The sequence below is a fragment of the Mirounga angustirostris genome, unplaced genomic scaffold, assembly GCF_029215605.1.
Source record: "Mirounga angustirostris isolate CCGP_5_RB_7025 unplaced genomic scaffold, mMirAng1.0.hap1 SCAF_2, whole genome shotgun sequence".
Lineage (NCBI taxonomy): Eukaryota > Metazoa > Chordata > Mammalia > Carnivora > Phocidae > Mirounga > Mirounga angustirostris.
The window spans coordinates 494,827-634,195 of NW_026991710.1; the positions used below are offsets into that span (position 1 = coordinate 494,827).

Genomic DNA, 139,369 nt, shown 5'->3' on the forward strand with positions numbered 1-139,369 from the left:
CGAGGCGCCAGCCTCTTCCCTTCTCTGGAGTGAGCAGGTTCCCCCAACACCGAGCCCCAGCCGCGGCCGCCTCGAGAGGCCCCCAGACCCCGCCCGGCGCTCCCGCCCGCCCCACCCCTCCCCGCCGCCGCTGCCCTCCAGCTCCATCCGCCTCCGGGCCGCCCCGCGGGCCTTCCGGGGCCAGGGGCTGAGGACCCTCGCGCCTCGCGCCTCGCGCCTCGCTGGGGTCCCGGCCAAGGCCCCTCCGCGGCTGGGCCTCCCGCGTGTCCTTCCCAGCCCAGTGTCCGCGGCACCCCATGGGACCGAGGGCGGGGAGCGGCCTCCGTGCTCCCCGAGGCTCTGCTCCCGCGGGGCCCGGCGCGCTCACCACCCCTTGCGCGGCCCGCTTCGGAAGCTGCTCGCGCGAGCCCAGTTCTGCTAAAACCAAAACAAAGGGTCCGACAGGCGGGGCGTCTGAAAGACGAGACACAGTCTGGAGGATGCTGCGCTGCCCAAGGACAGACTGAGCCCGCGGGGCGGGGGCGGGGGCCCGGGGGAGAGCGGGGCCCGGCCGGAGTTGGGGGAGGGGGACTGAGGGGCGGGGGTTGGGGCGGGGCCAGTTCCAGGCACCTGCTGGCTGGCGAGGGAACACGCGTCTCCGTCTCAATCTTGGGGCTTGAGTAAGTGTTACATTGTAATTAAGACAAGAGGAGAAACAAAATAAAAACCACGATAGTAGATAAGCTGCCAATGTTTATTTAGCACCAACTGGGCATCCTATTAGGCGGGTTAGGTGTAACAGGCACACCCATTACAAAAACAGGGCCTGGTGCTGGGGCCGGGGAAGCTTGCGGTCGCTGTTTTGCACCCGGCGTCGCGCCGCGCCCCTGAACATCGCTGGCGTTTGCTCTACCTGCTAAGACGAGAGCCCAGTCCAGAGAAGGGCCCGAGGCCCAGCTTGAACTTTCAAATGTGCTGGTTCCTGGGTGTGTTACTACCCCTGGCGCCCAACCGCCTGCCCTGGGGGGGCCGCGTGACAGCCCCCCCATGCCACAGCACAGTCTAGGCAACATCCCCCCAAGTCCGAGTGGACCTGGGCAGCCGCCAGCGACCGTTCCGGGCCACGCCACACTGCTGTCCTCACGGCTCTAACCTGTCAAACCCTCTTATTTTTGTGATTTTTCTTTGACAGAGCCACTGGGAACAGCACCGGGTGCTCAGCTGCAGACCGGTGGGTCCCCGCTCAGCCTCGCACTGTGCGGAGGCCTCGAGGGAAGGCTGAACTTGATGAGCGTTCTGAGCTCATACCTGGTCTTGTCAGCCAGGGCTGTCCTCTGTCTATACTCAGATGTCTCATTTAATCTTGCCCTTCCAATGAAAATTATGTTAAAGCAGCGGATGTGCTGATGTTGGTGAGAAGCAGCCTGGAACACCAGCCCCGCCAGACGGCCCTGCACCTCACCTGCCGCATGGAAGCTCCACCGAGACTCGCGTCTCCACACTGCAGAACAGCAGCAAGAAGACGCGAGCCGCTAACCCTGAAGTCCAGGTTTGTGTCTGAGCAGCAAGGTGACCTGTGCGAGGCGCAGACAGGTCTGCCAGGCAGGCAGGCGGTGTGCGGGCCCAGGCGCCCCGGCGGTGGGAAGCTCCTGGGCAGTTTTCAAGCCCGTCTCCCAGCAGGAGCACGGCGGTCAGCCCACGCTCGGACCCGTCAGACTGTTGCTGCAGGTGCAGTGGGAGCCGGAGGATGGCCTGCACGTCACGACTGGCCACAGTCTCATGCTGGAGAGCGTCATGCACTTACATAACATTCGCAGAGAGAGACACATGCCAGGACTGGGGATTCTAGAACACTGAAACTTTTCCGGAAACGGAACCGACTCAGCACAAGCGCCCCCACTGTGAGACGTCAGACTCCACCTGCAGCCCGCATCTGCCAGCCGGACGCGGAAGCCGCACAGGGGCCTCGGGCCCTCCGAAAGGCCAGTGTGTGACATGGCCCGGCCAGAGGGGCAGGAGGCCAGATGTCACCTGACAAGGCACCTGCCTGTGCCTCAGGCTCTCCAGGTGCAGAAGGGGGTCGTCTCCTCCCTGTCCTGTTATACACCTGCCCGCACTGTGAGCCTGACCTCCGTGAAAGAACACGTTTTTTGACAAGTTTTAGGTAGTTGCACCATAAAGGATTATGATTAGCCCGAGAAGCCTCTTTCCAACCCTGGGTGGTCTTGACTAGTTGCTCTCCTCAACAGAGCATGTGTGTCCCACCCACCCGGCAGGACTCAAGCACAAAACTCGTCTCTGGAGACCGGTCACTGCCGAACAGCATATGTGAGTCGTGAGCACCCACGTGACCGTGGCCGTTCTGAACCCCGTGGCCATCCCCCCGTGGGGGCCTGTGTGCAGAAGGTGGGGCTCGACGTGCTGCAGACCCACCCAACGCCCCGAGCCTTCCAGCAGCGAGCCAACACTGGCGTTCTAAGGAACATTTAAGGTAATAAAAAGAGCAAAGTTTCAAACATATCACATATATGCTGCCCCAGATAATCAGAAAAATACTTTATTCAACTGTATTACTTTATTCCATCAAGAAGAACGGACTGCTTCTACTGCGTAACGTCCTGCTGGTGGCGAGAGAGCCCCAGGTGGACGGACACGGGCAGGACCTCGTTCACCTTCCGTGCGTGGCTGCCCCGAGGCCAGCAGACCCTGCAGAGCACGGGAGCCGTGAGCCGAGATGCACACACACGTGAGCACCACTCACCAAAGCTCAGAAGCAAGTTCTCAGGAACATTCAACATGTTTTGTGTCTACTCCTCCCATACACAAAACGTGCTCCACACACACTTTTCAAAGCAGGGCACACTTGCCTAAACGCTGCTTCTGCAGCAGTGCGGAGATGCTGATGGGCGGCCTGGGGGCCAGCGTCTGGGAGCCCCGAAGGCTGGGCGAGCCCCCTCTTCCCGCTCGGCCGGGGGCCAGGGGCGCTGCCGGCGGGGACAGCGCCTTGCAGGGGACCGGCAGCAGTGGGATCCTAGGAGTCAATTCAACAGACACACATCGACCAGGCCCCTTGAGAGCAGGTTTATGCCCAGAGCCAGACCCTCCTCTGTGCTGGTGCCCCCCAGGAGGGAGGGCCCGGCTCCCCGGGGGGTGGGGATGGCCTCTGGAATCAGGGCAGAGGGCACACAGACGTGGCTCTGGGCGGGCTGGGGGAAGACGAGGAGTGCTGTGGCTGGGCTACCCCAGAGGACAAAATGTGTGCTCGCCCACCAGCATCGAAGGCCATTAGGAGCTTAGGTAAGGGGGGGGCGTCCACATTTAGGGACCACCTGCCCTGGAGGGCTGCGACAGAGAGCCTGGTGTAGAGACCCCGGTGGGGGTTCCAATATGCAGCAGAGAATGGGGGCCCCCAGTGTCAAAGATGAAGAGTCAAGGGAATTGTCCATTCAGGGTTGGCACACGGCAGCCGAATCCAGCCCTACCCGCTTCTGTAGACAGAGTTTTAGCGGGACAGCTGCATCCGTTTGTCTACTTACCTCTACGACCTTGTCTGCATGATGGCAGAGCGGAGAATATTTACTACCTGCCCTTTACAGAAATGTTTGCCGACCCTAGTCTGTTCCTGTGATAAGATATCTTGTAGCAGGGGGCGCCTGGGTGGCTCAGATGGTTAAGCGTCTGCCTTCGGCTCAGGTCATGATCCCAGAGTCCTGGGATCGAGTCCCACATCAGGCTCCCTGCTCCTTGGGAGCCTGCTTCTCCCTCTGCCTCTCTCTCTCTCTCTCATGAATAAATAAATAAAATCTTTAAATAAAAAAAAAAAGATATCTTGTAGCCGAGAAACGGCTCTTTTGGAGTTTTTAGTAACAAGGTAACTGCCTAAGTTACATTTTAGCTTCAAAAAAGCAAAACGTGATGTGGTCTACACGATGTCATCTTACTCAGAACACGGACAAATGGGTTTAAAAGGCAATCCCCTTAAGGTTCACAGCCTTATCTGTGGTGAGCAGGGCGCTCCCACACCTCCCACTGGGACGTCTGTGGCGCCGTGAGACATCATACCGGAGAGCCTGGGACACGCTGCTGTGACCGGGCGTCGGGCCGAGGCGCGAGATGCTGCCTGCAGTGGACAGGATTAAAAGGTGAACGTGTGCAGCTCCAGGAAGGCAGACGGCCCCCGGCTGTCCCCTGCCACATCCCCGACGTACTGTTCTCCATGCCCTTCCCGACGGGACAGGTGCGTCCACAGGATGGGAGCAGAACATCTCGCGTCCGGGGCTTTGTGCCCCATGCGCCGCAGGTGCTCAGGGAACATGCAGACCAGCAGAGCTGGGGTGGGGCTGCTCAGCCCCACGGAGCCTCAGTCTGACCCCATGCTCTGGGCTGCGGGCCTGGCAAGGGAGGGCACTCAGTAATGTTTAGAGACCTGCACTCTGCCCTACACTCTGTCTTGGCTCCCATTAGTCTGAGAACCACTGGGAGGAAAAGCACTTCTAGAAGCTTCCAGCTCTGATGAGCGCCTCAGTGCCAGGACTAGCCTCATCTCCACCCACACTGTGAGATATTACACTCCCGAATTTCTGCTGACATCCTCCATGCTAAGCAACTTCCTTTAAAGATGTGAAAAGCCCCTGGTGTGCATTAGTCATAGCAGGGAGCAAATTTGAAAACTACTCTCGTTTAATACCCGAACTCTTTGCGTCCAGATTTTGGGAGAATTTTAACAGAAGAATGGCAGGGAAAGAAAGGAGGACAGCATTTAGGATCTCCATGTGTCCTTCTGTGATTGAAGAACCTGGATCAGAGAGAGGCAGTGCTTTTCACAGCACCAAGTGGCCAATGGGGTCGTCTCTGTGCCGCTGGGCTGTGTGGACCGCAGGAGGACTCCGCTCATTGGCGGCTCCCAGGACTCCTGAGTGTGCAGGTGACCCTCAGAAGCTCTGCAGAATCACTGAGAATCAGGGAGACCAACTGTCTCACGTGTTTTATTTTCTGTATTTTGTGATGGTCTGACACCGTGGGGCCTTGCTTATCCTGGAGAGACCACCCCTCCCAGGGCTAGCTGACTCCCAGAGAGTAATGATTTGTCTGTAAACCCGCCTCTGACAGGAAATCTGACCCCCCAGAGCCTGTGCTCTGAATCACCCCCCACCTTTCACACTCTGCCCTAACCACCTGAGGCCAGCATCGGACACGGGACAGCGCCTACCCCTGCCCCGCAAACTGCTAATATGACCCCAACTAAGCAATCCCAAACCTCGTCGATCCCACTGCCTGCCACTCTTCCTGTGAAGACCACCCACCCCCGCCCGATGGACCCAGAGATCCCACGTGGGGCCCTGTGGGGCAGCCTGGCCCCTGCTTCTAGGAGACGGAAAACTTCACCTTGCTTGGCGGCCCCTCCTGGTCTGTGGGCCACACTACTGATTAAGTAAATCTCAGTATATTTTAACATGGGGCAGAACCACGACAGTTATAGTGGGTTACATACTCAACACAATTACGGTCGACTGAAACAGCGTCTTACTCTTTACAGTAATTTGTGGACAGAACAGTTATCAACGGAGATGAGGAAGCAGAGGCCCTCAGGTCAACTCACAGGGGCCGTGCGAGCCTGAGCCCAGCACGGTGGGCGCCCCGCACATAGCCGAGGAGGACCGCGTGACTCGGCAGGGTCTGAGGAGCAGAAAACCGTCCCAGGCCTTGTGGGAACTCAACAGCATGGCAGGACCAGGCACTCGGGTGCTGAGGTGTGCCCCTGCTTCAGCCCACCTGAAAACAGGTGGTCAGACTGATGCTCCACTACCAACAAGACGCCCACAAGTCAACACCTGTAATTCTTGTTCAAGGAAGCGGTGCTGTTGAATGCACTTTAGAAAGATCTCGGGGCGCCTGGGGGGGCTCAGTCGTTAAGCGTCTGCCTTTGGCTCAGGTCATGATCCCAGGGTCCTGGGACCGAGCCCCGCATCGGGCTCCCTGCTCCGCGGGGAGCCTGCTTCTCCCTCTCCCACTCCCCTTGCTTGTGTTCCCTCTCTCACTGTGTCTCTATCAAATAAATAGATAAAATCTTAAAAAAAAAAAAAAAAAAAGAAAGAAAGAGAAAGATCTCCAAAGAGGGCAAGTCGCATTACCCAGAACATGGGAAAACTCATCCCCTGTGATGCCAGATGGACAAGGGCATTTCTGAATGGGGCAACATGGTACAAAAGCAGGCAATGGGGTGTGGTTGGTGATGGGGAGGAGCCCCGGGCCATGGGGAATGGAGGACCTGTGCCCGGGGTCAGAGAGACACCCATAGCTCCCCGACTCATTCCAATGTGCTCATCAAGAAGGGGCCCAGGCTGCCCAGGAGCTGAGACCAGCGGACCTCATGAGAGCGAGGACGAACCCCGACACAGCCGTTTAACACCAGTGCTGCGAGCCCACCAGTGACAGACAGCAGCAGCTCCACATGCTCCCGCAGGGCCCTGGCGAGTCCGCCCCAGCCCAGAGTTGAGTCAGGGATGGAGGGGAGGGCCAGGGAGAGGCTGTGCCATGGGACTCCGGTGGCAGACAGCACTCACGTGTGGAGTGAGTGCCCGCAGAGTGAGGTGGGGACAGCTGAGAGCTGGGCTGGTGCAGAGCAGGCTCCCAGCGCACCGCATCCGCACAAGAGACAAGACAGTCTTGAAAAAGAGGGCAAGGCTAGAGGGCTCCCTGCACAAAGAGAAAATCTACAGCGGCAGAAGAAAAGCAACTCATCACACGCAGAAGAATGACATGACTTACGGCTGACTCCTTACCAGAAATGAAGGAGCACGAGGCAGGGGGAAGCCTCCACAGGGCTAGAAATGGGGGCCAGGAACTCTATAGCCAGTGAAGTGACCCTTCAAGATGCAGACAAAATGAAGACATTCAGAGGTGGACGAAGACTGAGAATCCACTGCCAGCTGACAAGCCCTACAACAAAATGGTGCTTCAGGCTGAAATGAAGTAAGAGCCAACAGTAATTTGAATCCATGGGAAGGAGGAGGAACCCTGGAAATGGTAAAAATGCAGTACAAGTAAAGAATGTGTGTATGTGACTTTGTTTTCTCTTATGATCTTTAAGAAATGTGACATTGTTTTAAAGAAGTAATTAGGAGGATACTGTGTTACTGGGTCTGTAATACTATGAATGCTATATGTGTTATTATGTGTTATATACAGCATATGTAGTTATACTTAATAGGACATCATGAAGCGGGGGAGGAACTGTAAGGGAGCAGTGAATTTCACCTGAGTTAAGTCAGTATTCACTTGAAGTAGATTATGATAGGGTGCACGGTGGAATTCCTAGGTAGTCACTGAGAAAATAACAGAACACGTTGTAAAATATCAACAGAGAAATCAAACGTGTGTTAGTGGGCTCAGCTGTCACAACACAACACTACAGGCTGGGGCTTAACCAGTGGACATTTATTGTTCATAGTCATGGAGGCTGGCTGGGCGTTTACGAAGGGCCTCTTCCTGGCCCATTGATGGCCATCTTCTGTGTGCTCATGTGATCTCTTAGTGCATGTGCATGGAGAGTGAGCTCTCTGGTGTCTCCTCTTTTTGTTGTTGTTTTATGGTTTTGTTGACACAAATACAATGTGCCTTCCCCCACCCCCCCACGCCCTGTGTCTCTTATAAGGACACTAACCATATCAGATCAGAGTCCCACCCTATGACCTCATTTACCTCCTAAAGGCTCTGTCTCCAAATACAGTCATGTGGGGGGTTAGGGCTTCAACCTATCAATTTTGAGGGGATACAATCCAGTCTGTAGCAAAATGATACACTAAAAATAATGCAAAAAACAGTTAAGGAGATACAAACAACAAATCCCAAGACATACAAAAAACAATAGCAAAATGGCAGACATATATCCACACATGCTGATAATGTATTAACCCTCAATGGACCAAACACTCCAGTGAAAAGGCAGACAGTATAAGAATGGATCAGGCAACAAGAAAAGCAACATCTGATACTGTCTGCAAGAGGTATGCTTTGGATTCAGACATAAATGGGTTGAAAATAAAAAAGAATGGGAAAAGATATGCCTTGTGGACTGAAGAGAATTCCACCATCAAAAGCAATTACTGAAGCATAAGTTTATCTATAAAAGACCTATACACTGAAAGCAACAAAAGATCCCCTGGATAAATTAGAGATCTAGAAGTGGAGAGACAGGCATGCCATGCTGATGGATTCAAAGACTCAAAACTGTTAAGACAGCAGTTCTCCCCCAAACTGATGTGCAGATGCAACACAATTCCCATCAAAATCTCAGCAGGCTTTTTTTTGTAGAATCTAACAAGTGGATCTTAAGATTTATGTAAAAATGCAAAGGACCTAGAATAGCCAAAATCATTTGGTAAATTAAGAACAAAGTCAGAGGGCTTACACTGATTTCAAAATTTAGTGGTAAAGCAAAAGTAATCAAGAATATGGTTATTTTTAAAAATTTCATTTAAGTAATCTCTACACCCAATGTGGGGCTCAATTAACCCGAGATCAAGCGTCCCATGCTCCACCAACTGAGCCAGCCAGTGCCCCTAAGATGATATTTTGATTAGTTGAAAAGAATACAAAGTCCAGAAGAAAACTCTGGCAGTTATGACCAATTGACTAACCTCAATTTTGGACTGTTTATCATATGCAGAATTACAACTGACTTTTGTATATGGATATTGCATCCTGTAACCTTACCAGCCTTGTTTGATTCCTACTAGTATTCTTAAAGATCCCTTATGATTTTCTGCACACAAGGGCATACCATCTATGATAAAGACACTACACTCATTCTCACCCAATCTATGTGCCTGTCACTTCCTTCTCTGGCCTCCCTGCGCTGGCTGGAGCCCCCAGTGGATGTGGGACTGGAGAGGGGCTGTGGACTGTGGGTGCCCTGCCATGCACCTGGTCTCAGGGGATAGCATACTCCCTCTCAACAGTACCCTGTCAGCTGTGGGTTTTCTACAGATGCCCTTTACCTGGTGAGGAAGTTGCCTTCTATTACATGTTTCTTCAGAGCTTCTATTATGAATGATTATAGATTTTTGTCAAATTATCTGTTGAAAAGATCTAATGTTTTTTAGGTCTTCTATTTCTAATATAGTTAACTAACTGATCTTCAGATGTCAAATAACCTTGAATTACTGGGATAAACCCCACTTGGTGATGGTATACAATTCTTTTCCTATGTTGCTAGATTTGATTGCCTCACACATTTTTAAAGAATTCTGCATCCGTATTCATAAGGAACACTGACTGCTCAGTTATTTTTCTTGTGTCTTTGGCTTTAAGATACTGCTGACCTTGTAAAATGAACTGGAAAGAGTTCAATCCTCTCCTATTTTCTGAAAGAGTTCATGTAGGATTTTTAGTTCATTAAATGTTTCATAAAATTACCCATGAAGCTATTGGGAAATGGACTTTTCTTTGTAGAAAGATATTAAAATTATTAACTCAATGTCTTCACTTGATAGAGGTCTATCCATATTTACTATTTCTTCTGGACGTAATTTTGATAACGTCTTTATAGGAATTTATGCATTTCATGTAAGTCATCTACTTTGTTGGCATAGTATTGTTAATGCTATTTTCTTATAATTATTTTAATATCTGTAGGGTATGTAGTGATGTCCCCCCTTTCATTCCGATACTGGTAATTTGTGCTTTCTTGGTCACTCTAGGTAAAAGTTGACCAATTTTGCTAATTTTTTCACAGGACAAACTTTAGATTCCACTGAGTTTTCTATTTCATAGATTTCTAATACATTTTGTTGTAGCTTCTTAAGGTTGGAAGCTCACTGATTTTTTATTTTATTTTTATTTTTTTGGAAGCTCACTGATTTTAGATCTCCGTCCTAACATAAGCATTTAAAGCTATACATTTCCCTCTAAGCATTGCTGTACCTGCATCTTAAAAATTTTGGTATGTTGTATTTTCTTTCAAGATACTTTCTGATGTTACTGATTTTTTTCCTTGATCCATTAAAAGTTAGTTATAACTGTGTTGTTTAATTTCCAAATATTTGTTTTGATTTTTTTTGTTGCTGATTACCAATTTAATTCCATTGTCACCTGAAAATACACTTTGGGTGATTACAATCCCTTTAAATGCGTCAGGATTTGTTTTATGTCCCGGTATGTGGTCTATTTTAGATAGTGCTCCATTTGCCCTGGAAAGGAATGTGTGTGGTGTTATTACTGGGTGGGGTCCACACCTATCAGGTAAGTCAGTGGGGTTAACAGTGTTGTTCAAGTTATTGCAGTGGGATATTGAAATATCTGAATTGTAATAGTTGAATTAACCATTTCTCTTTTTAATTTTGCAGTTTGGGCATCACGTATTTTAGGTCTTCCATTTTTGGTGTCTACAGTAATAATTATGTTTTCCTGGTGTATTGAGCCTTTCATCATCACGAAATGCCCCTTTGTCTCTAATAATATTTATCTTAGGACTGATTTCCGGGGTGCCTGGGTGGCTCAGTCAGTTAAGCATCTGCCTTCAGCTCAGGTCACGATCCCAGGGTCCTGGGATCGAGCCCCGCTTCAGGCTCCCTGCTTGGTGGGAAGCCAGCTGCTCCCCCTGCTTATGCTCTCTCCCTCTCTCTCAAGTAAATAAAAAAAATATTTTTTTAATGACTTTTTAAAAAAGATTTTATTTGACAGAGAGAGACACAGCCAGAGAGGGAACACAAGCAGGGGGAGTGAGAGAGGGAGAAGCAGGCTTCCCGCGGAGCAGGGAGCCCCACGCAGAGCTTGATCCCAGGACCCTGGGATCATGACCCAAGCCGAAGGCAGATGCTTAACCACTGAGCCACCCAGGCGCTCCAATTAAAAATCTTTAAAAAGTTTTTTAAGAACAACCCCTGATTCTGATGTGAAAATAGCCTCTCTAGCTCTGTAGTGGTTATTGTTTGCTTGATAATCTTTTCCTATAATTTTCCTATTTGTATCCTTGAATCTAAAATGTGTCTCTTTTAGACAGCATCCAGTTGGGGCTATCTCTTGCACCAGTGTGACAATCTCTGCTCTTCTGTTGGGGGGTGTTCTGTGTGTTCACATTTGACATTACCACCAATTGGTTAGATCTGTGTGGGCTACACTGCTATCTGTTTGTTTCCTTTTACATCTTTCCTTGTGTAGCTGTTCTAACAACCTCTGAGAAAAGAGTATTCTCTAAAATGGAATTGTCTATTTCTTCTTTCCATTTTGTCAGCTTTTGCTTCATAAATCTGCTGTTGTTGCATGTGTATACATTATAATTGTGTCTTCCTGATACAGCGACCCTGTATTACCAAGATGTTCCTCCTCTTCTCCAGAAACATCCTTCGTCCAACACCGTTTTGTCCAATACTCACATTGCGGCTCCAGCTCGTCTGGTTACCATCTGCATGGTGTGGTTTACACCCTGTACTTTGAGCTTATTTGTGCTGCTGGATTAAAGTGTGTCTCTTGCAGACAATGTGTGGCTGTGTCTTCTCCATCCAGTCTGACAACCTCTGCCTTCTCATTGGTGGGTTTAGTCCTGTTCATGTTGAAGGTAGGCATTGATAGGATCTGATTTACACCTATTTTGCTATTTGTCTACAGGTCTCATGTACCTTTTTTCTTCTAGTCTGCCTTTATTGCCTTCTTTTGCGGTAAACAAGTGCTTTTTAATGTAACATTTTAATTCCTCTTGATTTTAAAAACTATTTTTGGAGTCATGTTTGTGTTTAAACAAGTCTACTTCTAGTTAACACTGACTTAATTCTGTTGAGCTGTCACCTCCGCTCCAACATGGCCCCGTTCCCCCTCCTCTGTGCTTACTACCCTACGTGTTACATCTGTTTATTATGACCCCAACGAGTGTTATACTTGCTGCTTCCACAGTCTTACGTTTTGTAGAGTAACCGAGAGAATGAGACCCCATTCCCTCCAGTGCATCAGGTACTGTCAGTGTGCGTCTTCAGCTCAATGCCTTCTGTTAGGATTTCTCGTAGGGTAGGTCGGCTAGCAACAATTATGTTTTTGTTACTCTGTGATGTTTATTTTGTCTTAAACTTTGAAGGAGAATTCTATTAGATATAGAATTCTTGGTTGACCCAGGCTTGGGGGCGGGGGATGGCCTTTAGGCTCTTTTAGAATTTAAGGCCTATAATCCTTAAAACTGTTGAAGACAGGAAAGACAGGGAAAGTGAAGGTGACACAAGCCGCTATACGAGGACGAGATGCAGGATGTCCTTACAGGGAACTCTGGGTCGAGAGCAAACGAGGCTACTCAATGGCTGTGGGGCAGAGCCATGCTGATGCCAAGCGGCCCCAGGCTGTGCTGGTGTTGCAAGCACCCCTGTCCTTTGAGGGGGGCTGGGGCACTGCATCTGCAACATGTTCTCAGTGGCTCAGAGATACACTAACCATAAAGGGTAGGGAGCAAATCTGGCAAAATGTTGGGGAATCTGGGTGAAGGGAACATGGGAGTTTTTTATATTATTCTTACCATTTTCTTGTGTGTTATTTCTGAAATATTTTCAAAATAAATTATGAAACTATCAAGCTGGGACACTCATCTTACAGTATATTTCAAAATATACTCCAAAGAGCTTGGAAAAAGGTAAATATTGAAAACTAGAAGAAAATGGTATGGGTATGGAAAAGACCTATCCAAACACAGAAATCTTCTGTGAGGCAGGAAAGGACATAACCACAGATTTGAGACATAAAAATATTAAGTATCTAAAATAAAAAAAAAAAAATCAAATAAAAAATTAAATAGCAAATTGGATAAAAGATCAATATCCCTCATCTTGAGGATTTCATATATGTGAAGGACAAATGAAAAAATAGATAATTCACAGAAAAAAACAAGAGATGACTTAAATGAAGAAACTCAGGATCACAGTCACAGAAATGAGGACCCATCCCTTCCAGAGTGGCAACAGGGGGACACTGAGACGCACGGGGCAGGACGCACACAGGGCAGCCCTCCTGTCACTTCTCAATTCTTGATCGATACATCTGGAAAGCATCAAGGGGGTCCCCATGTTCCCTCCTGGAAACGTGTCCGGGGAGAGAATCCAGTGAGGACCCATGTCCCTGCACACAGCTCGCACACACTGTGGACAGCGAGGGGCAAGAGCCTCCTTGGGGGGGGTGGGAAGTGCACTGAGGCTGAGGACATGGCCAGGCTGGGACGCCAGGTCACAGGCTTCTGTATGGAAAGGAAGATGAGCAGGGCAGCAACTCCCCTGCATGCACTGCTGGTCTCACCTCAGTCCTGTAAAGACAGATCTGAAACCCACAACTGCACGGGAACGGTGAAGGCCAGGGTGTGGGTGGGACCGGGGCATGTGAGGACAGCTTGCCTGGCCCGCGCAGGTGCAGGGGATGTCGGGCCCAGAGGACGCTCCCAACAAAGGCGAGCACGGGGCAAGAGCCAGCACCAAGAGGAACACCACCTCATGCACCCCGGAAATGGCATCCACGGGAAGCTGGACAGGACTAGAGAGTAAGTGTCACGAGCTCTCACCAGGGTGTGACAGGGAGGCCCGTGCATGGGAATAAACAGGCTAAAATGGGAAACTCCGTCCCCGGGGGGTGGGGGAGGGTGGGTGGGGAGCTGCATCCATGAGCTGAATTCTCTCCAAGCCGGCACATCAGGCCTGAGGTGGGCAGTGTGGGAGCAAAAGGCAAGGAGTGGGGATGAGAGGCTGTGAGCAGGATGAACAGCCATGCTGGGGTGCCTCCCGGCCGGCAGGAACAACACGAGTGGTAGAAATGTAGAGCCGCATCCGGGACACACCACGGGACAGTCCCCCAGGGCAGGTGCTGCAGGACCCCCACTCCCACTCAGCCGTGAGGGAGGCAGCAGGAGGCTCTAGAGGCGACCACGCAGATAGCCTGCCTCTCAGTCCTACTCCAAGGCAGCTACTAGAATATCACCGGCAGCAAGAAGCAAAGGTGGGGCAGAGAGCAGAGAAGCTGGGCTCGAGGGCAAGCTTGGTCACAAAGCACGAATATCTCCCCTGCAGGCCTGAGCTCACTGGGCGCTTGGTGAGGAGGTGGGGGCAACAGCAGAGGGGGTAGGCCAGGGGGCCCACCCTGACCCCAGTAGGGAAGGGGCCCGAGCCTGCCGGCGAGCACACAGACTCCCCTCGGAAACCCACCAGCCTCTCCAACTCCCAGGAAGCAAGGCTGGTGATGATACCATTTTGCTCCAGGCCGAGAGGAGACCCGCTACCGCAAGAGCACTCTGTCTGTGGCGTGTTCTGAGGGGGTTCTAACGGGTCCCCCAATGGGCCCAGCAGCCACACCACTTTGGGGAACAGGTCACTCCCACGCTGACTTTGTTGAAGGAGCACTGACATGGGTGCGTCCTGATGGGTTTGACTGAATGCTCCTTTCCGGGGAACGGAGCTCAGCCCACGTGCTGACATGGGGTATGGGTGCAGGGACCCCCACTTACCCATGCGTCCATGCTGAGGTGGGCTGATCAGAGAGATTCTTGCTGGGCCAACTGCCACCTCAGGCTAAGGTGTAAAAAGAAAAATAGTTTCCGATGCGGCCCCTGCTGAGTGAGATTCTCCTTATTTACTAAGAACACACTGCTCAGTGTCTGTCAGTCAGCTGGGGAAATTCCTGGGCTGGCGGGAGACGGGCCCCACACTGCTGTGCCCCGCGGCCCCAGGGAGCCCACAGCACCTAGCACACGGAGGGCTCCACTAAGTGCTTTTAAGAGTTTCGGAAGAGAGAGAAGTCAAGTCCTTGACTGACGTCATAAATTTTACTCGTTTTGAGAGAGAGAGAATCTCCAGCAGACTCCCCTCTGGGGGCACAGCCCCATGTGGAGCTCAATCCCATGACCCTGAGATCATGACCTGAGCCAAAACCAAGTCAGACACTTAACCGACTGAGCCACCCAGGCACCCCTGATACCATAAAGTTTAAAATCCTGATTAAATCCATTCTGTGCATATAATTTTATCACCTTGCAATCTAGATGCTGATGGGGCGAGGTGTTATCAAATCACAGGGAGCCCTGCTCTGGCCATGCACCTGTCATGTACCCCCTCCCTGACTTCCTGAGAGAACACCTCCCTGGTGCTAATGTTAGTGACGGCGGAGCCCTCCTCCCAACACAGATGCTGCCAGGAGTCGGGCCAAATGCTATTTCCAGCTGCCCTGGCCTCACTCCCGTGGCCCCTCACATGCCCGGACCCCCTGGTCTGTCACTAGACTTGGCCACCAGCCCCCAGGCCCCTGACAGCGGCCCATCTTCCCAGCCCCCACCCCTGACACATCCACCCCAGTGGTCCTTTTACTCCATGGTCAGGCAGTCTCCCTTGGCGGCCCCACTCCAGGCCACCCTCTGTGACCCCACCCCCGGCTCATACCCACAAGCCAGACTCAACCCTGAAGGGACCGGCCCCCTCGGGCAGACACTGCAAACAGCACAGCCCTGCCTGGAGGGCTGGCTCTCCACCGAGATGGCCACTGATGGCCCGCTCACACCCAGGAGAGCACTCTCACACCAGGGGGGCACGCTCACACCCACTGACGGCACGCTCACACCCAGACCACCACGTTCACACCCAGGAAAGCACGCTCACACCCAGGACAGCACTCTCACACCCAGGAGAGCACGCTCACACCCACTGACAGCATGCTCACACCCAGACCACCACGTTCACACCCAGGAGAGCACGCTCACACCCACTGACAGCATGCTCACACCCAGGAGAGCAGGCTCACACCCACTGATGGCATGCTCACACCCAGACCACCACGTTCACACCCAGGAGAGCACGCTCACACCCAGGAGAGCACGCTCACACCCACTGATGACACGCTCACACCCAGACCACAACATTCACAACCAGGAGAGCACGCTCACACCCAGGACAGCACTCTCACACAGGAGAGCACGCTCACACCCACTGACGGCACGCTCACACCCAGACCGCCACGCTCACACCCAGACCACCACGTTCACACCCAGGAGAGCACGCTCACACCCACTGACAGCACGCTCACACCCAGGAGAGCAGGCTCACACCCACTGATGGCATGCTCACACCCAGACCACCACGTTCACACCCAGGAGAGCACGCTCACACCCAGGAGAGCACACTCACACCCACTGATGGCACGCTCACACCCAGACCACAACATTCACAACCAGGAGAGCACGCTCACACCCAGGACAGCACTCTCACACAGGAGAGCACGCTCACACCCACTGACGGCACGCTCACACCCAGACCGCCACGCTCACACCCAGACCAACACGTTCACACGCAGGAGAGCACACTCACACCCAGGACAGCACACTCACACCCACTGACAGCACGCTCACACCCAGGACAGCACGCTCACCCCAAGGAGAGCACACTCACACCCAGGAGAGCACGCTCACACCCACTGATGGCACGCTCACACCCAGACCACAACATTCACAACCAGGAGAGCACGCTCACACCCAGGACAGCACGCTCACACCCACTGATGGCACGCTTACACCCAGGAGAGCACGGTCACACCCACTGACGGCACGCTCACTCACACCCAGGATACCACGCTCACACCCACTGACAGCACGCTCGCACCCAGGACACCACGCTCACACCCACTGACAGCACGCTCGCACCCAGACCACCACGTTCACACCCAGGAGAGCACGCTCACACCCACTGACAGCACGCTCACACCCAGGAGAGCAGGCTCACACCCACTGATGGCATGCTCACACCCAGGAGAGCACCCTCACACCCAGGAGAGCACGCTCACACCCACTAATGGCACACTCACACCCAGACCACCACGTTCACACCCAGGAGAGCACGCTCATACCCACTGATGGTACGCTCAACCCAGACCACCACGTTCACACCCAGGAGAGCACATTCACACCCAGGAGAGCATGCTCACACCCAGTGATGGCACGCTCACACCCAGACCACCACGTTCACACCCAGGAGAGCACGCTCACACCCAGGAGAGCACACTCACACCCAGACCACCATGCTCACACCCAGGACACCACGCTCACAACCACTGACGGCACGCTTACACCCAGGAGAGCACGGTCATACCCACTGATGGCACGCTCACACCCAGGAGAGCATGCTCACACCCACTGACGGCACGCTCACACCCAGGACACCACGCTCACACCCAGGACAGCACACTCACACCCACTGACAGCACGCTCGCACCCAGGACACCACGCTCACACCCACTGACAGCATGCTCACACCCACTAATGGCACACTCACACCCAAGAGAGCACGCTCACACCCAGGACAGCACGCTCACACCCAGGACAGCACGGTCACACCCAGGACAGCACGCTCACACCCACTGACGGCACGCTCACACCCAGACCGCCACGCTCACACCCAGACCAACACGTTCACACGCAGGAGAGCACACTCACACCCAGGACAGCACACTCACACCCACTGACAGCACACTCACACCCAGGAGAGCACGCTCACACCCATTGATGGCACGCTCACACCCAGTGATGGCACGCTCACACCCAGACCACCACGTTCACACCCAGGAGAGCACGCTCACACCCAGACCACCATGCTCACACCCAGGACACCACGCTCACAACCACTGATGGCACGCTCACACCCAGGAGAGCATGCTCACACCCACTGACAGCACGCTCACACCCAGGACACCACGCTCACACCCACTGATGGCATGCTCACACCCAGGACAGCATGCTCACACCCAGGACAGCACACTCACACCCACTGACAGCATGCTCACATCCACTAATGGCACGCTCACACCCAAGAGAGCACGCTCACACCCAGGAGAGCACGGTCACACCCAGGACAGCACGCTCACACCCACTGACAGCACGCTCACACCCAGGACAGTATGCTCACACCCAGGACAGCACGCTCACACCCACTGATGGCACACTCACACCAGGACAGAGCTTCCCAAGTTGAAGCGTCTTTCCTGGCCATCCTTGGGAATGGTGGGTTGGCTGCAGCTGTCCCCCTACGGGCTCGTGCTCTGGTCCCACTATTTCTGGGTTCCTCCCATGGGCCAGTCCTGGCAACCGCACCATTTTGCTGTTGTACTCAGCGTAAGTCAAGAGTACCTGGCCTGCCCACCCTCCCCGGGGCTCCCCATTGCATGGCCACCCACTGAGTCAGGATGCCCAGATGCCCACCACTCTCATGCACCCCAGCAGCCCTTTGCACCTGCTCCTCTCACAGCCTCCCATGGGGCTGTGCTCCTGACCCCCACCTCCGTCCAGTTCTAAACAACTGACAGAGTATTTGCAACACCAGAAAAATTATCATCATAGAGCACAGGCAAAAATTACTAAGTTGGATTAGAGCTGGGTAACTTGTCTTTTCTCACCCTAGCTCCTACTAAGAAAGGATTTCTATTTGTTCTAGGGAGAAACCAGTAACAGGTGAAGCCAAAAGGATACAAAGACCCAGATTGCCCAGGGTGGTGGCCACAGCACAGAAGCACAGCCTGGCTGTGTGGCCACAGGGGTGACAGGTGCTGCCATGGGTACCAGGAGTCAGAGGTACCAGGACAGGGCCTGTGAGGACCCGTTTTCTGGAGCATGACTGGGAGTTACTGCCTAAGATTGGGATGTTCGCTGCTGTATTCAGCTGCACGCAGAACTCCGACCGTCTCCCTGGGCCCCGGCCGAAGGCCCATTCTGAGCAGAGCAGGCACAGACCCGACCTGGACCAGCACGAGGAAGCCACAGCTCCCGTGGGAGGTGTCCCACGCCAGGCTGCATTTTGGGGGTGGCTCCGAGGGCAGAGGGCTCTACAGGGCGGCAAGGAGTTCACAGGAAATCCGAGAAGACAGCACGTGGCAGATGGTTCCAAGGAAGAGTGCACTCCGCACATGGCAGGCGTTCACGGGCGGGCTTCCTCACCTGCCGCCTGCCGGCCCCATGCGGACCAGGCCCGGCTCAGGGGCTGAATCAAATGCAGCTTTATGGCTCTCCCTCTATTTACAACTTGCTCAGTGCAGGCTTTTTCCTGTGAGAGAATAAACACTCTAGAAAGATCTAGGACTCCCCAGTGTCAGGAGGTTATGGATGTGCAAAGCTTCCCACCAGGGTGTCTGCTGCCACGGGGTCGGGGTCTCCTGGTCCTGAAGTCACATGACAACAGCCACCCCGCCCGCCTGGGGTGCCACGTGGAAGCTGCTGGTTACGTGTCTGCACATTCATGCACTCGTTTCTGCATTCTCGACGGCTGACGTGTTTGCCCTCGGGATTCTCCTTCAAGCTGGCGTTCACATTTTACCGGCTTCCCTCACGAATTCGTGAGTCACGGGACGTGTTCACTTGATGCTTGTGAGTCCCCGGCAGGAAATCGCAGGCTGGGAAAGCCTAGTCCACGTGTGAGGCGCCATCAGCACCCTGTCCACCTGTAGGCTCTGCCTCGCTCGCCTTTTCTCCCAGGACCCCAGGCTCGGCACTGGGCAGCAGGGGAGCAAGGACAAGGCCCCCCGGGACTGGCGAAGGCCGTGCCCCGGCAGCTGACCCCCGGCTGCTTGCTTGAGGTGTCGTAGGGTGGGCACGGCATCTTCTCCACTGGCTGTGATGCCCTCATTCAGCTTCCCCCATGGCCATGGCCACTCACCTTGCCAGAAACACCAGACAACGCCCCTTGCTTGGCCGGAGCCCTGTTCCCCCGCCCCCTGCCGCAGGCCGGCTGCACCACCCTGGGTCTGCCAGGAGACAGCGCTCACCCCACCCCCGCTGGGCGTGCACAGCGTTCTAGCCAAGGTGCCTTAGCATGCACCCACTCCCAGGGCCGGCGGAGCAGCCGGGCGGGGATCGACAGGGTAGACAAGTCTCCCTGCGTTCTGCTCTGGCAGCCCATAGCCCGTCTCTGAACACAGGTGCACCCATTCATTTCCATCCTGGATGCCTGTCTGCTGGAGACGTCTGTGCAGTCTCACTATCCCCCATCTGCCCCTGATGGCAGCATGAGCTCCCACTGGTCCAAGACGTCACTCTGCAATTTCAAGACAGTTCCCCACATTCTGGTCCCTCAGCTGTAACACCCAGTGACACATGAATCAGTTTAGGTTGTCAGTCTCGGATCTCCAAAACTAAGCCACATGTAGGTGAGGCTCAGGGTCCAGCCTCTGGGGAAAAAAGGCCAGCAGGCGGTGGCGGGTGCTGGGACCCAGAGGGCAGGGAGGAAGTGCAGCCTCAGTCTCCGTCCAGGACCTGACGTGGGGCTTGGAGATGGGCAGGGGAGGAGGCACTTGCTGGCACCAGCTGCCAGGGACTGGGGTGTCTCCTCCATCCCAGCTCTGAATGGCTTTGCATTCCCACCTGCTCATCCTGGAATCTGGATTCCTCCTTAATATGGTTCCAGGACGGCTCCCTTGGAAACGAGCACTACTCACTAAGCAGCCTGAACACCCATGTGCACCTCCCAGGGCGACCAGGAGACTGCAAACAAGAAGCACTAGGTGCTGTGTCGGTTAAGTCACCAATGCTGACGAGTCCATGTGCACCAACCAGCCGCGCACTGCTTGAGCCACTTTTCCGACCTGGTCGCTCCCTCTCCGGGCCCCAGGAGCCTCCGCCTGGGGACTAGCTCCCCCACCCCCTTCCCAAGCTGCCCGCATCTGGCCAGGGGGCAGTCTGGCCATGCTCTGTTTGGGCCAGGCCTGGGGCCCTGAGCTTCCTCTGCTCTGGTTTCTCTCCTCTGTTCCTCAGAGCCCTTCACGCTTCCGCTTGGCTGGACAGGGCTGATCCTGACTACACAGCATCACTTCCACCCTGCCCACCCGCCTGCTCCCTGTGCCTCAGTCACAGTCCCGGCCTGGCTCCCTGCAGGGTCATGCAGGACCTACCCTATAAACCACACCCCAACCTGCTTACCCCTTGGTCCAGCACACGACAAGAGACCCCGCTGTGATCTGTCCATTACACAAACGCTCATGTATCCTGGCGCTGAGGAAAACCACAATTGTGTGCTGTGTGGGGGACAAGCAGCACGGGGAACAGGTGTACTTACTTTTCTCATTGGGGAAGGAGTATGGTCAACCTGCATGAACTCCACTCTGTTAAATGAACAGTGGGATACATTTAGTGAGCCTGGGTCCCGTCCACACCCCGTCCAGGCCCACACTCGGTCCGTTCGTGCATCTGGCTCTTCACTGGCTGCCCACAGCCTGTCAGCCAGACGCACATGGGCACGCTTCTCCACCGGGCCCTGGCCCCGCTCTGGAGCCCCTGCTCCACTCCTCGCCCCACACCCTCCTTCTTCCATGGGCCAACCGTGTCCTCGCCCCTCCAACTCAGGCCCAAACCTCCTGCAGCGCAAGCAGGAACATCTCGTCTACTTTCCTTAACACTTACTGCCTGACCGACACGTTTTACACAGCGGGTGCTCAGTAAATGTTAGTCCCCTAATTACTCAGCCCACGTGTGACAGGGAAGCGTCGTCTGGGCAGCCCTGCAGGAGAGATGGCGGAAGGAAGGACAAAGGAAGGGTGGGGGAGTGACCCGTGTGCCCGCCGAGTGTGAGCCGCGGCAGAAAGGGCCGGTGCTGCACCCAGACTCAACCCCAACTGTCTCAGGGAAGCGCCACGGCGAGGGGTGCAGCTCCCATCAGTCAGGGTGGGTCAGGGTCCCCAGTGGTGCCACCAACACAGCTGTGGTATCTTGTCCTGTTTTCTGTGCTGCATTCGCTTCCAAGCGCCTCCCCCAGCCTGGCCATCTTGGTCCCAGACCAGAGTCCCAGGCACGCCGCCGCCCATCAGCCCAGCATGGGCGCAGGATGGCCCCCGACCAGTTGCAACGACTGTGGGGACGGAGCTCTGATGGGCGAGCCTGCACCACACACCTGGCTCTGGGGCTGTGCCCGTGAGGCTCTGCAGGGCCCGGAGGAGCCGGAGGGAGGGCCAAGCTCCCGAGTCCTGTGCTAAGTGTTGCTGGGTGTCCACCGAGCTGTCCAGCATCCGGGGACTTGCAGGGTTGGGGGGCCGAGGAGAACCGGAGGTGTGTTGGAGGAAGGGCCATGTGACCTGTCAGACCCGTGACTCTCAGGGGCCCTCAGACGTTCCCACTGGGCACACACCTGTCAGAGGCTGACGAGTCAAGGGGCAGGAGCGGGTGTCCGCCTGGCTTTGCTGAAGGAGCTGTGGTGGAGGTCTGAGCGTTAGGCCGCGGTCAGACAGCCCAGCTGCATGCCTCTTCATAGCCCTCCCCGTTCAGGCCCCATGTTACTTACTTGAAACTGGAGTTTTTATTGCGCTGAAAGCTGTTTGTTGTGACGATCTCATACTAAACAGATGGAGAGAAGGTGTTAATTAAACCGTAAACGTCTACTCCCACGGAATTCATTCCAGTTTGAAGTAGAAGATGACAAACAGCCAGATGCTCCCCGTCTGCCCGGCCCCCCATCTCTTGCCAGCCTCACGTACACGCAGACTCACTTTCCACCCAGAGCAGCTCCCTGAGGACAGGCAAGTGGCCTGCGCTCACTCTAACCTGCCCATGCCCAGTGCTGGGAACAAGCAGGTGCTTGACAAAGACCTGCCAAGTGACTCACTGACCAGGGGGTGGGGGCAGGCAGATGTCTGCACTGTGGGGACCCAGCATCTCCGAGGGCACTGGCTCCTGGATTCCATACACACGTCTGTTCTGTGCTGGCGTCCCCAGGACACAGCACCACAACAGAGCTGACCCGACGCCCCCGTGGTGAACACCGCGCTGCATGACTTCTGTTCCTCGTGCGCGGGCGGCGGTCTGGGTGAGGGCGTCCTCCCCCAAGCGAGGGGCGCGCGGAGCGAGCCAGCCAGATGACCCCGCCCCAGCCAGGCCAGAAAGGCTCCACCTGGCATGAGAGCCCGGGGAGAACAGGCAGACCCGGGCTCGCAGGAGTCAGGTGTGGGAGATACCCTGCCTGTGATGTGCCTGAACAGAAGATGGGAACAAAAATAAGCTAACCCCACGATGGCAGAAAGGACCAGGAACCTTCTAGAAACATATAACTGAGCAGCCAAAATGAACCCGAGGCGGAAAAGGTGTGCAGCGCAGAGCTGAGCACAGAAGCAGGGCCGGGGGGCCGCACGGGAGCAGCCCGGGGAAAGACAGCGGCTGCGGAGCGGTTCCCCAGAAAGAAAGGAACTTGTACACCAAGGACTGACCCTGCGTGGGCGCATCACCCTCTCTGCCGCTCCCTGGACTCGGACGGAGCAGGGCCTCACCACTGGGTCGGCCTCTCGGGACCTCCACTGCTGTGCCAGCCGGGGCCGGATCTCCCCGGAGTGTGTGGAGCCCAGAGCACACCCTCACCCTGGTGCCGGCTGGCGGCGGCCCATTTACCCCAGACAGGCCGCGTGGTGGCCGTGTAGCTTCCAGCTGCCCAGGGCCCCCGGCAGCAAGCATCCACCTGCAGTGTGTGGGTCACCCCTGCACATGCGACCAGCTGGGTGGACAGCAGCTCCCCAGGGCCACTGACTCTGCAGACTTTAACCTAACATGCGACCCGGCAAACTTGGACTTGCGCAGAGTCCCCGTGTTAACACACCTGAGAGAACACAGTCCGTCTCACAGAACAGAAGGCACCGTGACGGTAAGGGGGCCGTGTGGATGCTGCCCTAGGGTAGACCGCGGGCCCCACACTGACAGACACACGGGCTGCACGCATTCACTGTCACGGGCGCCATGATTCCTGGCAGAGGGGAGCCCCTCAGCCCCAGGACCCTCTGGGGAGCCCCCCAGGGGAACCAGTCCTGTGTGTTTTCACAGCTCCCACTGCTTCCCACTGCACTTTTGCTTTGACAGAAGCTTCTAGTAAATGAAAGTGCTCTTTCTTCTGCTTCTTGGTTACAAGGTCTTACAAGGTCAGACGGCCAAGCGGGCAGCAGTCAGCTGCCCCGGGTGTGCCCGTGGAGAGGACTCACCTCTGAAGCTGTTCCATCCGCAGCACTGACTTCCGAAGGGATTCCTCCAGCTTTGTGATCTAAACACAATCAGACTTCTGGTTATCAGGCAGACCAGCGGAGAGTATAGACAGCACACACTGACCCTCTCAACGTTGTAAGCCGCGAATCCGAACACGGCCGCCACAGGAGCTGCCCTCTTGCTATTTCGGAGGAAATCTGCACCGCGTGCAGGCCGCCAGGGGCCCCAGGAGCCAGCGCTGGAAAGCCATCTGGGCAGCGCGAAGCGTGCGGTGTAGCCCAGCCTCAGCAAGCGGCCTCGCCCCGGTGCTCCTCTGAGCTCTCTGTCTACACCCCAGATACGAAACTAGATGAACACTGCCACTTTCACCAAAGCTCTGCTCTCCTTCCGTGTAGAGGAGGGTGTTTATAGGGCAAACAGGCATCTTGAATGTCCTTTTGTAAGGTTTCCCCAGGGCAACCTCATAGCTGTTGTGTGTGGAAAAGTGCCCGATGAGCTCTGGGGATGTTCATGGGTCGGTGTTGTCGCAAAGTGAAACTGCCCCCGTGACCACGGCTGGGTCCCCCAAGCGGCCACGTGCTGATCACAGACGCGAACCCGTGCTGGGCTGTGGGTCAGCAGGACAGGTGCCCGCCAGGGGCCCGCCGCCTGAGACACAGCCTGGGTTAACTAGGCAGCAAGTCACGGGAGTTACCTTTTCTCTATAGAAGGTCAAGAGTCTCTTTCTGTGCTTTTCTTGAAATTCTGAAATCTGAGAAGAGAATACGTGTCAGCTACAGGAACTGGCCGGGCTGCAAACACGCACGCTGTCCCAGAAGCCAGGGTTTGGGATGGACCTCGGTGCAGGCCCAAGCACGCTCCGCTTCCTTACACCCTGTCCCCCGGTCCAGGCGTGGGCTCTGCTGGCTGCCCCCCCGTGCCTGGAGCCAAGCTCAGCACAGCCGGCGGTGTGAGCAGCGGTGCGGGCCCAGATGCACACGCGAGCGGAGGCCGTGTGCTCCACGCGGAGGTCACACAGACCACAGGGCTGCACCACGCCCCTCGCTTGCGTCCTCAGTGGTGCTCAGGGCCTCGCCATGGGACGGGACACAACCCAGTGGGCCGATCACAGTGTACCATCCCTCTGGCCGCAGCAATGGATCACGGGAAGGCCTCTTGACCGAACAGCACCCACGGGGAACACCCTGGACATGCTACATGGATGGGGCTGGCCGGAAGGGCACAGCGCCAAGTGGAGCCCAGAGAGCCCAGGGACCTTTTCTGGACCCCCAGGGCCCACTGCACCTGGGACCACCTCTGCTCTTCCATTTAGATGGGCCCCAACTTCCGCATCTGCGGTAGGTTCCTGAGAACACCAACTAAATCAGAAACAGCGATCTGTGATTTACTCAGGGGAGGAGAGAGCCACCCCACGTTGAGCAAAGTTCTATTTATTTATTTAATTTGTCAGGGGGCGGAGCAAAAGGACAAGCAGGGGGAGGGGCAGAGGGAGAAGCAGGCCTCCCGCTGAGCAGGGAGCCTGATGCGGGGCTCGATCCCAGGACCCCGGGATCATGACCTGAGCCGAAGGCAGACGCTTCACCGACTGAGCCCCCCAGGTGTCCCTAAGGGAAGTTTTCAGACAATGATGCCTCCCCTCCGGGAACACCACCCTGTAACTGCTAAAACTTGATTCTGCTGCCCCCGGGCAGGGTTCCTGCAGGACTGGGATGTGAGGCCAGCATCCTCTAGGTCCTACACCCCATCAGTGTACCCCAGGAATCTGCTTAGTGGGCAGACATGAAGGGCGGCTGGTGCTGTCCCCAGGCTCACTGGGCTAGCACAGACTGAGGGAGAAACCACCATGGACTGGACGGCCAGCCCACAGAAGGTCTTCAGTGCCTCCTCTATGGCCCAGGCCACCTCCAGAAGACAGGACCACGGTCAGGAGTGACAGCCTCTTCCCATCCTCCTGCATCTTCCCAGGGATTCCACACCCTCGGGGGTCTGGAGGACACACCGCATGGGGCCCCTGCTCCACAAGACAAGGGCCAACGGACACAGGCTCTGCCCGGAGCATTAGTCTGTGGTGGGGGCACCACGAGGGGCCTGCAATGTCACCTCCATGGGCATCTTCGTCTTCATGAGGCCACGTCCCAGAAATGTCCTTGATGCTCGGCGACAGCTCTCAGGTCTGGCTCCCAGGAGGGGGTGAGGTGCTGTGGGACAGAAGGGCCAGCCAGGTCCTAGACTGGAGGAGGGGGCTGTGCACAGCGGGGAGGCGTTCTGGCAGATCTAGAGGCACCCCCCCCTCCCAAGTCGCCTTCAGCCAGGACTAGGCCGACAGTCTGTTTGCTTGGTCTCATTCCTCAACGGGTTCTGTGCCCGCGGCAAGAAGAGGGTATCACACACCTCTGACCCGTAAACCTCGTGTCCTGGTGCAGGGTCCGCTCTGAGAAACAGAAAGCAGGAGCATCTGGAAGTGACCACAGGATGGCCCACCTGGAGCATCTGGGAGCAGGGCTGTGTCCACGCCGGCAGGTGGGCTTGACCTCAGAAGAGCTCGGGCTCAGCAGGGCCTGTGGGCGGGCCCGTGGGTGTTTTGAGGACGGCAGAGAACAAGTGTGCAGGCCTCCGTGGCTGGCACAGACAGGATAATGCAATGAGGCCACAGCAAGGACCAGGCCACGGGCAGAGCTGAGCAGGGAGAGGGGCCTGTGGATGGGACGCCGAGTCCCGAGGGGCCTGGTGCAAGTCCAGGGGCAGCGTGGACCCCTGTGGCCATATGCCACCCACCTGTACCAGGCAGGGGCCAGCCTCCGGGACTCCAGGGTGTCAGGCCCCTCAGGTTGAGTTGCTGCGGCCTTGACCGGGGTGGGGGATATGGACACCAGTAGAACAAAATGTAAAAGGGCCATGACCCTCATCTGGTAGAGAGTGCCCTCCTGCACAGAGGGGGCACCCGCTCCGTGAGATTTTTATGAAGTGCGGAGACTGAGGAAGCCCAGACCAGGAGCTGAGCACATACGCACCCTCTCTGCCGGTCCCTGTGACGGGCAGGGGCAGCTGTGGGACAGCTCGGGGTGCCTGCCACCCGGTGGGTCCATCCCCGAGGGGCAGCCAAGTGTCCACGCTCTGACTGACTGACATGGGCCAGCCCTGGCTCAGGGAGCTGCTCAGGGGAAGGAGGATTTCTGCTTCTTCCAAACTAGATCAGGAAGGGTGACCTCCTGACCGCCTCCTTGGACCCCCCTGCTGTGGTTCTGACACCCACTCGTGCTGTGGCCTGAGGGTGGCTTTACGCTCTTAAAGTTACTGTCGATGTGGGTTTGCTCCGTCAGTGCTTCCCTACCAGAAGTTAATACCAAGAGGAATTTACAATACCTATCAATTCATTCAAGAATAATGAGGAGCGCCTGAGTGGCTCAGTCGTTAAGCATCTGCCTTCGGCTCAGGTCATGATCCCGGGGTCCTGGGATCGAGCCCCGCATCGGGCTCCCTGCTCAGCGAGAAGCCTGCTTCTCCCTCTCCCACTCCCCCTGCTTGTGTTCCCGCTCTCGCTGTGTCTCTGTCAAATAAATAAAATCTTAAAAAAAAAAAAAAGAGTAACGAGCCCAGTACGTTAACGTGCGTGACGATGCGCTATCCTGTCGTGAGGCCTCTGGAAACTCCACTTCACACCCAGACAGATGGGCACGTGGCCATGGGACGTGTGGCCCAGAGGTGTGAGGGAGGTCCCTGGCAGCTGCCTCCGCAGCCCACCCCCCACCCCTACACGGGTGCACGCTCTGCGGGGCCGTCTGGAAACGCCATGTCCTTGGTGAGACTCTTGCAAGCACGGGGCTGCCCGTTGTTGTGAATGCCGTGGGTCTGAGGACCTCCCAAGCCCAATCGTGGGCGGCTTCTGGGGCACGTGCGTGTGACTACAGGGCTACACGTAGATGGCAGAGCCGTGACACCGTGGGGCTTCTGGCTTTGTCACAGCTGGAGAGCGGCTGTGCAGAGGGGAGGTCTCGGTGGGGCTGGTGGAGCCAGACAGGCACGGGCCCAGAACGGTCAGGGTGGGTACTGCTCTCCCTCGGCCTGCTGCCCCAGGGGAAAGGTCCTGGCTGGAGGCAGCTCCTGGATGCTGCCCCGTTCAGCCTCCTCCCCCAGAGGGTAGGTGGGAGGCGGCCCGCAGGGGGCTCCATGTTAACAGAACGGGGAGAAGCAGGATGGCTGGGGGCTGGAGGGCTCCCTTCTCTCCCAAGCGGCTTCGTGGACAGAACGGCGGCCCACACCTTGTCCAGGGATGGCCGGGAGGCCAGGCATCTGGGGTGGGACGCAGGGTGAGCACGGATTCACAACACTAGAGGGAGGGGGAGCAGCAGGTGAGATGTGGGGGCGAGGCAGGCGAGGTGAAGGGAGCAGGGCTGGGAGAAAGACACCCCGGGAGCCAGGGGAGAGCATGCCCTCGTGGACCGTGACCCTCAGAAAGGACAGCCTCACGAAGCAGCCGCGGCCTCGACGTGGGGCCCTTCCAAACCTGAACCGTCAGGTCTGCCCCAGATCGTGAGGGTCAAACGACAGCTGTGACCCCGTGCACAGCAACAACAACCGAACACGGCCAACGGCCTCGTCTCAGCGAGGGCAGCCGCGGGAGACAGGGAACCCCAGGAGGGACTGGTCTCCAGAGCTTGTAACACCCTGTCTCTTCTGAGGTCATCACAACAGTGAGTCTCCGATGCCGGGCGGGCAAGCCACGTGTCGAGCTCACCTGGCAGGTCTCTCTGGAGTACTTCTGACACAGACCGTCTATGCCCATAAACAGCGCCTGGATATCCGCGTCGGTCTGAAAGGGAAGGGGAGCTGGGGTCCGTGTTACTGCTCCCAACACGGTGTACAGACACTGGGGAGGAACATCTAGAATCAGCCACAGACGACACAAACAATCAGCACCCCACAAACCATCTCCAGGGGGCCTGGGAGGCTCGCCTATGTCCTGGCTGCTGGTGGCTGTCGGTCAGTCCAAGGACTGAAGGGCAGTGCTAAGGGGCTCCGGGCACCCACTGGAGGGCAGAGTGGCCTCGACCACAGGGGCTCATCTGTGCAGTGAGACACACCCCTCCTTGGAAGTACACCCCCAAAGCCAGGCTTTCATGGTGGAAACACACGGAACTCAGAAGAAGGAAAAAAGCTGAGAACGCTTTCAACCAATCACAAGTATGTACAAGATACTTAACAAGCAACCATAAAGTATTTAAAAACATAAGGGTTGAAGGAACGGTGTCTGCCTACTTCCGAGCCCTAGTGCAGACCTGCCCTGCCTCCTCCCCTGACCACAGCAGCAATAAAAGCCCGGGCAGCAGCCATCCTGCGGCAGGAGTCTGGGAGGAGCGGCCATCAACCAGAAGGAACAGTACGGACACACACCAGACTGAAAAGGTGCAGGAAGAGTCTTGGGTGACCCCGGTCTGGTCTTTGGTCTGGACTGTAAGCAAGTCATGAAGGTCAGGATGGCGGTTTGGGGGCCATCTGTGACCCCAAACTCCACTAAAACAACAGTGTAACTAAATTAGGTCAGTGGTAGAAATTGGGGATTGTACCTTGAAGGGCCAGGGCCTTCTGGCAGGAACAGTGGAGGGGCCAGGAGCAGGTCTGGCTTTGGGATACGAGGGGGCTGGCGTGGTGTCAGGACAGCGGGGGTCCCCGCAAAATGCTGTCTGGACAGACCACTGCACACGGGGCGGCACGGCCCACAGACAGGGCCCAGGGCCTCCAGGTTCGTGTGAGCCCTGCTCTGCACCAGCTAGACCTGCCACCCCGGCACGTGGCCTGACGCCTCCGAGCCTCTGTCCTCCCAGTGAGGCCAGCAGAAACGAGAGCCTTCCCCGAGGGCCATGCAGAGTTCCCCCGAGAGCGTGGCTGAGCCTGGTGCTCAGCAAGTGGGGACCATGCCTGTCTGCAGAGATATGTCACATACACACAGACGACCCCAAACTAGATGAAGAGCTCCATGGACCAGAACTGCAAGCACCTGGAAACACTGTCACTGGTCTGTTAGGGTCCACTGCCTTCTGAGAGAGGACTCAATCATTCTACATGTGGCAGAGGCCCCAGTGGCACCGGAGGCTGTGGACACAGAGCAAACACGGGTTCTCGTCTAACAAAGGCCCCCACTGCACAAGCTGTGGAATCTCCGTGAAGCCAAGCAGGACAACTCCACAGACAACCATCATCACACACAGCACAGCCACACTGTGGAAGGAGACAGACAAACAAGGAAGGAATATGATCAAAGCACCAAAAAAACATTAATGTCCATTAAAGAATTCTAAGCTCAGTGAAAATATGCTTCAAAATAGAGGCAAAAAAAAAGAGGCCCTTTTCAGACAGACAAAAACCAGAGAAATTTGACATCAACAGAAGGCACTGCCTTTAGGTAGGAAATGGTTCCTCGGTGGGAGCAGGGGTTTCAGGAGCCAGTGAGGAGCATGAGAGGAGGGGACTGTGGGGTAACCGCAGATCAGAATGGTGACCACACACTAGCTGCCCTGTGGGGCTCCGTGCAGACAGAACGAAACCACCCACGAACAGGGTAGGTGGGACAAAGACCCTTGCTTCGGCAGGAAGATCTACTGCATATTGGACTTCAGAAGGTCGAGGCCATGCCATGGTCTCTGGGGTCACAGAAATGAACCCTGTCTTGGTCTGAGTGGTGGACATGTTCAGGTCACAAACAATTCCTGGAACCATGGACTTGTATCTGTGCACTTTTCTGTATTAGACTTCAATAAAAGTCAGTAAAAATAACTAAAAATCCCCAAATATTTCTAAGTCAATATACTTTCAGAAAACACACAGGTCATGGGAGTAACTGAGCAGAAATTTCAAATTATTTCGAAGTGAAAGACAATAAAAATGTAAAATAGCCAAACACATACAATGCAGGCAAGGGCAAAGAGAGGGCTGCCCTAACCCCACAGCATAAATGCCAGGAGGGAGAGGCTGGCAGTGGACAGAAGCACCCATCTTACAGAACAGACTAAATCCAAAGAAAAAAGAAGAAAGGAAATGATAAGAACACAGCTGAGAACAAATGTAAAGTGAAGAGAAACACTAGTTCTCTGAGAACACTGATAAAAAGTCAATAAAACCAGGCAAGACTGTTGAAGAAAAAAGAGAAGGCACAACAACCATTATTACAATGACAAAGGGGCATCACTACGGATCTCACAGACACTGAAAATACAGATGACTGCAGCCACACTGACGATGAGAAACATGAAAATTCAGATGAAGTGCACAAACTCCTAGTGAAAGACCACTCACTTAAGCTGACCCAAGAATTAGGAACTCTGAAGACTCCCATATCTAATTAAAAAATTAAAACCCAAGTTAAAAACCTCCCCACAAAAAGCCTTCTAGGATCAGATAATGTCAGGCATGATTCTAATGTACCTTCTCTGAATGATCCCAATCTTAAAAAAAAAAATCTGCAAGAGAAGAGAAAAATGAAAGAATTTTCAAGTCCTTTTATTAAGTCAGCAAAACCCTGATTCACCAGAACTTGAAAATGGCATTGTAAGAAAAGAGAGTTACAGGTCGGTTCTCACACGAACAGAGGTGCAAAACCCCCAAATCCCTCTGCCCATATAGACTATACCACATCACAACCAAGTTACAGTGTTTAAAATTCTACTGTGGGTTCAGGGGCACCTAGTAGCTCAGTCGGTTGAGTGTCCGACTCTTGGTTTTGGCTCAGGTCATGATGTCTGGGTCATGAGATCGAGCTCCACGCTCTTCTTGGAGTCTGCTTGAGATTCTCTCTCTCCCCCTGGCCCTCCCCCCCCACTCACATGCACGCACACACTCTGTCTCTCTAAAGTAATAATAAATAAAATCTTTAAAAAAAATTGTACTGTGGGTTTAAAATTCTAAAAATAATTGCAATTTACATCAACAAAATAAAGTAGAAAAGTCAAATAATAACCTTGATATTTACAGAAAAACCACTTGATAGAATCCAACACGGCTCATGATAAACCTTAGCAAGAAACCCAAGGTGCACATGAATACTCCACTGGAAGCTCCACTCTAAAATCAGAAAGAGACAAAGGATGCCTGACATGTAATGAGGAACAAGAAGGCAGAGAGAAAGAAAGGGAGGAATGACACGGAGATTAAACATTTAGAGATGATATGGTTGTGCATAGAGAGAGTCTAGAAAAAGCTCCAGATCAGCCAATAGCATTAAGTGAATTTAGCATGGTCACCAGATAAAAGCTAAGAAAATCAACCAATTTTTATACACCAGCAATAAGCACTAAAGAGATGACATTTTAAGAAATGAGTATGGCAGCATCCCAAATCAATACCCGAGGGTGAAGCTAACAGTGATGCACACAGCCTCTGTGCAGAAAACCATTACTGAAACTGGAGCACATCTAAGTAAATGGAGGTGTACCGCGCTTATGGACTAGAGAGTCCAGGTTGTAGAGACTTCAATTTTACCCACATTATTGATGAAGTGCATAGCCAAGAGACTTTGTGTGTGGAAACTGACGAAAGAAATTGATTCCAAAAGTTATATGGTAGGCAAAGGCTAACTCAGGCTAATTGTGCAACAGACAGCTCCCAATCTCAGTGGCTTAAGGGGAAATTACCCACCCGCACATTAGCAGAAGGCTGGACTCGGTGGATGGTCTTCCACTCAGGGCCTAGCAGTTCTGCCCTGCTGGGTCACCAGCATCCACTTGGCTGAGTTGGGGGCTTTCCAGGAGATTGTTTTGGGGGCCAGGTTTGGAGTGGCGTTGCTCACGGGAAGCAGGTGGGGAGATGGGAATCTAGCTGGGGGCCCAGAAAGAAGGGCAGCAGGGCCAAGGACAGCTCCCAGCCAGGCCAGTCTGCTGTTCCAGTGGCTGGTGTCTATTCCTCTCTTCTCTTACCCAGAAAAGCCACCCCCCCAAATGCTCCATCTCTGAGTTCATACCAAACCCAGGTCCTAGCAGGCACGTGGTCTTGTCCTCCAGGTCCTGATCTGGGCTGCATCCTAGGAACTAGGCCCATCCCCACCGTGAGCAACCTCTGACCTGGGGCCTGGGGCAGACAAGTGAATCCATCCCTCAAAGGTCAGGGGAAGACAAGAGAACAGAGCAGTCACAGAGACCCTGTGGGTGGGTGTCCTGGGGTTCCTGCCCTGGGGCCATCTTCATTAGACAGGCCTCTGCTGTCTAGAGGAGCCTCTGGTCTAATGAGCTCCAGTCCCCAGTTCTGCCCACTGGGGGGGTTCTTCCTCCTCTCCCAGTTCCCCAGGGCCCTACGTGAAGTAGGCATGAGGATTAGTGCCCTGACCACTCATGGCCTCCAGGTCCCGGACACCACTGGCTTCTCCGGGGCTCAGGGCCTCCCCACTGCAGCCCTCTGCCGCAGCCATCCCCTCTCCATCTCTGCTGGAGAACCAGCCAACTGCAGTCTAAGTGCAACCCCCTTCTTGTCCACACATCCTTCTGCTCTGCTCTCTGCTTTCACCAGAGGCTCTGTCCTGCAGACCCGCCTGCCTCCCTCCCAGGTTCCCGCAGGCTCCCCAGCTTCAGTCTGCACTGTCCCCTCACCACTACCACCTGACAGATAAGGCGGCGTACTATTTTGTGTGTGCAACAGCGACAGCCCTTTTCAATGACAAACAAATTAAGAAATAGAAGTGGTGCCCTGTGTGTGAAGCAAAGGAGCAGGTGTGGGCCGCGTTCGTACTGCAGGTCCCAGGAGATCAGCTTAGCCCGTCACAGTGTGTTTGGTTTTTTTTTTTCTACTTTGAAACGGTTTTATTTTAAAAGGTGAAACTTTATACATCAATATAAGATATAAAAATTCAAAAGTTCTTGGACAGGTCAATCACACAAAGCAATTCAAAGCAGCAATTAAAGAAGTCACAAAATCAGATCACAAGTTGGATCTCCAGTGGTTCAAGTGCTTTATCCCACACAATAAAGTATGACCAGTTGTAAGGTAAAATTCCTCTTCTGCATATTCTGTCCCCAAAGTCTTCTTTATACCTTCAGCTCACACACTGCGAAAACTGGCTGAGGTGGCGATTCCACAGTGGTTGTCCCGGTCTTTGGCCATCAGTATGTAGCCCTGCATGCCCAGTCCGTGCCCCAGCTGTTCCTGACAATCCGGTATTTTTTGCTCTCTGGTTCTTCTCCTTGAGAGCCATAGCCAACCACCAGAATACGCGATCCAGGTCTTCACTGCTGCAGTTTGGATCGTAACAAATGCCCTCAGCAGAACTGGAAGGTATCCAGGCTTGCATCGGTCGCAGCAGAGACGGGCCCCACAGTTGCCACCGCCACCATAAGGGGCCCCTCATCCTGATGCATGTCCGTGAAGCCAGCATCCTTGGCGACAGACTGTTCAGGCTTCTTTTGCAGGATCCGTCCTGTGCACAGTATGGATAGGACTCCTCCGAGTCCAGGCCTCCGCTGCCCTTCACATACCGGAAGGCGTTATCCATCAGGCCACCACTGCAGCCCTCATTGCCTTGAGACTGAGAGCAGCCCACCAGGTTCTGCTCACTCTGACGCGAGCTCGCCAGTTTTCTGGAACATGTGTCCTCTGAGGGCACCCGTTACACTAAAGGCCCAACAAGAACCACACAGACCCTGATTCTTCACAGGGATTATGTAGCCTTTCTCTCTCCAGTCCACAGAGGAGGGGGTCTCAGCAAAGGGAGGTGCTTGGAACACGTTCCCCTCTTGCGCGTCTGGACTTTAAGGCCATTCATCACCTGCTTGAATTCTTCATTGGTCAGGTCACCAAAGGCGTTCATTGCCATCGTGAAGCTGTGTTTCCCTTGGCTGTATTCCTGATTGTGCCGTTCAGTCATTTTCATATTCTTCGCCGACACTGCTCTCCTCCATCCTTCTTCATTCTCGTTATACAGCTTCCCGTGCGCCGCCTTCCACCGGGACCAGTGCGCATCTAAGCTCTGGTCGGGGTGTGGAGCAGCTGTGGTCATTCCCAAGCAAAGGGCAGCCAGGAAGAGAGAAGGATGCATGTTCCAAAACCTGTGGCTGGTGTGGCTGCGCAGCCTCGGTCACAGACGCGTGTCCTGCAGTCCAGAAGCTGTTTGGTTTTAACAACAGCAAAAAACCCAGTCGGAATAGAAACCACCAGGGGCGCTGCATTTAGCAAGGACAGGAGTTGTTTGGTGAAACTTACTTCCCACATGTGCACACACACAGATGCGTGTGCATGCAGACACACGTACGCCGTGCCATGGTATCAAGTGTCCTTCCTGCTACAGGCCAAGGAAGGTGTGGTCATACAGAGCCGTAGGCAGAGACCTAAAGGCTGTGGGGGAGGGGGGAGGTGGAAGCTGCCTGGCCCAGGAGCGGTGGTGGGGCAGAGTCGCCGGCCAGGGGACCAGGTGTCCACCAGAGGCCAGGCCACAGAGCCACGGGCATGAGGGCATATGGTTTTACTCCCAGGAAGCTGGGACACACGACCCACGTTGGCAGATCCCTCTGGATGCAGGTGAGAAGAGATTCCAGGAAGCAGGAGGGAAAGCAGGAAGAATGGCGGAGGGCGTTCACGTGGCCTATGGAGAACGGAGGAGCTGGGTCCTGCAGAGACGGCTAGAAGCGCCCACAGAATGCAGGGGTGCGGGACAGCGTCAGTGCCGTGAACAACTTGACTCTCTCACATGCACAGAGAACAGAAGAATACATACTTTTTCAAGCACGTGTAGAACATTAACAATTACTATGTATTAAGCCACAGTGAAAATCTTGACAATTAAAAAAGTAACCACATGTCCATATTCTCTGGTCACAGAGACATAAAACTAAAAATTTTCCACAAAAATAATAGAGGAGATAAAATCTAACCTCTTAGAAATTAAAGAGCACTCTCTTGAATAATTTTTTTTTTAAGATTTTATTTATTCATTTGAGAGAAAGAGAGAGCACAAGCAGGTGGAGAGGCAGAGGGAGAGGGAGAAGCAGACTCCCCACTGAGCAGGGAGCCCCACGTGGCGCTCGATCCCAGGACCCCCCCCGGGATCATGACCTGAGCCGAACGCAGACGGTTAACCAACTGAGCCACCCAGGCACCCCCCCTCCTGAATAAATCTTGAGTCGAAAAGGAAGTTAAAAGAGAGATTAAAGACTATCTAGAAATGATAAAAACAATGCTCGAAGTGATGTACAACAGCAGGAAACAAAAGGAAACAGATCTCTCTAAATACACTTCTAGAAAAGAAAAGAGAAAATAAATGAATGGAGAGTAGGGCCCAGGAGGGCAGGGAAAGGCCAGGGGCGCCCCCTCCCTCAAAGGCAAGCCCGACCAGCTGCGTGACCCAGCAGAACCCGGCTCTACGGCCAAGGGTTTAAACTGGCACATTTCTTAAGGGAAATAAGGCGCTTTCTATTAAGTTTAAACACTTAAATCTGTGCCCTTATTTTTCCACTCCTAGGAATTTATGCTACAGAAATGTTCTTAAACATATGCAGAAACATAGCAAAAAAATATTCACTGTAAAATTGAAACAGTGAAAAACCACCCTCCCCCCAGGACAACACTGAAATGCTATGCAGTCTTTTCAGAGTGTGGGTGTGCCCAAAATACCAAGTCAACTGAGAAAACACCATTTTGTAAAAAAATAAGTCACAGTAACACACACAGCAATAACTATACCCCTGCTTGTGGATATCTGTGGGAAACAAGATTTTTCTCCATTATGATTTTCTGTATCGTTTAAGTCTTGCGTGACTTCGTATTATATGTGTAATCAGCAAGAAATGATTGTTATAGATTAAAACATCAGATCAAATACGTACCTTGGAACCTAAGTATAAAGAGAATAATTATTTGCAACTAAATTTAAAGCAAGTAGGTGACACTGACTTATTTCACAGAGAGGACAAAAGACCGCGTTTTAAGCCTACTACAACAGTAACCCACTTTAAACTTCCTTTCCTCCAACCCTCTTAATTAGATATGACCCCCATGGAAATCCAGACTCTATCTCCTTCTTAAGGAGCTTGTATTGTGCTGAAGAAACCTACTCAACTCATCTTCATTTCCCAGAACTCAGCACAGCAAACTACACATAGGGCCAATCTATGGTTAAGAAAGAAAGTTGTACGAGGTATTCAAAACCAAATCCTAATTATACTTTACTCAGAAATCTTGTAAGATCTTCTAATTAACCTAGCAAAATGAAACAAAATTTCAGACCCCCCCCAAATGACTAAAAACTGAATCTTGAATTAAAAAAAAAAACACTGATTAATATCCAAATAATACATATTTCAACTTACATGTTTTGAAAGTAAAACTGTGCGACAAGGGACTTTGCAAATCAAGCACTCTTCTTTGCCACCTATAAAAGAAGAGCAAACTTTATTATAGTGAGTAGAGCTTTTGAATGTTAAGTGCAGGCTTCAAATTACAGTATTTCTTCAATATAATACAGGATTATAGCACTTACATTTTCCATGTTCAGAGAATGACAAGACTGTGCATGTGGACAGAGTTGAAAAGATTTATTCAACTAATAATCCATTTTTCCTGTTTTGTCAATATGCCCCAAAATAGTGATTGTGAAGATCAACAATACTCAAACTTAAATCTATCTCAGATTTTCTTACAATTAGATTTTGTAGTGATATCCTAAGTAAAATTTTTCCAATATTCAAAATGAAAATAGCTCCTTGCACCCCGTCTAAGAGATGAAGTAAAGGCTTTGTTCAGCCCCCTTGGCCTCACCTCTGCAAGACAGGAGACAGCTCACTGGGTAGGTGCTTTGTATTTGCTGAGCTTTGGCTGCCCATAAGGCAGCTCCTGGCCGGAGAACACAGGGCTAACGTCCCACCTGCTCTTCTCCGGGGTCTCTGGCTCAGGCCCACCTACTGCACCACCTTCTTCTCCACTCCTGCCATCCTCCATGTGGCTGGCTGCTAAGGGCAGCCTTGCATTTCCTCACCTGCCCCCACGCGGCACCAGAGCACCTGGGTGTCGTTGGCAAATGCCTTCAGTGGGGGCAGCAGGGCCTCTCATCCTGGCCTCTGCCCCATCCCCACACGTCGGAGCTTCCCTTTCTCACAAACCAGCCTGGAGCCCAGAGCCGGCCAGGCAATACTGAACCCTCGTCCTGCCAAGCAGCGCACCCAGCCCAAGCCCCGGCCTCTCTGTCTCCCCCTCTTCTGGTCCAGTGCAGCGAAGAACCAGGGAAACAATCACTTAACCGAGAAGTGCATTCACAGACTTGAGTCCAGCACTGCCCACCTGCAGCACTGCTGGGCAACCCTCCATTTTTCTTGGGTGTTATCCCGCCAATTCCCTATGGGGGGTGTTCAAACAGGCCCCCCGTATCAGTTACCAAGAAAAAAGTCATGACCTACCTCAATCTTCCTGCCTCTCCTCCACTTACCACAGAACAACTCAACTCCCTCTGCTTTCTTCCTCTGTCTCATCTCATCTCATCCCCACAGCACGTGGGATGGGGTCCTTGTGTAGAAAGACGGGGTTCCCTCCCACAGCCTCCAGAGTTGCCCCTTTCCTCCATCCCTACAAACACGTTCAAGTGGCCCTCTTCTGAAAGCACCCACCCTCGGCAGTATGTTCCCGCCCTCTGTGTCTCTCCTGGGGATTCTGGACAAGATCCCTCGGAGCACGACCACCGCCAGAAGCCATGGAGTCAAAGATGAACAGAGCTGGCTCCTAAAAATCCGCGAGTTGCACTGAGGGCAGGGAAGGAAGAGACTTGACAAAGAGAGGATCCGTCTGCAGCTGATGGGTAGGCAAACTGACATTCACAAACAGTGCTTACAAACCTATTAAACATAAGCGCTCCAATAAAAGGTGTGAAAGGGCCCAAATGAGTAGTTGGCAAAAGCGCAGACTGACGCTAACGTATGAAACGAAAATGCCGGCCATCCATGCTGGGGACAGGGAGCAGCCACCTTTCTGGGGTGCCTGGTCCTAAGTGCTACTGCACATACCCCAGTGCAGCAGCCCCACCATCTGGATACCCCAAAGGAAAAAACCACGTAAGGGAACAAGTGGTGCTTAACAGCAAAATATTAGAAAACACGCAGAGCTGTTAGTAGGGAATCAGTTAAATAAATCATGGTACAGCAACTAAAAGATACATCATGCAGCCTTAAAAAGAATGATAGACTGGGGTGCCTGGGTGGCTCAGTCGTTAAGCGTCTGCCTTCGGCTCAGGTCATGGTCCCGGGGTCCTGGGATCGAGCCCCGCGTCGGGCTCCCTGCTCGGCGGGAAGCCTGCTTCTCCCTCTCCCACTCCCCCTGCTTGTGTTCCTGCTCTTGCTATCTCTCTCTCTCTGTCAAATAAATAAACAAAATCTTTAAAAAAAATAAAAATAAAAAAAAGAATGATAGACTTACTTTAACGTGAAAAGAGCTCCATGTCCTATTAATAAACTCAGGTAACTAAAACTGGTATACACACAGTACCATTTTTATTGTAGAAATCTGCATCCGTAGGAAAAAGCCTGGAAGGACGTATACCAAAGCTTAAGGAGGGCTTACCCCTGAGTCACAGTCACTAAACAGCCAAGGAGCTGTGGTCAGTGCTCCACCCTCAAGCCCTTCACTGTTTTTTGTGTGTCCAGCATCGGTGGCTTTTTGGGGGAATGACCTTGAGCTACTGGACCGGGCTTCAAAAAAAGAGCCGTGGGAATCAGCCTGCCCAAGGCCATGAACCCGTCCCCCCAAACTGTGAACACAGACCTGCCCGCATCGTTCCCACCGAAGCTCACCCACACCACTACCTCCAGTGGGAGGTTCCGGTTCTGACTCTGCCCTGGGACGCCAAGTCCACAAGCTCTGCTTTCTTTCCCCCCACATCTCCTATCTTCACCGTCTTCAGAAATGCTCTTCCCGGGCGGCTGGGCGGCTCAGTCGGTTGAGCGACTGCCTTCGGCTCGGGTCGTGATCGCGGAGTCCCGGGATCGAGCCCCGCGTCGGGCTCCCTGCTCGGCGGGGGGTCTGCCTCTCCCTCTGACCCTCCCCCCTCTCATGTGCTCTCTCTCACTCTCTCTCTGAAATAAATAAATAAAATCTTTAAAAATAAATAAATAAATTAATTAATTAAATAAATAAAAACTAGGGGCGCCTGGGTGGCTCAGTCGGTTAAGCGACTGCCTTCGGCCCAGGTCATGATCCTGGAGTCCCGGGATCGAGTCCCGCATCGGGCTCCCTGCTCGGCGGGGAGTCTGCTTCTCCCTCTGACCCTCCCCCCTCTCATGCTCTCTCTCTCTCATTCTCTCTGTCTCAGATAAATAAATAAAATCTTAAAAAAAGAAGCAAAAGAAGAAATGCTCCTCGCAGAGAAAGCCTGCCCTGGCTCCCTCCGCCTTCGGCCCTCTCGTCACCCCAGCACCTTCGATCGGTGCCGACGTGCTCGTTCCCCAGTTCTCCGGCTGCCTCCCCAGGCCCTGCCCCGGACGGCGCCCCAGAGCCTCGGCGTCCAGTGCGGGCCCCTGGCCTCCCCGGACGCGGAAGGCGCTCGTGCGGCGCGGCCGTCCTGCCGCCGGGCGCTCCCACCACTCACGGCGAGCCGCCCGAGGGACGGCAGGACAGCGGTGACCGCCCAGGGCGCTGCTGCCTGCGCGCGCGAGCGGGCTTCACGGGTGAACTCGCCGTGCTCCCCGCGCACGCACTTTTCCTCTTTACGCTTTACGGAAAGAAGCAGAATACCCGTGCGACCACGCCGCCAGCCGGCCCGAGGCAGCGGCTCCCTCCCGGCACGCACGCCCCGGCCCCGCTTCCTCCTGCCCCGCTCCACACCCGCCCGAGGCCCGCTGAGGGCGCGGCCCGTCTTTCCGCGCGTCCTCGCCCCGGCGCTGGGCCCCCGCGCGCCCGCCCTCACCTTTGCCCAGGCACACGTCGCAGTACACGTGGCCACAGCTGGTCACGCTGAAGCAGGACGTGCGCTGCGGCGGCCGGAAGCAGCGATTGCAGAACACCCAGCCGGCCATGCCCACCGCCGCGGCCCAGGCCGGCGCACGCGCGGCGCACGCGCAGCCCGGAGCCGCCGCCGCGCTCCTGCACCTGCGCAGACTGCAGCTGGTCACCCGCGCCTGCGCACGGGAGAGGGGCGCGGCTCCCGCCAAAACGCGCGCTGGGGGCCCAAGCGGGACGGGGGTGGGGGGGTGTGTGTTAGATTCTTGCGTGTGTGTGAATTAGATTCGTGTGTGTGTGAATTAGATTCGTGTGTGTGTGAATTAGATTCGTGTGTGTGTGTGTGAATTAGATTCTTGTGTGTGTGTGTGTTAGATTCTTGTGTGTGTGTGTGAATTAGATTCGTGTGTGTGTGTGAATTAGATTCGTGTGTGTGTGTGTGAATTAGATTCTTGTGTGTGTGTGTATTAGATTCGTGTGTGTGTGAGTTAGATTCTTGTGTCTGTGTGTGAATTAGATTCTTGTGTGTGTGTGTGTTAGATTCTTGTGTCTGTGTGTGAATTAGATTCTTGTGTGTGTGTGAATTAGATTCTTGTGTGTGTGTGTATTAGATTCGTGTGTGTGTGAGTTAGATTCTTGTGTCTGTGTGTGAATTAGATTCTTGTGTGTGTGTGTGTTAGATTCTTGTGTGTGTGTGTGAATTAGATTCTTGTGTGTCTGTGTATTAGTTTCTTGTGTGTGTGTGAATTAGATTCTTGTGTGTGTGTGTGAATTAGATTCGTGTGTGTGTGTGAATTAGATTCGTGTGTGTGTGTGAATTAGATTCGTGTGTGTGTGAGTTAGATTCTTGTGTGTGTGTGTGAATTAGTTTCTTGTGTGTGTGTGAATTAGATTCGTGTGTGTGTGTGAATTAGATTCGTGTGTGTGTGAGATTCTTGTGTGTGTGTGTGAATTAGATTCTTGTGTGTGTGTGTGTTAGATTCCTGTGTGTGTGTGTGTATTAGATTCGTGTGTGTGTGTGAGTTAGATTCTTGTGTGTGTGTGTGAATTAGATTCTTGTGTGTGTGTTAGATTCTTGTGTGTGTGTGTGAATTAGATTCTTGTGTGTGTGTATTAGATTCTTGTGTGTGTGTGTGAATTAGATTCGTGTGTGTGTGTGAATTAGATTCGTGTGTGTGTGTGTGAGTTAGATTCTTGTGTGTGTGTGTGAATTAGATTCTTTGTGTGTGTGAATTAGATTCTTGTGTGTGTGTGTGAATTAGATTCTTGTGTGTGTGTTAGATTCTTGTGTGTGTATTAGATTCTTGTGTGTGTGTGTGTATTAGATTCGTGTGTGTGTGTGTGAGTTAGATTCTTGTGTCTGTGTGTGAATTAGATTCTTGTGTGTGTGTATTAGATTCTTGTGTGTGTGTGTGAATTAGATTCTTGTGTGTGTGAATTAGATTCGTGTGTGTGTGTGAATTAGATTCGTGTGTGTGTGTGTGAGTTAGATTCTTGTGTGTGTGTGTGAATTAGATTCTTGTGTGTGTGTGTATTAGATTCTTCTCCCCTCAGGCTGTTCCGGCTGCACTTGCAGATGCGCAACTCGCACACCGGGGCCGGGCCTCCCTTATTCCATCATTGCAACCCTCGGTGACCCGTCTGCGGAGCAGTGTGGTCGTCTAGGCCGACATGGGCGCGCCGGGAAGGCGCGGAGCCGGGCGGTGCCCTTCCACGCCTCCGCGAGGCCGGGGGCGCGGGGGCGCGGAGATGAGCACGGGGAGACTGTGCGTGCACCCAGCACCCTGCGTGATGGGGGCGGGCAGGGCAGGGACACGGGGCGGACCCGAGAGGCCAGGGATCCTGGACAGACTGACATGGGGGAGCGGGGAGGACAGAGCAGACCCAGCAGGGCGGGCGGGTGGACTGGACTGGGCCAGGACGGGCCGTGGCGGCGGCCTGGGCCTGCGGTTTGCAGCCCTTGGTAGAGGTGGGCAGGGCCAGGCCGCAGTCACTGTAGCCCTGCCACGTGCGTGAAGGGCCTGACCCGGAGTTCCGGGTGTTCCCAGTCCGGGGCACTGGCCGCGTGGAGCTGGGGGACCCGCCATGTGCGTGAAGGGCTGGACCTGGGGTGGGGCTGGGGGGTCCCTGCCGGGACACTGACCTTGTGGAGCTGGGGGACCTGCCACGTGCGTGAAGGGCTGGACCTGGGGTGGGGCTGGGGGGTCCCTGTCCCGGAAACTGGCCGCGTGGAGCTGGGGGGGCGGGGGCTCCTGGTGCTGCTCTTGCCTCGTGCAGTGAGCGCGTCCTTATTTCAGAGTGAACAGCTAGAGAAAGCAGATGGAGGTGACATTTCACAGCGGCACTCCTCGGATGGCGCCCTCCATGGCTTGGGGAGCGGAGTTTCCATCCACATGCAGGTGCCTGCTGGGGCCCAAGTGAGAAAACCTGGTGCAGAGAAACCCGGGCCGTTTGCTTGTGTGGACAAGGGCGCCGTAGTGCAGGGAAGTAGAGAAAGGAGAGGTTCAGGATGGGTCTTGCCGAGAGGAATACAGTGGTGGGGAAAGGGTGTTCTCCCTTTGTCCAGTGTCCTAGCTGTGAATGTCATGTGACCACTGGGCCCTTGAAATGCGCTGGGCCAAACTGACCTGTGCTTTGAGTATAGCACATGCTTGGGGTTCTCAGACTTCGTATCGGAAAAGCAACATGAACTATCTCAGGAACCTTACTGTTTACGAATTAAGATGGTAATATTTTTGGTGTTTTGGGTTAAATACAGATCACTAGGGTTAATTTTACCCTTCTAAAAAAAACCTTTTTAATGTGGCAAGCAGAAAACGTAACATTTACATATGTAGCTTACATTTTATTTCTATGGGACGGTGCTGATCTACACCAAGCTAAAATAAGAACTGGATGATGTGCTTATTCAATCAAGCTCAAAGGCTACATAGTTAAAGTAATATTTTATCAGTGTAACATTATTTCAATCTCTAATTATCTTTGAAATGATAAAAGCAGTGCATGGTTATGAATGTATTTTGATTGGTTAACTCAAACATTATGTAAATTAGCAGGTAGTTGTTTGTCTTTATTAACATTTTAAACGAGTTTCTTAGCTATAAAGAAGTCTTTAAGGTATTTCATTTGGAAAATTCCGATTGAGATAAAGAATAATGTTTGTGCAAAAGCCCACCATAAAACATTGCTATTTGTATCTTCACTGATCATTCGAAAATTTTCTTCACGGTCCTATGTGGAAGAGAAATAGGCAGGTTTAGTTCCTTACAGTATTTAACTGTGAATTTGAGGGGAAGGTGCTGCTGTATGCTTTGAAGATATTTAATATTTTCCAGTTAATATACCAAAGTGCAGTATCTGATTTTCTAAGTCAGGGTATGTTGTTAGCTAAAGACAAGGATTAGGGATGCCTGGGTGGCTCAGACGTTAAGCGTCTGCCTTTGGCTCAGGTCATGACCCTGGGGTCCTGGGATAGAGCCCCACATCGGGCTCCCTGCTCAGCGGGAAGTCTGCTTCTCCCTCTCTCTCTGCTTGTGTGCTCTCTCTCGCTCTCTGACAAATAAGTAAATAAAATCTTTAAAAAAAATAAAAATAAGGATTAAGAATCAACCTTAAATAAAACATATTTTTGTATTTTGATGGAAAATAGATGCTATTTGATCTATTATCTTATTCATTTTATTTCTCACCATCAAGCAAGTGAATGTCAGCCAACAGTGATAGATTTTCAAGATTGGGGTCCTTACGGGTGCCTGGGTGGCTCAGTTGGTTAAGCGACTGCCTTCGGCTCAGGTCATGATCCTAGAGTCCCTGGATCGAGTCCCGCATCGGGCTCCCTGCTCGGCGGGGAGTCTGCTTCTCCCTCTGACCCTCCCCCCTCTCATGTGCTCTCTCTCATTCTCTCTCTCTCAAATAAATAAATAAAATCTTAAAAAAAAAAAAAGATTGGTGTCCTTACTTTACTTCAAGCTGGGCACTGTCCTCCTCTTATTTTCCAGGTAAGGAAACTGGAGTCTGGATTTGACCCCATGTCTGACCAGAGTCCACTGAGCACAGTGACCCGGGAAACACACAGTGTCACAAGAATAAAACTGATCTAGAAAATGGGCATACGGAGCCTCTTCATACATGTTGGGTGTGTTTGGGAGCATTTATTCGTTCTATTAAGCCCACACCCCAGAGGCCAATGAGCTGCAGTCCCCTTTCCTAGAGGAGCTCACAGTCTGGCAGATAGTGAAAGATTGTTCTTTCCCTTCACCCCGAGTGTCCCCACAGTGCTAGCTCAGAGAGAATGACCGAGGAACAGGCAGTTTATCCTTTCTGTGGTTTGGGGGCTTTGTCTCCAGAATTGTGTTCCCGGCAGGAAGAGATAAAATAAGCTGAATAGGCACACTGACCCTTTGATAGTTCTGTTCTTTGACTATTTGCTCGATTTGCTCAATTAGATGTTCCAGCTTAAAGCTAACTTCATTAACTTTGTCCTTCGCTTGAGCAATGGCTGCATCAAGGTTATGTCGTCCAACTCGAACCTCTAAGTGGATCCGCTGTACAAACAGGAAAAAGGAAGAAGCCTTCTTAAAACCGCTCCACTCTGCGTTTCCCTTGTTGTGTCCCCCAACTCCTCTCCTGCATCTCTCCACCCCCCCTTCAAGAGCAGGCCCCACTTTGTTCTCCATCTCTCACTGCCTGTCTACCCCCTGCCCTACTCAGCAGTCTTCCTATGTAATAATCATTAGTTGGTGACCCACGGTCCTGAGATAGTACTTAGACCCTCCTGAACGTCAAATCTACTACTAGGTAAATGCTTTTGGCACTGAAAGAATTTGATTACTTTTAGGAAAATTTTCTTTACATATGACTAAATTTCTGATCCTAAAGTACAGATTTTCTTCGTCTGCTCTCAGCCCGTTCAGAAAATAACCGATCACCATCTGCCGTATAAGAGTTTTATTTATTGGAATTCCATTGTTAATTTACCCTCCAGTCTTTGCTTGTTTTCAGGCCTGAGTAATCACAGTTCTTTTAACCTTCCCTCATGGTTCTTGTTTTTCAAGGCCTTTAATCAACGCTGTAGCTCTCCTTTGAACCCCTTCCAAGCTCTCCAGCTCCCTCTTTGGTTGCTGCACTGAGATCTGGGCACAGGACTTTAATAAGTTTCTAGCCAGTCCGGGTGTAATGGTTCTGCATACCAACGTCATGCCTGAATAGTGCTGATGCTCTGTTCATCAACAAGGACATGGGAGGCATATACTCACCAGCTTACTCCCACCAAACGACACAAGCCTCGTAGAATTAGATTCCAAGCAAATGATGTGTTCGCCAGGTGAATGTGAAGTAAAATAGAACCTTCCTTGTGGGCCATATAACTTGGACAATAATACCTAGGATTAAGGATTTCCAGAGTTTAAGTTTATTATTCTCTACTTTCCCTTCTTAAAAATAGATCTCCCCTGTTAGTTTAGTAAGAAGTGTGCAGTTCCTAAAGAAGAAATGGTCAATAAAAATGAAAAATATTTATCCTTGTTGGTAAAAACAACGTGCACGCGCACACGCGCACACACACACCCAGAGTAAGATAGCCCTTATTTACTATCAGATTGGCAAAGATTTAAATAAAAGTGTCCAGGGATGGTATTGAGAAATACTATTTCTAAACACTGATTTGGAAATGTAAGTTGAACAACCATTTGGAAAGCAGTTCAGCAATATGTATTAAAAATTAAACTGGATGTGACCATTGACTCAGTGATTCTACCTACAGGAACTTATTCTATGGAAATGCACAAGTAGACAAAATTATATGTAAAGTGATATTCAGTGTGGTGTTTTTTGTAATGGCAAAGTTGCATTCTTGGAATTACTTTAGTACCTTTTAGTAGGGGATTGACTAAATTTAGGCAAATCCAAATAAAGGAATGTTATGGGGCAAAGAAGAGACTATTGTACCCATATGTGTCCTGTACTAAAGATGTCCCCAATATCCTACACTACAGTAGTGTGTATAGGGCCCCATTTCTTATTAAAAAAATCATTTGTCAAGGTACAGGTGTGTGTGTGTGTTTCTATAAGTTTAGAAGAAGATTCTGAAGAATACACACAGAGTGGATCAAAAAACAAAACTCTGTTGTCTACAAGAAGCCCACTTGAAATAGAAAGACACATGTAGATTAAAAGTTAAGGGATGGAAAAAGATGTATATGCTAACTTTAACCTTACAAAAAAAGCCAGAATGCTCATATTAACGTCAGACACAGTAGACTTCAGATCAAGGAAGATTATCAGGGATAATCACATAATGGGGCATTACATAAAGACGAAGAGGTCAATTATCCAAGAAGACAAAACAATCCTTAATGGGTAAGCACCTAACAACCAAGCAAAATATATGAGGCAAAAACTGACAGGACTGCAGGAGGAGGAGGAGAGTCTGCTGTTGAAGCTGGGGTCTCTGACACCCCTCTGTCAGGAGCGGGCAGATCCAGCAGCAGGTCAGGAAGGACATCGCTGGACTCAGCAGCACCGTCAGTCACCTGCACATGGTGTTTGAGTACAGCCTGCTTCATCCAGCAACAGCAGAACACGCACGTTCTCAAGCTCACCTGGCGCACTCACCAAGACAGACCCCGTTCTGGCCACCAAGCACACCTTGACACATTTAAAATAGTAGAAACCCATCAACTGTATTTCAAAAAATAATAACGGTAACAGAAACCACACAAAGTCTGCTCTCAGAACACAATGGAGTTAAAGTAGAAGTCAATAACAAAGATCCCAAAATATGTCGAGATTAAGCACATTTCTAAATAACACATGGTTTGAGGAAGAAATCCTAAGAGATTTAAAAACATTTTGAACTACGAGGGGATTCTGGGAAGATGGTGAGGTAGGCAGCACCAGGAGTCTGTCTTCCCATCCAGACCACAATTACACTGTTAGAATCCGTCTGATGTAGCTATTTTGGAACTATGGAGTCTATTGAAGGCTTGCAATTTCCAGGGGAAGCCTCATGTGGTAAATTGTGGTTAACTTTGGTCGGTGTCGGCTCCGAGCACGGGAGCAGCTACCCAACCTCGTCCCCACCCCCAGCCAGGTGGCAGGCCGATGTGCGTGAGTTGCTGGACAACCTGCACGCAGCATGTGGAAGCCAGGGTGGGCAAAAAGGACCCTGTCCTCCAAATATGGAGGACCTTCATAATGGTCACACACAAGGGATCCTCCATAAGAATATTAGCAGATTTCGGGGTGCCTGGGTGGCTCAGTCGGTTAAGCATCTGACTCTTGATCTCAGTGCAGGTCTTGATCTCATCGTCATGAGATCAAGCCCTGCATTGGGCTCCATGCTGGGCATGGAGCCGCCTTAAAAAAAAAAAAAAAAAAGAATCACAGCAGACTTCTGATCAGAAACTTTGGAGACCAGAAGGCAGTGGGTTGGTACACTCAAAGGGCTAAAAGAAAAAAGGCCAAAAAACACAGGAAAAGATGCTCACCATCACTAATCATTAGGGAAATAATGGAATACAAAATGCATGTGTTTGTATGGTACGTATATGCTGTTACTGACTGCCCTGCCTACCCCACCAGCCATGTCTTTCCCTGGGGCTGTCAGTCACATGCCATAGGAATGGACATATGATCAAGGTGGGCAACTTAGAGTACCCCAGGCCCCCAGACACACTGACCCAAGTAAAAACAGAGGCCCTGTGGAGGTGCTGATAAGGACCGTAAAGGAGGATCTCGTAAGACATTTTGAAACTAGGGCTGTCTCTTGTTCTTCAAAATGGGGAGAGCTTTCTTGAAAATCAGCCCTATGGGGTGAGAATTTTGTCTCTCTTAGGTCAGGAAGAGGGTAGGGTATATATTAGGCTCACGTTTAATATTTGTTGAATGCAGAATAAATTAAAATATTTTTCCTCCCTTGTAGAAGGGGGTATTAGATCAGGCAATTATATTTTTGAAGAATGAACCTTCTCTGTCTTAAAAATAGTGACTGGGATGTTCTGTGACAGTTTTGAGCTCAACTAAAATTTGGATTCAGCGTTTAATAAGCCATGGAGACATTTCCAGATTGCTCATGAAAGAACAGAGGAGAATTAGGTTTTTGTATAACCAGGCAAAAAGCCCGAGAGGCAGGCTGTAGGGAGGGGAGGTAGCTACACGGACAGGCCCAGCAGAACCACCGTCAGGCAGGTGCTAGGTGCACCAGGAGAAGGTGCCATAGCAGCCAGGCTCAAGGGTCCCATCCATCCAGCTGGAGTGGAGTCTCTCCAGTGACCCCACTCCCAGTCTCCACAGGAGTGGAGGTGTCAGAATGTCTCCTGAGCTCGGATCAGGCAATCATCCAGTTTAACGAGAACAGGAACTTTGTATCCTCTCCTCCCCAGAGGAGATGCCTGTTCTGGTCTATGAGGTTTTGCTATCCATCCTTGCTGTCCCATGGGCACATCCCCAGGGCAGCTCTAAGTCCAAAGGGAAGTCGTTCTCACAACTGTGTTTGAGTGATTGGACTGAGCAAGTCAGGATCTTGAGCTGGCACGGTGGGGAACGGAGGTCACTGTTAACACCCACTGTACAGATGAGAAAACTGAGGACTGGAGCAGTCAACAACCTGCTGAAGATTGAGCTTGACAGTCTGCACTTTAACTTGGCTCTGACTCCAACATTCACATTCTCTCCACTGGATCCTGGTACCTCTTCTACTCCTGCTAACCCCCTAATGAGGAAGCGGCCAGGGAGACCCAACAGACCAAGGGGCTGCCACGGAGGAGGGGGGAGACTGTGGCCCAGCAAGACCAGCGAATCTCAGGATGATGAGCACGAGGCCCATCATTTACATTGTTCTGAAATATTTTATGTTAAGGTCTCTGCTCTTGAGCTAGACAATAGGCTCACTGAAGGCAGGCACTTTCCACGTCTCTGTGTAGTCCCTTTATTCAGGACTAGACACATTAAAAATTGTCAGTTCTGGTTAATGAGTGCTTATGCGGAGGTTTTTCTTAAAGTTTGAGGGGATACATGATATATGAATTTTAGCAAATTAAAAATTTTAGTAACAAAACATAAAAGAATATTTTACCTCATCATTGTAAGTTCTAACAGTCACAAACATTCCCAAGCCAGGAGCAGATTCAAGGAAATCTTGTCTGCGTATGTCCCATTGCTGTATCTTGAAAGTCACTGTTTCAAAAACGTAAGACATTTATTATAAAACAGGTGGAGGAAGTAGTTGCACATGATTACTGATAAATGAGTTTACTTTGTTCAAATTATCCAAATCACAAAATACTGTGAGCGTGGTGATGAGGTCACGTAGCCAAGTGGGAAGACCCCGGGGTAAAGGGGAAGGCGTGGGCTCTTGGTCCAGCCCTCACTGTTGCTCCCCTCTGACTGCACCACTCTGGACTCAGGTCCCTCGGAAAATGGGGATAATATGTATCCCTCCTAAGTCTCAGAGTTCCGAGGACTACTGAAAAACTAAAAAGCCTGTGAAAGCTTTCTATCTAGAATGTAAACTTCGTGTGGGTCAGGACTTTCGCAGTGTCGCCTGGCAGATCGTCTTTGGCTTCTTCCTCCTCTAACTCACCCACACGATTCCTTCCTAAGGCGTAGGTGTGTCCTGTCGAGTCCTTCCTATGCCTGCCTTCGGAGGCTCCTGCTAAAGTTGGCGTCGTCACCGAAAGAGCCTCCCACTTCCTCCTTTTAGTATATGGAAGCATCATATGGCTTAACTTGCCCCTTGAACCCTGCAAGGTACAATGGTAATGAAAAAAGAGTTCGTGTTTATTGAGAGCCATCGAGAAATAGCTAACGGTGCCCTGTGCGCGCCGGGTACCATACTGAGCACTTAACATGTCGTCCCACTGGTTCTTCATGTACTCCGAGGAGGTATTTTTATTCCTTCACCAAGTCAGTATGTAATGAGTTCCTTCCACGGCAAGAGCCCTGCTCTCGGAGCTGAGGACAGAAGTGAACAAAATAGATAGGCACTATCTTTGTTTCCATGGAGCTTTTGTACAGACAGCAAGGAAATAAGTATTTAATGTGGGAGATGTTAGGAATGCTGTGAGCGAAAGCAAGTGAAAGGGATAGGAGACTTTGAGTATTATATGGGGAAGTCAGTGAATGCTCCTCTGAAGTTTGAGCAAAGACCCAAAGGAACAGGGGAGGAAAATATGTATATGTTTTACACTAAGTATACTTACAAATATGTTTAAATTATATCTCTACATCACACTCAGTGCTAATGATTTGCCAAGCATTCTAAGGAATTTATACACATAGTCTGAATTTTCATGACAACACTATGTTAGTGATATTATACATTTTTAAAGATTTATTTATTTATTTTAAAGGGGGGAGGCAGGGGCAGAGGGAGAGAGAATCCCAAGCAGACTCTGCACTGAGCACGGAGCCCCACGTGGGGCTCGATCCCACAGCCCCAAGATCATGACCTGAGCCAAAACCGAGAATCCAACGTCCAACTGATTGGGCCACGAAGGCGCCCCAGTGATACTATTTTATGACAATTTTGCCTATGATGAAACCAAAAGATAGAAAAAGTAATTTGCTTAGGTCACACAGCTAGCAAGTGGCCGAGTCAAGATTCAATGCAGCAGGGTCAGGGCTTTCCCCTTTCTACCACACAATGCTGGCTCCTTCTGGGGAAAGATGGTTCCATGTGGGGTCGCATGCCAAGGTCCTGGGGCAGGAGCATGCCTGGGGACCCAAGGAACTGCGGAGTGGCTGCAGTGAGGAGCGCGGGGAGAGAATGGTGTGAGATGTGGTGGGAGCAGGCAGGGCCCGATCACGGAGGGCCTGCACCTTCATTGTAAGGGCCTGGGGAAGCGGTGGGTCGAGGGAGTGGAACGATGTGGCTTTCAGTCTGCAATATTGGTTGTGTGGGGACAAGCGTGCAGGATCCAGAATGGAATCACTCGGACCAGGCCCAAGTGGAGGAGGTTGTAAAGGGTGTTGTGTTCTGCATTATTGTCCTGACTTTACAGGTTGGAAACTGAATCCCGGATGACGTAGCTCGAGAGCTGTAGAGGCTGAATTAGCACCAGCTAGTCTGATCCAGAGCCCAGAGCCCCAGGTCCGGGGCCACGGGCCTCCCTGGAAGGCAAGGACACTAGTCGCTGACAGGGGCCTCAGACAGGAATGTCCCTGGGTGCTGACTGTAGGGCCGCCCCTACAAAGTGAGGCACTGGGGTTGGAAGCCCTACAGATCCCATTGCCTGGGAGGGGAGCATCGGCAGCAACCTCTCGGCCGGTCCTGTGCTTAGTCGAAGGCATCTTTGACTTGTACTGGCCCTTTGTCCCCGCAGTTTTTAACTGGTATTAATGTATGTTCTGTACTGACTCCTGATGGTCTTTTAAAAAGTATCACTTTTATAGTTCTCTGATTACAGATGCTTTACCTCTTTGGTTAGATTTATTCCTCGGTATCTTATGGTTTTGGGCGCAATCGTAAATGGGATCGACTCCTTAATTTCTCTTTCTTCTGTCTTGTTGTTGGTGCATAGGAATGCCACTGATTTCTGTGCACTGATTTTATATCCTGCCACTTTACTAAATTCCTGTATGAATTCTAGCGGTTTTGGGGTGGAGTCTTTTGGATTTTCCAAAAAAAGTATCATATCATCTGCAAAGAGTGAGAGTTTGACTTCTTCTTTGCCGATTCTGATGCCCTTTATTTCTTTTTTTGTCTGATTGCTGTGGCTAGGACTTCTAGTACTATGTTGAATAGCGGGAAGATACAAAGAAATGGAAGAACGTTCCATTCTCATGGATCAGAAGAACAAATATTGTGAAGATGTCAATGCTACCTAGAGCAATCTACACATTCAATGCAATCCCCATCAAAATACCATCCACTTTTTTCAAAGAAATGGAACAAATAATCCTCAAATTTGTATGGAACCAGGAAAGACCCCGAATAGCCAGAGGAATGTTGAAAAAGAAAAGCAAAGCTGTCATCATCAAGACAGTATGGTACGGCACAAAAACAGACACATAGATCAATGGAACAGAATAGAGAGCTCAGAAATGGACCCTCAACTCTATGGTCAACTAATCTTCAGCAAAGCAGGAATGTCCAATGGAAAAAAGACAGTCTCTCCAACAAATGGTGTTGGGAAAATTGGACAGCCACATGCAGAAGAATGAAACTGGACCATTTCCTTACACCACACACAAAAATAGACTCAAAATTGTTGAAAGACCTAACTGTGAGACAGCAGTCCATCAAAATCCTAAAGGAGAACACAGGCAGCAACCTCTTCGACCTCAGCCACAGCAACTTCTTCCTAGAAACATCAAACACAAGGGAAGCAAGGGCAAAAATGAACTATTGGGACCTCATCAAGATAAAAAGCTTTTGCACAGCAAAAGAAATAGTCAACAAAACCAAAAGACAACCGACAGAATGGGAGAAGATATTTGCAAATGACATAACAGATAAAGGGCTAGTATCCAAAATCTATAAAGAACTTATTAAACTCAACACCCAAAGAACAAATGATCCAATGAGGAAATGGGCAGAAGACATGAACAGACATTTTCCCAAAGAAGACATCCAAATGGCCAACAGACACATGAAAAAGTGCTCAACATTGCTTGGCATCAGGGAACTACAAATCAAAACCTCAATGAGATACCAGCTCACACCAGTCAGAATGACTAAAATTAACAAGTCAGGAAATGACAGATGTTGGCAGGGATGCGGAGAAAGGGGAACCCTCCTACACTGTTGGTGGGAATGCAAGCTGGTGCAGCCACTCTGGAAAACAGTATGGAGGTTCCTCAAAAAGTTGAAAATAGAGCTCCCCTATGACCCAGCAATTGCACTACTAGGTATTTACCCCAAAGATACACATGTAGTGATCCAAAGGGGCACCTGCACCCCAATGTTTATAGCAGCAATGTCCACAATAGCCAAACTGTGGAAAGAGCCAAGATGTCCATCGACAGGTGAATGGATAAAGAAGATGTGGTGTATATATACAATGGAATATTATGCAGCCATCAAAAATTTGAAATCTTGCCATTTGCTACAACATGGATGGAACTAGAGGGTATTATGCTAAGCGAAATAAGTCAATCTGAGAAAGACATGTATCATATGACCTCACTGATAAGAGGAATTCTTTTTTTTGTTAATTTTTAAAATTTATTTATTCATGAAAGTCAGAGAGAGAGAGAGAGGCAGAGGCAGAGGGAGAGAAGCAGGCTCCCCGCCTAGCAGGGAGCCTGATGCGGGACTCGATCCCAGGACCCTGGGATCATGACCTGAGCCAAAGGCAGACGCTTAACCATCTGAGCCACCCAGGTGCCCCGATATGAAGAATTCTTAATCTCAGGAAACAAACTGAGGGTTGCTGGAGTGGTGGGGGGTGGGAGGGATGGGGTGCCTGGGTGACAGACATTGGGGAGGGTATGTGCTATGGTGAGTGCTGTGAATTGTGCAAGACTGTTGAATCACAGACCTGTACCTCTGAAACAAATAATACATTATATGTTAAAAAAAAAAAAAAAAAGAAGAAGAAGAAGGTAGCAGGAGGGGAAGAATGAAGGGGGGAAATCGGAGGGGGAGACGAACCATGAGAGACGATGGACTCTGAAAAACAAACAGGGCTCTGGAGGGGAGGGGGGTGGGAGGATGGGTTAGCCTGGTGATGGGTATTAAAGAGGCCACGTTCTGCATGGAGCACTGGGTGTTATGCACAAACAATGAGTCATGGAACACTTCATCTAAAACTAATGATGTAACCTATGGTGATTAACATAACATAATAATAAAAAAATAAATAAAATTTAAAAAAAAAAGTACTGTTGACAGTTCTAGAGAAGATGGACTAAGTCCACTCCACCGCATGCCTCCTCTAATTACAATGTGTGAAACCCGAAGCCTCTGAAAGGTGTAAAAGGAGGCTGGCTGCGACCCTCAGGACTCAAAGCCGACTCAGCCCAACGCAGTGTTTCCCCCATGCGCCTCCCCTGCTTGCGTGCAGGGCACTCTGTGCCCGAACGTGAAGAATGGGAGGGAAGCTGCCTCCTCCAGCCCAGGGATCCACCTCAGGATCAGCCGGGGATCCGCCTCAGGACCTGTCCAAGGATCAGCATCAGGATCAGCCCAGGGATCCCCTCAGGACCGGCCCAGGATCGGCCTCGGGACCAGCCCAGGATCCACATCGGGATCGGCCCAGGGATCCGCCTCGGGATCGGCCCAGGGATCCGCCCCGGGATCGGCCCCGCTGAGGCCGCCTGCCCCACATGAGCCCTGTGGGGGAAGCTGCGCTGAGGGAAGGACAGGAGGAGCAGCACCCCTGCACTGCAGGATCGACGGGGCTCCAGGGAGGAGGGGGCTGGAGACCGGACCCTCCAGCCTGCTCTGCAGTCCCAGCGGCCTCCGAGGAGCCGGGCATGGAGCCTCGGAGGCTCGGAGGCTCGGAGGCTCCGAATGTGGTGTGAGTTCCCAGCCCGGCCATGGAAGAGAGTGTCTCAGAACTCAAGGCTCGGGACCTAAGAGCACAGCACCAGCTACTCCTGCCGAACCGCGCGTCGCTGCGGACAAACCGGGACGAACGCGCAGGGCTGTCGCCGAGCTAAGCAGAGGAGGAAGGGGGACAGGGAGGGCGCCCGAGGCACAAAGTCCACTCAGGTAAACTGAGCGGGAACTGCAGTAGCTTCTCATTGGCCGGGCTGTGACTGTCTCTCATTGGCCGGGCTGTGACTGTCTGTCGTTGGCCGGGCTGTGGCTGTCTCTCATTGGCCGGGCTGTGACTGTCTGTCGTTGGCCGGGCTGTGACTGTCTCTTGTTGGCCGGGCTGTGACTGTCCTTCATTGGCTGGGCTGTGACTGTCTCTCATTGGCCAGGCTGTGACTGTCCTTCATTGACCGGGCTGTGAATGTCTCTCATTGGCCGGGCTGTGACTGTCTCTCATTGGCCAGGCTGTGACTGTCCTTCATTGACCGGGCTGTGAATGTCTCTCATTGGCCGGGCTGTGACTGTCTCTCGTTGGCCGGGCTGTGACTGTCTCTCATTGGTCGTGTTGTGGCTGTCTCTCGTTGGCCGGGCTATGACTGTCTCTCGTTGGCCAGGCTATGACTGTCTCTCATTGGCCGGGCTGTGACTGTCTGTCGTTGGCCGGGCTATGGCTGTCTGTCGTTGGCCGGGCTGTGGCGGTCTCTCATTGGCCGGGCTGTGGCGGTCTCTCATTGGCCGGGCTGTGGCGGTCTCTCATTGGCCGGGCTGTGGCGGTCTCTCATTGGCCGGGTTGTGACGGTCTCTCGTTGGCCGGGCTGTGGCTGTCTCTCGTTGGCCGGGCTGTGACTGTCCTTCATTGGCCGGGCTGTGACTGTCCGTCGTTGGCCGGGCTGTGACTGTCTCTCGTTGGCCGGGCTGTGACTGTCTCTCGTTGGCCGGGCTGTGACTGTCTCTCGTTGGCCGGGCTGTGACTGTCTCTCGTTGGCCGGGCTGTGACTGTCTCTCGTTGGCCGGGCTCTGACTGTCTCTCGTTGGCCGGGCTGTGACTGTCTCTCGTTGGCCGGGCTGTGACTGTCTCTCGTTGGCCGGGCTGTGACGGTCTCTCGTTGGCCGGGCTGTGACGGTCTCTCGTTGGCCGGGCTGTGACGGTCTCTCGTTGGCCGGGCTGTGACTGTCTCTCGTTGGCCGGGCTGTGACGGTCTCTCGTTGGCCGGGCTGTGGCTGTCCTTCATTGGCTGGGCTGTGGCTGTCTCTCATTGGCCGGGCTGTGACTGTCTCTCGTTGGCCGGGCTGTGACTGTCTCTCGTTGGCCGGACTGTGACTGTCTCTCGTTGGCCGGGCTGTGGCAGTCTCTCGTTGGCCGGACTCTGACTGTCTCTCGTTGGCCGGGCTCTGACTGTGTCTCATTGGCCAGGCTGTGACTGTGTCTCATTGGCCGGGCTGTGACTGTCCTTCATTGGCCGGGCTGTGACTGTCTCTCGTTGTCCGGGCTGTGACTGTCTCTTGTTGGCCGGGCTGTGACTGTGTCTCATTGGCCAGGCTGTGACTGTGTCTCATTGGCCAGGCTGTGACTGTGTCTCATTGGCCAGGCTGTGACTGTCCTTCATTGGCCGGGCTGTGACTGTCTCTCGTTGTCCGGGCTGTGACTGTCTCTCGTTGGCCGGGCTCTGACTGTGTCTCATTGGCCAGGCTGTGACTGTGTCTCATTGGCCGGGCTGTGACTGTCCTTCATTGGCCGGGCTGTGACTGTCTCTCGTTGTCCGGGCTGTGACTGTCTCTTGTTGGCCGGGCTGTGACTGTCTGTCGTTGGCCGGGCTGTGACTGTCCTTCATTGGCCGGGCTGTGGCTGTCTCTCGTTGGCCGGGCTGTGGCTGTCTCTCGTTGGCCGGGCTGTGACTGTCTCTCATTGGCCGGGCTGTGACTGTCCTTCATTGGCCGGGCTGTGACTGTTTTTCGTTGGCCGGGCTGTGACTGTCTCTCGTTGGCCGGGCTGTGACTGTCCTTCATTGGCTGGGCTGTGGCTGTCTCTCATTGACCGGGCTGTGACTGTCTCTCATTGGCCGGGCTGTGACTGTCTCTCGTTGGCCGGGCTGTGACTGTCCTCCATTGGCCGGACTGTGACTGTCTCTCGTTGGCCGGGCTGTGGCAGTCTCTCGTTGGCCGGACTCTGACTGTCTCTCGTTGGCCGGACTCTGACTGTCTCTCGTTGGCCGGGCTCTGACTGTCTCTCGTTGGCCGGGCTGTGACTGTGTCTCATTGGCCGGGCTGTGACTGTCCTTCATTGGCCGGGCTGTGACTGTCTCTCGTTGGCCAGGCTGTGACTGTCTCTCGTTGGCCGGGCTGTGACTGTCTCTCGTTGGCCGGGCTGTGACTGTCTCTCGTTGGCCGGACTCTGACTGTCTCTCGTTGGCCGGGCTCTGACTGTCTCTCATTGGCCGGGATGTGACTGTCCTTCATTGGCCGGGCTGTGACTGTCTCTCATTGGCTGGGCTGTTGCTGGGGGAGGAGGAAACCTTCCTTCTTCCTGCTGGGATGGTAGAGTGGTAGCTAAGGTAATATCCAGGTGCAAGGTGCGTCTCTTCCTGTTGGGTCTGCGGTTGACCGGGAGTGGTAGGGCTGGAGCTCCCCCTGCCTGCCTCCAGACTCCATTCTAAAGGACAAAAAAATATATCTGGAAAGTGGAGAGAAACCCTGCATCACTGTCAGGGGAATGACAGTTTGAATGACAGCACAGTTCTCATCAGAAACATGGAGACCAGAAGGAAGTGGCACATGTTGACGAAAGAATTGTCACACTTTATCCACGAAAAGTATCCTTCAGAATGAAGGCAAAATATTCTTAGGTCAAGGAGAACTAAGAATTGTTCACTAGAACACCTGCTTTAAGATAATTGCTAAAGGGAGTTCTTCAAAGAAAATGATAAGGAAATTTGGAACACCAGGAATGAAGAGAAAATAATGGAAAGAGTAACTAGGGAAATGACAACAGAGCATTCTCTATTCTTAAAATTGTTTGACAGTTGAAAGCAAACAATATATATATAATATTGTCTTGGGCGCCTGGGTGGCTCAGCCATTAAGCATCTGCCTTCGGCTCAGGTCATGATCCCAGGGTCCTGGGATCGAGTCCCACATAGGGCTCCCTGCTCGGCGGGAAGCCTGCTTCTCCCTCTCCCACTCCCCCTGCTTGTGTTCCCTCTCTCACTGTGTCTCTCTCTGTCAATCAAATAAAATCTTTAAATATATATATATAAAATATTGTCTGATGTGGTTCTCAAAGTATGTAGAGATTATATTTAAGACAACTATATTATAAGGGGTGAGGAGGGCAAAGGCACATGGCCGTAGGTTTCTACATTCCTCTTGAAATGACAAATATGGATCCTTGTAGACTGTGATAAGTATGTGTATCATATTGTAATCCCTAGAGCAACCACTAATAAAAACTATACAAAGATATATAGTGAAAAATACTATAGATAAAGCAAAAATGGGATATTACAAAACATTCAAGTGACCCACAGGAAGCTAGAAAATGGAAAATGGGAACAAAAAGCAGAGGGAGCAAAAAGAAAAAAAATAATAAAATAGCAGATCTAAATCCTGACAATATACATGTAATAATTACATTACATGTAAATGGTCTAAACAGAGATTAGGCAAAGATTGTCCGAGTTGATTTTTTTAATGAACAACTCTTATGTAGTGTACAAGAAAGTCACTTTGGATATAAAAAAGTTAAAAGTAAAAGGATAAAAAAGGCATACCATTCTGGTGTTAATAAAAGAAGGCTTGAGGGTGCCTGGGTGGCTCAGTTGGTTGAGCAACTGCCTTCGGCTCAGGTCATGATCCTGGAGTCCCGGGATCGAGTCCCGCATCGGGCTCCCTGCTCGGCAGGGAGTCTGCTTCTCCCTCTGACCCTCCTCCCTCTCATGCTCTCTGTCTCTCATTCTCTCTGTCTCAAATAAATAAATAAAATCTTTAAAAAAAATTAAAAATAAAAGAAGGCTTGAGTGGTTCTATAAGTATCAGAGAAAGTAGACTTCAGAGCAATGAAAATTACCAAGGACAAAGAGTGACATTACATAATGATAAAGGGGTCCTTTCACTCAGAAGACAACCATCGTAAAGGCATAAACAGTTTGAAAACACATGAAGTAAAACAACTGAAAGGAAAAGTAGACAAATGCACAATTGTGGTCAGTAATGGAGGGAAAACCAGCCGACAGGTAGAAGGGCTGAGCACCCCAACCGGCAGGACCGACCTGACATCACAGAGCACGCCCCCCAAGAGTGGAATCTACGTTTCCTTTCCAGGACATAATGGAACGTTCACCAACTCGAGCAAGAAAGCCCCCAACCTGATCAGGCCCCTTTGCTGAAGCAGCTGAATGTTCTGGAAGGAGCACAAGACCAGGCGGGAGGACCACTTTGCAAATGTTTGGCCACCTGGAAATCTCAGTTTCCTGTGTTTCCCATCCTGTGAAACACGCCAGATCTTCCTCCTGGCCCGCTTCCAGCACCCTCCCGCCGCCTCTCCTATGGGAATGGTCAGCATCTCGGTCTTTGCACCGCCAACTGCCCTAACCCCTCTGCATCGCTCCCTTGGCACCCTGCCTCTTGCTGGGGTGGTGGGGGCGCCCCCCCCCATTCCTCTGGGACTTTCCTCTTGTTGCTGTCCCCACACTTGCCCATACTGGACTATTCTTGTCAGCATGCTGGGTCTTCTAGCAGCCGGGCAGTCCCCTTGTCTGCACTCTGTGAGGGGCTAGAGCTCAGGGGGCACTGCATTCCTCTCTCGTGGGCCTCTTGGGCCCGACAAGAAGCTGAGGGCAGGGCTTGGCTCAGTAAGGTTTTGTGAATGAGTGAGTGTCCCACAGGACATGTTCAACGGAGATTTTGAATGAATGAGTGCCAATCGGGCCCATTGTTAAAACGCCAGTGTTCCTGGCATAGTGCCTTGAGTTATCAGAATGAGTGAGAGTGGTTTCTGCTTGCTTTTCCATTTTCTGCTGGCCCTGAGCATGCCCCCCTGCAGCCCCCCGCAGCCCCAGAGGCCGGAGGGGAGGGAAGGCGGGAGGTGTCATGGCCCGGGGCTGCCACCAGATGGCAGCAGAGAAGCACCGCTCACCAGGAGCCGCCGAGGGACTGGTCACCGCGTGGGGACGAGCACTTCCAGAGGGGACAGGCTGCCTTGTCCTGCTTCTCACCACGCGTCCTCCTGGCTAGGAGCAGGGACACTCGGGCAAGGCCCTGCCTTGAGCTGCGCTTCACGGTCCCCTTGGATCAAGCCCGGGTAGTAATGGTCTCTTAGCATGTGAAGAGTCCGTGTTTAATGCAGAACTTAGCGGGTCGTGTCCTAAGCGCTGTGTAAGCACTTGATCAATGATTTCTGACCTTATTATTGGGCTTTTCATGTGCAGTGTCTTCCCTCAGCTCCCACGGAACCCTACAACCCTGTGACGTGGGGAGAATGATACCCATGCGTACCAGTGAGGAGCCTGAGGCTGAAGGCGCTGAACGGCTTATCGGAAACCATCAGCTAATAAAAGGCCAAGCCAGGGTTAAAACTCAGCTTGATTTCCAAATCGAGGGCCTTGGCCCCCTCACCTCAAACTACAGCACTCACCCCATGGTCTTGGAGTGTGCTTGCGTGTGCGTGCGTGTTAAAGCCCAGATGTGGTTCGTGCGGCATCTCCTCGGGCTTGGCTCTGTGCCCTCCCCCCGAGCCTCCCAGGCGCCCTCCGTGGCTGTTTCTCTCAGCGGGTCCTGGTCGGGAGCTGCCGGGTGCCAGGCAGGCGCGGGCACATGCCTCTCCTGGTCTCCCGGGGACCTGGAGCACATCGGGTCAGGCACTCAGCCCTGACCCGTGACCCCTGATGTGGTCGTGCATTCCGCCCCAGACTGAGTCCTTGGGGCTGGGACCGGGGACCACTGGGTTGGTTTCAGACAAGTAAAATGCATTTTAGTAAAATCTTAGTAAGTAAAAATCCCCTCTAGAGGTTTTTGGTATTCAGGATTATCCTTTAGTCTCTTTCCTATAAGTACACATTACCTATCTTACAAAAAGTGAAATCACACTGTTATGTACTATCTGTAACCTGATTTTTCCACCCAGTTTTTTGCGACCACCTTTCTATGTGCTTAAACACTCTTCTGTAACCTCAAGTCTAGTGTATTCCGAGAGCTGAAGAAAGACTGTCCAGTGCTGAGCCCAGAGCTTTGCCGTCAGCATTTGAGGCGTGAGCAAAGGAATGAAGGCACACAGGTGGTGCTCAAAAGCCGAATCGTCTGGTTGACCCCCAGCGCCCTCAGCAGTGGTTACGAATGTAGAGCGATGTGTTCCGGAACGCTCCAGGGGAACGCTCCCGAGGACCCTCTGTTTCCCTACACACCTGTGAACCGTTCGGAGATTCCGTGTCGAGGGAGCACGGCGAGGTGGGGTGTGGCAGACGGGAGGCGCACACGCATGTCCCACGCCCATCATCAGAGTGTAGCTCAACCCCAGGACCACAGGACCGCCCTGCTCGAGACATCCTCGCATCCCGACCGCCCCCACTCACCGCCTGCCTCCCGAAGGCAACGGGCCCGGGCCTTGCGAGGACAGAGGCGTCTTGTGTCTGCAAAGCTCGCCTCAGCCCCTCCCGCCAGCGTGTGTGGGCCGTTGTGGGCATGCGGACCTCGCGCTGTGCGGCCACTCGCAGGCCGCTGTGGGCAGAGGCGACTCCTTTACGTTCGTCTGTTGACGGGCGTCTGAGCCACGTCCGGTCTCTGGCCGTTGCTGATCATGCCACCGTGAGGATTTTGAGGCACGTGGACACACGTCTGCATCTCTGTCGCGAGTTTCCTGTGCTCACCTGGACCACGGGGAGACGGGTACTAGTGGGGAAATCCGTGGCCTGGTGTGTGAGGGCCCTGGTCGGCTTCCACACGATTTGGGGGCTGCGGCATCTCCTTGGGCTTGGCTCTGTGCCCTCCCCCCGAGCCGTGAAGTCGAGTACCTTCCCATCTACTTCCCGGCAGCTTGGGTCTCCTCCCTTAAGAAGTGTCCGTTGGTCCTTGCCCGTCTTTCTGTCCCACGAGCGCAAGCTCGTCCTCCATGCCGGTTTGCGGTTTTCGGCGTGCAGGTCGTGCACATCGTTGCCCTTACATTTATTCTTGGGTACTTGTCGCTCTGTCACTGGGAGAAATGATTACAAGGGCAGGCATTTCTCCGGAACTGGTGTTGGTGGGAACTGTGGGTGTTTGCAAAGCCCTTGCGGCAAGGCAAGGTGTCAAGTGAAATTATAACAGTCTGGGGGCAGAAGCACATTTCCTCGACCAGGAGAAACAGCCACCACGATCCGTGTGCATGCAGCCACGAGGACGCTGTCGCCGCCCCACTCTGGACCCTCCGCGCCCCTTTCCCAGCTGCTTGCGTGCCCCGGGCTCTGCTGCGACCTGTGAGTGCCGAGAAGCGCCTTGTGCAGGGGAGCAGGGGGTGGGGAGGGACCGTGAGCCTTAGAGACCCCTGCCCAGTGGGTGGTGTGGGACGACACCTGCCAGGAGGTGGGACACACCACGGGGGACATCTTATCCATTGTTTCAATGTTCTAAAAATCATGGTAAAATACATGTAACAAAATGTAACATTTTAGCCACTTTTTAGGTGCCCAGCTCAGTAGCATCCGATGTGTTCACACAGGGGTGCCACCATCACGACCGTCGCTCTCCAGACGTCTCCATCCTCTGAAGCAGAAACTGTCCCCGTTTAAGCAGTGCCCCTCCCTGGCACCTGGTCCCCTCTGCTCTACTTTTGGCTTATTGAATCCAGCTCGCCTCGGGGGCCTCACACGCGTGGAGCCGCGCAGGGCTGGTCCTTCTGTGGCCGACATGGTTCGGCAGGCATGATGCCTTTCGGGCTCACCCCTTTGGGGCAAGTATCAGAATATCATTGTTACTTATTTCATTCCTTCTTGTGACTAAATCACATTCCATTGTGTGGATACCGCATTCCGTCTCTCCGTCCATCTGCTGACGGACACTTGGGAGCCTCCGCGCTCGGCTGTTGTGGATGGTGCTGCAGTGACCATGGGGGGTGCCTGCCCCCGACAGCCTGCCATCGCTCCTGTGGGTGTCTCCTCAGCGATGGAAGAGCAGAGTCGTATGTCTGCGGTATTACCGTAAGTTCCTCGCTCCCCTCCCCGCCCTGGCTCAGCCTGACCCTGGGCTTCACCTGAAATGTCACCTGGCCTGGCTACTTTCCCTCTGTCTCCTAAGAGCATCTCCCCACTAGAATCCTTGGCTCAGGGTCGGCTTCCGAGGGTGCCTGAGCTGAGACACCCCTGAGGAGTGGTGTGGTCTCCCATGAAGACAAGGGTGGATGGGACGCCTGGGGGGCTCGGTGGGTTGGGCATCTGCCTTCGGCTCAGGTCATGATCCCAGGGTCCCGGGGTCGAGTCCCGAGTTGGGCTCTCTGCTCAGTGGGAAGACAGCTTCTCCCTCTCCCTCTGCCACTCCCCCCACTCAAGCTCTCTCTCTTTCTCTCTGTCAAATAAATAGATAAAAATCTTTAAAAACAAAAACAAAAAACAAGACAAGGTTGGAGCTGCTCTAGTGGACGAATGAGATTGATCTGTAACTTGGTGATGCCCTCCTCTTCTCCTGTCTCCTGTTTCTAACAAGGTCTGTACTCTGAAGAAAAAACAGAAACCCTGGGTACTTTGGCACAGTGAATCAAATCCAGGGACCTTTTGAGCAGGACCATCCAGGAGCAAAATTTCATTGGTTCCGAATTCTAATCATTTTCTTTCTGATGAGCAGTCTCCCACATTATGGTCACTGTGCTCCCTGGCACATTGCTCTTCCCCTCGGTGCTTGCCTCTTACAAACTACCAACAGCCTTGTTTGAAGAACGTCTCCAAGGACCAGCAAGCGGTGGTTTAAAGCTCATCAGAACAGCTGCCCCCACCAAGTTCCCTCCCTCTCCTCTTATCTCTCCCCCAGAAAGGCCGCACTCCCTTTTTCCATTCTTGACAATCTAGATTATTATTATATTACCAGCAGCCACAGAGCTACTCACCCAAGAGTCACACGTCCCCTGGGATGAGAGAGCTGGGGTCAGGGGGCATGAGCCAACACTCAGACTATGTCCTGTGTGTCTGGCTGCATTCTAAGAGCTTTGCAAATATTAATTCCATCATCATCATGACAAGAGGAAGCAGGTATCATTATTATTTTTATCCCATTTGACAAATGAAGCGAGAGGTTCAGTAGCTTGCCCAAGGGCACAGGGTTCTTAGGCCGCCCTGCTCGCACCGCAGCAGCCCTGGGCGTCCCCACACCACCCTTTGCCCATTCTGCTCCTCCCCAGCCCGGCCTCACACTGCCGTCTCTGGCTTTGGCGCCACGATTCTCTGTATGCGTTTGAAGTTCAGCGGGATGGGTCCATATTCTCTGCCATAAAACACCCAAGCGTAATGGCTAAGACAAATGGAGAGGAGAACCTGGCACTAGTCAATGTAAGTTAGAATTGGACGTAAAAATACACAATCGGCTCTTACGGAGAATACTACTAGATTTAGATTCTGCTGTTTTTTCCTCTTTTGTATTGAAATCAGGGAATTTGATGTCAATTGGATTTGAACATTAAACATACTGTATTTGCCATACAATTCTGAAACCCATGGGCACCTGTTTCTTTCTCAGGAGGCCAGTTAAGCTCAGCCACGTGGAGATGTGCTTGGTGGCAGTGTGGGAAATGTGCAGAAGTCACTGGGCCGATAGCCGGATTCACGGGGCCTTCGCTTAGAAAGCAGTCTCGGTTCTGCACATGTGTGCACGTCCAGCACTACTCGCTGCCAGGCGGGCGCGTGGGGCTGCAGAGGCTGAGGCTCAGAGACACTTCAACATTTGCTGTTTCGCACGGTTGCACTGGACCAGGCCGGAGACATCACTTATCTTTTGAGAATTCAACCCTAATTAGCATGATTAATGGTATCAGAAATTCTTTCACTTAAGGAAAGCTGACAACCAGAAAAACAAATCAGGCTTGGATTCTGTGGTGTTGTATCTTTGTTTGCCGGTTTATGAATTAATGCAATTCACTCCAAAGGCTATTTCCATGTTAGGTTCGCATAACTCGACAAACCGTCTCAAGAGGAAACCATACAGCGTGAAACTCACCACCGAGTGATATATACACCAAGAAATTAGCGTCGTACCATAAAATGACATACTGAGTTCAACATTCAATGGAGCACGTCGTACATACCTGTTATCAGTGTGTCTCTTGGAATGTCTTCCATGATGCATTTCTCCTCTCGTTCCCCTACATGGAAATAAAAAGCAGTTGAAAGTGAAAAATGAAAACTTAAGACAAATGTTAACGTTTGCATCTCTGCTGCTTTAGCCACTCCTCATAGCACTTTCCTCGAAATGGATCAATTACAAGTGGTACTGCCCATGGAGTGCTTGCAGCTCATTGGATAATTCTGCAAATTGATTTCTGTGAGAAGGGCCATATGGTGGCAACACATAGGCAGGTGACTGCCGCAAATCCCAGGGAACAAGATAAAAAGGTGTCTGAACCTTGGGGCCTTTCCAAGCGCAGTGACGTCAAAGTTTCTTCTGATCTCTTATTTTTTAAGGATTTTGAAGAGAAGCCCTAAGTACCGAGCCCAGCATGTGCCCAGCACCGGCCCGCGCTGTGCCATCCTGACCCAACCAAGTTGGCCATTCTGTGGTTGTTTCTACTCTTTGGCAGGAGGTGAGGGAGGAGGAAGTGAGCATCGGGCCAGGGGGTGAGAACCAAGGACAAGGGTGCAGGGGAGGGGAGGTCAGTGTGGACTAGGAAGAGGTGGGAGCCCCAGTTTAACAGAGGCCTCACCACAGATGAGACTCTAAGTCTGTTTTCTTGCAAAAAGGAGGAAGTTGAAATCACCAAGTGTGGTCCCATAGGTCCTTCCAGCTCTGTCATACAATGATTTCTTTTTAAACCTTTTATTTTGAAATATTTATAGACTCAGAAAAAGTTGCAAAAATAGTAGAGAGTTCCCCTGTACCCATCACCCAGCTCCCCACCCCCTTGGTGACGCCTTACGGAGCTCAGGGGGTAGTAACTGCATCCTGGAAACTGGGAATTTGACATGTCAAGAGCACAGGGAACTGGACCACAGAGCTCACATGGATTTCACACTCTTTCTTTAAAAATATGGGTGCACTGTCAAGTGGATGCTTCAGCAAGTAATTATGAACACTCTTGAGACAAGCGGGGAAATGGAGAAATACAGCATCATGGTTTGGGGTAAAAAATTGGCATTCTATGCCCTGGGATGTTTCACTGAACTGTATTTTATTTTTTTTACTTTCATTTTTACTTTTTACAGGAGCCCGAAGCATATTAAATTAAAGAAATCTGTGTGTAATGTGAGTAACTCAGTTTGTTGAGCATCTGACTCTTGATCTCAGCTCAGGTCTTGATCTCAGGGTTGTGAGTTCAAGCCCCACCTTGGGCTCTGCGCTGGGCATGGAGCCTACTTAAAAAAAGGCAAAAAATAAAAAACAAAAATAAATTTTAAAAAATTAAAGAAATGTGATGCGAAAACGGAAGGCAGTGGGTGGCCAAATGGGTGGGGAAGATACTTTGGAATAGGAGAGACTTTCTTATTCGATTATGGGTAGGAGTGACTTTGGCATGTGGAAGGGTCATTTCTTGAAATACTTCTCCTTTTTATTTTTTAGTCACCTTTGAGTTCTTAGTGTTAGCATCCTGATTCTGAGTGTTTCTAGCAATTTTTAGAATTTATTGAAAAAACAGCATTTCTATTAAAAGTCTATGTTCAGCCTCAGAGATATCTTTCCATTGTTTCTTCCTGTAACACCATCTTTTTTCATTTTGTTTCATTTTTATTTTTTCATCACAAGTGCCCTCCTTAATCCCCACTACCTATTTCCCCCATGCCCCCCACCAACCTCCACTATGGTGACCGTCAGTGTGTTCTCTATAGTTAAAAGTCTGTTTCTTGGTTTGTCACTCTCTTTTTTTTCCCTTTTGCTTATTTGTTTGGTTTCTTAAATTCCACATATGCATGAAATCATATGATATTTGTCTTTCTCTGGCTGACTTATTTCACTTAGCATCATTACTCTCTAGCTCCATCCGTGTTGCTGCAAATGGCAAGATTTCATTCTTTTTATGGTTGAATAATATTCCATTGTGTATGTGTGTGTATATATATATACACATATATCACATCTTCTTTATCCATTCATGAGTTGATGAACACTTGGACTAATTCCATATCTTGGCTATTGTTAATAATGCTGCTATAAACGTTGGGATGCACGTATCCCTTGGAATGAGTGTTTTTGTATTCTTTGGGGTAAATACCCAGTAGGGCAATTGCTGGATTTCCAACTTTTTGAGGAACCTCCATACAGTTTTCCAGAGTGGCTGCACCAGCTTGCATTCCCACCAACAGTGCAGGAGGGTTCCCCTTTCTCCGCATCCCCGCCAACATCTGTCGTTTCCTGACTTGTTAACCTTAGCCATTCTGACCGGTGTGAGGTGGTATCTCATTGTGGTTTTGATTCGCATTTCCCTGATGATGGCTGATGTTGAGCATCTTTTCATGTGTCTGTTGGCCTTCTGGTTATCTTCTTGGAAAAATGTCTGTCTGTGTTTCCTGCCCATTTTTAAATTGGATTATTTATTTTTGGGTGTTGAGTTGTATCAGTTCTTTATATATTTTGGATACTGACCCTTTATTGCACATGTTATTTGCAAATATCTTCCCCCATTCTGTAGGTTGCCTTTTAGTTTTGTTGATTCTTTCCTTTGCAGTGCAGAGACTTTTTATTTTGATTATTTTTGCTTTTGCTTCTTTTGCCTCAGGAGACGTGTCGAGAAAACAGTTGCTATGCACTGAATTGTGTTTTAGCTGTGTGAGCACGGACAGGCTGGCTGACTCCGGTTGTCATCCATGACACAGGAAAACGGTGGTGTAGGCCATCTCGCAGCACCGTGATAGGTTTAGATGGGACCAGCAACCGAGGCCCTTAGCTCTGTGCCTGGTACCCTGCAGACATGGGAAGGGGAGGGGGGTGCAGCTGTTGGCTTTTCTGGCTCTGGGTGGAGCCACACTGAGGCGTCCCTTGTGCAAGGCAGTGGGTGCCTCTTCAGCCTCTTCCTTCCTACTGGCTTGTGCCTTCCACCTCGGTCTCCCTCCCTGGCCATCATCTTAATGTTTAGGCTGCTATGACAAAATATCGGAACAACAGGAATTTATTTTGCACGGTTCAGGAGGGTAGAGGGTACCAGCATGGTGGGGTTAGGGCTGGTCTATTCCTGGGTTGCAGACAGCCGCCTTCTCTGTGCCCTCCTGTGGTGGGAGAGGCGAGGGAGCTCTGTGAGTCCCTTGTGAGGGCACCGGTCCCATTCGGGGGCTCCATGTTCATGAGCTCATCACCGCCCACAGTCCCACCTCCTAGCACCATCACACTGGGGGCTAGGATTCCAGCATATGAATTTGAGGAGACACATTTAGGCCATAGTGATTTCAATGCTCTCCCTTTAGGAAGCACTATCGTGTGGTGCTTCCTTGCCTGGACTCCAGGACCTCTGTCTGGGCTCACCTCATTGGCCACGGACCTTCTGTGTGGTCCTGGGCAAGCTCCGTAATTGCTCTTTGCCTCGGTTTCCTCGTCTGTGAAGATGGAATGATAATAGTACCCACTTTATCAAGGGCTTGTGGAGATCAAGTGATGTGTGTGCAAAGTGCTGTTTTGTTTTTTTTTTAAGATTTTATTTATTTATTTGACAGAGAGAGAGGCAGCGAGAGAGGGAACACAAGCAGGGGGAGTGGGAGAGGGAGAAGCAGGCTCCCCGCTGAGCAGGGGGCCCGACACGGGGCTCGATCCCAGAACCCTGGGATCACGACCTGAGCCGAAGGCAGACGCTCAACGACCGAGCCACCCGGGCGCCCCTTCACTACTGTTTTATAGCCTGATGTCCTGAAGCCGTTATCCAGATGAGCTAACTCGTAAGGACTTAAAAAATACCCAACTTAGCCACCAAGCCACTGTGACTGCCTAACAAATTAATAACAATCCTTACTGTCATCCAGTAGCCAGTTCGTAGTCCGTTTTCCCTGACTGGGAAGGTCTTTTGCTGTTGATGCGCTTGAATCTGTGTCTACACAGGATCCAGATGTCTCTTAAATCTTTTATTCTGTTGGGCCCGACCTCCCCTCAGCCAGCCTTTTTTCTTCCAAGCATTCCCAAGGACAAGGCCGTACCCCGGGGGCAGGCACGTGCCCAGCACACACTCCGTGTGCACACGCATCTTGGGGGTCCCGGGTGACGGGCACTCCTCGGCTCGGGCGCTGGGCCCCACGTTGCTGCTGCGTAAACCCTGAACGGTGAGGGTTCGCTGGCTCTTCCTGCCGCTTCCCCAGAGACCGGGGTGTGCGGCGGAGGCTTCATTCGACTCAGGCTCAGACTTTTAAGTGGGAGTAACAAGTGTGTTCTTTTTCAACACTGTTTTGACTCTTCCAGGTCCCTTGAGATTCCATATGAACCGTAGGATGGGTTTTTCTGTTTCTGAAAAACACGCCATTAGGATTTCGACAAGAGCTGCAGGCAATCTACAGCCCACTGCGGGCCACGCGGCTATTACAGCCGCATCTCGTCCCCCGAACCATGGACGTGGGGTGTGTCTTTATTTACTTACGTCTTCCAGCTCCCCGAGCAGGGCTTGTACTCGTCACCGTCCAAGTGTTTCACTTCCTTGGTTGAGGTAATTCCTGTGCATTTTCTTCTCTTTGATGCGACTGTTGTGTGATTTCCTTTTCAGATGCTTCATTGTTCATGTACAGAAATGCAGCTGGTTTTTGTGTGTTGTCTCCTGACACTTTGCTACAATCATATATTTGTCCTAAGCAGGCTGTGTGTGTGTGTTATCTTTAAGGCTTGTACATGTAAAATTATATGTGAGATAATTTTACTTCTTCTTTTCCAGTGTGGAATGCCTTTCTCCCCCTTGCTTAATTGCTCTGACCAGAACTTCCAGTACCATGTTGAAGAGAAGTGGTGAAAGCAAGCAGCCTTGCCTTGTTCCTCATCTTAGAGGAAATGCTTTCAGTCTTTCACAATTGAGTATGATGTTTCCTGTGGGTTTTCTTATATGGTTTTTATTATGTGGAGGTGGTTCCCTTCTGTTCCTAGTTTGTTGAGTGTTTTTATCATGAAATTTTGTCAAATGCTTTTCTACATTAATTTGAATTTTGTCCAATGCTTTGCAGACCTACATCAGGTTGAGATGATCATGTGGTTTCCCCTCCATTCTGTTGATGTGGCATATTACACTGATCAGTTTTCATGTATTGACCCACACTTGCATTCCAGGAATAAATCCCACTTGGTTGCGGTATATAATCCTTGTAACGTGCTGCTGAATTCTGTTTGCTAGTATTTGGTTGAGGATTTTTGCATCCATGTTCATCATGGATGTTGGTCTACAGTTTTCTTTTCTTACAGTGTCTCTGTCTGACTTCCCCACAGAATGAGTTGGGAAGTTTCTCTCCCGTTCAATTTTTGGGTAACGTTTGGGAAGGACTGGTGTTAATTCTTCTTTAAATGTTTGGTAGAATTCACCTGTGAAACCGTCAGGTCCAGGGCTTTGCTCTTTGGGAGATTTTTGATTACTGATTCAGTCTCCTTACTAGTCGTAGGTCTAGTCAGACTTTCTGTGTCTCTGTGATGTAGTCTTGGTAGGTTCTGTGTTTCCAGGAATTTGTCCACTTATCTAAGTTATTTGTTGGTGTACAACTCTTCACAGTACTCTGACAATCCTTTTTATTTCTGTATTACCGGTAATAATGTTCCCACGTCATTTCTGACTTTAGTAATCAGAGTCTTCTCTCTTTTTATTCTTAGCCCCTATAGCTAAAGGTTTGTCAACTTTGATGATCTTTTCAAAGGAGCAGCTTTTTGTTTCATGGATTTTCTCTATTGTTTTCCCATTCTCTATTTTGTTTATCTACACTCTCATCTTTATTATTTCCTTCCTTCCACTAGCTTTGGGTGTAGTCTGTTCTTTTCTTCCTAGTTCATTAAGTAGTAAACTCAGATTGTTGATTTGAAATCTTTTCTATTTTTAAATATGTTTATAGCTATAAATTTCCCCTAACTCTTAGCATTGCTTTCACTGCATTCCATAGTTTTGTTGTGTTGAAGATTTTTCATCATTTGTTTCTAAGTATTTTCTAATTTTCTTGTGATTTCTTCTTTGATCAATTGATGTAAGAGTATGTTACTTAATTTCCACAAATTTGTGAATGTTCCAGTTTTCCTTCTGTTCCTGATTTTTTTTTTTTAAGATTTTATTTATTTATTTGAGAGAGAGAATGAGAGAGAGCACATGAGAGGGGGGAGGGTCAGAGGCAGAAGCAGGCTCCCTGCCGAGCAGGGAGCCCGATGCGCGACTTGATCCCGGGACTCCAGGATCATGACCTGAGCCGAAGGCAGTCGCTTAACCGACTGAGCCACCCAGGCGCCCTCTGTTCCTGATTTCTATCTTCATCCTGTTGTGGCCAGAGAAGACACTTTGTATGATATCAACCTTTTAAAAACTACGGAGACTGGGATGCCTGGGTGGCTCAGTCAGTTAAGCGCCCACCTTTGGCTCAGGTCAGGGATCGAGTCCCGCGTCGGGCTCCCCGCTCAGCGGAGAGTCTGCTTCTCCCTCTGCCTCTGCTCCTCCCCCTGCTTGTGCACTCGCTCTAGCTCTCTCTCGGACAAATAAATAAATAAAAACTACTGAGACTTACCACGTGGTCTCACACATGGTCTGTCCCGGAAACTGTCCGGAGTGCCCGTGAGAACGCGTGTGGGGTTGTCGCTGGGTGGGTGCTCTGTGTGTCTGCTGCGTCTGGCTGGCTGCTTGGGGTTAGTCCTCTGGTCCCTTATTATCTTCAGTCTGGCTGTTCATCCACTATTGAGAGTGGGGGACTGACATCTCCAACTGTTCCTGTACCTCTGGTTATTTCTCCTTTCAATTCCGTCAGCTTTTGCTTCATATAGTTTGATGGTCTGTCATTGGGTGTGTGAATGTTTATAATTGTTATATTCTCTTTTACTGAAATGTTATTAATATATACTGTCCTTTGTCTCTTGTAACCATTTTTGAATTTAAGTCTATTTTTTCTGATGTGAGTGTAGCCACCCGTGCTCTCCTCTGGTCACTATTTGCATGGAGTATGTTTTTCCATCCCTTCATTTTCAATCTATTTGTGTCTGGATCTCAAGTGAGTCTCTTGTAGACAACCTGTGATTGGATCTTGTGTTTTTATCTATTCTGCCAATCTCTGTCTTTTGATTGGAGAGTTTAATCCATTTATATGTAAGTAATTACTGATAAGGAGGGAGTCTTATCTAGTTCTCTGAGCATCTTTAAAGCAGTTGTTTTAGTCTTTGTCTAGTATGTTTGCCATTAGACTTTTTTCAAGAGGCAGTTCCTACTGATTTACTTTTTTCCTTTGAATGGGCCATACTTTCCTCTGTCTTTGTATGCCTTGCAATTTTTTGTTGAGCACTGGACATTTGAATGTAATAATGTGGTAACTCTGAAAATCAGATTCTCCCCCTTCCCCAAGGTTTATGTTTTTTCTTTTTTTATTAAATAGACTCCATGCCCAGTGGAGCCCTACACAGGGCTTGGACTCATGATCCTGAGATCAAGACCTGAGCTGAGATCAAGAGTCAGAGGCTTAATTGACTGAGTCACTCAGGCACCCTTTTGTTTTTTCTTTGATTGCCATAGGCTGTTTCTGTGCTGAGGATCAGTCTGAGGGTAACTTAAGGTCTTCCTAGGTCTTTTTCCCTGGACATGGTCACTTTCTAATTTCCCTTATATATGCAGTTGCTTTTGAATGTCCTTGTCTTTAATATTTAGCTCCCCAAAGAGGAAAAAAGTGAGAAATATAGGGGGAGTGGGGAGAAAAGTGTGCTCTCCCTTTAAATTCCCTGGAAGTTACTTCAGCTGGAGGGGAACAGTGGTGGGCAATTACAATGGTGCCCATCTCTGTCTGCACTTCTGTTATTAGAAGCAGCAGTCAGCTGTCACAGAACAAATCCCCAGTATTTCGAGGACAGGGTCTCTTTGCCCACCTTGGTTCCTGCTAGCGGTGTTCCAGCCGCTCCCGAAACATGTTCGCGGTGGCAGGCCATGGGGATGGGGGTGGGGCTGGGGGATGCGTATGGGTAGCTGCTACTTTACTGAGAGCTGAAAATGACCCAAATGAGCCACCATTTGCCATCCAAGCCTTCCCCGGGGCTTGCAAGCCTTCAGTATATTCAGGGTCAGACACATTTTGCCCCTGCATCCTTCGCCCAGATCGGGAGACAGGTTCTCCCCTCACAGATGCGTCCCACCCTGGCATCGTCCCCTTGTCTTTTGACTCCTTGCTTTATCCTTAATGTGAGCGCGTGATGTAAAGGGTGTTTGTTTCTACATGGCCTCTGAGGAACGCAGGCTGGCAGCCCACTGCTGGAAAGTGCGGTATTGTGAAGTATCTCAGTTGTGCCCCGAGATGACATGTCCAGAGATCCACAGGGAACATCTGCTAAGAACGTCTCTCCGACGAGTCTCTCCTCTTAGTGAACACCCCGAGTCTGTTCAGCAGGACACACCCAAGGTATTGGCTGAGAATCTACTCCCTGTTGGGGGAAAAGGGGTCACAAGCAGCTATTTTCACTTCTTCCTCCCCTAGGTCAAGGGTCAAGGCGACCTCTGGGGATTTACATGTGTTCTGGAGAGAGGAACGGGTCCAAGGAGGTGAGCAACAATAGAGGGCAGAGGGGTCTGAGATCAAGCTCACGGGGAGGGGTGTCAGGGGCCAGAGGAGCACCATCTTAAAAGAGATGGGGAAGGAGCATCGCCTCTCTAGTGGGGGGAGGGGTAGTGGGTGGGGGTGGGGGGTGGGTGTCAAACCTCCTGTTGCTGAGAGGGAGAGGACAGAGAGCAAGGAGCGTGGACCCCGGGTGCAGCGGCGCAGAGCAGAGAGGGGACTCCCGTGTGGAGGGGGACACTGGGAACAGGAAATGGGGAGAATCCTTTCTAGGTGTGTGGCTGGAAGCGGGCACAGGAGCTGGAGGACCTGAAGGGGAAGGGGAGGCCAAGAGAAGCATCCCCCAAGATAGGCGGGGAGACATTGGCTGCTGAGAATGACCAAGTGGGGGACGAGAGAGGGGAGACAATGTGCAGGGTCGGCCCTGGATGTGTGTAAGGCTGGTGTGCTGTCCTGCTCAAGCTTCTAAGGGGTGTGATGGTTCATCAGCGGGAGGTCTGAGCACTCAGGGATCCAAGACGCCCCTCAGAGAGAGCGGATGGGAGATGTGTGAGGGGGAAGATGTAACCTTGAGAAGCAGAGAGGCAGAGGTGAGAGGGGCCTCTGTGTGTGAGTGACCAAGAATCAGCAGGAGCACTGAGGGGGCGGTGGACAGGAGGGGGTGCCGGGGAAGTGCAGTGTGGACGGTGGGGGGGGGAGGGAGGGCAGTGGGCAGGAGGGTGGGGGGAGGGGGAGTGCAGGAGGGCGGTGGACAGGAGGGGGAGAGGTGGGGGGGGAGGGCAGTGGACAGGAGGGGGGAGGGAGTAGTTGTTGGATCTGATTCTGCATGTGTCCAAGCAGGAGGAAGAATGTTCTGGAAGGGTCCCAAGGAACAGAGAGCAGGCTTCTCCCGTCTCCTGGTCTTTCTCTGAAGGGCCAGCCCAGCCCCAGGGCCCACATGGGATCTGTGCTGGTGGGCGAGGCTGGGACCCCTGAGCTCAGACAAGGGCCGGGGCTGATGAACAGTGAGCCCTCAGGGCATCTCTATGAGGCCAGGGGGCTCCGCGGTCAGTGGCCAGGGGTGGGGACCAGCTACAAGCAGCCACATGTGCTCCTGTGAACTCCCCACCAGTCCCACCAGCAGCAGTGTGCTGTGTGTGTGTGGGTCTGAACACCTTCACACCATCCGGAGGCTGCTGAGTGCCCTTCTGGCAATCTCGGGCATGCCCTCCATGCAGGGGAGACCCTACTCGGGAGTGGGAGGGTGGCCCTCCCAGCGCCCTGCCAGGAACTGCGAGGCGAGGGCCCCTGATGTCAGGAAACAGTCTTTATTCAAGTGCAGGGAGATGGGTCATGTGACAATGCCAAGGTGAGATGTCCGAGCCTGCTCTCCTTTATCCACCTGACCTGCGTGACCTGTCCAGGGCAGCCTCGGCCTGCGGGGCAGGCGGGGGTGTGAGTGCCTGTAGCCCGGGGACAGCAGGTCTGAGGTGTTTCATATCCGCTGTCCTGGGGCTCCTGGGCCTGGGGTGCGTGGCCCTCCTGCAGGTGGCCCCGTGGGCGCTGTGGGCACACCGTCTGCACGCAGACAACCCCCGACCAGCAGGAAGTGGATTTATGGCAGAGACTTGTAACCTCGGGGCTGAACTCACCCATGAGAGTGGGTCCCAGGACCGGGCGCCCGAGAGGAAAGCTTGCTGAAAGGAGACGCCTCTCCCCACATCCTGCTGCCTCCAGCAGCCGAAGGTACGTCTGCGCGGAGGGGTCGGTCAGCGTTGGAGCTCAGAGGCCTGCTGGACAAAGCCCCCCTTGGCCCGCTGAACCACCGGGCGTGGCCCCCACGCAGGGTGGAGGGCCCGCAGGGCTCTGGCCTCAGACACAGTTGTCCGGGATGCACTCGGCCTGCTCTTCGAGCTCCGGGCAGGGTGCCCCGTGGTTGGCAGGCTGCACGCGGACGTAGCGAGTCCTGCTCTTGGCTCCCAGCTTCCCACACGGACCTGCACACAGCCCCCAGGATGACCACAGAGAGACCTCGCAATCCAGCGGAGTTTCTGGAACTGAACCAAGCACGAGAGGCCTGTGAGCATGTGTGCATTCCTTGTGCGAGACAGGCCCACACATCCGAGTCGGGAGGGGGCGCTGGATTTATCAGTGCACTTTAGAGCCGGCTGCAAGACCACCAGTCACACCTCTTGCCAACACCCCACCGAGACGCCTGGAGGGAACATTGCCACGCTTTGATCCCCTGCATCTCCTGCCTCAGGGACCCTGGGAGGCCAGCTCTGGCAGTGGGGAGTGGGAGCACAAGGCCCCTGGAGGCAGGGAAGGATCCGCTGCTGAGAAACCCACTCTGATGCAGCCGTGCTCGCAGCGGGCTCTGTGTTTCAGTGGGAGCGCCCCCACGCCGGCTCATGGCAGGGTGGGGTGGGGGGCACAGAGGGATCCGTTCAGTGGTGTCCTGCCCGTCGGCCATGACACGGGCCACACGCGGGGATGCCACTGACAGGGGCCTGGTTTACCACTCACTTCTGGGCAAATGGACAAGAGCTAACTGGTCAGTCAGCCAAATCCCAAATCTCTCCGAACCCCCATCATCCTGCACCAAGTGCTCTGAACCCCCAGGACCCCATCATTCTGCGAGAGGACACATCACACTCAGGAGCCTGGCTTTGGACGGAGCACCTTCCCCAGCTCTGCCACCTCGGCTCAACGTGGGACTCCCCTGGGAGACACCGCCTGGTCCCTGGACCACTGGCCCTCGTGGGGAGCAGGTGACCAGTGTGGCCTTGGAAAGTGGAGCGTGTTGAGGTGTCACTGACACTTCAAAGACGGTCCCTTTGGGGCAGTTTCTGGCCCCGAGTGTCCTTTCCTGCTTCAACGTGGTGGCCACTCACCGTTGAGGATTTTTGTAAGGGTGGGACAGAAGGGCCTCACACACGGGGGTCAGTATTGACAGCTGCCCTGTCACGGGTTCCTGTGTGGCCCGCAAACCTGGGTGGCGCTTCTATCCCCTGCCGCCCGCGGGGCGTCAGGGCTCCCCCCCCACCGCGGGGCGGGGCGCCAAGCGCGCCGCCCGGATGGCGGTGGAGCGGGCGGGGGGGGGGGGGGGGAGCCTGCAGTGTCCTGGCGGAGGGGTGGCAACGCGCTCACCTGAGAGGCTGTCCACGATCTCATTGCCCCCGCCGGCGCCCGCGGGGCCTGGGGCGGGCGGGACGAAGGCCCTGGGGTTCTGCCGGAGTCGCACCAGGGTCACTCTGGCGATGGGGGGCAGGGACTTCAGCCGGGGGTAGTAGAAGGAGTTTGCGGGGTGGCTGGGAGAGGAGGAGGTTATCTGCGGAGAGAGCAGCGGTGTGGGCGGCGGCGGCAGAGGACACCCAGCCGCCTGTGTGCGCTTGCGGGAGGTGGGGCCGTGCGGTGGGGCCTGGGGGTGTGGTCTAGGGCTGCGGCCTCGGGTGAGGCCTGGGGGTGTGGTCTAGGGCTGCGGCCTCGGGTGGGGCCTCGGGGTGTGGTCTAGGGCTGCGGCCTCGGGTGGGGCCTGGGGGTGTGGTCTAGGGGTGGGGCCTCGGGGTGTGGTCTAGGGCTGCGGCCTCGGCTGGGGCCTCGGGGTGTGGTCTAGGGGTGGGGCCTGGGGGTGTGGTCTAGGGCTGCGGCCTCGGCTGGGGCCTCGGGGTGTGGTCTAGGGGTGGGGCCTGGGGGTGTGGTCTAGGGCTGCGGCCTCGGGTGGGGCCTCGGGGTGTGGTCTAGGGGTGGGGCCTGGGGGTGTGGTCTAGGGCTGCGGCCTCGGGTGGGGCCTCGGGGTGTGGTCTAGGGGTGGGGCCTGGGGGTGTGGTCTAGGGCTGCGGCCTCGGGTGGGGCCTGGGGGTGTGGTCTAGGGCTGCGGCCTCGGGTGGGGCCTCGGGGTGTGGTCTAGGGCTGCGGCCTCGGGTGGGGCCTGGGGGTGTGGTCTAGGGGTGGGGCCTCGGGGTGTGGTCTAGGGCTGCGGCCTCGGCTGGGGCCTCGGGGTGTGGTCTAGGGGTGGGGCCTGGGGGTGTGGTCTAGGGCTGCGGCCTCGGCTGGGGCCTCGGGGTGTGGTCTAGGGGTGGGGCCTGGGGGTGTGGTCTAGGGCTGCGGCCTCGGGTGGGGCCTGGGGGTGTGGTCTAGGGGTGGGGCCTCGGGGTGTGGTCTAGGGCTGCGGCCTCGGCTGGGGCCTCGGGGTGTGGTCTAGGGGTGGGGCCTGGGGGTGTGGTCTAGGGCTGCGGCCTCGGGTGGGGCCTCGGGGTGTGGTCTAGGGGTGGGGCCTGGGGGTGTGGTCTAGGGCTGCGGCCTCGGGTGGGGCCTCGGGGTGTGGTCTAGGGGTGGGGCCTGGGGGTGTGGTCTAGGGCTGCGGCCTCGGGTGGGGCCTGGGGGTGTGGTCTAGGGCTGCGGCCTCGGGTGGGGCCTCGGGGTGTGGTCTAGGGGTGGGGCCTGGGGGTGTGGTCTAGGGCTGCGGCCTCGGGTGGGGCCTCGGGGTGTGGTCTAGGGCTGCGGCCTCGGCTGGGGCCTCGGGGTGTGGTCTAGGGGTGGGGCCTGGGGGTGTGGTCTAGGGCTGCGGCCTCGGGTGGGGCCTGGGGGTGTGGTCTAGGGCTGCGGCCTCGGGTGGGGCCTGGGGGTGTGGTCTAGGGCTGCGGCCTCGGGTGGGGCCTCGGGGTGTGGTCTAGGGGTGGGGCCTGGGGGTGTGGTCTAGGGCTGCGGCCTCGGGTGGGGCTTCGGGGTGTGGTCTAGGGGTGGGGCCTGGGGGTGTGGTCTAGGGCTGCGGCCTCGGCTGGGGCCTCGGGGTGTGGTCTAGGGCTGCGGCCTCAGGTGGGGCCTCGGGGTGTGGTCTAGGGGTGGGGCCTGGGGGTGTGGTCTAGGGCTGCGGCCTCGGGTGGGGCCTGGGGGTGTGGTCTAGGGCTGCGGCCTCGGGTGGGGCCTGGGGGTGTGGTCTAGGGCTGCGGCCTCGGGTGGGGCCTCGGGGTGTGGTCTAGGGGTGGGGCCTGGGGGTGTGGTCTAGGGCTGCGGCCTCGGGTGGGGCTTCGGGGTGTGGTCTAGGGGTGGGGCCTGGGGGTGTGGTCTAGGGCTGCGGCCTCGGGTGGGGCCTCGGGGTGTGGTCTAGGGGTGGGGCCTGGGGGTGTGGTCTAGGGCTGCGGCCTCGGGTGGGGCCTCGGGGTGTGGTCTAGGGGTGGGGCCTGGGGGTGTGGTCTAGGGCTGCGGCCTCGGCTGGGGCCTCGGGGTGTGGTCTAGGGGTGGGGCCTGGGGGTGTGGTCTAGGGCTGCGGCCTCGGGTGGGGCCTCGGGGTGTGGTCTAGGGGTGGGGCCTGGGGGTGTGGTCTAGGGCTGCGGCCTCGGGTGGGGCCTGGGGGTGTGGTCTAGGGGTGGGGCCTGGGGGTGTGGTCTAGGGCTGCGGCCTCGGGTGGGGCCTGGGGGTGTGGTCTAGGGCTGCGGCCTCGGGTGAGGCCTGGGGGTGTGGTCTAGGGCTGCGGCCTCGGGTGGGGCCTCGGGGTGTGGTCTAGGGCTGCGGCCTCGGGTGGGGCCTGGGGGTGTGGTCTAGGGGTGGGGCCTGGGGGTGTGGTCTAGGGCTGCGGCCTCGGGTGGGGCCTGGGGGTGTGGTCTAGGGCTGCGGCCTCGGGTGAGGCCTGGGGGTGTGGTCTAGGGCTGCGGCCTCGGGTGGGGCCTCGGGGTGTGGTCTAGGGCTGCGGCCTCGGGTGGGGCCTGGGGGTGTGGTCTAGGGGTGGGGCCTGGGGGTGTGGTCTAGGGCTGCGGCCTCGGGTGGGGCCTGGGGGTGTGGTCTAGGGCTGCGGCCTCGGGTGAGGCCTGGGGGTGTGGTCTAGGGCTGCGGCCTCGGGTGGGGCCTGGGGGTGTGGTCTAGGGCTGCGGCCTCGGGTGGGGCCTCGGGGTGTGGTCTAGGGGTGGGGCCTGGGGGTGTGGTCTAGGGCTGCGGCCTCAGGGTAGGGTCTCGGGATGGGGCTTCGGGGTGGGGCCGCAGGGTGGAGCCTCGGGGCGGGGCCGCGGGGTGGGGCCGGGCAGTTCAGGACTCCCCACCCCCCAGGCTCCCGCAGGCTCCGAGGGTGCGCGGCCCAAGGTCTGGGAAACAGAGCAGGAAGGGTCAGGCCTCTGGGTGGCGGCCTGGGCCCTCCTCCCCGAAGAGCAGCCGCCTGCAGACTGGCGTCTTGTGGTCAGGGATGAGGCTGCGCACTGGCCCAAGAGCCACCTGGTGGAGGGCTCTCGTCCCCCACCTCCGTCACCCCCTCACCTCCGTCACCCCCTCACCTCCGTCACCGTGTCCTGCGGGATGGTCGCGAAGTTGGGGGAGGAGAAGGTAAAGCCGCTGTCGGTCCCGGCGTCGTAGGGGTAAAGGTCCACAGCAACCTGCTCCCTCCAGCGGTCCCCATCGCACAGGTCCAGGCTGTCCACGCCCACAAACCAGTCTGGACTGGGGACGATGCGGACCACAAAGGACACCTGGGGGGAGGGCGGGTGCTCAGCCCGGCAGCCGGCGGCCCAGCCCCTTCCCCCCACCAATGCCTGGGCTCACCAGCGAGTGCCTCGAGTGGACCTCCAGCTCCGCGGACGTCTGCCCGGTGCCACTGGGCAAGGCGGGCGCCGAGAACACCTCGTGCACGCTCTGCAGCTTCTCCCCGGCAGCCTCCATCTCCCGCATCAGGGCCCAGGCCTCGCCCCGCTCAGCAAAGTCCCTGAGCCCGTCGCTGACGTACTGGTTCTTCCTCCACAAGCTGTAGTCGGAGCTGTGCGCTGCCCCTGCGCGCGAGGCCGGAGTGTGAGCCGCCGCGCGAGGGAGCGCGCATCCCCTGCGCCCCGGGGGCAGGGCCCAAGCACAGCAGGACGTGCTCCGCAGATATTTCTGGCGCTGCAGGAAAGTGGGATGAGCGTGCCCACCCTGCACACTGGGAAGTGTGGTGGAGCGCTTGAGGGGGGTGGTCACTGCCGGACCGGAGGGACCCGGCAGCGGGGCTGTACTTACCCAGCAGGGAGGACCACTGTGCGGGGGGTCGGAACAGGGGGTACTGCTTGGGGAAGGCTGTCTGGCTCCACTTGCCCGTGAAGGTGATGCTGTACTTGGCCAGGGGCTGGGCGGTGCAGACAGACTCTCCCCCCAGCGGCTGGCTGGCCACAGAGCCAAGTGTGGTCAGGAGGAGGGCCCAGAGGGCCCTGCCCCAGGTGGTGGTGTGACTTGGGGCTCCCATGACCTAGGAGCAGAGGGAGAGCTCCACCAGCTGGCACCCCTGGTCCTTGGGGGGGGAGGGGCAGGGGCCTCCCGGAGTGCGGCGCCCCCCCCACATCCCTTTGCACTCCCACCTCCATCAGGCTCAGGGGGACCCCTGGCCTGCCCCCAAAAGCCAAGCCGTGTCAGGTTACACTTGGATCCCAAGCCCAGCAGATTCGGAGCCCTGGCTTGGTCTCAGCCGTGCCCGGGGCAGCATCCCTGAGTCCCAGGAACCTGGAGGGTACACTTCAGCCTCGCTGTGCTCGGGATGACACGAGCAAACGCAGGCCTCCCTCTTGGGGTGCTGCAGGCTGCTGGGCCCGGGAAAGGGCGAGGAGGCCCAGCGCCTCCAGATGGGGACAGGGGCGCACACGCGTACTCACCCAGCAGGAGCGGCAGGAGGGCTGGCAGCTGGGCTGTGGGCGGCAGATGGTCCCCGAGGGAGCCCAGAGCTCCAATTTACGCCCAGGACAGCCCCCCGGCCGGCCACGGCCGCTGCAGAGAGCCGAAGCTCGGACGGGGAGAGGGAGAGAAGGGGCGCCTCCAGTGCGGTCCGCCCTCGCTCTGCGAGCAGATGCTTCTCTGGCGCTGAGGTCACTCTCCTCCCTCGGGCGCCTGCCACTTGCCGCACCCCTTTCTTTGTCTTTCCCTCCCGCCTCCCCGCCCTCGGCTCCTCTCCCTGCCGCTCCCCCTTCCCAACAAACCCGTCTTAGTGTCTCCCAGGAGGTACTGTCGCAGTCTCAGCTGGGAGGGGAGCTGGGCTGGGGAGCGCCAGCGTGTTACACCCTCCGGACAGGGTGGGACCCCAGGGGCCACATTCCTGGCCTGACGCTAGTCCAAGTGTTGGAGAGGAGCTGGAGAAGTGGGGGCTCCCAGTTCAGGCATCCCTGGCCTTGAGGAGCTGGGTTTTGGCACACACAGCCTGTCAGCGTGCACAGAGCCGCCGTCCACAGGGCTGGCCAGGGCATCCCTAGAGGGGAGCCAGAACCACTCGGGTAGAGTTGTCCCAGCTCCAGAAAGGCTCACTGGGGCAGGGAGGTGGCCCAGGGCCCCCGCCCCACTTCCCGCCGTGGGGTAGAGCTCCACGGACACCTGGCACGCAGGGGGACATGACCAAAGCTGGTCACTGCTCACGGTCAGGAAAATATTTCTAGAACCTAATCATGGGGTCTGGGAACAGAAAGGAAGCTCTTACTTATCAGAACTGCCCAGGGAGCTTTCAAGCTTAAACAGAAAGCATTATGATTTTTGGAACTGTTAACATTCCAGAGGCGGTTGGGGGGGTGGGGCGGGAGGAGAGGGACAGAATAAATAGAATCAACAGGAATAGAACGCACACAAAAACGAATGACCCCACAGGCCGCAAGAGCAGCCTGCCTGCATAGCCATATAGATGGCAGGTCCTCAGGCTGAGCACATCCTCACTCGGGGTTTTCAAACTTTTTGGTCTCAGGACCCCCGACACCCTTAGAAATCACTGAGAGCCCCAAAGAGCTTTCGTGTGTGTGGGTTACAGCTGTCAATACTTACCGTATTTGAAATCCTAACAGAAACGTTCAGAATACGTATTAACTCACTTACAAATGAAAATACGTTCACATAAATAGCATAATGTTTCATGAAAAACAACTATATTTTTCAAAAAAGAGTGGTCTGGTTCTACATTTGTGCAGATCTCTCTCTGCCTGGCTTTGTGGGCCGAGAGCTGGGCCTCCACATGTGATCCCACGGCGGGCGGGAGGTGCGGTGCTGGTCCACCCCCAGCAAGGACAGGCCTTGCGGCCTCTGGAAAAGTCCCGCACCTGTGGGAGAGAACGTGAGCAGAAAAGGCAGGCGCTCTCTGTGCACCTGTGTCTTGTTCTCCTTGAGAAGCCGTGGCTTTCTGGGGGGAGAGAAAGCAGGAGATGGGCCCAGGGCTGAGTTGCAGCCGGCTCTCCTGCTGTGATTTGCTCATGCACTGTCCAGTGGTGGCCGCGGCCTCAGGCTTGCCCCAGTTTACAGGGGGCTCTGGTCCCAGCACCCGGACACCCCTGTGGAAAGCCTCTGCAGCTCAAGGATCCTGGGGAGGGGAGGCGTGATGTGAGGCCACTGGAGCTCCAGGCCTAGAGCTCTCGGGCAGGGCCCCGGCTTCCTTGCCGGGGCTCCCCTGGGAGGCGCTCCACTTCCTTTGGTGGACGGCCCCCCAAGGGCATGCCTGATGGGATTCTTGGGACACAGTGGGACCTGGGAAGGGGCACAGAAGGAGGCCAGGATAGGCGACCTGTGGCCCCCTGGCCTGGGTTGGGCCTCAGGTGGGGACCCGGCCAGTAGGGAGTCCGCTCAGCTGCAGACATAGTTCTGCCAGGTCCTGCCTCCCTTCGAGAATCACAGAATCGTGATTTGAGGAGCACTTTTCCATGGAGACCCCCACCGACGGAGGTCCCGCCCCCCCCCCCCCCCCCCCCCACCAAGGGAAAGCCATCCGTTCATTAACCCTGGATAAGTACCTCCAGCGTCTCAGTGCTGGGGACCCAGAAGTGAGCCTGACCACCAAGCCCTGCTCCCCCGGATGTGGGGGAGGGGCTGGGCAGACAGGATACATTCTGTAGACTGGATTCTATTATTCAGCGAGTGCTTCGTTAATTGCTTGACCCTAATTCCAGGGTCCCTTCCTGGAAGTCACTTCTTGATCAGTCACTCCTCAGCTGGTTTCAGGGCAATGGGGCTCAGGACTGTGGTTGCCGGTCAGGCCTCCACACCCCTACGCTCCCTGTCTACACCCCTATACCGCCTGTCTGCACCCCCACCCTCCCTGTCTGCACCCCCACCCTCCTTGTCTGCCATGCTCTCTGCACCCCTACCCTCCTGCACCCCCTGTGCTCTCTGTGACCCTCATTGCCCCAGTGGCAGAGCAGTCCTGTCTGCCCCTCCACTCTAAATGGCTGCAGCAGGCACCCCTCAAATTAGTACCGAGTACAGGAGGAGTACTTGATGGGCCGACCTCCTTGCTGTGGTTGAGCAGCTGTGAAGTCCTTTCCATCTAGTGTGAGGGGTGGGGTTTGTGGGCTCACACTGGCCCTTGAGGGCTGTGTGGGATTTCCAGAAGTCTGTTTGTGGGTTGCTGAGAATAGGCCTGGCAGGCAAGGGAGTGCTGGGTGAGCTCTGTGTCCTCATCCTCTGCCCCCCTGGGCTGTGTCCCTGTCCCCGGGTCCCAGAGCCCAGGATGCCCCTGCGGGGTGCTGGGGGCCCTTGAGGTCTGGTGTAACAAGGGTCCTTTCAGAGCCCTCACCCGGGGACAGGCTGTCTCAGGCGCTGGTGTCTGGCTCCCCTGGGGGATCCCGCCAGTCACACAGGCGCACATTTGTCTGCTCATTTGCCCACTCACCAGACATTGACCAAGGGCCCCGTTCCTGCCAGACACCACAGACTCTTTCCACACCCTTTCCAATGGCCGCCTCCTGAAGGGCTGAATATTCTAGCAACACCCCGGCAGTCCAGGGGTTCTCTCCGCCCTACTGCCCCAGCACCCTTCCCTATGCCCAGACACTTCCCACCTGTTCCGCCCCAGGGCCTTTGCACTGGCAGCTCCCTGTACCTCCCCGTGTGTCAGTCTCAGGGAGCACCTCCTGACTGCTTGGCCCAGAGGAGCCCCGTCTGCCCTGACTTGTCATGGCTTTGTTTTCAGTCAGGGCTCCTGAAGAGCGAGTCTGACTGACGTAAGCAGGGTGTGGCTTCCAGAACCGTTAAGAAGGCTGTTGCTGGCTTCCAAGAATGACTTCCAGGACTGTGCACAGCATGGTTGTTGACCAGTGGCTGGCCCCACCTGCCTCGTCGCACCCACTGAGCTCTGCTCTGGATCCGGGTTTCTCCGAGCCCTTCTGGTATGTGGAGCCCGAACTGGTCTGGGAATCCTGAGCCCCGGGTTTAGCTTTGCGGCCTCTGCAGTCCAGGAAGGCACGAGAAGGGTCAGTGCTAGCCCGCTGAGCCCCACACCCACAGCTCCGCGCCTGCCCTTCTGTCTTGTGGAGCCAACGCCCAGTGGGGGCCTTGCCCAGTGGGCTCCCCCCTGCAAGCAGCCCCCTGTGACCACGCCCGACTTGCAGAGGGGCCCTCTAGCCCAGGACTCTCAGCAGGCATCACAGCCACACTGCTGGGCCCACTTTGTCGAGGGGGTGGGGCCACGGCGGCTGAGGGGCAGGTCTGGGAGGAGACCCGCTTCCATCTGGCTATAGATACAGATTTTACCTGCTCTGGGGTACGTCTGCCTCCCATGAACACGGGCCTCTGCTCTCAGCGTTTGCCATGGTGTCTTCATCCAAATTCAGATGACAGAGTGAGGACCTCTGGAAATGCTCTCCTTTGTAAAAGCAGTGAGAAAACAGGCAAAAATGGCTGGCACGGACCTTTTCAGCACCAGGAAATTAACCAAGCTGTAGCAGGCTTTGGAGCGTTTTTTTTGTTGTTGTTCTAACCCAGAAAATTGGCTGCATCTTGGTAAGAATAGCAAGCCATAAGATGTTTTGTTTGTTACCATCTTGACCATTTTTAAGTGCACAGCTCAGTGGTATTGCACACGTTCACATTGCTGAATGGCCATCACCACCGTCCATCCCAGGACTCACTCCTCTTGTGAATCTCAACCTCGGTGTCCATCCAGGAACAAGTCCCCATTCCCGCTGCTCCCAGCCCCTGGCAGCCCTGTCTCTGTGATTTTGGCTACTCTAAGTACCTCATCCAAGTGGCATGGCATCCAAGGACATATAGGTCTTGTCCTTCTGTGGCTGGCTCCTTTCACTGAACACGGTGTCCTCAAGGCTCACCATGTGGTGGCAGGTGGCAGATGGTCCTTCCTGTTTCAGGCTGAATACACGATGCACACACACACACACACACGGGTAGTCCATTCATCCGTCAATGGACACCTGGGTTGCTCCCTTGCTTTAGCTGCTGTGAATAATGCTACAGCGAACACGGGTGTGCAAACATCCCTGCTTTCATTTCTTTTGGATGTAGTATACCCAGATATGGAATGGCTGGGCTGTATGGTGGTTCCATGTTTAATATTTTGCAGACCCTCCACACTGTTTTCCACGGCGGCTGCACCATTTCACGTTCCCACCGATGGGGCACAGGGCTCCATTTTCCCCATGTCTTCACTAAGCTACGAGGTGTTTTCACTTGGTCCGTCCCGCACTCTTCAGCTCTCTAGTAGCCTCAACATGAGCAGCCCAAGTTCATGGTGCAAACCAATAGCCAGACGGCCCCTGGACGGAGCCCTTTCAAAACAGCATTCCTAGGAAAGTGTCATGATTTCACCTGTCTCGTGGTTTCCTGGAAGACCCCGTTAGCAAACTTGTCTGCGTTTGACTTGATTCAGAGCTGACCCCGTAGACAAGCCTTTTCCCCAGGGGTGATGGCTGGAAACCATCATAGGCAATTAATGAACTTTGCAGTGGCCTGAGGTGGTGGATAACAGTGGGGACAAACAAGAGACTAACCAAAAGCTGAGAAGGAAAGTCTGAGAGATGGGGTGTCTACAGGGAGCTATGGAAAGCACAGGCGTATTCCTGGAGATCTAGAAGGCCACACAAATTCCTAGGGCAGCACGTGTTCCGGAAAGACCCGAGCTTACCTCCAGCTAGCCAGAGGCTCTGGGCCAGCAGGAATGGGGGGAGTGTGGGCCACGGCCCAGCACCTGCAGAGTGCCCCACAGCAGGGGACATGATGGAGGGCTCTGTCCAGTCATTACCTGGCCACGAAGCTAATGAAGCAGAGACTTAGTGGCCACATGTGGCAAAAACACAGATCGTACAGAATTAACCCAGAAAAGTCACTAAACAGGCAGCAAAAGCAACAAAGCAAGAGGAGCAGGTAGGCTCTGACTTCCGGAATTGCTGCATTACATTATTTTAAATCTTCAGGTTTCATCCAAAACCACGTAACGAAGAGCCGAGCATGTGGCCCCTTCCCGAGGCAGGCTGGGGAGCACCCAGTAGCAGGTGTCTCTGAGGAGTCCCAGGGGCTGCACTTTGCCAGACAAAGACTGTGACTGTCTTCAATATGTTCAAAGAACCAAGGGAGGCCTGTCCAGAGAATTAAATTATGAGGTGACGTTTCACCAAATAGAGAACACCGGGCATGAACAAATGATAAAGAGAACCAAATCGAAATTCTGGAACTGAGAAATTTGCTGGAGCCAGTCCACAGCGTGTGAGCAGCAAAGAATCAGCGGGAAGGAGGTAGGTCGACCGGGGCTGACCAGCCTGAGGAACAGAACGGTGAAGAGAACTAAACAGGGGCTCCTCTGTGCACCTAGGGAGAGCCAGGGGTCCCAAGGAGGGGAGCAGGGAGAGGTCTGCACCAGACACGCGTCCCACGCAAGCCCTGTGAGACAGAGACAGAGAGAACAGCTCCCCAGCTACGTGCAAGGGATCCCCAGGGAGAGGTCCGCACGCAGACGCGTCCCGAGCAGGTAGGTTCACAGCTGCCTTCTCTGGAACCGGAGGCCGCGGAGATCAGAGGCAGCGGATGGCACGTTCAAGGTGCTGGAAGACAAAATGGCAACCGAGAACTCTACGGGTGAAAACACTCCCTTTCAAAAACGAAGGAGAAATGAAGACGTTCCCGGCTTAGGAAACCTGCCCGACAGAAATACAAGAGGAGTCAGACCGCACTGAGAGGGGCACAGACAGCGGCTCAGGCCCGGGCGCGCTGCCAAGGGCAGAGGCGGGGGTCAGTGCAGAAGACCGGGTAAGTGCGTTCTGTGCCGTGGAGCTCCTTTTGCTCCTGTCTGACTTAGGAGGCCCTGCACACAGCAGCGGCTGTAAAAATTACACGTCCCGACGGGCAAGGAACGTGCACATGTGTAATTTACGGACAATAATAGCGCTAAGGGAGGAGGGAACAGAGCTGTGTCCCAGCCAAGTTTTTGTACGCTATTGAGATTAAAGTGATATTAATCAGGAAGGGGCTTGCTATAAATTAATTACAGTTCCCAGGGAAACCACTAAGAAAATAAATCTTAAAAAACACAGTAAAAGAAAATGACAAGTGAATTCAAATGGGACACTAGAAACTACCATTTAACACAAAGGAAGTCCATAGGGGAGAAGAGAGGAACGAAAAAGATACAAGTAGCAAATGGCAGAATGGACAGAGTAACGCAGGATGTTTCTCTATGTTTCTGTATGCGGTCTGCAGGAGACAGGCATTGCATTCCAAGACACAAGCAGGTCCAGCGCACAATGGACGATGCACCTTGCACACAGCAAACAAGACCATGCCAACGAGGCAGGATGACCTTGGGACGAACACTGTTCCTACAGACAAAGAACACTTGGCAATGATGAAGGGTAAATCCGTCAGGAGCGTATCACCATTATAAACATATATGTGCTGTTGAAAATCCACATAGAGTCCTGGACTCCCTCCCAATCTTACCTTCTAGGAAGCCTTACGGCTGCCATGAACAGTCGATCAACCCAGACGGTGTATGTTCTATGTGTCGTATACTGTAGTATAGTAACGTACCCTAGAGAAAAGATGCTATGAAGAAAATTGTAAGGAAGAGGAAAATACGTGTATGGGACCGGACTGTTTGTGAATCAGAATCTCTGTGACAGAGGATCTGCACTATTCAAACCCTGCTGTTCGAGGGTCAAATGTCATTGGAGACTTTCGACTTCCAATAGCTCGTTTTTAATAATGGATAGAGCAACGGGACCAGAAAGAGAAGGAAAAGAACACGCAACAAGGGCCCAGGAGGCTGGAGTAACACTATAAGCTTCCTGGATCTCGCAGTCTGACCTCCACAATTGACCAAATGACAAGACAAGTCTCAGTAAATTTAAAGTGAGTGAAATATTGTGTGTAAGTTCTCTCACCACAGTAGAATGAATTAGAAACTAAGAAAAAATTGGGCTTCAGCCTCTGTCCTGGAGCTTCTGGGAGACAGGGGTCCCACCTGGGACAGGGGTCCCACCTGGGACAGGGGTCCTACCTGAAAGCCCAGCTGTGCTGCTCACTGGATGGCAACCCGATCCATCTCTTTCCTCTCTGGGCTCCAGGGCCTGAGGTTGCGGGGATCTCTAAAGAGCAGGGGTTTGAAGTTACAGGGACAGAGTGAGCTGCCCTGTGCAGTGCCTGTCACTGGGGTGGCCCAGCAGGGCTGCCAGCAGGACCCCTGCCCTGGGGAGGAGATGAGCAGGATCTCTTGGGGGCAGGCCTCACATCTCTCCCCAGAATGTTCCGTACCTCTGCAGACCATCTAAGCCTTGGTGGCACCGATTCTCTGGGGACTGAACCTCTGCGTAAGGCCCGGGGACTCCGGCCGAAGTTGGGTCCCCTCCCTCCCCCAGGCTCCCCTCCACCCGCACCCACCCAGGTGCACCCTCTGCCTGACCTGCCTCCCTCAGGCTGGGGCAAGACTCCCCTGAACCCCCACGTGCTGGAAATGGGGTTGAGCACTGCCTCTCTAGCAGGAGCTCAAAGCAACAGCGAGGCCAAGAAGTTGGGGCAAGGGCACCACGTGCAAGGCCACTTGCCAGTTAGCCCCTGGTGGGACCGGCCAGATGGTGGGAAGGGAGCCCCACGAAGGGCAGGCACGAGGATGGGCTCAGGCCCCAGTCCCAAAGGCTGGGCAGAGCCCAAGTGCTGGGGGGCCCAACAGGAATTTCATGGATATGCTGCCTCTGGGGAGAGCGGGGAATAGGGATTGCTAGGGAATGGGGAAACCTTACCTCTCTGCAGCAGAACCAGGAGCTCTGCTGGACTCTCCAGGTGGGACTCACGAGGACCCCGGGTCCCTGTGCCTCTGGCCGAGGGGGGCGGTGGGCAATGGAAACCCCTGGCTGCGCAGCGCACCTGGGGTGTGCATGAGAAGGAAGCCTCTGTCGGTGTCTGGTCCTCCGAAGTGTCCTGTCCAGCCCGTCCGGATGGGTTGCAGAAGAGCTGCATCGGCTGGGCCTTCTGCTTGCCCATGCCGTCCTAAGAGATGTTCGTTGTGTTGGCCCTTTTGGTGATCACAACTGCCCTGTGGATCGTTTTTATCCTATTTTATGATGAGAAAACTGAAGGATGGCACTCAGCCCCTCTTGGGGGAAGGGTTGGTAGACCCACCCAGTGGCCGCCCCCTCGGGAAGGAGCCTGAAGGGGGACGGTCCTCAGAGGCAGCCGGCAGTGGACGCGCCCACCAGAGAGGCAGACAGACGCAGATCTCACTTGCCCACAGCGGCACCGTGAGCTCCCGAGCTCCAGGCCCGGTGCTGTGCACAGAGCCCAGAAGACACGGGGACGGGGCAGGGGTGTCCAGCCGCACGAGACCGTGTGTGCTGTGTGTGCTGCCCGAGGGGATGCCGAACCGCACGCGCCCACCTCCCCAGCACACGTTCCCAGAGTGGGTGGAGGATGCAGGGGCCCCCAGGACAGCCAGCCCCCGCCCTGGGCTTGTCTGCCTCACACCACGAGCGTCCCCTTTCCTGGGCTCCGATGGGACAGCAGATGCCCAGCACCGGGGGCCACGCATGGGGCCGGGGGGGCGGCTGGGCCGGGGAAGCCCAGAGCCGGCCCTCCCCTGGCTCCCCGAGTCCTGACCCTGTGCTGGCCACACCCCCGGGTCCTCAGTTTCTCCCTCTGCAGGGCGTGGGGGGGACCAGGCTCACCAGATGGCCCTCTGGCCCCCACACACTTGAGCACTGAGGTCACTCCTTGCCTCATGACCCCACAGGCCAGCCAAGCCGCTACGCTGCTCCAGGAGCTTCGTCCAAGCTCTGAGTCAGGCCCTGCTGGGGCCGGGTGGCCGTGCATCCCGGCAGTGGGCTCAGACGTGGGGACTTCGGCATTCGCGTTCATACTTGCTTCCTCCCCATGGGTTTTCCCTCGTTCCTCACAGGGCTGGAGAAGCCATTTGCTGAACCAGAGCTGGAGGCCGGCTCTGACAGGCTTCAGGAAAAGCACCTTCCAAGGACGGCCCTAGGGTTCCGAGGGCTGACTGGCTGGTGAGCAAAGGGGTGCACAGCAAAGGGGGACTGGCTCCTTCTGGGGTCTGTGGCATCGTGTCCAGGTCCTTCCCGTCTGGTCAAGAAGGTGGTCCAGCTTTGCCCCTGTCAGGGTGGGGGGATTGAAGGGGTCCCAGGAAGGGGGCCCCTTTCAGAGGTGCAGGCAACATCAAAGGAGCCGGCCCCAGTGGGGAGGAGCTGCGTCGCCCAGCCCAGTGGCTTTCTCGCTGTGCCCTGCCCACGCTGTCCCCCCGCCCCGGGAGGCCTGGAGGTGCAGGCCGAGGGTCAGGCTCCCCAACAGGGCCGAGTGAACCAGCACACACACACCCAGCTTCCTCCCAGCAGGGCTCTGCCTACCCCCCAGCCCAGGGAGGCCAGCTGCCCCCGAGGACTAAGGGAAGGCTTCCTCCCCACTTCAGGGACCTACTTCCAGCCTGGAAATTCTGAGCAGGCACTGGCGGCCCCATAGCCTTGCGGCTGGACACCCTGGCTCCAGCCTCGCTGGAGGCCTACTTTCCCCGGGGCCCAGTGGAAATGTGGGTCAGTGCTTGCTCGCCTGACCTGGGGCCAGAACCGATGGAAGGAAAAACACAGCCTGGGGGCTGCCCAGGGGGCCACCCGCACAGCAGCCTGCCCCACTCCAGCAGCACCCCCACCCTCACCACCACCTCCATGCTGCTCAGCAGGCAGGGGCCCAGGCTGTCCACCTCTTCATCCTTATTCATTCATTCCCAGGTCTGGCTGTCATGTGGCTAACGGAAGACCCCACACTGTCCTGGGTCCTCTTCTCCCCCAGAGGCAGCTGGACTGAGCCCACGGGCCCCTGGTAGGTGACCCTATAGACCACACCCAGCAGGCCGACCTGGTGCGCCCCTTGCTCACCAGCACCCAGAGCCCAGCGCCTTTACCCCTCCCAGGTGTCTGCACCATCTCCCAGAGTCACAGCACCCCTGAGCTGCCCGTGGGTGCTCTGATCCTCCACAATCCTCCAGGGGCCCTGCTCATGAGGGGTCATGGACCCCAAATTCGGGAGGGCACCCTGGAGTTGTGCGTGCTGTAGCCCCTGCTTCAGGATCCTCCTGTTCAGACCATGGAAAGCCCACCTGAAGGTGAGCTGGGAGATGGGAAGGGGAGAGGCCAGGACGCCCTGCGGGTGCTGGGGTGAGCTGGGAGGTGGGCAGGGGAGAGGCCAGGACGCCCTGCAGGTGCTGGGCACTGCCAAACTACTTCCTGAGGTGTCTGCTTCCCTGCCTTCTAGGGATTCCCAAAGGAGATCTTAAAAGCATAGAAAGCCTTATTCTCAATGATTTAAAGAGAGGATCAGCCCTCCCTTTCCTCCCAACCTCTGAAAGTGAGAGAAGGAGCAGGGCCGGTGGGGTTTGAGGGGCACTGGACAGGTCATGTCGCATCCCACGTTTACATATATCTGCTGATCCTCTTTCCTGGAGCTGGTTTGGGCAGGAATCCCTGGGAGGAGAGTGTCTGTCCTTGAGGGCCAGTTCAGGGGTCGTGCCTATTGTTGACGCTTTCTTAAGGCCTGGGCAATGAGTCCCCAAGATCAGCCACCTGGGGGTGGGGGATGTCCAGCCAGGCACGGCCCGTGGATGCAAATTAGAATTGTAGATGTTCCCACAGCTCTGATCACCATCTGAATGAGCAAAGCCATGCTTCTGTAGGTTCTCCGCAGGCAACCCTGTCCAGTCTCCTTTCTCCCTTCTTTGGAGGGTCCTGCCTCCTTAGGGGTGGGGTTGGCGATCAGAACACTGGATGCCCTAGATGTTGTGGCCACAGCCACTGCTCAGGCCCCATCGGTCTAGGAGGGTGACAACTGGTGAGTGTTCTGGCTCAGCGCCCGGATCAGTTATCCGAGGGGGCAGCCCATCCTGGGGAAGCAGCACCTGGATTTAGCAGGGCCTGGAATGGTGTGTGGGGTGCGGGGGCAGCCTGCCTTCCACTCCCATTGCAGAAGGCAGTAACCCAACTTTGCGGCGGTGATCTGAATTGGGGTCCTGTGGAAGAGACAAGCTGGAGGCAGGTCCTGGTGCCCTTGCCCCTTGGGAGGCTCATGGAGGCTGGAGGCTGCCCACCCTCCAGCTAACCCACCAGCCTCCACCCAGACAGACCCTCCAACTTCTCTTCTCTTGTACTCAGCAAGGGAAGGAGGCCAGTGCCTTGGGGTCAGAGAGGCCAGGGGACTCCACCTCAGGGCGGTCACGTCACCTCCTGGGTCCTGGTAGCTCAGGGTCTGCCAGTCTCTAAAGCACTGTGGGGGCTCTGTCTTACCTCTCACTGAGAAAGCAACCGTGGGCAATGAGCATGAGTGTGCGTGGCTATGTTCCAATAAAACATTTCTGACCAAGACCTCAGGAGGGCTTGAGAGTACAACCGAGGGTCAAAAGCCCCCATTGCTACCACCCACGCACTCCACTGGAGCCTCTGCCTGTCCTTCCCCTCACCCTCACAAACCCATGAAGTCCTGAAACCTTGTTGGTGGATGGGGCAGCCAGGGTGGGGAAACTAACATGTGTGCTGACAGAAGGAACATGTTACTTCAAGAGAGAAAATCTTAGCAAGGCCTGGAGATCTCATCTGCAATGTTGGAAGCAGAGGACAGTGAAATGTCATCCATGGGTCATGGAGAGAGAAGGACTCCACCCCAGGCATCTTATGCTAGCCCAGAAGTAGTTACTGTGAGCATGAATATTAGTACACGTCGTCATATCCCCCATTCAAGGGAAATACCAGAAAAAGACCAGAAAACTGACCGTGAGTCAGAACAGAGGATGCAAGATTGATGTCAAGACAGCACTAAGAGGATAGGAGCAAACACTGGCGCACACTGATCCACACACTGAGTAAGTGAGCACATGTTGGGAATGACAGAAACATAAGTCATCAACATCTATGTACCACACAACATAGGAACTAAACACATAAAGCCAAACTGAAAGGCAGCACAGGGATTGAGGAGCGCAGACACAGGAACTCTCACTGAATCTCTTCATTTTTAGGTCTAGTAACGACTGAAAAATATAACAGACATGGATGTAGACAATGATCTTCATATTCCTCTGAGGGAAGACAGGACTTTCTACACGGCCATGACATTACATACTTGCATGCAAAGAAAACCTTTGAATGAAAAAGTAGATCAATGAAAATGATCTTATTATAATCTAACAGAATTTGAAATAAATAACAAAAAAGTCACATACATACTCCCAATTTTAACCACTCAGAAACTAAGAAACACATTCCTAGGTAACGCTCAGATAAAACAGGAAATTGAATCTGAACATACAAGGTCTCTGGAAAGCTATGAAAATGTAAACACGGGCGCCTGGGTGGCTCAGTTGGTTAAGCAACTGCCTTTGGCTCAGGTCATGATCCTGGAGTCCCAGGATCGAGTCCCGCATCGGGCTCCCTGCTCAGCAGGGGGTCTGCTTCTCCCTCTGACCCTCCCCCCCTCATGCTCTCTCTATCTCATTCTCTCTCTCAAATAAATAAATAAAATCTTTAAAAAAAAAAAAAAAAGAAAGAAAATGTAAACACATCTTAGCACAGCCCAGAGGCTCAACTGACCCAACACTCAGATGCTCAGAAGAAGGAATGAAAGTGAGGGATTTTGTGCCCATTTTAGGAAATTAGAATGAAAACAATAAAATACGTCTTAAAAAGCAGAAAGAGGGAATTATGGAGAGAAAACCAGAAATTAATTAAGTAGAAAACAAGTAAAAAGGAGACATGATAAAGTATTTTTTCTAATAGAAAATAAAATAGGACCCCCTAGTCCTGCCTAAAAGCCTGGTTAAGGAGTGACAGTCTCTATTTAGAATTCGTGTATATTGAAATTTAGAAACTCACAACCCACATGCAACCAGGAGCTGGAAAGGGAGCCAGGGTGGACAGCTGGGAGATATAACAACAAGACTTGTAAATCTGGGGCAGCTGCCTGGAAACCTGGAGCAAACAGGTAATTTTCTAGTGAAAACCAATTATCAAAATAACTTAAAATATAGGGGGAAACATAGACAGATGAATATAAGACAGTGGAAAGGTGATTAAAAATGAAGGAATGAAGGAAAGCAGCAGGAAGAGACATCCACAGTGGAGTATGCTCTAACCTTAAGTCAGAGGAGAAGTCGTTCCAGTGTTATTCTAACTTTTCCAAGACACATAAAAAGATGGAAAACTCTGTAATTCATCTCATAAAACCAGTATAACAATATAAAAGCCTGATGTAAAAAAAAGACTACAGGGGCGCCTGGGTGGCTCAGATGGTTAAGCCTCTGCCTTCGGCTCAGGTCTTGATCTCAGGGTCCTGGGATCGAGTCCTGCATCGGACTCCCTGCTCAGCAGGGAGCCTGCTTCTCCCTCTGCCTCTCTCTCTCTCTGTCTCTCATGAATAAATAAATAAAATCTTAAAAAAAAAGACTACAAATATCACTTATAAATGAAGATGAGAAAAAATCTAAATATGAGAATAGCAAGAAGAATCCAATAAAGAATCTGCAGAATTACACACTGTGACTTGGTAGGTCTGGTCCAGGCTTCCAAGGTTGGCTCAATGATTGAGTTCAATAAGTTCATTGACAAAATAACACAGAAAATTCAGAGAACCAAATCAATAAATACTGAGAGTGAATGTGACAAAGTTCAGCAATCATCATTAATACAGATTATCAACCTATATAATAACCGATTACAATATTATTAATCTGTGTAATCTACTATAGTATAATGTAATCGTAATCATTATTCATAATATAATAAAATAGAAAAAGAAATTAAAATCTTTGCACACAACACTGGCTAAGATCATTCTGCCTAGAAAACACAAAACTTCCAACAAACACAGGTATGAACAGTGATTCTTCCCACTGCCATTACTGTTCAACCTTTTTTTAAAGATTTTATTTATTTATTTTAGAGAGAGAGAGAGTGAGAAAGAACGTGAGAGGGGGGAGGGTCAGAGGGAGGAGCAGACTCCCCGCTGAGCAGGGAGCCCGATGCAAGACTGATCCCGGGACTCCAGGATCATGACCTGAGCCGAAGGCAGTTGTTTAACCAACTGAGCCACCCAGGTGCCCACGGTTCAACATTTTTTTTGAGGTTCTAGCAAATGTAATAAGGAAATCAAATAAATGATGTAAACATTAGAAAAAGATGGATAAAATTATTTGTGTGAGTAGTAGTACATGACCGCAAGACACTATACCCTAACATTGATAAAGATAAATACATGAAAGCGAGTAACTTGTCACTTCTCAGCAGTGAGCACCTAAGCAGGAGAGCAAGAGACGCTTGGTCCCAGGAGGAACTTGGGGGCTAAGGTAAAGGTGCTGGATGACCCCCTGGAGGGCGGCGAGCCACTCGCTGCTTCCGTCTCCAGGCTGGGCTGCCCGCGGCAGGGCGGAGTGTGGGGACGCGGCTGCCACCTTTTCAAAGGCCCACTTTCCTGTTTGCATTCTCATGGCCCTCACGTGGCAGGCTGTTGCCCGGCGGTGCATCACGGAGGGGCACCCTCCCCTCGAGGGCAGGACGAGCCTGGTGAGCAGTGGTGTTCTCAGGACAACAGGAACCATCCAATAGTTGGCAAGGAAGACGGGAACAGACGGGAGCAGAACCATGCAAGCTCCGTGCAGGGCAGACGGGCCCTGAGTGAACGGAGAGACACAGCGAGTGCTTGGGAAGGCTTGGGGCCCAGAGTCCGTGGGCGCGGCCTCCTGGTTGGATCCCAGCTTTTTAAATGGGATGAAGCTACTTTAAAATGGCTCTGGAAGGGTTTGTGCCTGGCCTGCAAGAAAGAGAGGACCGGTGTGGACCCTGGTTCCAATCCTGGCTCTGCCAGTTGTCAGGTGCGTGGCTGGGGCGTGATGGCTTAGCCTCCCTGTGCCTCAGTTTCACCACCTGCTAAATGGGAGTTGTGCTGGGGAGGGAGTTAACATGTGAGAAGTGCCTGCCCTGAATAAATGTCTGCTCACCTGAGTGGTGTTTGCAGGGGTCAGAACATCCCTAAAACCCACCCAAATCCCATCTGTGTGCCATCCACAGAAGATCATCAGCTCCCCGGGAACGGAGTCCAGAATTGGATTCGGGAACATGTGAGAGGGTCCTGAATGACAATGCCGAAGGTCCACGTCACTGGGGAAAACTTGGCTTGAGTCATAATGAGCGGTGCCGCGGAGTAGTGGGCTAGGAGCAGCCCCCAGGCCCCGGGCTGGGTTCCCTGGGCGGAGAGGGGAGGGGGTGCTGGGAGGACCGGGGCCACGGGCTGCAGGACCCTGCCCAGGATGAGGGGCCACGGCCACGGTGAGGAGGTTGTGGGTGGGCCGGCTGGGTCAGCGCCAGGATCATCCAACTCTCATGGCATGTCCTCCGTCTGCCGAGAATGTAAACCATGACGTAATGGCTCGGGGAATGTGGTTTCCGCTGGCTGCCCCGCAGCTGACAGCTGGTCCTCATCAGGGCAGCGCCGGCCGCCAGGCTCTAGATGCCCCTGGTTTTCCAGCAGGAAGCTCGAGGCTGCACAACTGTAGGCCAGGTGGACACCCCTCCCATTGCCACCGCTGTTCAGGACCGGCTCTAGCTCCAGACGCGTGGGGAAGGCAGTTAGGGCCTGGGCAGGCAGAGGGCAAGGCTGGACGTGTGGGCCCTTCCACCTTCGTGGACATCACATCCCCGGGCTCGAGCTGGGGGAAGGGTGGGGGGGCGAAGGGAGAGCAAGGAGGTGGGGCTCTGTGTCCCCTTCAGGCACCTGCTGTGGAGGGCACTGCACTGGGGACCCTCAGCCCCCCAGGGCAGGATGGAGCTTGAGCCCTTGCTGGTGGATGGACCCCCTACCCCAGTCACTGATCGGACCTCCAGCTGGGGTTCCTCCCCAACCCAAGCATCTTAGCTTCCTGGTGGTTCCACCAGTCACATCTACAGGCCAGAAGGTTCTGGATGGCTCAGAGGCCCCTGTGTGGCCTGGTTCCTCCCTGGCTCTTCATTTCCTTCTGCACAAGCCCAGGACTAAGCCTTTGTGTTTGAGCCTGCGCTCCCTACCCCCTCCCACCTCTGTGAGATCTGCCCCCGGGGGGCTGTGTGGGTGCACCTGCCCAAGGCACCCCTACCTCCCCAATCTGGCTGCACCCCAGTCCCTGCTGGTGATCCCGCTGCTCCCCGAGCCCCACCGCACTTGGGATGTGCTCTATGCACAAATGATGGGGCTCCCGCCGGGCAAGGGGCCATGCCGACTCAAGCTGGGATGAGCCAGGGGGCCCTGACTACCCCACTGGACACCCTGGGGTGGCCCTTTCCAGTCCAAAGCTTCCCCTCAATGGGCCCCACCAAAGGCCTGGGCAGCTCCCGAAGCCCACCCCCTGGACAGGGGCGTGGGGTCCTCCAGGGGGACCAGGCCTGTGCCCAGCAGTCCAGAGAACGTTTGTGGGGGGCAGCCCTGCAAAACCGTGTGCGAGGTCGGAGTCCTTACAGGAGGAAGGTCAGAGGGAACCTTATATCCCGGAGAAGCTGCACTCCACCGCAGCGTACCAGGACAGGGCCTTGGCACGTGCCGCCATCCCACCGTGGGTGCTCATGGTTGCCACCAAAGGACAGATGGAGGAAGAGCACTGGCTTAAAAAAACAACAACAAAAAACACCTTTATTAAGATAAAACTCACATGACATAAAATTCACCTTTTAGAGTGTTTACTTCAGTGGTTTTTAGTTTACTCACAAGGTTGTGCAACCATCATGTCTGTCTACTTCCAGAACATTCCATCACTCCCAAAGAGGTCCTGTCCCCTTAGCGGCCCCTCCCAGCTCCTGGCCACCACTCGGCTGCCTTCTGTGCCTGGGGACTTCCCCATCCCAGATGTGTCTGTAAACAGAGTCACACCAAAGTGGCTGGTGGGTTTGCTTCCTTCCTTCACATGATGTTTTCAAGCTTCATCCGTGTTCACCCACGTGCCCGAGCTTAGTTCCCGCCATAGCTGCACAGAATTCTGAGCTGTCCAGTCCCCCGTGAAGTCGGTCCCCGTCCCCCCCCGACAGACCCGTCCTGTCCCCCGTGAAGTCAGTCCCCGTGCCCCCCCGACGGAGCCATCCCGCCGTGAAGTCGGTCCCCGTCCCCCCACGACAGACCCGTCCTGTCCCCCGTGAAGTCGGTCCCTTGTGCCTGTAGATCCGCATCAGGCCCTCGGGTGACTGGCCGGTGCCTGCACACGAGCATCACACGGCGCCAACTGGCTGCAGCCTGAGGATGTTTGTTAGCTTCAGGTACGCGTGGTTTTTCCTTATTGTTTTTTCCTTCCAGAACTTACTAGTTATTTGTCCATGTTTGTTGCTCAATGTTAACCTTGGAATCAGCATGCCTAGTTAGGGACGTTCTCCGGCCCGCGTCACGCTGATTCGCTCAGGTGGAAGTGAGGCCACCGTGGGGCTCAGGCGTCCCACATCAGGCAGGATTGTCCTATATAGACAGGAGGTGGGTCCAGATCGTGCCCGGACAATCCATCATTCTGATTGCGGCTGTAAACACTGCTCCTGCCGTCTCTTCTTGGAAGCCGCTTGAATTGGGAAGATACTGGTTAGGGTTGGCTGCCTTCCTGAACTGTTTCTGGCAGTGTCTAGGCCTGCGCGGGGTCAGCTCTCTGGAGCTCTGGCCGGGTGAAGCTCTGTGGCTGAGGCAGGAGGGCGGCCGGCCTCCACCTGTGCCCTCGGGGCTGCCAGGCCGGGCCCTGGGCAAACCGTCGTGTGGGGGCACTGGGCCGTCTGGAGGCCCTGCACGGCTGTGGCCACAGGAGGCTGCCGGGCGGGGAGGCTGGTGCTGGTGCCAGCGTCACCGGGAGGTGCCTCGCCTGGGGCAAAGGCCTGCCTGTCCCCACGTCTCATTTCCCTGACTTTGCCGAATTGCAGTTTGTGCCCACGGAGCTGTGCGCTTTGCCGAGGGCCGTGCCAGGCGGCTGGCGGTACAGGGTGGCTGTTCGGGTTTAGGGTCACTCCCCTGAGTCCCGGGTCTCCCTCGGGAAGGTCAGGCCGCAGTCCAGCACCGACTGTCCCTGACCGGTCCCACTGGACGCCTGCTGGGTTCACCCTGCTCGGCCAGTGTCCTGATACATTTACCAGCGGCGCCTGCGGGGATGGCGGCCTGGGGGGTCGGTGGCCACAGAGGGGCTGAACACTACCTGGTGTTGTCCAGGCGCCCCCAGGCACACCTGTCCTCACTCACCTGGACGCCGCACCCCAAACCCCCCCGGCTGACCACTGCCCGGGCCCCCACCCAGCAGGCCCCCGGCTCTGGCGCTTCGACGGGGTGGGGGGTGGGGAGGCTCAGGGCTCAGTGACCAGCAGGTTTTGGAGGTCTCCAAAGTTCTGGGCCCCAGGGGGGCGGGGCAGTGGGAAGCGACCTGGTCCCTGACCTCCTACCTTGAGCTCTCCCAGGGACAGCCCGGCCAGGGAAGGGCTGGGAGTGGGAGCAGGGAGCGGGAGCTGGGGCCAGGCCCTGGCCTGCTGACGAGCCCGGGCCTGGAGAGTGGCCAGGACCCAGCATGTGGTTCTCATTTCGGGTGTGATGGCTCCTCCCGTTGTATCCTTCGTCCTCCATCCCTGGGCCGGGGGTCACCCGGTGACCGTGCCCTGCCCTGGGCCAGCACACAGCCCTGAGCAGGAGGGTACTTCATCACTTGAGCCCTGGGCAGCAGCCCAACCTTGGCCTCCTCGCAGGGCGTCTTGGGCTGGGGGTCGGCCCAGCCCCGCCTCTGGAACTAGAAAGAGCCGGCACTGCCCACCCTCCCCCGCGGAGGGCCCCAGCTGCAGACCTCCGTGCGTCCACGCCACCCAGGCCCTGCTTCCCTGGTCTGACCCCTGGGCCCACGCAGGGTTGCCACGGCTCTGCCAGGACAGACGGGGGCCGGCGGGCAAGGTCACCTGGCTTGTGTGCGCCCCGGCCCTGGGTCGTGTGGCCACCCCCCCCCCGGCTGCTGGCCCCGCTCAGCCTTCCATCCGCTTTTGCCACCAAGAGTGACTGCAGCCGTGACCACACAGGGCTGCCCCGCCCCGCCCTGCCGTGGGAACCCCGTCTCAGGGGCAGAGACCCCCCCATGAGGGCTGGAGGTGACAGCCACTGTGGAAGGAAGTGGGTGGGGAGGCAGAGCGAGGGCGCTGACCCACAGCGGACACCCCCAGCCCCAGGCAAGCCTCCACGCCCCTCTGCTGCAGGTCTGCCCGGCCCGGGGCAATGGGCTCAGCCAGGACACGGGGACCCAGCAAGCCTCCTCACGGAGAAGGGGCCCTGGTGCTAACAGGATCCCCGAGCAAGAGGGGTCTCCCCTGAGATGGGCCCCCAGGAGCATCAACAAGGCCAGCAAGCGTTCATGGTGCCCTCCGAAGAGAACTCCCCCCGACTCAGGGCCTGGCCTGGCTCTGGGGGAAACAAGGGGGAGGGGTTCCCTGAGGAGGAGCAGGCCTTGCCTGGGGGTCTCAGTTGGGGGGCGGAAGAGCCAGGGCCCCCCATGCCCAGAGCACAAACCCCCCCAAGCCCGACCTGGGGTGTGTGTAGAGGGGGTGGCGTGCGAGTCTGGAGCTGCTGCTGGGGCAGGTGACGGTGGCTGCAGAGGCCACCCTGGCCTGAGTGGGGGATGTAAGGGGTCTGTGCAGGCCGGGGGCAAGCAGAGGGGGTCCCGTGGGGGGCCAGGCTGAGCCCTTGAGGGGGGAGAGACGTCCTCCATCCTGTTGGTGGGATCGAGGGTTCTGTCCCTGCCCCCTACAAGTTTCCTGGCTTCCAGCCTCAGTGTCCCCATCGAGTGGGGGGCAGTCACTGCCTCAGGGCCATTATTATCTGCTCAGTGCACGAGCCCCTGCAGCTGCCCTGGGGGCCCGGGAACCGGGTAGGGGGAGGCCCATTAGCAGTAGGCCATGCACAGGGCTGGGAGGCAGCCTTCCAATAAAAGTGGCGGACGTTTTAGTAAATGGAGGATCTTGGAAATGGCTAAGGACAAAAAGAGTCCGTGGCTTGGCCAGGCTTGGCCAGGAAGACCCAGGAGGGGAGCAGTAACCCTCAGCCCCCTGGACTCCCCAGATGGCCTTGGCGGGGACAGAGGTGGCCAGGCCCCTGGCCGAGGCTACTTCGTGGGCATGGGCTTTCTGAGGAGTGGAATTCTGGCTCTGGAAGATGCAGTCCCCGGCCCCCCACCCCGCCAGAGCTGGGGCCCGAGGCCGTGGGGGCCTTGTCAGGAGCCCGAGATAATGGAGGCCTTCCTGTACCTGGGCAGGAGGGTGGAAGGGGGCTGGACCGGCTCCAGTCTGGCTCGCATTGAGCTGGGGCACTGGACACATGATCAGCCCTGGGCCAGAGGCAGGTGAGGAGGGGGAGCTGGGAGGGAGAAGCCACCTCTTTGAGTAGAGCCATGAGGAACACATGGCCAGGGAGGGGGAACCTTCCCCTCTCACATGGGGGGGAGCTGTGTGTATGGGGGTTTTGGGAGGACACACTGGAACAGCCAGGTGGTACAAAATGCGGGGGAGGGGTGGTACACAGGCTGGACCGGAGCCCAGAGCTGGCCTGGCTGTCATGGGGCTGCCCATGCCCTGGGAGACACAAAATTAGCTGGGAGCCAAGGGCAGGCTCCTGGGTGAAGGGGACAGTATGCTTGGGCACACAGACATTCCTTGCCCTCCTGGGGCTGGCCATCCAGTGGCAGAGAAAGATAATGTGTATGTAACAGTTAAACAAACAACAAATGAGGAAACTGTACTTATAACTCATATTATAGTTAAAACTTGAATTTCCTTAATAAATAAAAAGTACTTGCAAATCAATAAGAAAAAGACCAGTCATAATTTCCCAAATAGAAAATAGTTTGAGACAGGTAATTCATAGGAGACATGGGCAGTGTGCAGTGTCACCAGGACTAGGAGAAAAGCAAGTAAAGTCCCATGGAGGCACCACTCCTCACCTGCCCACTGGCATGAATTACATGGTTTGATCTCGCGGTGCCCGGGCCGCTGTGGCAGTGGACACTGGTTAATCCAGGAATATCTCCCCAGATTGCACACGTGCATATCTTGGATTAGCGATTCCACTCTTGGGAATCCACTTGAGGATGAATGTGTTCACCCATGACAACCACCCAAGGACAAGCCACAGGCTGGACCGCGGTTCGTAACACCAAAAATGGGAAGGAGTGACGAGGGCCTGGAAGAATGAACAGTGACTCATCCCCGCACTATAATCCTACACAGACACCCCGGTGCTGCCCGTGGGGAGTGGAAGACCCTGGATGCTTACTGCTCCCAAGTGTAAGAACGCAGGGAGACAAAGAACCCACTGGCCACTGAGGGCAGCTGCTGAAGGGTCTTGTAATGTCACCCACCTTTTTGTGCCTCTTGAATATCATTCCGAGTCGTTTGTGCCCATGGCGCCCCTCTGGCTGCTTCGGGGGGCGGTGGTGGACTGGCAGCAGGTGGTCATGCTGTCCCGGTGAGCGCGCAGGGTTAGACCAGGGTGGTGGTCCCTGGCTGGGCCACGGTTCCCAGGTGAGGCAGCAGGGACTCGATGCCCATGACCCCGGCTTGTCTGAATGCCCCGTGCCAAGGGGAGAGGTCTGCAGGGTGGCATGGGGAGCACTGCTGGTCACGGGGACCCGAGGTGCCCTCCAAGTGCTTGGCACCAGCCTCTGGCCCAGGGGACCAGATGCTTTTCTTTATGCAGAGAGCGCTGGCCGCCAGGGCAGCAAGCCCGGAAGAGCTGTACGGCTGGCCCTTGTCTCAGTTTTTCTCCCTGACGCTTTTTGCTGAAAAATCAATTCTGCAAACCCAGCTGGTGCGGGCTGAGAGCAGCTGGGGGTGGTGCAGCGGATGCTTCAGCAGATGTGGACCGACACCCCCTTCCTGCCCTCCCTGAGCCTCTCTGGGCCTGAGCAGGGTGGGAGGCAGGGGCACGAGGGGGCCAGCCTGGGTGGGGCTGAGGTCACAGGGAGGGAGGCTGCCTCCCTGCCCGGTCCCTGCTCAGGTCACCCCCAGCACAGTGTCCCCCCACGTCCTGCCCAGGGCCCAGCCGGCATTCACAGACCCCTTGCTGGGCGCCCACCCACCGTCCTGAGCCCCCAGAGCGGCACTCAGGCCTCCCCTTCCAGCCCCATCAGAGAGGGCAGGGGGCTGAGGGCAGCTGACCCCCTCCCTGCTGGCATCCCTGCTGGGACCCCTTCCCTGCCCACCCCGAGCCCCGTCTACCCTCGGCCAGCTGGAGCTAGAGGGGTAGAGGGGTAGCCCCGTCCCAGGGTCTGGAAATCAGCTAGTTCTCTGCTGCACGGCCTGTCCTCAGCAGTCCTCGTGGGGAAGCGGCTGACCTCCCCGCCCGGCCACAAGGAGCTGCACAGTTTCACCCACGAAGGGGTCCGTCCCCGTCCCGGATGACATCTCAAGTTTACACGCACATGTGTGTGCACGCACGCGCACACGGGCACCACGCCAGCCCCGGGCTCTGTCTTCCCTGCGGACCCCGCGTCTGGCCCCACTGCTCCGCGGCTCCCTCCAAGCACGGCGCGAGGGCGAGAGTTCCGCCACTCCGCGGACGGGACGTCTCCATCAGCGCCGGTTTCTGCTAACTGAAACAGACCCGGAGGATTTTTCACGTTTATGAAAAAGCCTTCGCCAGACTAATGTGGGTCTTTCATAAAAGGAAAGGGCAGACTCCAACTTCCGGAAAGCCGGGATACGTGTGCCCAGACCGCTGTGATTCCCGATAGGGGATAAGATGGTGGAACTTGTTAGAAACACACAGGTGGAGTTTTGGCTGGACTGTAAGGAGCTTCTGTGCTGGTGGAGAGAAGGCGTATTTTGTCTCGTTAGGCTCCCCCACCCACCGCACGGCCTTGTGGTCGCTCCGTTGGCTCGGACTCTGCCGCGGAGGTCCTGGGCTGCTCGTGGAGCTTGGGGCCGGCGGTCACAGCCTGCACTCAGGGGAGCGGGATGAAGGGCAGAACGCCTCGGCGCCCCTGCTGCCTCAGTTTGCTCTGCTTCTCTCGCGGCTCCATGAGAGTGGCTGGTGCCAATCGGCCCATGTGGTCCAGTGGTTGGTTGATGTTGGGTTTTCTACACCGACGTCTGCTGGCGAGTGTTAGCAGCCTGCCTCTCCCCTTCCAACCTCCCCATTCACGCTCTTTTCCCGTGCTGTGGCCGTGGCCTCCATTGCACAGCCGGGGAAACCGAGGCACAGGGCCACGAAGGGTGCGGACCCGTGCACTCTGCCTCCCGCCCCCATGCCGGGCCCTGCTCTGAGGGCCGCTGGGTGGGCCCAAGGCCAGAGCAGAGCACGGCATCTCCCATGGCCTTGCCCCACAGCCCCAGACCCTGGGAGTCACCTTTCCGGCTCCTTGGGCCACACCCACACCCCAGCATCAGCAAAGCTCACAACTGTCTTCTCCCGATGCATCCCACCCCTTCCTGCTGTGGTCTAGGCAGCCTGCTTGCCCACGGGGCCCAGGCGGGCCGGGGCTCCTCTGGCTGTCGGGGTGGGGGCCCTGAGCAGATGCCGGGTGGGCCCGTGGAAGGGATCCACAGGACTTGGTGAGGGGAGTGGGGAATGTGGGGCCTGGGGACCTCGGGCTCCTGGTTTGGGCCCTGGAGCCTTCCAAGGGGGCTCCAGGAGGCAGCTGGCCTCATGGGATAGCCCTTGGGCCAGAGATGGGCTGGGCAGCATCCAGCAGGGAACCCACCTGCTGGGCAGGGCCAAGGGCAGCAGTCTCAAGCACAGTGAGGCCCCGGGCCCTGAGACCACAGGCCACACCTCCAGTGACCTGCAAGCCCGGTTGGGGACCCCAGGGGCTGGCACCTGGGCTGGGAGCTGCACCCTCCTGTGACGAGGGCACCAGGTCAGCAAGGGCAGGGCTGGAGGCAAGGGGACGGGGTGGGAGGTTCACTTTGGAGACCGGTGACTAGACCCCTTTCCTCCCTGCTGTTGGTGGGTTTGCCCTCTGTTCGGTTCCGTTGTTGCAGGGTTTCATTGTGAAATACACACCGGCTCATTCCCCTGAGCATTCACAAAACTGTGTTTCTAGTCTCTGATCATCGTCAGGAAAGCTGCTCCCGACAAGCCTGCTCTGTCCTTCACTGTGGGTCTACATCTGTGCTAGGGTGTCCCTGGGGGAGGGACTGTGGCTGTGTCTGAGTCTGCCTGCCCAGGAAAGGCACATCAGACAGGCATCTGCACACAGTGGGTCCATGGACTGTCTCAGCAGCACCCTATGGGCACCGGGAGCATGGCTGAAGAGGGAGCATCGCTGCAGAGGGAGAAGCTGGGAGCATGGCTGCAGAGGGAGCATCACTGCAGAGGGAGAAGCTGGGAGCATCGCTGCAGAGGGAGAAGCTGGGAGCATTGCTACAGAGGTAGAAGCTGGGAGCATCGCTGCAGAGGGAGAAGCTGGGAGCATGGCTGCAGAGGGAGCATCACTGCAGAGGGAGAAGCTGGGAGCATGGCTGCAGAGGGAGCATCACTGCAGAGGGAGAAGCTGGGAGCATGGCTGCAGAGGGAGCATCACTGCAGAGGGAGAAGCTGGGAGCATCGCTGCAGAGGGAGAATCTGGGAGCATCGCTACAGAGGTAGAAGCTGGGAGCATCGCTGCAGAGGGAGAAGCTGGGAGCATGGCTGCAGAGGGAGCATCACTGCAGAGGGAGAAGCTGGGAGCATGGCTGCAGAGGGAGCATCACTGCAGAGGTAGAAGCTGGGAGCATCGCTACAGAGGTAGAAGCTGGGAGCATCGCTGCAGAGGGAGAAGCTGGGAGCATCACTGCAGAGGGAGAAGCTGGGAGCATGGCTGCAGAGGGAGAAGCTGGGAGCATTGCTGCAGAGGGAGAAGCTGGGAGCATGGCTGCAGAGGGAGCATCACTGCAGAGGTAGAAGCTGGGAGCATCGCTACAGAGGTAGAAGCTGGGAGCATTGCTGCGGAGGGAGAAGCTGGGAGCATCGCTGCAGAGGTAGAAGCTGGGAGCATCGCTGCAGAGGGAGAAGCTGGGAGCATGGCTGCAGAGGGAGCATCACTGCAGAGGGAGAAGCTGGGAGCATGGCTGCAGAGGGAGCATCACTGCAGAGGTAGAAGCTGGGAGCATCACTACAGAGGTAGAAGCTGGGAGCATCGCTGCAGAGGGAGAAGCTGGGAGCATCACTGCAGAGGGAGAAGCTGGGAGCATGGCTGCAGAGGGAGCATCACTGCAGAGGGAGAAGCTGGGAGCATGGCTGCAGAGGGAGCATCACTGCAGAGGTAGAAGCTGGGAGCATCGCTACAGAGGTAGAAGCTGGGAGCATTGCTGCGGAGGGAGAAGCTGGGAGCATCGCTGCAGAGGTAGAAGCTGGGAGCATCGCTGCAGAGGGAGAAGCTGGGAGCATTGCTGCAGAGGGAGAAGCTGGGTCCACAGTGATCAGAGATGGCCGACCTCCGGAACTGTCCTCAACTGACCCAAAACAGCAAATCTTTGTACCACAACGTCAGCAGGTGGGCTCCCCAGGGGAGAGGTGGCTCTCTCCCGCTGAGGACCACGCCCAGAGTGGACCCAGCTGTGAGCCATGAGCAGACAACACTCCTAGCAGCTGGGGAATGACACTGGGTCCCAGAGCAGCACCAGAGTGGCACTGAGGTGCCCCGGGCAGCCTGCCCCTTGCACCAACTGGATTCGCTCTGCAGGGCAAGTTCACCCCACTTGGGAACACTCTTCAAGGCAATTCTAGATCGTGTTTTCTTCTAGGAATTCAGAGTCTGAGTCAATTTCATAAACTGTGTTGGAAGGGCGTCCTCCTTCCTGTTCTCTGAAGTGTGTCAAATGAGTTGTTTCTTAAGTATTTGTTGAGATTAATGGTGGAAGCCATCTATTTGTAATTTCTTTGAGGAAATGTTTCTAAGTTCAATTTCTTTAAGGTTATAGAGCTACTCAGACCCTGCATGTTTCCTGTCGGTTTTGGCAAGTGGCTTTTCATTTCTCCAAGACTTCTGGCATCAGTGACCTTGGGGGCGGCCTCCTGTCTTTGTCTGGCAGACTTTGATCAATTCTATTAATTTTTCGAAGAACCAACTGTTGAATTTGTTGGTCCTTTTCCACTTAATTCCCATCTTGTTTGTTACTCCTGCCCGTTGACGATCTCAGAGTTTATCTCGTCATTCTTCGTCCAGCTGCTTAGGACACGCTCGTGCTCAGGCTGCGTTTTCTTCTTCATTGGTCGCCCCACCACATCCCTGCGGGATCCCTCAAGAACCAGAACAAAGGCGAACAACTCAAGACAGAAAGGCCGAGAACGTCCCAGAACTGAGTGGAGACACAAAGCCCCCAGCTCAGGAAGGATGATGAGTTTGGGAGGACACCCATGGAGGGTGCACGTGCTGGCACGGAGGGGCAGAGGGTCCGGGGACCCACCCGGCCAGGACACCCACTCGGGACGACGGAGGCCGAAGCCGATGGAAGGGCATGGGTGCACTCGGAAGACAGCTCCCAGCCCAGAATCCTGCCCAGCCAAACACCTAGTCGAGTGTGGGCAAAACCAAGGCATTTCCCCAGAAGCCCCCCTCAAACAGGTGCTTGTCCTTCATGTTTCCCCCCAAACAACTGTGCGGGAAAGACCACTGAAGGGTGAGCTCCAGGAGGCACAGCGGTGGCTCTGGCCGGGGGTGGGGGTGGGGGAACGGGGGCGGGGGGACACCGGCTCGGGGAAGCCCCGTCCCTGCCCCCAGGGTCCCGTCTAGCCAGAGACTGAGGAGTGAGCCCAGGCCTCGCAGGTGCACCTTGGACCGTGGGCCAGCGCGGGATGGGGGTGCGGGGCCTGAGGGTGCCGACGAGCCTTCCAGGGGAACCTGTGAAAACCGCCGGCTGTGATGAGGATGACCCCGTTTACCCCGAGCTACTGTGAGGAAAGGACCACTCTGCTTGGCGCGTTTCTGCGAGCTGTGGAACCAGAGATCCCTGCAGCCTTCCGGATCTTCCGGAACTCTCATCTGCCGAGGCCCTGACATCGGCTCTTGTCCCAGGCCCCAGACTGGCCCGAGGCAGGTGCACTCGGGAGACGGGGGGCCGTGTCCCGGCAAACGCCATCGCTTGCACCCGCACCCACACCCCCTGCTGCGCCATAGCAGCAGCTTCCGAGCCCGACCCCCGCAAGGACCACAGCCCCCCGGGGCTCCCCAGGGCCACCCCCTTCAGCCAGAGCCCCCACGAGGCGAAGCCACTCACACAGACGCTGGGCCTGCCGGTTCTTTCTGGGATTTTTATTTCTTTAAAATAATTCATACAAATGGTTACAGTCACAAACATGATTTTAACCAAAATATTGCTAGCCTACCACATCAGCAGGACGGCACCTGAGCAGGCCGGGACGCTGCGCCCTCACATCCCCAGGACAGATGCCGACGGCCGCCGCGCGCGGAGGGCCAGGTGCACTGTTCTCTCACAGCCACTCTGCGGTGCCGCCTTCGTTTGGAACAAGGGGATTCATGCCAAAATCAGGAAAAACAGCCTTTGTTTTGTTTTTCTAAATTATTCTAAAAATAAGACAAGCAGGTAGAAAAAACAATGCACTGTGTGGCGTAGAAAGAAAAACGGGAAGGATTCGTTGTCCTGAGAAGTTTGCCAACTGCCTCGTTTCAGGGCGTGTTCCAACACACACGGGACACAGTCTGAGACCGACCTGCCGAATGCTCCCTCAGGGTTCTCTGTTGACAGCTAAGCAAACAAATCCTCTGAAATGTTCTAAAGACTGTACACAGACAAGAACATTCATGATAGAATTAACTACTAACTTCTTCTGCTTAACGAGGACGCAAAGGACACAGGACAGCGGCTGGCCCCGGGACAGGGCAACTACAGCTGAGGCGGGGGAGGCCGGCGCCACCTGGCCCCCGCCAGCGCCTGGACAGTCTCTGGAGCGCTGTGGCCACCCGCAGGCCGCCTCTGCACACGCCCGTCCGGGGGCGCCGCCCTGCCCGCGCCGAGGCTGTCGAGCTCCGCCCGGGCTACAACTGGTCACTCGCGTGGTCTCTATCTGCCTCGGGCTTGACGGTTTGGCCGGGAGAAGGGGCGTGGGGCGGGTGGGACACGGGGGGCAGGCCGTGGGACAGGGACATGGCGCTGGGGACAATGCCTTCGACGGCAGTCGGGATGCCGCTGGGGGCCACGCCCACCACGCCCGGCGGGTACCTGCTGGGAGGAGGGACGGCATGTGAGGCTGGCGGGGTCCCTCCCGGGGCCACAGCGTGGGCCCAGGACGGCTGGGGGCTGCTCCCAAAGGCCCTGCCTGGCGGGACCCCGCCCTGGCCCCAACTCCTCCCTCACCCCCCTTCACCCTCAGGTCTGGTGTGTCGGGCTCTCATCCCCAGACCTTCTGGTCCACTGGGGCCCACAGGAGCGTGCACGTCCAGGCCTAGGAGCCCCCCGCCCCCGGGACCCTGCCAGCAGTCACCACGGACGTGCTCGGTGTTCCCGAGCCCACCGCTACCCGCTCACCTGTAGGCGGCCCCGTTGAGCTCAGGGTGCACGACAGCTGGGTCCATGCTGGCCCAGTGGGTGGCGGCGGTCAGGTGGTCCTTGTTGACGCAGTTTTTCAGGCTGTCGGGGATGCGGCCTGGCAGATGCAGCGAGGAGAGGAAGAGCCGTGTCACACGGCTGTGTCCAGGAGCGTGGCAGCTCGGCGGTGGCGGGCACGGGCTGCAGGGTCCCCCACAGCTGGGCCTCCCTCCCTCTCGCTCTCCTCCCCTTGTCTGGACGCAGTCACCTCGCAGCTCAGAGATCCCCCCGGGCCCGGGCAGTGCCCTCAGCCCCCCAGCGGCCCCACGTCTGCAGGGCCTAGGGATTTCGGGGAGCGGCAGACAAGCTCAGCCCAGGTATAAAAACATAGCCAGACTTTTTAAACGAGGGGTGAGGAGGGTACACGTGCTGAATTCCCACGGAGGGACCATGGGTGGGCGTCCTAAGCGTGACGCACAAGGGGGCCCGAGGGCTACGTGGGGAGCACCACCGTGGAAGCCGGTTGCTGACCTCCACACTCGGGGGGATGGCACGGTGTGGCCCCCGCCAGCACAGCAGCCCAGAAGTGCAGGCCTCAGAAGGAGGCTCGGGTCCTGCCGGCCACCCTCACCTGTGATGGCTCTCCGGATTTCCCGGGCTGCCTCCTCCCGCATCTCGATGGACGCCTGCTCGCTGTACCAGGCCGCGTGGGGGGTGCAGATCAGGTTGGGTGCATCCTTCAGGGGGCCCTGGCTGAAGCTGCAGAAGGCACGAAGCAGGTCAGGGTAGGGTGGAGGGTGCCTGGCCCTGCCTGGAACCACACTCTAGCCGGTGTCAGACCAGGGGACCCTAGCGGGGTCAAATCTGCCACAGACTCCCGACAGCAGCAGGGAGGAATCCCAGCTAGAGGTACACGCCCCAGCCCGCCCTGCAGGTGAGGGCGTGAGGCCCCGCAGCAACAGGCTCCCAGACAACAGGGCAGACGCACGGTCAGGGGCCAGCTACTGCCCCAGACGGGCTTCTCAGGCGTGGGATCTCTACAGACAGCCCACACGGGGGTCAGTGGCCTCCTTCACCTGGGTGCCCCCAGGCACTCCGCATGAAGCGCAGGTCTGAGCCCCCCCACCCCGCCCATGGAGGCCTAGCTGGGCCCTGGGGGCAGGCCCGCCTGCAGCAGGACCTCAGGCTGCACACGCAGCCCAAGGATGGAGCCTGGAGACTGCCAGTGGGCATCAGCCCCGGCCCCACGCCTGACCGGGGTCAGTGTGGGGCACGAGCTGGGGCGAGGGCTCAGTCTGAGAGAGGTGGCATCCAGGAATCACCCAGGGCGCTGCCAGGAGGCACCTGAAGGGCTCGGACTCGTGCACGTCCAGGGCGGCGCCCCGAATCCGCCCCTCCTTCAGAGCCTGGGCCAGGGCCTTCTCGTCCACCAGGCCGCCCCGCGCCGTGTTCACCAGGAAGGCGCCTTGTCGCATCTGGGAGGACACAAAAACAGCACCAAGAGTGAATCAACACAGGGCCCTCTTCGCTTGCCCCCCAGCCCCAGGGGACGGGCCCAGCAGGGACGTGGAGCAGATAGGGGCCGGCAGGGGGACGAGGGCTCGGGGTCTGTGTGGACCCTGCTTCACTCTGAGGACCTCTGGCTGGAGCAAACGCACCGACTCACAGCCGACCTCCTCCCGCTCCCGGTGGTGAGGTGCGGGCTGGGTCGTGGGGTCTCCTGGCCCGGCCCCCAGGATGCTTGGGGTGCCTGGAAAGGATCTGGCGTGTCTAGGACACGGCCTGGCCCAGGAGTGATGGGCACAGGCCCGAGATGGGGTCTTCAGTGCAGTGGCCCGGCCAGAGGGCCTGGCGTCCGAAGCTGGGTGGCAGCTTCATTTCCTTTTGCTAAAAACCCTTAGAGCTGCCCGGAAGGCACTCCCCTCCAGGCTTCGTGGTAAGGGGGGCTCCCCGTGCGCTGAGGTGACAGGTCCCTTGGGACCAGCTAAGCCTGTCCCGCCGCGGGGCTCACGCAGCCCGCTCTCAGCTCAGCTCCTCGGTCGGCTCTCCTGTTCACACCTGGTTTTTGGGGATGGAACCCCAGGGCCATGCCTGTGCCCACCCCATCCCCCAGCCCACACCCACCCACGGCAGACAGAGAGGAGCCCCGGGTGCCTGGCCTCGTCCTTCACGGGAGGCGGAGAGCATCAAGCACACGCCAGCCCACAGACCTGTGCGCACACGCACGTCCCCACACCCGGGTGTGAGCACCCAGGGCAGCGCCCCATAGCGGCCGTGGGACACTCCCGGCCGCGGTCAGCGCTCATCCTGGCGCAGGCAGACGCGCGGCGAAGCCCAAGACCTCGGGCGCGGTGTGCCGTAGCTGTGGGGACGCTGGGGCCCTCCGCACAACTCAGGACACAGCCCGTCTGCAGCTGGCTCCCCAGCACTTGAGCCCATGGGGCGGGAAGAGGCCCCGGACCCCCAGGCCATGAGCCCGCGCCCACCTGCTTGACGGTGAAGTCGTTGATGAGGTGGTGGTTGTGCTCGTTGAGGCCGCAGTGCAGGGTGACGCAGTCGCTGTGGAAGAGCAGGTCCTGCAGGGTGCTCACCCGCTGCAGGCCCAGCGCCCGCTCGGTGCCGTCCGCCAGGTACGGGTCATAGAAGAGCACGTTGAAACCGAAGGCCTTGGCCCGGAGCGCCACCGCCTGCCCCACACGACCTGGCAGGGCGGGACACGGTGTCACCACGGCCACGGATCGAGGGGCCCCCACACGGCCCGCAGCCCCGTGTGCCCGGGGCTGACACGGAGGGGAGCGAAGCCCCGTCCGCCCCGGGACCCCTGCCGGCCGTGCGCAGACAGGGGATTCAGGGAGGAGGGCGGGGGGCTGGAGGTGCTCCCCAGGGAGTGCACGGGGTGGGAGCTGCAGCATCTGAGGAGTGGCCCTGCACCCTGGAGGGAAGGTGCAGGGCCGAGGTGCTCACAGCCCTGTACCCCAGGAGGTAAGTGCCGACCTGGACACCGTGGGGCCACGGTGGTACCCCAGGAGGTAAGTCCTGGGCAGCTGGGCGCTGGGGAGGGGTGGCCAAAGTCCCCACATTTCAGGGGGCCCCACCCCTCCTGGAGCCCCGGGGCTTGCTCTGAGCAAGAGAACGCTAACAAAGAAAGCAAGCAAGGGATGGAAACATCCCACGCACCCTGAGGCCGCCATGGGGTCCGTGTGCACCTGCCTGCTGGAGGGCATCAGCCAGGGGAGCAGGGTCACCAAGGCCCCAGGCAACCACTGTGCCCGTGAGTGACCCCAGGTGAGGCCAGAGCAGAGCCATCCTGCCATTTCTACCCAAAATACAAACCCACAGCATTGTGAGGTCAAGTAACTGGTTGTCTCCCAACACTCCGTCACAGAGTGTCCGCGACCTGGTAGACGGTACCTGACACGTACCCAGACCAGGAGCACTGTGTAAACAATCACAAGAGGGTGCCCGGGTGGTGCACCCAACTGAGCGTCGGACTCTTGATTGTGGCTCAGGGCATGATCTCAGGGTGGTGAGATCAAGCCCCACACCGGGCTGCACGCTCAGAGTCTGTCTGAGATTCTCTCTCTCCCTCTGCCCCTCCCCTGCTTGTGCACTCTCTAGATAAATAGAATCTTTAAAACAAACAAACAAGCAAACAAACAGTTCCTGGAGGGGCCGGGCTGAGGGGCTGCTCTGGTCGCCTCTGCCATGTCACCTGGCTCTGGTTAAGACGCAGACTCAGCCCACACAGCCCCACCAGGTCAGAGTTGCATTTGAACCGGGCCTGTTGAGTCTCTCGACAACACTGCTTCAGGAGGTCAGGTGGCCCCCAAATCCCCCAGCCAGGCAAACCCAGCTGCCCACTCCCCACCCGTCCTCCCCACCCAGGCCCCGAGGTGCAGGGCGCCCATGGGGGCCAGCGCTGGCGTCCGTGTGCCCATCTGCAGCAAGACCGTGAGCTGTACTGGACGAGAGGCCTGCGTCCCATGGACGCCCTGACGTCTTACACTAAAGGCAGGCGGGTCCCTGTCAGGTCTCTCCCACGCTGCACAGAGCGCACCGCTGGGGAGCCAGTGGGGCAGGGGCGGGCACGGGGGCCTACCCAGAGCAAGTTCGGGAAGCAGCAGGACGAGGGGGCCGGCAGTGAGCTACGGCCCCGTCTGTCCCGGGCCTCCCAGGTGGAGGGAGCCGAGTTCAGACACAGAGATGGGCCACAAACAAGGCAGAGAAGAGGGATGTCACCGACCCAGGACAGTGGCCCGCACAGCGGGTGAACCAGCTCCCGCCCCCCAGAGCAGGGCTAAGAGCCACCGGGCCCTCACCAGAAGGCCACGTCTACTCAGCCATGGGTGGGGGCGTGGGGGGCAGGGTGAGCGTGTCTGGGCATGGTGAGCATGCGTCAACGTGCCGGTGGCGTGCATGAGCATGCACGGCTGTACGCAGAGGCACGGGACTCACGTCTGCCCGTGTGTGACCCGCACCCAGTGTTCCTGGGGCAGAAGGAGTCAGCCCCAGGCGGGCCCTGGGTGGGGGGAGCCGTCCGGCAGCACAGCCGAGCCCTGGCTCGAGGCCTGCGGAGCCCGCAGAGAGGGAGCACGGAGCTTAACTCACCCAGTCCTATGATGCCCAAGGTCTCCCCGCGGATCCTGGCGGCTCCGGAAGCCACCTCCCGGATCTGCTCGACACTCTGGACCCGCGTGCCCTCCCGCAGCGCCTGGTGCAGCCACGTGGTCCTGCGATACAGGTTGAGGATGTGGCACATGGTGGAGTCGGCGGTCTCCTCGACAGACGCCGCCGGCACGTTGCAAACAGCGATGCCTGGGAAACACAAGACACACGGAGCTGGTCACCAAAGCCAGTCCTGGTGCTCCCCCACGGCGGGCCAGACCCTGACACGACGCAGGTGACCCACCCCAGCCGTGGGGAGAGACCGCCTGTAGGTCCAGCAAGTAGACAGGACAGAGCGGAGACCGCCTGTTGAGTCTCAGACGCTCAGAGTCTGTCTGAGATTCTCTCTGTCCCTCTGCCCCTCTGCAAATGCCAGCACCTGGGTCTGCCCTGCCTGGACCTCGGGCCACCTGACCTTCCAGGAAGGGGTCACGGGCAGGCCAGCATCCGGAGCCACTCACAGCCACTCACACCTGCACAGGCCCCACCCCTCCTGCCTTCCTTGGCTCCCAAGCCAACTGAGACCTGGCTTTGGACAGAGAGGCCCCCTGCCCTCCCAGTTCCCACGGCCCCAACAGCCCCTTAGCAGCCGTGGAAAGTGAGCTGGTTCAGGCCTCTCCTCTACACTGAGCTTCGGTGGCCAGTCCTGTGCATGCACGGGCCGGGTACCACTGGGCCTCATGGCCCAGAGGTGGACCCAGCCCCTCCGCATCGCTACATGCCTCTCCCGAGCCTGACCCCTTCCACCCTCGTTCTGCCCTGCCCTGCTATCTTCTCGCTCTGCCTGCAGACTGGTCACCTCCTCGCTGAGGGGAGGCACCTGCTGGCCAGACGGGGCTCTGATGCTCCTGGAGCTACTCCAAATGCCAGGACGATGCCCCACACACCCACAGGGCTCTAGGAGAGGGCCCAGGGTGGATCCTGTTCTTCCTTCCAGAAAAAACTCAGCCCGCCAGGAAATGCGAGAGCAGGCGGGAAGCAGGAGGACCGGGCTACACCGTCACCTAAATCTGGGGACAAAACTGCTGGCGGAGAGGGCAAACCAGGTCCTGGGGCTTCTGAGTCCCCACCTGAGCCCCCGCCTGTCCCCACAGGACATGGCCCTGACTCCCTGGTGGAGGAACAGAGCCCCAGCCTGTGACATCACAAAACAGGGCACACTCGTGCACCGGGACAAAGGCCCCCAGGGACCCCCAGGGCAGAAAGCACACAGGCCACGGTCCCCCACTGCTGCCTTACTGGGGATGCCGCCTAGGGACGGGTGACAGTAGGGCCAGAGGGCTCTGCCACGTGAGCTGGTGGTGGGCAGGAGGGTCCACACAGAAGCAGAGTAAACTGAGTCTGCGGGAGACACAAATGCCGGGCTGTCCCGGGTCCTGTTCCTTCAGCTGCAACCTGGGCAAAAGGACGGGCCAGACCAGGCACCGGGGCACAACCTGAAGCTGTGGGCCTCATGGGGCACATGCTCGCCTCACCAGGCCACGGCTGGTGCAGACACACAGGCCGTGGAGATCAGAATGCACCTGCCCCCTGCAAGGCTCTCTGAGGGAGCCGCGTTGACCAGGGAACTGGCGTGGGGCCCCGCACCCCGAAAGCCGGCTCACAAGTCACTTCCAACCAAACAAGGAGGTGCGAGAGAATTCTCGGTGTAAAAGCAAAACCAGCCTACGAGGCCAAGGAAAGAAGACACAGTTGCAGAGCGAAGAACTGCAAGCACCCTACCTAAGTCCCCGGCCGACTTGATGTCGATGTTGTCAAAACCGCTGCCGATCCTGACGATGATGCGCAGAGCTTTGAACTTCTCCAGGTCCTCCCTGGTCAGCGTGATGGTGTGATACATCAGCGCCCCCACCGCCTCGTTCAGCACCTGCCGGGACCGAAGGTGGCCACCCCGTCAGAGGCTGGCCGCGCGGGGCCCTGAGCCTGGCTGCTGCCGGCCGCCTGCCACCCCAAACCAGCCCAGACACCCCAACCCCGGGGCGGGGGGAGGGCTGCTAATGCTCCCCCTCCAGCCTGACTGCAGGCTGGGACGGTCCCGAGAGGCCCGCAGTTCCCTTGGGTCTCCGTCCCCGTGTGCACCGCACTGCGGCCTCCCCTGGGCAGGAGCCCCTTCTGTGACATTGGGGGTGACTGCGGGTGACCCTGCTGGCTCTGGGCTCCGACTCCCCAGCAGCCTAGGGGTCCCGCCCCCCGAGAGAACGCACTCTGTGTGTGTGTGCGGGAGCTGGGCTCACCTTCCGTGTGGGCACCAGACAGTAAAACAGGATGCTGAGGAGGACGCGGAGCATCTGAAACCCCCAGACCCCGCAAGGGCCACACTGACACACTGCCACGGGGGGAGAGCGACAAATAGTCCCGGCACAAACGCACACGGGGCCCCGTGACGGCGACCCGCCGCCTGGAAAGGGCCGGCCTCCGGGTCACTGGCCTCTGCGCACTGCCCACTGCGCCCTCCCCACGTGCTCCCCTGCGGCTCCCACATGCAGGCGTGGTCTCCACGACAGCCCTGGACACCTGCCCTGACGGTGTCCACGTGTCTCTGTGTGGCCTGGGTCGCCTCGCGTGAAGCCCCATGAGCAGGTCGGTGTCCTGTCTCCCCAGGGTTTAGATGACATGTGCTGAGCTGCAACTCGTTTGCAAAACCGCCCAATGGGAAGGACCCTCCCCTTAGTTGGGGCTCCACCCGCGACAGGGCCCCGCCCCACAAGACCCCCAGCTGTAGCTCTCCGCGGGTGGGGACAAGCCCTGAAGAGGAAGGCACAGGCGGAGCCCACGCAGACCACGCTCACGCCCCACGCCGGGCCAGGAGCGTGCAGACCACGCCCCCCGCCTAGCCAGGCAGGTGCAGATCACGCCCATGCCCCACGCAGGGCGAGACCACACCCCACGCCCCACACAGGGCCAGGCGCGTGCAGGCTACGCCCCACACCCCACGCCGGGCTGGGCAGGCGCAGAGCACGCCCCACGCAGGGCCAGGCGCGTGCAGACCACGCCCCACGGAGGGTCAGGTCCGTGCAGACCACGCCCCACGCTGGGCCAGGCATTGCTCCCAGCGTGCACAGCACCCCGCCTTAGCGTCTCCCAAACAGACGAGGCCCCCAGGTATGCCCCACAGCCAGGCTGGGGTGGGGGGGGGAGAAACACCTGGCTCTGCAAGGGGGCGCGCCTGGCTCCTGGAGGGCTTGTCTCAGGTCCAGGAGGGCGGCAGGCCCGTGCCCCAGGGCCGCGAGCGCTCCCTAAAGGGCTGTCGTGATCCGCAGAGGACACGCTCTGACAACAGCCAGACATTGGCCGAGGGCCTGCAGTGTCCAATTTCCCGCCCAAGGGCAGGGGCCCAGTATGTAACCCATGACCTGTCATAGTTCAGGGACGGGCTTTATTCTTCCCTAGCAGGATACAACAGTGGGCCTTGCAATCAAGGGTACATCACATTCAGTGAAATGCTCTGGCCACCGCGTCTGCGCCCCCCCCCCCCCCCACCGAGCCTCCTGCGCTGGGTCTCATGGATGGCGAGGGAGGCTGCTGATGGGCTGTGCGCAGGTTGCTGGCCCACAGGCACCATGTGTGAGTGACACATTGACTGTGCCCCCACCAGCCTGGACGTTGGGCTGATGCAGTGAGTGGCCTCGAGCAGGTGTCTCGTGTGGGGTGCAGGGCCTACAGTGAGGCTGCTCACTGCCCTCTCATCCCGTTCTCTACAAGAGCTGAGCCTCTGACAGATGGCAACCCAAAATACAGACAGTTGGCTCTGAGGCTGGCGTGACTTCCCTTCCCCTTCCGATGGCCAACCTGGCCGGGAGCACATGCCCTTCAGGGACCACACAGAATAAGCCGAGGGAGAGACGGATGAATAGCAGGGCAGAGGGCATCTGGGTCCCTGGTCCTGGAAGCAGTGGCGGGCCTGGACGTTAAGCGAATGGCCAGGTGCTATTGGCCCCTACTCTGGTTCCCCCACTGAAGATCCCAGGAACCTCGGCTCCTGTTCCCGCACTTCTCACGGAAGATCCCAGGAACCTCGGCTCCTGATCCCGCACTTCTCATTGAAGATCCCAGGAACCTCGGCTCCTGATCCCACACTGAAGATCCCAGGAACCTCGGCTCCTGATCCTGCACTGAAGATCCCAGGAACCTCGGCTCCTGTTCCCGCACTTCTCATTGAAGATCCCAGGAACCTCGGCTCCTGATCCCACACTGAAGATCCCAGGAACCTCGGCTCCTGATCCTGCACTGAAGATCCCAGGAACCTCGGCTCCTGTTCCCGCACTTCTCATTGAAGATCCCAGGAACCTCGGCTCCTGATCCCACACTGAAGATCCCAGGAACCTCGGCTCCTGATCCTGCACTGAAGATCCCAGGAACCTCGGCTCCTGTTCCCGCACTTCTCACGGAAGATCCCAGGAACCTCGGCTCCTGATCCCGCACTTCTCATTGAAGATCCCAGGAACCTCGGCTCCTGATCCCACACTGAAGATCCCAGGAACCTCGGCTCCTGATCCCACACTGAAGATCCCAGGAACCTCGGCTCCTGTTCCCGCACTGAAGATCCCAGGAACCTCGGCTCCTGATCCCACACTGAAGATCCCAGGAACCTCGGCTCCTGTTCCCACACTTCTCACTGAAGATCCCAGGAACCTCAGCTCCTGATCCCGCACTGAAGATCCCAGGAACCTCGGCTCCTGATCCCGCACTGAAGATCCCAGGAACCTCGGCTCCTGATCCCACACTTCTCACTGAAGATCCCAGGAACCTCGGCTCCTGATCCTGCACTGAAGATCCCAGGAATCTCAGGCCCAGTTCCTGCACTGAAGATCCCAGGAACCTCAGCTCCAGTTCCTGCACTGAAGATCCCAGGAATCTCAGTCCTGGACTCCCGGGAGGACATCAAGGCTGCACAGGCATGGACTCCTGGTACCTTGACTGCACCTGGTGTGGGTGGGGTGAGGACCCACGTGTGACAGCTGGGTAGCAGTGAGTGCTCACAGGGCAGAGCGCATGGGGAGGCCGGCTAGGAGGTGGATGCAGTGAGGGCCTGGGATGGAGGAGAGAAAACAGACCTTGGCTGACCATACCACAGGAGGAGCCCTCTGGCCACCCTCTGCCGAGCTGGACTGGAGGAGGGTGGCCACAGCAGTGGGGGGCGAGTGGACAGACTCGTCGGTGCCCACTGTGGGCAGACAGCCATGCAGTGGGAACAGAGAGAAAGACGCATCCAAGCCAGCATTAGGAGGAGCGGCCCTGGACTCGGGGAAGCTCCAGAGGTAAGCCTGAGTCTCCAGGCTCGGCAGCTGGATGCATGCAGGCCTCCTCCCGAGATGCCCATGCAGAGGAGGCTCAGCTGTGGACAGGCGCGGAGGAGGATGCTCAAAGCAAAGGCCGGTGGTGTGTGCAGATGGCAACCTTCTTTTCATTTTGAGCGCTGACCCACGGCAGTAAACAATCTCCAAATCATGACTTTAACCACCCTGTGCTACATCCCAACCCGGACGACCCAGAACTTGTCTGGACGCTCCCTACTGCTGGGGCGCTCGGGCGGCCTCCACTGCCAGCTGAGCCGTGGTAAAATCCCGCGGCTTCCTTGAGATGAGTCCTTAGGGTGGAGACTAGCAGGCCCACAGGAGAACCCGCTGCGGGGCTCCGGGAAGTGCCGCTCGCTGCACCCTGGCGGTGGGACTACCCACCAGCACCGACTGTGCAACACTGGGCAGTCCAGGGTTTAAAACGCAATGTGTGATGGACGCAGACTGACATCTACTGTTTTTACCTTAACTTGCATTTCTGAGGGTGACTTGCCCACATACGTGTCTTGGTAAGTTATTTTTTCACGTCCTAACCTTTTTCTCCTAAGCGTATTTTTAATTACGTGGTACCCAGTGAAGCATTCTCAGAACAGGGAATGCAACCTGCTCCGTGGCTGTCTACCCCTGACCCTGGGCCAGGGAGGCCCCGCTCAGCTGCAGGTACTGGTACAAGGTACTGGCAGCTCCGTCCAGAGGGACGCAGGCCTGGGCCACCGCACTGCTCCATCCAGCCCCTAGGTCCACTCTCCTTGCAGCTTCCTCACGTTCCCTGTCATGACTGCAAAGTGGCTGGGATACCCCCAGGTATCACACAGACCTCCCGGGGACGAAGTTGGCAGGAATCCCCAGGGCCCAGTCTGTCTCCGTAAGTTGGAAACCAGCAGATGTCCATTCACATACCCCTCCACCAGCTGTGTGACCAGGCTTGTGACCTGTGTCCTTAACCCCGAAACAGGGTCCCATGGGGCCCACCTTGCAGAATAAACTCAGAGCGCAGGCCCCGGGTGCTCCCAGTGGCAGCAGGGCCGGAGGGGAACTCACCGGGCAGCACGTACAGGGCGGCCGGGTCTGGCTGGCCAGAAGGATGCCTGCTGGTGGGCCCTGGCCAGGACCCACCACACCGTCCCAGAGGTGGGGGCTGCGCTCGCATCCTGCACACACAGAGATGCACGATTCACAAGTGTTCTGTGACTTCTGTGGATTTTACTTACTCTCTGGGTCATTCTGTGCGGCTTCAGCTCAGAAAAGCGTTGGCATGGTGCCTCCAACACACTGCCCGTGGTTCCAGACGCTTCCCTGTGAGACAGCCGCGCGCAGGCCCAGAGAACACTGCATCCTTCAGGTCTGCGCAGCCAGCCCGGCCACGCCCCCCATGGAGCAGGGGTGGCGCCTCGCGCCTCCTGGTGCGGCCACGTGTGGCGGGAGCCCCTGCTTCCCGGTGGCCGCTCTGTCTTCGCGCAGATGCCCCCTCCGTCACCCACCTTCTGCCGGGAGCCTGAGCATCTACCGCCAAATCCCTGGTTGTTGTAGGTGCTGCCAACGTCCACCCACTTCTCACGTGTTCCTTCTTTCGCCACGTGATTGTTTCTGATTGCCTCTTAATCAGACCACCTTTTCCTGTACGCGGCACCGTTTTCTGCACCACGTGCCTCAGGTAAGAAGCACATCCCCTCCAGAAGCTCCCCCAATTCATCTGCTGCAACGTGTGCACACGTGTGGCCGTGCCAGGGCTCACTTCCCCATCCTCTCCCCTGCCCCAGGGCGTCTGTCCCACCCACTCACGGGCACCGACATGGCCCAACTCTCTGCCCAGAGTCGCCGTGGCCCTCCTGCTGCCCTCCGCCACCCAAGGCTTGCTTCCAGGCCTGTTTCTGCACTTGCCTGGACGCTCCCCTCACTTCTCACACAGCCTGAGCACCTCCCTCCTGGGACTGGTCCCCTGCGGTCTTCCCTGGCATGTCCCCAAAGCGCCGCCTTACTGTCCCACCCCGACAGGTGTCCTGCTTTCCCAGACGTGTGCCTGGGGGACCCCCTGCTCCAGGCCAGCTGACAGCACCCTCCCACCCCATGGGGCCCTTTCTCATGAGTGCCCCTTCCTTTGCAGCTGTCGGTCTTCAAAGAGCTTTCCGGGAGAGTAACAGAAAACACCCCTGTTCCTGCGGTTCGGTCGGATATGCAGCGCTGGGCTGAAAGCTGTTTTCCCCAGAAGCTTTGAGGCACCCGGCCTGGGGCTGGTCTGATTCTTGTCTCTTTGCAGGTGACACTGGGAGAATCTGCTCCTTGAGCAGCAGAGCATCCTGTGGCCCCGACACTCGTCCTGGGTTCACGCTGGGAGAGCTGGTCTCCACTGAGCTCTGAAGGTTTCTTCATCACCTTGTGCTGAGAACGGCACGGTCTCTCCTCTGGAACACTCAGCATCTGCCGTACAGCTAGTTACGAGGAGGCAGAAATCCCTGATCCACAGGGATGCGTCGTTTCCCTCTAAGCCGAGGTGGGCAGACAGGTGGTCCGGGGCCCTCGGTTAGCACCACAGTCAGCAGGGGCCAGGGCTCCCATCCTGTGGCTCGGCCATTCCCAAGCACGGTTCCCCTTATGCTCCAGGTGGCTGCGTGGGCTCCAGCCATCACGTTTGGTTTCCAGGCAGCAGAGAGAAGGTGGCTCTCTGCACGCAAGCCTCGTTGGCTCTTCTGGTTGGACCGTCACTTGTCCACACCAGCAGCAAGGCTTGGGAAAGGAAGCGCGTTTCCCCTGGGACATGGGCTATCCCTGAGGCCTGCAGCTGCAAGTCACACCAGGCGTGGGTTCCTGGGTCTGCGCGGCTGTCCTTGAGCTCCTCGCTCCCATCTTTCTCCCAGGCTCCCCGTGACTGTGTCTTCCAAGCTTCCTATTAAAATTTAAATTTTCACGTGCATGTTTCATTTCCAAGAGCGCCTTCCCATGCCACTGGCCGCACGAGGTGCTCCTCCGGGTCCCGCGAGGGCTCCAACCGGGGGCCCTAATGCTCTCTCCCCTCCAGAGCGTCGCCCGCAGGGTGGCTCTTCTACGCACTCACCCGCTCTCCCAACAGGCAGGCCACGGCTTCCCGTGGAGGCACGAGGGGCGCCGTCTGTGCACTGGCTCGGGCGAGTCGCCAGCACGCTGAGTGTCCCTGCCCTCGCCGGCGGTCTGACTTGCTGCTCTGGGCTGTACGTGAACTGGAGATCACTTTGTAAGTTACAATCTTAAAGGAAAACATCCGTTCTGTCTTAGTTTCCAGATTTATTGACAGAACTTGTTTCAATATTGCTCATGATTTTTAAACATTTCTACCTGTAGATCTCTTTCATTCCCTATAGTTTATTTTTTAAAATTTTTTAAAAAAAAGTTTGGAACTGTTTAAAATGCACAGAAAGTTGCCGAGAGCCGCCCCCCAGCCCCGCGCGTGCGCGTGCGCGCAGGAGGGTGGCTCTAGCCCGAGTTAGTTGGAGCAGGCCCGCACCACCCGCTCCCCGCCTCCATCCTGTGACCCTGCTCCGAGTCGAGCAGAAGCGCACAGCACCGTGCCCCCAAGCGCCGGCCCCCTGCTGCACACGCTCCTTTCCACGGCCCAGGAGGCGCTGGGCACCCCGCGCTGCCGAAGGCCGCCGGGCTCTTCCTGCTTCCGGGGAGCAGGGCCGCGACGACGGCCACACTCAAGGGCAGGACTCAGCGTACACTGGGCTTCGCCGCTCTGGGATAAACACCGGCTGTGTCGCGACGCATGCCTCCTCCAGGGGGACCGCCGTCCGCCGGCTTGCGACACCTCGTCCTGTTGTTCCTGCACCCCTCCCCACCGACCCCACGGGTCCTGAGGTTTCAGTCAGTGGCACCGGACCCTCGGCTGCAGCCCCTCACCCCGCCCTCCTGGCCCATCCCGTCCCGTGGCGTGGGGACCCTCTGGGTCTTCTAGACTTTCACTAAAGCTGCTCCCGTGGTCATCAGCTCCTCGTGAGGCTGCGAGCTCAGTCTTCTCTCTCTGCCCGTGTCCTCAGATCCCGTGACGGATGCGCAACAGGAAATGAGTGCTGGGATGACCTGAGGCTCTGTCGACGGGACCTTCCCCTGCAGAGGACTGTCCGTTGCTCCCGCGGGGTGCCCGCCGCACAGCGGAATCCCCGTTCAAGGCTTGATGCGGTCGTTAACAGGCTGGAAGGCAGGCAGTGTGAGGATGCGGCTGCGTCCGCCGTCCTGTCGCCAGGACCCAGACCCAGGGCTGGTCAGTTCCGCTTCCAGAACAGCAGACACCCAGGCCTACGTGCCTGACTGCCAGCCCGGGTGGCCTGGGTGACCAACGTGGGACCAGGACAGTGCAGCTCATCGGCCCCACTGCGCTTGGCCACATCCACGGCCCCAGGCGCCACGTTCCAGGAACACTTGGTTACAACACAGTGGCTCAAACAGCCACAACAGTAGCCCTAGGTCCACGTCCGGCAGGGGGTGACAGTGGCCACAGGTCTGGGTGGCACGGGAGCAGCAGACACACTCACCTGAGACCCGCCTGCCCTCCCCGCTCCCTCAAGCACCCCCACAGTCACCTTCTCGTGGATCTCCTGCGTGGACTGCGCATCACAGAAGGCCACCGTGGCCACGTCCTTCAGGATGGGCATCTCCACCGTGCAGTCCCGGCCGTCGAGCAGCGCCACCAGGGGCCGGGGATGCATGGGCCCGTTCATGATCGGGGGTCGGACGCCTGCAGAGAGAGGAGCAGACGCTCAGCCCCAGCGGAGAGCTCGCGGCCCCCGCGGCCCACCACCACCCACGGCCGACACATCCCAGGTGTCCACATGCCTGGATCTCGTCAAACCTGAGTAAAAACATCTCTGCGAAGAGCGAGCCAGCGTCTGCTACAGCCCACCGACCCCGCCGGCCGGCACCACCCCCACAGGACTCAGGGCCCAGACGTGCGTGGAGGCGCCGTGGCAGCCCCGCAGGGTCTTCACCATTCTGACCGTGGAACACGCAGACGGCCGCGTCACCGGCTTCACAACAACACCCACCGTTCCTTTTCTGCCTACGGCTGCGGCGTGGCTGCCCAGAAACCCTGCAGGACCATCCCCCCACGCCCAGCAGCATCTCACTTGTAGGTTTAAGGGAAGAAACGGAGCAGAGGTGGGAAGGGTTAAAACACCGAACACAGCCGGGACAAGAAGATTAGGATCTGTTAAAAGCTCCTTCCGTACGGGAGGTGACCACGCCTCATCCGGGGCCAAGGGGACACACAAGGGCCGCCCAGGTGACAGGAGTGGTAGCTGCCGAGCCGCCCGTGGCCCCGTCCACGCCGCCCAGACCCACGGCCCACAAAGACCCGCCCTGCCCAGCACGTGGGCAGCACTGCGGCGCAGGATGAGAACCGGGGGCGGGGACGACTGGCTGCCCGTGGCCCAGAGCCCAGTAGGCAGCCACGCCCGGGGGGCGCACGGCTCACCCACCACCACGTGAGCGCACAGACCCGGCAGCCCCAGCCGGCAGCTTGGTGCGGGGTCTGCGAGGCCAGAACCCCTTCTCAGTCGCTTCCCTCGCTCCCTGGCGTGTTTCCCACCTGGCGGGGTGATGGGTGACCCTCGGCCGGGCAGACACGCACCGTCTCCAGAGAGCATGGAGCTGTGCCCTCATGCGGACAGCGCCACCCACCTCTCCAGCTTTACTTGGGGAATGGTGATGTTTCATGTAGAACTGTTAGTTACTGGCACAGAATGGGCTTATCGTCGCTTTCACGTGAACTGGAAAATGCCTACTTGCAGCATCCCTCGGCTTTAGTTTCTAAAAAACACGGACCGATGTAACGCATGTGAGGGGAGCCCTCAGCCCTCGGCAGCTTCCAAGGCTGGGAGGCAGGCTGCAGAGTGCGGGCTGGAGCTGCCGCCGGCGCGAGGGCACGTCCTGCGAGAGCACGCGTGACCCGGTGAGCAGCGCACGAGAAGATGCAGCGCCAGGACACCCCCCGCCCCGCGCCCCAGGGAGGCACTGGCCTCCTGACCACGCGGCTGGCACCGGAACAGGCCTCGGGTTTCCATGGTAACACCCCAGCCCAGCACTGAGTTCACGGGAGGACGACCAGAACAGACCCAGCATCGACCTGGGGCCTGGCCCACCTGGGGCTTCAGGCCTCTGATGGGACCCCCGAGGAAGCCCCGTGCTCTGCCGCCTGGGGGGACTGTCGCCACTCTGACCCGCCGCACACGCCGTGGGAAGCCCGGGAGTCTGCCAGCCCCTTCCCGGCGCTCGGGCCGCCCTGCACTGAACGGACAGGACCACCGTGCCCATGCTCGGCCACGCGGGGACCAGCTTCGAGCCGCTGCGAACTCCAGGAGCCCCTACCAACCTGACATTTCTTAATATGGGCTCGGCTTCCACGACCATGAATTCGACTTTTCAAAGCGTTTTATCTTCAGAATCCCCAGGCAGAACCGCGTCCTGTCACTGGATCCTCATCCCACGTCTTTAATTGTCTCGAACCAAAGCTCTTAGGCTCCTGATCCTCGGCGACCACTGAAGCCTGCGCCGGGGTCAAAGTCTGACTAAAAATTAAACACAAGAGACACGTTAAAATACCATCCAGGGCCAGCTAGAACTCAAAGATGCCAGAAGGTCCACAAAGGTGAAGCTTCTCAGTGCATCTCTGACCCAAGCCTGCAGCTGCCAGGCTGGGACCTGCCCGCAAGGAGGGGCCGCGCCTGGCGTAGGAGCGGACCGTGGGCACGGCTGGGATGCAGGTGCAGCGAGAGGCTTCCTCTGAAGGGCCGGCCCCAACGTCTCCTCCAGGTTCTCGGGAACCCCACCCCACGTGCCACCAGTGTCCACGCACTGCGAGTGTGGGTCTCTGGTCTGTGGCCAGCTCGCTTTGCAAGCTTCTAGCTCACGCTGCCGACAGCCTGCCGGGCCTGTGACTGCACAGGGAGAGGCCACTTCGGATGAGGCCACCTGGAGGGGGACCGGGGGATGCAGACTGGGACACAGTGCCCCCCAGGGACAGGCACTCGACTCAGGCACAGCTCCCCTGACGAGACATGGAGAACAGCACGCATGTGGGTCACACACCCGTCAGGGACAGGCTGAGGAGGTTTCAGGAGTGCTCCGGACCCACCCGAGCACCTGACCCCTGCTCTCAGCATGAGAATATGGCACTGGGGCTGGCCCCCGAAGCGTAGCCAGGCATCACACCGACTGAGACCCAGAGTGCCGTCGGCGTGCACCTTGGGAGGCCCCACACGGAGCAGGAGTGCCACGAGGGTGGGAGGCTGCATGGATGTGGGGGCTGGATGCACCCCCCCCCCCCACTGCTGGCCACAGGGACACCGGATAGACGAGCACCAGCAGGGACGGGCCTGCAGCCCACGGAACCCGTGCAGACCCCTGCTGCACCACCCCATCCACACCAAGGGCGGGCGATCTGCTGTCCTGACCTGCAAGCCTGGGCGGGGTCGGACGGCCACGCTCACCTTTGGCTTCTGCAGCCGTGATTTCTGACTGATCTCCTCTGTCCCCGCCCGAGTGTGGGTGTGCTTTATGACCCAAACCTCGGGTGGTGCAGTCCTCTGCTGATTGGGCTCAACCACGAAGGAACCAGACTGGCCCATGGAGAAGCCACGGCCAGGCCAGCCACGTGCAGCCTGCAGCAACCCCAGGACGTGCGGTGGCAGGAGGGCAGCTGTGCATGCTGGGAGTCTCAGGCCCATGCTGGGGACGGTCTGCTTCTCCCCTCGATTCCCTCTGCGCGTTTCAAGCCCCCACACTGACCCCTCAGGATCAGCTCCCAGCTGGCTGAGAACACCAGCTCTCTGCCAAGAAGAGGATGGCTCACAGGCCTTTGTCCCCATGATGGGCTCCACACCGGGCCCCCTGGTCCGAGGGCGCTGAAGCCAGACCGTGGGAGGAAGCCAGAGGCCTGGCAGGTGGCCCGGGGTTTGCACAGAGCCGTGGCTCCTCCTCAGTTCTGTGAGGCCGCGTGCCCTGAGGCCCGTCCCCCGGCCGGGCCAGACCGCCCATGCCAGGATCCTGCTCCCCACCCCGACGCAGCTCATGGTAGCTGGGTGCCGGCCAGTGACCGCCGGCCAGCTTGGGCCTGGCCAAACTGGCACCGTCCTGTGCTGCTGGGGGCTGAGCTGCCCCTTCCATGGGAGGTGGGACCCTCTCTCAGCGGAGGACACCAGAGCCCCCTCTTCCTGTCGATCCAGTCATAGCTAAGAGTCCTTCATGGGGCAGGTGGGCGGCGGCTGGTGGGCCCCAGGCAGGGGACCGTGACACGCTCTGCCCAGGTCAGACCCACCCGTCCCCCGCCAGGCCCACCCCAATGCTGCTCTGAGGTCAAGCCCGGCGGCAGAAGGGGCTCGAGGCCCAAAGGGCCCGAACTCTCCTGATACACGGCTCAAGAAAATACAAAACGTGGGAAATTGCAAACGATGGACCCACCTCTGATTTAACTTTGTTCCATAAAGAACATACCCGATGAGTCATGAAATAAGAAATGTCGCTCACACCTCATAAAGCGGGAGGGGGCTACTCTGTGACAGGTTGAGGCCCCAGAGAACCTGCAGGGGCCCTCGCTGACTGTCCGGCCCGGCCTCTACAGGAGCAGGACGCAGTGGTGCGCAAGGCCCAGACGGTCAGAGGCCCAGCTGTGCCGGCCGGAGCTCTCCCCGCCCTGAGGCAAGGCTCACCCTCTACCTCGACCTTCCCAAAGTGAGCATGGAGCCAGCAACAGGCGTGAGGTGTCTGGGCCCTGGCAGCAAGCTGGCCGCCAAGGACGCAGGCCTCCCCACGGACGCAGGCCACCCCAGGGATACAAGCCACCCAAGGACACAGACCACCCCACGGACACGGGCTGCCCCAAGGACGCGGGCCTCCCCAAGGAGGCAGGCCTCAGGTCAGGTGTCAACCAGCAGCAGCTGAATAACGCCCTCGGGGCTGGCTGGCCTGGCATCCTCGGGGCTTCCTGCACCTGCCCAGTGGCAGCACCGGAGGTCGGGCCTCATGGGAATCCCGCGCGGCTGGGTGCCTACAGACGGCGAGGGAGGGAGGGTGTGCCCCAGCTGCTGGTGGACTCGCACCCCGTGGCTGTGGCCAGGCACAGGCGGGATGGAGCGCCACAGAACCCCAAGACCTGCAACCCAAATCGAGTTAATCCCGCCACGTCTCCCTGGCCCTCTACTTTCCACCGGTGGCCCACACTTACTCCAACCACAGCTGCAGAAGAGCAGCGGCATCCTGCCAGGCAAGACCACAGTGGTCACCTCCACGGAGCCGAGGGCGGTCAGCCCGTCTGCCCTCCCGCCTGGAGGGCCCCACGGGATCACACTCAGCGTGTGCAAGGGACGGGGAGTTAGGAAGGGGTCACGCCAACCAGCGGTCGCAAGGCTTTCTTCAGTGTTCTTCCTAAAGCCCAGAGAAGGAAGCACCAGGCGTGCCTGAAAGCAACCAGAGTCCCCAGCCGGGTCCTCCGTGCTCGGGGTGGCCGTCGGCAGACGGCACAGGCTGGTGGTGTGTGTGTGGGTGGCGGCCTTCTTATCTGCACACTCACTCCACGCCAAGGGCCCGGGGCTGTGTGAACCCCAGTAAGGAGAGCCAGACCCGCCTCGGGCACACGGAGCATCTCACCCTGTGCTCTACCATGCCCCCGGCTCACCCTTTCTGTGAAAATGATTTCGAAAGGAAGCTTTGCTTTGCCATCAGCTGACCTAGGTTCAGAAGCCCGTGAGCAGCCTGAAGGGGCCAGGGTGCGTCTCGGTCCCCTTACTAGGGGCAGTGAGGCGTGTCCCACCCAGGGGAGCGCCGGCAGGCGTGGGGCTCAAAGGCCAGACTGGGTCAGGCTGAGGGTCCCTGGGCCCGGCGGGCAGACGCATGGTGACTTCAGGCCCCAGCTGCACGCAGGCAAAGGTGAGCCTGGCCCCGGCCCGTCCTGGCCCCGGGGCCCCACGGACAGCACGACGGCATCTACCGGGGCCAGGGAGGCTGAGCCAAGCCCAGCAGCACTGAGCACCACGGGACTCCACCGCCCGACTGTGCTTGGGAGAATGAGACCGAGTGAGCGCAAGGAGCTTCCAGGCTGGTGTTGGGGGACGTCCACGGTGCGATAACCCACCAAACTCGGCCTCGTTCCTGGAACGTGCCCCACGGAAGCCCCGCCAGGTGATCTCACTGCCCAGAATGACCACGGAGAGCCCCACGGACACAGGCAAAGGACGACGGGGACACAGGGGTGGCCGCTACACAGACGCGGAAACCGAGGTGGTGAGGACAGGGCTGGGGATCGGGGGCCGCAGGGCCACCAGGCCACGTGTACCGCTGCCCAACTGCGTCTGATATTTTCACCGAAAGCATCTTTTCTCAAGCATTTGCCCTGTGTGCCTAATTATCCGGAAGACAGTTTTGCCGCAAAAAAAAATCACAAAAACTACGTGACGTTCATTAAAAAGAACGTGAAAAACACAAAAAACGGACAGCAAAATTGAAGACATTACTGCAAAACGTACACTATCTGAACGCATTTAAACGGCGGAGGCAGGTTCGGGTGGTCCCGGCACACGGCCGGCTGCCTTCTGCCCACCCCCCAGGCGCTGGGCCCCCACACTGCTGTCCCAGGTCCTGCCGGGAGCATGGCCGCGGCGGCTCAGACTGCACCGCGGGGAGACCATCAGGAGGGCCACGCGTTACGTAATGTCCAAGGGGCACTCTGCCTCCTCAGAGAAACCCAAACTGTCACCCAGCCAAGGAAACCGATGTGCTGTCTCCAGTTATTTTCTACTCTTTTAGAACAGACGCCTCGGGGACACTTAGTGATGTGGTACAGATGCTTCTGACGAAACCACCCAGGACTGCCCCAAGCTCCCCAAACACGCAGGCCGGGGCTTCCGCTCACCTTCCGCCCTCAGGGGAGTGGCCCCACATTTACAAAGGGACAGCTGAAGGGCGGACCCCAGGGAGGTGCAGGACCCTCTCCTACACACCCCGTGAGCCTGTGTCCCTCCGCCCCACTCTATGTCCCCCCAGTGCCCGTCCCACAGTGACCGGCACAAGGCTCCTGGGAGCCACCTGCTCCGAAACAGCAGGTACGAGAGCCCCTTGGCCAGGGACAGGGCCTGAGTGTCAGGGGTGGGGCTCAGAAGCTGGCCGGGGGTCTGGGAGGGTGGGACATAGGCTGGGCGCCTCCCACGGGCTGCAGGCTGCCGCTGCCCCTGCCCTTCCCGCTGCTCAACACTCCCAGGCTCCCTTGGCTTCCTCCCTGGCCACCTCCTGCCCTACTCTGATGTCCCACTCTGGACAGACACGTGGGCTGCTTTCAGCCTCACCAGAAGAGGGGCTTGTGGGCATCCCCCGCACCTGGCAGGCGCCGGGCACGCACGGCTGTGGCACCCCGCGAGCATGCGGGGAGCGGGCGAATTCTGACAAGCACCTCGACACAGCTCGCGCTTTATTCCGCGTACGGTGAGCTGTGCACGGTGCGGCGGTGGCCCTGGGGGGCTGGGGGCCCACAGTGGGAGGTGACCAAGTGCACACACCTGCATCCCCGCCACTCAGCGGGGGGGGGGGGACATGGCGGTCAGCACGGCTAGTGACGCAGGAGGCCCTCACCGGGAGCTGGGGGTGCGGGCGGCGGCAGGACCCACTGGGCTGCAGGAGACGCCCCGCTGCTAGACCCCCGCACAAGGGCACGAGGAACGCCAGCACAGGCCGCTGTCCCAAACGTGCGCACAGAATTCCAGGTCGGACAGGCGGGCGCTGGTCAGGCAGCAGCAGGAGGGGGCGGCGGGACCTGGGCTGTGCCGCCCCGCACAGGGAGCTGCCTGCAGGGACACAGACACACGCCAGGCTGCCTTCATCATCTTCCTGTGAGCCTAAAGCTGGCCAGAAAGTTCACTTTAAAGGCAATGGGGCAAGGGAAGGGACTGGGGCCCCCAGGGCCCCACCCACGGGTGTCTGGGCGGAGCTCTCCTACGCCCAGCCCCACCCAGCTGACCACAAGGCCGTCCTCCTGCTCTACCCCACCCCCAGCCCCAGGAGGGATCAGGGTGCAGGCGGCACACTCTGGGGACACCCTGGGGACACCCGAGGCGCCCAGCCCTCCCCAGACCAACCGCAGCAGCTCCCTGGCACCAGCAGGAACCCCAGGGGGCGGTGCCCGAGACTCAGCCACGCCTGACCTCAGCATCCCGCGTCCCTGGCCGGTCACGCCTCCCCTTGCAACTCTGACAAGCGTCCCACACTCAACACCGAGAATTCACCCCCAAGTGCTCCCCACTGCTCGGGCCCCAGGCTCCAAAGCCATGGCCCGGGTCTCCCGAACACCAGAGCAGCCCCCTGGTCCTATGTGCTCCCACCAGGACAGCACGCCCCTCCCCACCACCGTCAGAGGCTTCAGAAACAAGACCCAGAGACTGTCACAGCCTGAAGACCCTCAGCATAAACGCGAAGTCCACAGCATGGCCCCTACCAGCCTTCCCCTCCGCCTCCGAGAAGCCACCCTCTGCCACAACAGGCTCCCCACAGGCTCCTGGTGCTTCGGGCTTACCACGGTCGCACCCCCCGGGAAGGGGCTCCTCACCGCCCCCACCGGCCCACCACATCCTCCTGTGGCTCGGCGCCCGGCACGGCCAGCTGGGGGCAGGGGGGCATCACTGCTATGGTCTGGAGGCGCCAGGACCGGCTGCCCGGGGCAGGGTCTGCTGGGCGAGGGCCTCGGCCGGGCGGGAGCTGAGCCTGCACAGAGCAGGCCAGGCGCCCCGCTGGGAGATGCGGAGCTGCTGGGCACAGGGGGCACGTCCCCCGGCAGCGGCTCACACCGCGCTGTCCCCTTAACTCATCGTCAACCAGAAAGGCGCTCGCTCCCCCACACGTGGCTAAGACTGCTGCAAAGGCGTGTTCCTGTCACCGAGACTCCCACATGCTCCTCTCCCGCGCTGTTACGTGTGCACACGTGTCCTGCCTCGTGACGCTTCAGAATCCCACGCACCAGAACCTGGGGCTGAAGAACGTCACCTTCTGCCCTTCTGCATGTGATACTCAACAGCTGCTGTGGGGAGACCCCAGGCGGGGACACGTCCTCCGAGGCCGGGCCTCACTGCACCACACGGACGTCACGGACCCCGGACAACCAGAGTCAGACAGACAGCCTGACGAGGGTGCCGGGCACCGCGCGGGCCTCCCGACAGGCCAGAGTCCACACCTGGGAGGGTCCAGAAAGCGGCCCCTGCCCCCACCCGCACTAGGACTTCTTCTCAACAGTCCCAAGTTCCAGTCCCACCAGGGGGTCACCATCCTCCCAGCCACAGTCTAGGCCCAGGCTACAGGGCTGGCAGGGACACAGGGACCCCCCCCGAGGGTGACACAGGCAGAAACAATTCAGCACGAAGAGCGTCCCCTTGGCACTGGTGCATGACGAGAAGTCCCTGAGATCTCTGGCTGGCTTGGCAGAACGTGGGTGCACCCCCTCGGGACATCCTGGGGCTCGTCTGGGCAGACAAGTGAGGGCCCCATGCCAGCGCATGGCCCATAGGCTGCTGCACAGCTGAGCTTCTGCACACGGTGGTGCAGCCCCGTTTGGGAACTGGCGGCAAGTGCGTCACGGACGGCCCCCCACCCCTGCGGATGGCGGTGCCAGGGCCATACGCAGCCCCCTCCCCCGGATCCTCCTTCACGCCACCAGGGCAGGGAAACCAGGAGTCTTCCAGAACGACAGCTGCCACAGGATAAAAAGCCTCATGATGCGCAAGCCTTTGACTGGGTCCTCCACACCCAGGAGCCAGGCGCGGCCAGCAGCAAGCTGCGCTCCAGCTACTCGGGCCGGGCAACACCCCAAGGGCACTGGCACCGGACGCTCTGGGGGCAGGTGAGAGACTGGTGGCAGACAAAGGCCATGTCAGGGGCCCAGCCCTCTGCTCATGGCCTGCTGGCCCAAAGGAAGCCCCTGCCAATCTCAGCTTCCACTGGGCTGGGGGGGCGCCGAGGCCGGACCCACCTCTGAACCCCAAGGGCCCTTCTCCTGCAGAAAGGTGCTCATCTCTGCCCTGGGGTTCCCCCAGGGAACATCTGACAGCTCACCCCATGGCCAAACCTCATGTACAGATGTACAGACAAGGGGTGGCTCCAGCCTCCCAGGGCATGGGGCTTTCAGAACAGTTAGCAGGACCTCAGCAGTTCTGTGCCCCGTCCCCCACCCTGTGCGTCCTCAAGCTGAAGAGGATAGAAGAGAAACCCCAAACGCAGCCAGAAGAGGAGGATCCAGGGCTGAGACAGGTCACTCCAGCCATGAGTCCATCTCTCAGAGAGAGGGGACAGCAACCTGTCCAGGAGAACAGGCCAGAACTGCACAAACACCCCAGGGAGGCTGGATGGGACACACCTGCACACGGCAGACAGAGACGAAGCCCCAAGTGTGCATCCTTCACAAGCCCTTGTAGAGATGCCCAAACTGAACCACATGCTCAAAGATGGTAATAAAACCCAAGTGAGAAGAAACCTGGAAAACCAATGGAGCAGAGCACACGGCAGGCACCGCCGGGGGCCGCAAAGAGAGGAGACAGACCAAAGCCCGGGTCCAGAGAGGACCCCCACGGCCAGCTTTGGCAAAGCCCTGAGGACAGAGAGAAGGTGAACTCGAGAGAGCACGCATGGCCAGGCTGACATCCAGGGACAGCAGGACAATGACGGTGAGCACACACAGCAGCTACGGAAAGAAATGGCCCCCACCCTGGCCCTGTCCCTGGCCCCAGTCCCCATCACTTGGCAGAAGCTCACTCATGATCCCAAATGGCCTCACACTGCCATCTCCACCTTACAGGTACTGGTCAGGGCTTGGCCGGGCTACCCCAGGGATGGGCTTGGGTCTGTGCTTTGGCCCTCTTTGATTGCTCCTCCAAGAACCTTGGGGATGCCATCCCACACACGAGTGGATTGTCCGCAACGACCCCAGGGTGGGTGTGCACGGCTCCAGGTGCCTCAAATGCCCACGGTGGTGGAGACCAGCCCCGCTGAGCACTCTGCTGTGTCTGTTTTTATACAAATGAAGTCGCTGCTCTTGAAGGGGGGGTGATCCTGGAAAAGGGGAATAAAGGTGGGAAAAGGGGATATGGACATCTCCCCGTTTGCAAATTGACTCTCCAGTCACCCCAAGAAGTGGGAGCCGGGTGAGGGTTTCACGTCTGCGGGTACTCGATTCAGAGTAACCGGAGGAAAGCCAATCCTGTTCCACTTCTGGATGGCACATGGTCCCCCTCTCCCCCATCCAGAAGGTTAATCTGTCCTACACAATCATGGAGAAAATGATCACTACAAAAGGGTCTGGCTCCTGGCCAGGTTCCGGGCTTCTCCAAGATGCTGCCAGCTGAAAGGCTGTCCTCCCGGGCATGCCGGGGTGGTGCCCTCATTTCTCAGCAGACACGCAGAGGGCTGGGCAGGGCACCCAGCCAGAGAAAGAGCTAGCCTCCAACTCGTAGGCTCAGGTGTGGCTGCAGCTTCTCCCTGGCGCGGGCCTCGGGGAGCCCCTGCCCCCAGGCTCCAGGCACAGCAGAGGGGAGGAGGAGGGGCAGCGGCCCGGGCCCACCCCAGGCCGGCCCCACCCCTGCCGCACCCCGGGAGGGCCCCCGTGGAAGAGGCCCCAGCCCAGGCCGCCGCAAGTGGACCCGGAACTGCAAGACGGCCCCGATACCCGGGCCCCACGGGGGCACCAGGCACTGGCCGGCGAGCAGGCCAGCAGCCCCCCGCGGTGTGCCCCGCCGGCCTGCTGCCGCGGCCGCACGCTGCCCCGTGTGTCTACAGCAGCCGCCAAGGGCCTGGTTTCCGACACCCTTGCCGGCGCGAGGGGGGCGCAGCCGCCCTGTGCGCAGAACAGGGGCCGGGGCGCCTGGCTCACGGAGGGGCGAGGACGGGCTCGGCGAGAGCGCAGCGTGCCGGTGGCCAGCTGGGGAGGCGTGTGTCCCAGGCTGCGGGCCGGGGCTGCCCTTCCACCGGCGCAGCGGCCTCACTGTCACCGTGCTGCAGACGTGGGAAACGCAGACGGCGGCGCGAGGCCGCACGAACGCGCAGAGGTGCGGGGGGCGCCCGGCGCGCACGCGGGGCTCGGGGCCCGCACGCAGCGCGCGTCCTCCCGGCACACGCCGGACCCCGAGGCGGCCCCGCACGCCAGCGCCGAAGCCCGGCGGAGCGGGGACGCCCGCAAGAATCCCTGCGGCCCCGCAGGCGAGCCCACGCGACCGCCAGGAGGCCGGCCCGGGCCCCGCAGGAGGCGCGCGCGCCGGGAGGCAGGGGGCCGGGCCCGGGAGGGGGCCGTGGTCCGCTGGGTCCGGACGCCGGGGCGCGCCGCGGGTGTGGCGGGCCTGGACTGGGGGGCAGGGGGCCGAGCGCGGCGCCCCTTTGTGTCACCTGCGCGGGCGGCGGCGGCGGCGGCGGCGGCGGCGGCGGCGGGCGTGACGGCGGCGCCGGCGCACGCGCGCTCGCACGCTGCGGCTCGCGCACGCGCACGGCGCCCGAGGCCCCGCCCCGGCCCCGCCCCGGGCGGCGCGCGGAAGCCGGCGCGCACGCGCACTCGCACACAAAGCCGGGGCCCGCGCGCGCCCGCCCGCCCCGCCCCCGCGGCCGGAAATGCGCGCGCGCGGCCTTACCGAGCGGCAGGCCCTTGTTGAGCAAGTGCGAGCTGCCCATTGAAAGGCGCGGGCGGCCGCGGGCCCCGACGAGTCCGGCGCGCTCCGCCGCGAGCCCGGCGCGTGGGGCGGCCTGGGCGCCGTCCGCTGCTCCGCCCGCTCGCCTGCGCCCGGGCGCCGCCGTGCCGAGCCGCGCCGCGCCGCGCCAGCAGCCGCTCCACCGGGCGGGGACAGGCGGCGCGCGCGCGGGCGGGGCTTCCGGCCCAGCAGTCTCCTGTTTCCAGGCGCGAGCGCCGCGCAGCACGACGCGGGCGGCTGCAGGCCGCGCCCGCCCGCCCCGCGCGGGCAGGGAGGCTCCCCCGCCGGCCGCGCCTGCCCACACCTGCGTGCATCCGCACACGATCCTGCCCCGCACCCACCAGGCGCCCCCGCCCCGCCCCGCCCCCGCGCGCACACACACATTCACAAGCACCTGCCCTGCAACCACCAGGCCCCACCTGCCCCCCCATAGATACACACACACACACCTGCCCTGCACCCGCATATGCACCTGCCACGCACATGCACCTGCGTGCAACCACCAGGCCCCACCTGTCCCGCACACACATACACATAAACGCACTTGTCCTGCACCCGCACATGCACCTGCCATGCACCTGCCCTGCAACCGCCAGGCCCCACCTGCCCCGTGCGTGCGCACACACTCACCTGTCCTACACACGTACCTGCCTCACACCGGCACACCCACACAAGCACCCATCTACACACTTAACATGCACACACGTTCGCCAGGTCCCATCTGCTCCACACCCACTGGGCCTTAACTGCCAGGCCGCACCTGCCCCCCCCCCCCCCCCCCCCCGCGCTCCCAGGCAGGGATCATTTAAATGTTCCTGGGCCACTGCAAGGAGACACTGCAGGTTGACACTGTTGTCAGTCGGCCTTGGGTCGCAGGAGGCCGCGGCCGGGATCCCAGAGTTTCTCTGGGCAAACCTGGCCTTATGCTTGGGTCCCCGGGACCCAGGAGGAGGTGCAGCCCTGGATGGGAGGCCCCAGGGATAGGCTCCTGATCCTGCAGAGAGCACAGCGGCCAGAAGTCAGCATCAAGAAGCCTCCGCAGGGATTTCCCTGAGCTCCGTGGTCCCTCAAAGGTGGGCAGATGTGGCTGAAGCAGGGTCCCCAGCGCCCCCCGCCCCCGTGAGCAACCTATGCTTAGTTCCAGAGAGGCACCAGCGGGAGGTTCCCCTAGGGTGGGAGCTAGCCAGGCCCCGAGGGTGAGATGATGGGGTGATGGAAAAGGGACTGAAGCCAGCCCTGGGAGACCCTGATCCTGGGAGCTGGAATGTTCTCAGGTGGCAGTGAAGATAGGCAACATAACTGTCCTCTTGGGTGAAAAAACAACGGTAACACACGACGGCCGTGTACCTGGCACTGAACCATCAGTAGAGCCCACTGCGACCCGGTGGGCGACCCTGAAATCCTGTTATCCTGCTATTGTTTTTAAAATTCAAAAATTGATGAGGCAGCACGGGTGGATTCAATCAAGGGTAACAGAGAACTGGGTATCTATTTGCAAAACAAATGCTTTTAAACCCTTACTTAGTACTCACCTATGGAAATACCTCCCAAATTGGATTAATTAGAACATAGGGGGGAAATGAGAAAACAGGGTGTAAGTGCACATTTAGCAAAGGTCTCCGAGAACTTTCCTAAATGCAGGCACAAAATGAGTCACGAGGAATAGATCAAAACTCCAGACCTGGGTGCATGTCTCACCCACACACCCCTCACTTTCTCGGACAGCAGTTACTCATTTAACAGTGTCCAGGACCAGAGCCCCCAACAAGCCTGGACCAGCTCCTCCGGCTCCTCCTGTCCTGTACTAAGACCCATGGTGCCCTTGATGCCTACCCCCTCCACCTCAGTCTCACCCAGACCGGGGTCACCAGGGGCCCTAGAATGTAAATCAGATGCTGTCATCCCCTGCTCCAATCCCTTTGTGGCTTCTCAGGAATCAGAGAGGAAATCCAAGCTTCTTATCACAGAGAGCCCCAGGTCTGGGACACCTAACCT

At 56.5% G+C, this 139,369-nt stretch overlaps 4 protein-coding genes and 1 pseudogene across 12 annotated transcripts; all 5 read right to left on the reverse strand.

The window, feature by feature from the left end:
• Positions 1 to 2,502: 2,502 nt before the first annotated feature.
• RNF212 (ring finger protein 212) lies at positions 2,503 to 40,928 on the reverse strand. The gene is made up of 12 exons (XM_045881660.3): positions 40,770 to 40,928; positions 37,192 to 37,253; positions 28,647 to 28,721; positions 24,606 to 24,662; positions 23,911 to 23,969; positions 22,233 to 22,285; positions 22,080 to 22,140; positions 21,015 to 21,060; positions 14,441 to 14,504; positions 4,042 to 4,099; positions 2,847 to 3,010; positions 2,503 to 2,685 (listed from the first exon to the last, which is right to left on the reverse strand). Exons 1-12 carry the CDS (start codon positions 40,876 to 40,878, stop codon positions 2,648 to 2,650), a joined length of 846 nt encoding a protein of 281 aa, XP_045737616.1. The 5' UTR covers positions 40,879 to 40,928; the 3' UTR covers positions 2,503 to 2,647.
• Positions 33,663 to 37,253, reverse strand: LOC123848786 (procathepsin L-like; annotated as a pseudogene).
• A 2,404-nt stretch (positions 40,929 to 43,332) lies between the features above and the next one.
• On the reverse strand, positions 43,333 to 65,659 carry LOC129046015 (transmembrane emp24 domain-containing protein 11). Its single transcript, XM_064581806.1, has 5 exons — positions 65,536 to 65,659; positions 49,875 to 49,975; positions 46,057 to 46,182; positions 45,199 to 45,345; positions 43,333 to 44,032 (listed from the first exon to the last, which is right to left on the reverse strand). Exons 1-5 carry the CDS (start codon positions 65,657 to 65,659, stop codon positions 43,883 to 43,885), a joined length of 648 nt encoding a protein of 215 aa, XP_064437876.1. The 3' UTR covers positions 43,333 to 43,882.
• Positions 65,660 to 73,577: 7,918 nt separating this feature from the next.
• On the reverse strand, positions 73,578 to 81,919 carry SPON2 (spondin 2). 2 transcript variants are annotated; one of them, XR_010409228.1, is made up of 7 exons: positions 81,691 to 81,919; positions 81,065 to 81,290; positions 80,618 to 80,841; positions 80,353 to 80,544; positions 77,240 to 77,420; positions 75,742 to 76,146; positions 73,578 to 73,979 (listed from the first exon to the last, which is right to left on the reverse strand). XR_010409228.1 is itself a non-coding variant. In XM_064584115.1 (6 exons), exons 2-6 carry the CDS (start codon positions 81,285 to 81,287, stop codon positions 75,962 to 75,964), a joined length of 1,005 nt encoding a protein of 334 aa, XP_064440185.1. In that variant the 5' UTR covers positions 81,288 to 81,290; positions 81,691 to 81,919; the 3' UTR covers positions 75,402 to 75,961. The 2 variants fall into 2 exon arrangements, 1 of the variants encoding a protein (XP_064440185.1); XM_064584115.1 differs by lacking the exon at positions 73,578 to 73,979 and having other exon boundaries at positions 75,402 to 76,146.
• A 27,571-nt stretch (positions 81,920 to 109,490) lies between these two features.
• On the reverse strand, positions 109,491 to 137,527 carry CTBP1 (C-terminal binding protein 1). Of its 8 annotated transcripts, XM_064584118.1 has the most exons (11): positions 137,318 to 137,476; positions 127,048 to 127,243; positions 126,357 to 126,485; positions 125,261 to 125,415; positions 117,133 to 117,277; positions 115,354 to 115,560; positions 113,232 to 113,446; positions 112,090 to 112,220; positions 111,377 to 111,504; positions 110,746 to 110,863; positions 109,491 to 110,442 (listed from the first exon to the last, which is right to left on the reverse strand). In XM_064584118.1, the coding sequence occupies exons 4-11, from the start codon at positions 125,396 to 125,398 to the stop codon at positions 110,256 to 110,258; spliced, it is 1,269 nt and encodes a 422-aa protein (XP_064440188.1). In that variant the 5' UTR covers positions 125,399 to 125,415; positions 126,357 to 126,485; positions 127,048 to 127,243; positions 137,318 to 137,476; the 3' UTR covers positions 109,491 to 110,255. The 8 variants fall into 8 exon arrangements, with proteins under 8 accessions (XP_064440188.1, XP_045737611.1, XP_045737614.1 ...); XM_045881655.3 differs by lacking the exon at positions 126,357 to 126,485; XM_045881658.3 differs by lacking the exons at positions 126,357 to 126,485; positions 137,318 to 137,476 and adding an exon at positions 137,079 to 137,133.
• Between the last annotated feature and the right edge of the window lie 1,842 nt (positions 137,528 to 139,369).

Excerpts from the sequence above, each read along its gene's own strand:
- CTBP1 (XM_045881653.2), bottom strand. The coding sequence starts at position 137,357 with ATGGGCAGCTCGCACTTGCTCAACAAGGGCCTGCCGCTCG. Across the intron at positions 115,561-117,132 it reads CAAGTCGGCCGGGGACTTAG|GCATCGCTGTTTGCAACGTG; the intron begins GTAGGGTGCTTG and ends TGTGTTTCCCAG. Across the intron at positions 112,221-113,231 it reads ACGACTTCACCGTCAAGCAG|ATGCGACAAGGCGCCTTCCT; the intron begins GTGGGCGCGGGC and ends GTGTCCTCCCAG.
- SPON2 (XM_064584115.1), bottom strand. The coding sequence starts at position 81,287 with ATGGGAGCCCCAAGTCACACCACCACCTGGGGCAGGGCCCTCTGGGCC. Across the intron at positions 80,842-81,064 it reads ACAGTGGTCCTCCCTGCTGG|GGGCAGCGCACAGCTCCGAC; the intron begins GTAAGTACAGCC and ends CCTCGCGCGCAG. Across the intron at positions 80,545-80,617 it reads TCCACTCGAGGCACTCGCTG|GTGTCCTTTGTGGTCCGCAT; the intron begins GTGAGCCCAGGC and ends CCCTCCCCCCAG.
- RNF212 (XM_045881660.3), bottom strand. The coding sequence starts at position 40,878 with ATGGCCGGCTGGGTGTTCTGCAATCGCTGCTTCCGGCCGCCGCAGCGC. Across the intron at positions 22,141-22,232 it reads AATAAAAACTCCAGTTTCAA|CTCCTTCAGCAAAGCCAGGC; the intron begins GTAAGTAACATG and ends CCTCCACCACAG. Across the intron at positions 2,686-2,846 it reads GCTGCAGAAGCAGCGTTTAG|GGTCTGCTGGCCTCGGGGCA; the intron begins GCAAGTGTGCCC and ends CGTGCTCTGCAG.
- LOC129046015 (XM_064581806.1), bottom strand. The coding sequence starts at position 65,659 with ATGCAAACGTTAACATTTGTCTTAAGTTTTCATTTTTCACTTTCAACT. Across the intron at positions 49,976-65,535 it reads AAGAGACACACTGATAACAG|TGACTTTCAAGATACAGCAA; the intron begins GTATGTACGACG and ends TTTTTGAAACAG. Across the intron at positions 46,183-49,874 it reads TTAGAACTTACAATGATGAG|GTATTATTGTCCAAGTTATA; the intron begins GTAAAATATTCT and ends CCTTAATCCTAG.